Consider the following 123948-nt stretch of genomic DNA (forward strand, 5'->3'; position numbering starts at 1 on the left):
TTTTCCTATGTTGGTTATCAGGTTTTTATTTTGAGAGCTGCCTGGTTTAATCCATGTACTGTAGAGGGCAATAAGAATGCTTTGGGATATCTGCCTCACAGAAATCTTAACTCTGTCAGTAACTGCAATGGTAAGAGCATTATGGGAGACTTCTCCAAAGCAGTATTATAACTCTTTTTGTGTCAGATGTTGAGATGATCTGAGGTAAAAATACCAGAAGGCCATTTACAGTAGTGCTTGTCACAGCTAGGGAATAGTAAAATAGAAAATAACCCCTCAGTATAAATAAGGCCTTGTTGATGAAAGTGCGACCAAGAAGGAAAAAAAAGCAGATTTGCTAAGACTGACCTCACACACGTCATTCCTCAAAGGCCAGCTCTGGCCCAGCAGGGCAGCACCAGGCAGGGGAGACAAAGCAGCTCTTGTCATGTCTTGTCACTGGTACAATAATGGGTATCAGGAAGGGCTGTACAGTGCTGCTTATTTTGTCAGAACACACTGAATGACACTTTCTCCCTAATTCAGTATATATCAGTATATACAGTTAGGGACTACTAGTCTTTTGCTCCTTGTTATCTTATTCCCTTTTATCTTAATACTTTTTTGTTTATTTTTATTATTTCCCCCTCTTTTTTAATATTTAGCATTTTTCTTTCCTAGTATCTTATTCTCCTTCCAGTCTGTCTCTTCCTTTCTCTTGTTGGACCACCCCATTCCATAGCCCAATTTCCTTTGGTCTTGACTGAGGGCAGCTGTCTGTTCTCTCCAGCTTATTGGAAAATTGCTGCTTTCCCCTCACTCCCAAACCTTTAGGTCCTCTGTGTAATCAGCTCGTTCCATTTTTGCATCTTCCTAATTTCAGTCTTAGGTTCAGTCTTCTGTTCTCTTGTTCTGCTGCTCCCTGGATTCTCAGTCACTATTCTTTGCTGTTGCATTCCTGAAAGAGACACTCTTCCGAGTTCTCTGAAAACCTCAGATGTCTCCTACTGCTTCTTCTGAATGCCAGTAGTAGTAGGGCATCACTTGCAGTGTGAGAGGATGTGATGACCACTAATATGTTCTGCTTGAGGCAACATTCACAAGCTGGCCAAACACTAACTGTGTGTTCTTTGTCTTCTGCACATATCAGGTGAGCCTCACCTGACCTGCATTCTAAAGATTTTCTGACCAAAGTGGTCTCATTCAAAATGATCAAAGATAAGTCAAGAAAAAAACCCAAACATATTACTTCTGACATGTTTACCAGACAAAGATCTTAGTTTGATGGATGCCATCAAGCAGCATTAAACCAACAATCATATGAGGCATTATTTAATGGCCAGGAGCAGGTCTTCAAATGTGACAATATCTGACTCAAAAGCAAATCTGCTTCCATCTCCAGGTAAATTTGTTGTGACATTTAAGTTACAGCATGGCTGCATGGGAGTAGGCACCCTGAAACACATCTTATCTTTAATTTATGGTCTAAAACACTTACTTGCTCAGAGGTCCAGTAGAAAAAAGAATTCTACACTGCATCCAAAGGTGTTCCTTTCTATGTAGCATCTGCAGAGCCAGAGGCAATAGGACTTGAGGAGTAGTCAGAAAAGAAAAAATTGGGCCACGTAGATATCGGCAGGCCAATCACCACCTTCTTGGTTCTCTTTTTCTGACTTAACAGCCATGGAGATGCAGATGCCTGGACAGCCAATTGCAATAAGAGGCACGGGTTAAACTGCAGCCACAGAAAGCACTCACTTTTTAGCTTCAGTGCAATTTACTTCCAGCTGTCTGCTTTTGAATTAACATCTCCTGAGATAACTTGACTCAGCTGATGGTGCTCACTGCAAGCAGCCAAGATGAGCAGGTCAATCATAATAGCTGCAGTGAGTAACTGATTCCCAAAGTGTGACCACTAGCACCTGAGCTGCAGCCCATGCTCCCAGACAGGCCAGTTCTCTCAGTCTGGAGATGCTATATGTAAAACAGCCAAGGGTGCAGTTTGGATTAAGCTCATTGTCATCACTGAACTCCAGCTGGCAACTAAAGTACCTCACAGCTGCTCACTCACTCCCTGCTCCCCACCCCAGTGGGATCAGGAGGAGAATCAGAAAAAGGTAAAACCACGGGGTTGAGATAAGAGCAGTTTAATACTTGAAATAAAGGAAATTATAATAATGATAATAATCGCAATGAAAAAGTAGATAACAAAAAGAGAGAGATAAATAGAACTCAAATTTTTAGAAAAAATTGTGATGCACAATAATAACTGCTCACTATGCACTGGCTGATGCCCAACCCATCAGCAAGCAGCTCTCAGTGCCTTTCCAATAACTCCTCTACTTTATATACTGGTATTCTGTGGTGTGGAACATCTCTTTGGCCAGTTTGGTCAGTTGTCCTGACCATGCTCCCTTCCAGCTTTTTGTGTACCTCTCCACAGAGCACAAAACAGTGAAAAGCCCTTGTTGGGGCAAGCACCACTTAGCAACATCTAAAATATCAGTATGCAGTCAACATTATTCTCATATCAAATCTGAAACACAGCATTGTACCAGATACTAGGGAGAAAGTTTGCCCTATCTCAGCTGAAACCAGGGCACACATCAAAGGTCATGCTGCTGCTAAAGGGGAAGTCATGTCTCTCCATGTCGTGCCCCTGCTCTCTGTCCCAGTGCCCCCTCAGTGCAGCCAGGGGCAGAGAGATGAGGGAGATGATCCAATTTACCTGTTTTTCTTGCAGGATCAGTTTCACTTAGGCCAGCATAATGACATAGGGACAGTATTAAGGATAGTGCAATGCTTTTTAGTAGCAGTGCAGTTTTAAGTTGGCCTAACCCAATCAGGAAGTCTCTTGTGGCACTAATACATTACTTTATCCTGCACTTCAGGGGTGTAACAGTAAAGCACCCTACTGTGAAAATCCAGTAAGCACATCAGGGAAAATTTGCATGGCTTCTGCTGTGGTGTTTTAGAGTAGTGCAGTGGTTTCCACTGATGGACAGGTCATGTCATCAGGCACACACACTGAGCCCATCTGAGCACAAATTCAGCTGGGATGGCTTGTATGACAAGGGAATCTGCATAAAGCATGCATGGCTAAAGATAACAAAAGCCTCTAGCCTCTAGCCAACACAACTTTATAATGTTGTCCAGGCCAGGCCATAATCTGGAATGAAAGTTAATGAAATAACGTTTGGGTTTCCATTAGCACTTTATTGAATTGCAATAGTGCCACGGTCAAGGCAGAGATAATATGATACTATGAGAGGTTATATATTTGTCTGTAGAAATCAAAACTGTAATTGTGCATTTGAGCACAAACAAGCCTTGTGTTGCAATGTGGGGAATGGAAATGTTTGGTATTTAAGTGACCTGTACTGCAGTGGTCAGGCAGAGAGACACTTGTAATGTTCATGAGCAGGTCCAAGATCAGCTCTTCAGTGAAAACTGAGCAGTGTTACAGATGCTTTTTGTCCCAGCTGGACAATGTGTATTGGAGGCAAGGAAGGAAAGCACTGGTGCTTTGATCTTCTTTTGTTCATTTTCCACATCAATGCCTTTTGACTTATGGATTTTTGCATCTGAGTGGGTGGATTGGATGGTGAACTGGTGAACCAGCCCCACTGAGAATTTTACATTTGGCCAAAGCCACACGGATGGCTTTGCAAAACAGAAACTGAACCAACCTAGGAAATGTTGCCAGTCCTCCCACTGGGATGAAAGTTTCTCATTCCCAAGCTACAAAACCAAATCCAGAACATTAGCTGTGGAATCTCAGCTGTGTTATCCTAACTACCATGTCCAGATCTGCCACAATTATCACAGTACTGGTGACATTTAGGGCCAAATCCTGCTGATGCACAGAATAACATGGACTCCAAAAAAAGTCTTCGATCCATGAATCCTTCAAAAAGTCTTCACCATGCAACTTCACACAAAAGGCAGGGAGTTGAGTGTTCATTGCTGCTGAATTCTCAGGTACCCCCCCAACACTGTACAAGTGCACCAAGCAATACACACCAGCAGCTGGAGAGGGGAGCTGTGCCTGAGGACTGGTGAGGGATCCTCATCCAGATCAGGGGGAGAAAAAGACAAATTCAGGCTCCCCTCTGGAATGTGTTCCTTGCACTTTGTGCACTACTACTGTTACAGCTTTGGCACTGAAAGTGTTAGGACCTGCAGAATGGAGCTACAAAAGAAACACAAAGCCTTAATAATCTTTATTTTTGAGAATTACTTCAGCAATATTATCCACATTAACAAGACAATCAGCAATGCACCTCCTTCCACTCTGCTCTTCTGCTAGTGCAAATCAATGTTTTTCCATTAAAGTCAATGGAGCATTGCTGATCACATGAAGTCAAAATCATTATGTACAGTTTATTTGCTCTAGTCAGTTTATAATATTCTACAATAGGAAATCTTTTACCTCTGATTCTTTTATAAAATACAAAGCACCCATGCAGTCTCAGGTCATTATATTTGTTCTAGTCCCACCTTCTCAAAAAATATCCTTTTGTTATCACTTGCTTGAGGGGGCTGCTATGACTAAGTGGCTGAACAAAACCTTCAGATTACCAAACCTGCAATGCAGCTTTATTTCCCAGCATTTAAAGCAATGCTATTTTTGGAACTCAAACTTTGAAATCTCCCCACCCAGAGAATCAGTTCTTAGGACAAAGGTAGGCATTTACAAAACAGTGTAAAGTTCAATTGCAAATGCATCTAATAAAGGTCTTTGTTAAATTTTGCCTTTCACTTCTCATGAAAACATTTTATTTGTTCTATTTCTTATTTTACATTTCAAATAATCACCCAGCTGAAGACTGCACTGAAGACTGAGGAGTTACAGTAATATGTCCTGGCAATGGATTCCCCCTGAATTTTTTTAGCTCTGGGCTTCATGTAATCCTGTCCCAGGCATATAGTCACAAAATCAGCTCTAAGCCACCAAGCTAAGAATTTTACTTAATCATGATTACTTTATCTCAGTGTGTACATTAATTTCTGATCCATAAAACACCAGTGTTCTGTAGTGGTACAAGAGTGTATCTGACCCTGCAGACAAACCAAAACTGAGTTACACCAAGTCAGTACCTGTGGGACAAGCTTCTGGGAAAGAGCACTGAATTGTGCCACACTGGTGATTCATCAGGTGACACTTCCCTCTGCAATGCCTCTGAACTAATGCCCTAAGGTACACAGCTCTCTGATTTCTACATGAATCATTTGGCTGCTTTTGAGATATGATTGTGTCTGACCTGTAAAATTTGTGATGAAATAAGTCAAATTAGAAAAGCAAGTAAGGTTCAATCTGATTCAGTAAGGTGTTTGTTAAATCTACACATTTTCAGCTTAAGTCCCATCCTAATGTTCTACCAATTCTTCTAGCCCACTCCTCTTTGGGTCACCTGCTGCTTACATCTGGTTCTGAACCTAAAACACATTAATGCTGAAAGTTTATTTTAAGGATGTCACAGCTGAGTCTGACTGATTCCTACTGGGTGACAAGGCAGCCATGTAGGGCTCCACAGGGGGATACCAGCATGGTCCTAAATTGAAATTTGGCTATATGATGTTTACAGAATTTATGAATGCCATCCACAACATTTATAGCTGTTTCAGTGTTTTAATATTTCCCCTCTTTGTACATTTCTGAGACACTGTTTAATAATTATTAACAAAATATTTAAAAATAATTTAATTTGTTCCAATTTTAGCATTTTAATATTGAATGAAGTATCGAATATTTGGGCCTGAATTTATTAACAATAAAATTGAGATATAAATCTCTTAATATTAGTTTTTAGATTTAACCAAGAAAGAGAATGAATGAACAAGGCAGCTGCCAAAGCATGTATCTGAGCTGAATAATGATCATGATTTTATGACACATTTGGAAGGGAAACATAATAAAAGATAAAGAAGGATCAGAAATAGGGTAAAAGTACACCACTTACCATGGATAAGTTATTCTAGACTTGTTTGATATATTTATTTGATAAAATGATTTTGTGTTCTTTACAGAGATAGATTCTAGACCTAATCTTCCTGGATTCCTGAAGGTATATTGTATAATATTAATTAAGATGAAAATCAAGACTAACATATGAACTGTAAAGCATATAAAAAACTGACTGAAGAGGAGCCTTCTGTCAGGAGAAAGGGGAATTATTAATGGAGTTTCCCAGATGCACTTTGGGAACAATCTTATTTAATCTTTTCATTAATGATCTTGGCACAAAAAATAGGAGGTAAATGAGCAAGTGAAATCTGCTAAAGCAAAGAACTGGAGGGTACTTCTGATACAGAAGAGGATTTGAGTATCACACAGGAAGACCTTCATGACCTTGAGGACTGCAGTAACAGAAAATAGGATGGAATTTTTAGCAAATAATGCAAAGTGATGATCCTAATGGGCCAAAAGAAATTTCTATAAAAGCAGAGGAGAAAAAATAATTAGATATACTAGTCATGTGATATAATCAGACTTCTATGGAAGAAGGCAGAGTATCCTGTGATGCAGAGAAAGCAATGCATTAATATCTTCATAATCTGTTAAAGCCTGGCCAAATGCATCCAGAAAAGATAGATTCAGACTGGACCAGGTACCAAGAGGTGCTGCTACAACAATGAAGGGGATGAAGAAGGCTGTCTTACTGGAAATATCTTGGTGAACATATAAAAGAAGGGAATAGAACATCAGAGGATAAAAAAGAAGGGGGAAGGCTATTCTAAATAAAGAACAACACAGGTACAAAATAAAATGCCCAAGAATATAACTAGGCTAGTATTCAAATAAGGCCTCAACGCATCAACAAAGGATTCTGAAACATCATCTCCATCACAGTACTAAAAAAAACATTAAGTTGCACTTGTTACATTTGAGGGAGGGGGAGGAAGGGGGGCAATATGGCTCTTTTGCAGGCAATATGCAGTGATTGAAATGAAAGCCCCATTGGATGGGATCAGGTTCTCCATTCTCTGTCAGGCAATTTGCATAGAAAAACAACGTGCAAGCTTTCACATGTGCTGCATGGAGCCCTGCCCTGTACCACATCTGCAGGTATGGGGCTCTGTGGCCAGACTTGCAGACTTTGGGGTGCTGGGGAGCTAGATACAATTCACCTGGAGTGCTAACAGGAAAATGAAGCTGAAAAAACAAAGTTTTTCTCACTAACCAAGAAAAGCAAACCCCAGACTCTCTAGAAGTGCTGGCCCTTACATATTCAAAGCTCAGTGACTGTGCTGTACATGGAGCATGCTTGCCCACACCCTTCAGAATACTATGGCATGGCAGGATTCCCAGTCTCTGAAAGCTTGTAGTCAGAACTTCAGAATCTGAGGAATTCAGTTAATTCATATCAGGGATCTTCATGGGGGAAGGGTGGTCAGAACACTGTTAGAGGAGTGAAGGCAGGAAGCAAGAGCTGGAGTCAGGCATGCACATGTCTGATGGAGTGTAACTCTGAATTTCACCTTAAATTAAACACCAAAATGCCTTTACAAGTCTTGTGCTTCATGATGAGCAGCTGAGAGCTGACGGACTGAATTTCACCACTGCTCTACAGGAGTCAGAGTGCAGAACACACAGTTTAAAGTATGTGCATGAAAAGAAGCTGAGATGCCAGTGATCATTGGGCTTTCCAGATTTTTGCCCTAGGTCTGCCAGCTAAGACAAAACATGCTGATGTCAGAATCATCCATTACCTACCAGAGACCCAAACATCTGATGGTTCTGATCTTTGTTGAATACTTTGTGAGTATATACAATGTATTATCAGCTAGCTGTGTGATGTATGGACAGAGAATATCCAATTCTTCCTGGAAGCTCTGGATTTACTGTACATGTAACACATGTAACACAGGCATCACATGGAAATACACTGAGCAATGTGCAGGAGCATGGTGGCTGTCCTGAATCATAAAATCATTTATAAAATCAGAGAATCATAGAATAGGCTGAGTTGGAAGGGATTAAAACCATTGATTCCAGCCAAGTATGCTACAATGCTACAACCCCCTCCTTCAGGGAGTTGTAGAGAGTGGTAAGGTCCCCCCTGAGCCTCCTGTTCCCCAGGCTGAGCACCCCCAGCTCCCTCAGCTGCTCCTTGTCAGGCTGGTGCTCCAGACCCTTCCCCAGCTCCCTGCCCTTCCCTGGACTCGCTCCAGCCCCGCAATGGATGCTAAGTTTAGCTCCTCCACTGACACCCTGCATACCAGATGCTGACCAAGGCAATTCCCAGAAACATCTGAAACATTTCAGGCATTGTGCCTCCCTAAACAAGCAAAAAACCCAAAACCTTTCTAAGGCAAGTGAGAAGTGTAGATTCACAAATTCACTGCCTGATGAGGCAGCAGAAATGAGAGGGGGCATTCAGCCCAACAGCTGCAGGAATCCCCCTCTTCTCCCACTCATGACATTAGAGTGCCTTCAATTAGGTTGTCAAATAGCACCCTCAGATGGCTCTACTTCATATATCTCTTCATCAGATTTTTTTTTCTTTTCTTTTTAAGGTCATTGTTGGGGTAATGGGAATGATTAATTATTATGAGCAATTATAAGTATAGCAAAAGTGGGCTCAAGGGCAGAGTGTTATTGTAGGACAGTGGTATGAGGCAGTTGGCAGGAGTAAACAAGAGAAAGAGGATGTGTAGGACAGCGGAAAGAGGATGTAGAGCTTAACTTTAACCGCAAACAAAGAGCAGCCAATAGGAGCATTGCAGCCTGTCGCTTGTCGCATGTACAGAACTAAAAGATTATATAAACCGCTGTATAAAATCAAAAATTGGAGATTATTACCCACTTCAGTCAGGTGTGTTTTCTCCCCCGCTCTCCGGGCCGCGGCATCTGGTGATCCCGACACGATCCTTGGAGAGCCCTGAGGAAAACTTTTGCTTCAATACGGAGTGAACAGCGGACGAGATCCAGAGAGCGGAAACCCGGCTGTCTGAGAGAGACAGGAGCCCAGGAGGCTGGTGGCCACAAGCTGACCAGTGAGTCAGGCAGACTGAGGTCTGGTTCAGGATGGGGTCTACTGTACTGCCGATAGAAAAGACCACCAGAGATGGACTGATGCGGGTGGCTGAAAAGACGGGGCATAAGATCCCTCGGCAGGAGCTGGTGGATCTCTTATGCTGATCCTGGTGTCGGGGTTTACTGACCGAAGCAACGCAGGTATGATTAAGAACTGTGGCAAAAAGTGGGACAGGAACTTTGGGAAAGCATGCAGACTGGCATAAGGGGCACAAAAGTACTTGCAAAAACGTATCGATCTGTGCGATTGATGGTAGATAGCTGCATGCAGAGGCAGAAGTGGCAGGAGCTCTGCGCGACGTACTACGGGGCGCAGCAAAGACATCCGCTACCACAGTGGAGGGAAAGGGAAAGAGCAGGAAAAGGCAGTGTATTATTCAAGCATACAAACTGTTCAGTCTGAGAGCAGTTGCATCTCAGAAGACGAGGATGAACAGGCAACAGAAGGGATGATTGCCGCCCCCGTGTCAGCCTTGGCACCATTCAGCAGGGTATTTGATGAGGTGATTCCTTCTTACGATCCAAACGAGGATAGGCCCTCGGTAACTGTTGTACCAAGTGCTCCCCCAGAACCTCCCCCAAGCGCTAACAACCCCATGGAAGTCGATCCAATCAAGGTACCCCTGCCCAGTGAGGACCATGCATTACTGGAGGAAGCAAAAATCTGCTGCACTAATACAGAATGTGTTAGAAGAAATGAAGAGAAAAAGAAAAGAGAATACATATACAAGAAGGCATCGACTGCAGTAAAGGAAGAGTTAAAAAGCATTGAAAGACAGTTGGATCAAAGAGAGGAAACCATCAGAAGGGAGAAGCTTACCGCGGACCGACGTGAGGGAATATTAAAATGGCCTTGAAGGGGGAGTTGACAGCGGATGAGGTTGACAACCTCTTGCACAGCAAGTATGGTCCCACAGGAGGGTTAACTGTTAAAGAAAAGAGGAGATATGTGAAGCGCAGTTAGAGATCTAAACAGTAAAGTGGCAATTGCCACAGAATCCGGGTCTGGGGGATCAGTTGTGAGCGTGGTGGAAAGGTGGCAATAGGGAGACGGATCCCCCTAGGGATCCCAACTTTGATACGGCCAAAGATGGAAGGGGGTGGCAACCAATGTTAGTTTGACTGGAGATTTTGAATTCTCTCCCATCACCTCCACCCCTGTAATGCATAGGAGGTCCGGAGTGGACCCCCTTAGATTGGACGGTAATTACAAAAATTCAGAATGTGGTTTTAAGTTATGGAATAGACAATCGACTTGTCAGAAAACAAATTCAGGATCTGCTGAAATATCAAGAAGAGAAAGAAAAGGCTCGTATTCATGCAAATGCTTTTGCTGAGGCATTGAAACAGGCCCCCAGACAAGGCAAAGGGAACAGAGGCCCAAATTGCTTCACCTGTGGGCAGCTGGGTCACTGGAAGAGGGATTGCCTACGATGGGGGGCTAAGGGAGTGCTATCAGGAGCTTTTAGTGGCTCCTGTCGATGATGTGACAGATTTGGTCATAAGGCACAGGAATGCAGATCACGCTTTAAGAAAGATGGCACGCCTCTGCAACCGCAATGGGAAACGGGAGTCGTCGTGGGCAGGGTGCAGCCAACAAATACCGGGCGAACAGCGGTGCACCTCAGAGCATGGCTGTCTCTTCGAGCTCTCTGCAGCCACCGCTGGGAGCGCAGGAGTCAATCTGGCCCTGGCAGAATCAGTAATCATCAATGATGAGAAAGTCCACATGCTCCCTTCTACCACCAGCAGTCCATTAGGAGGAGGTTTGGCGGCTCTTGTGTTTGGTCGTTCCTCTATGAGCAAGCGTGGAATTTTTGTTTTACCAGGACTGATTGATACAGATTTTACAGGAACCATTCAAATAATGGTGAAGTGTTTTGTTCCTACTATAACTATCCCTCAAGGTATCAAAATTGCCCAACTAGTACCTTTTCGGCCTATGGTACCTAATGCAGCCCCCAAGTCAGCGGAGATAATGGGTTTGGAAGCACCGGCAATAATTTAGTTCTTTTTACTGAAGTATTAACTATGTCACGACCTAAAAGACATGTGCACATTACCTCTGACAATGGTGAATCCCTTGCTTCAGTAAAACAACTTTAAAAGATCATAATGTTGTTAGATACAGGATCCGATGTTACTATAATTCCTTGGTCATTTTGGCCTGCTCATGGGCCACTAACCACATGTTCTGGACAGATTACCAGAATTGGAGGGAGTACAACAACATATGAGAGCCAGAATTGGAGGGAGTACAACAACATATCAGAGCCAGAATTGGTGCACCATTACGGACTATGAAGGCAATGTGGCACGAACACGTCTATATGTTATGCACACCACCCTGTGGGTTGCTGGCCGTGATGTACTTTCTTAATGGGGACTTGTTTTACAGACTTCTCCTTTTGTGCCATGGTCACTGGGGGAAGGGGCCTATCCATCTTGAAACTGCAGTGGCTAACAGATCTACCTGTGTGGGTAGCCCAGTGGCCACTACCCCAGGAGAAAATCAAGCCCCTTTTGGAACTTGTAGCAGAGCAGCTAAAATTAGAACATATTTGTCCATCCACAAGCCCATGGAATACACAGATATTTGTAATAAAGAAAAAATCAGGAAAATGGAGGCTGCTGCATGATCTGTGGGCAGTAAACGCGGTCATGAAGGACATGGGAGCTTTACAGCCAGGACTACCGTCACCATCTGCACTGCCTCACAACTACCATCTATTAGTTATAAACTTGAAAGATTGCTTTTTTAGCATTCCTTTGCATGAGCAGGACATGGAGTGTTTCACGTTTAGTGTTCATAAGATAAACAACAGCGGCCCATCCCAAAGATATGAATGGAGGGTGCTCCCCCAAGGGATGAAAAACTCCCCTACAATATGCCAATGGTTTGTGGACTTGGCTTTACAGCCGTGAAAAAAGAAACACCCTCATGCCCTGGTGTATCATTATATGAATAACATTCTCATAGCCACTAAAGAACCGCTTGGTGACCATGATGAAAAACACCTTTGAGACTGTTTAGCAGATTATGGCCTAAGAGTAGCAGAAGAAAAGGTACAGTGTACTGCGCCTTGGTCATATTTAGGAATGACAGTAACTGAAACCTGCATTCGTCCCAATAAATTAACGCTTACAAACAAGGTGCATACTGTCAATGATGTCCAGAAACTTGTTGGTGACATTCAATGGATACGCACATGGTGTGGGATCACAAATACGGAAATGGAACCTTTATTCAACTTATTGCAAGCCTCCAACGATCCCGCTGAACTGTGGACTCTTACGCCCAATGCGAGACCATGCTACAAAAAAACAGAACAGAAATTGAGTATGACTCAAACAAATCAATATGAGCCTTCTTTCTCCATAAACATGGCAGTATACATGCAAAATACAATGTGGCCGTCATACTGTTACAGCAACCAAGCAATCACCCAATGTACCTATTGGAATGGGTATTTTACTCTGCTTGTTCACATAGTTCAGTAACTACTTTGCCCGATTGGATGGGACAACTGTTGCTAAAGACTAGGAAAAGAGTCCAACAGGTGTTTGGCTGCGAGCCGAAGAAAATATATGTGCCCTGGAAGACCTCTAAATTAATAGAGGAATGGACTCAGTCGACTCTGACCTTTGCATTGGCAACAACAGGTTTAATTTTAGATACGCACTATCCTTCGCATCCACTGTTTAAAACTACTTTTAAAATCATGGAGCGACCAATTATAGTTAATCAACCACTCATAGGAGCACCAACCCTATTTACCAATGCCAGTGGACGTATGGGGTGTTATGGTTTTGCACCCTTTATTCATGGCAACTGGGAGACCAACGTTAAGGTGGAAAACGGAACTTCTGTACAGATTTTGGAACTCAAAGTGGTAATACTAGCACTAGAAGAAGCAAAACAGACACCTGTGAACATTATCACCAACTCTCAATATGTGGCCGAAATTGTGACTAGAATCAATTGGGCCCTGTTGGGTCATGTTTCCAATGAAGCCATTCATGCTCTTTTAATACAGCTGAGAAATATGGTTGACAACTGATACCATCCTGTGTGGTGTACTCATCTGAGAAGTCATACTAGCATTCCAGGGTTCCTGGTGAAGGGCAATGTCGTCATTGACCAAATGGTTTCATCAGCTGGTGCCCTGTTAGCCATTCCATCGGCGCATCAACGAGCCGTTCAATCATATGCCTTTTTCCACCAATCAGCCAGAGCATTGCAGAAAGAATTTGAGCTCCCTCGTCACCAAGCCCGAAGCATTGTTGCAGCCTGCCCAGATTGTGCTCGTGTTCCACCCATACAGGCTCTGGGAGAGAATCCCAGAGGATTGCAGCCCCGCCAAATATGGCAGTCTGATGTAACAGAGATTGTGTCCTTTGGACGGTTGAAATATGTGCATGTGTCAGTAGATATGTGCAGCAAAGCCATTTGGGCCACAGCAGCGCCCTCTACTTTTTTCCCTTATGTGAAGCATAACGTTTGGCTGCCCATAGCAAACAGGACAGGTCAGTCTTCATTGTGCTTGAGTTTAGGAAGCGTGAATAGCCCCTGTAAGACTTGTTCGTTTGGAGTGCCGACTTGGCAGCCTTTGGCCTTTACATGCTTTGTAAATAATTCTACCATACAAAATGAAACAAATTATTCCAGAAATCAATCGCACGGCCATGGAACTTACTCCAGATCAGCTAGATGGGGGATGGCAATGCCATATTATTTTGGCTTTGAATGTTACTCTTGATTCCCCACCAGAGAAACTAAATATTATAAGTTGTAATAATGCTAGTATTGGAAATATTGGAAATATTGGAAAACACAGGGGTTTTTTTGAGCCATGAGATCAAGGAAATCTTAACCACCTCGAATATTTATGGGCCTTCCTGAAGTTGGACTTATTAGATAGCGACGTGTCTCCACAGCTTTATTCAAAATGTAATGGCAGTAGTATTACAGAGCCGCGAAAATTTTTAACTTGTGGAAACAGGGCTTGGAATGGGATTCTGCCCCGACCCCAGGGAGGACCCTGCTGTTTGGGGCAGTTGACATGATTTCACCCTAATGTGTCCTCGCTTATGCAGGTTTCTAATACAACCAGAGACAGGTGAAGCATGCATGAACTGAACTGTGCAGACACCAAAGAAAACGTGTACGGAACTAAAAGACTATATAAACCACTGTATAAAATCAATAAATTGGAGCTTATTACCCACATCAGACTGGTGTGTATTCTCCCCGGCTCTCCGAGCCATGGCAGGTCAGGAAAAGGAAATAAATCCTTACTGCAATGCTGTCAATTTCTAGTGCTTCTGACTGCAGAGAAAAGCTTAAGGAGATGAATAAGCCTGATACAAGATTCTAAAAAAAGAAGGCAGATGAAAACTCTTAAAAGGTATTGTATTAATAAAATCTCTGATTATACAAAGGGTTACTTCAAGATTTATTGAATCTAAATTTTTTTAACAGGTAATACTGTAACATGGCCTCTAATTCTTGTAGCAGTTTTCTATGCATTTTATGATACTGAGATTTTCTTGATTTTACTAGGAACCAGTGCATTTGGCAATGAACCAGTGAGCATGCAATTAACTTTGAGCTTCTGTGTTGATACACAGCTTATTTCACACTATTTCTACACTTCAGTTTTCAATGTATCATAAATTCATGCATCCATAGCATTTCCTCACACTGTAAGTATTTAACCACTTTAATGGAAGCTAACAGCTGAAATCAGATGCTTTAATGATTGCAAAATAAGGAGAGTTCATGCTTCTGGCACTGATCAGAGCATAAAATAACCCAATATGGCAGTTTCCCATCTAAATGGTAGGGTCTGGATTTCTGAGTTAAATCCTGTGGACAGAATGGACCTGTTCAAACATCTCAAGAGATTATTTCAAACTCTTTGGCACTTTAGTAAACTGTAGTCTGGTTAACTCTTTGAATAATTTCTTCATAAGGATTCATACTTTTAATAAAATAAAATAGTAAATAGATCAAAAATGGTTTGGTTTGTGGTCTTTTCTTCTTGTTTGCTCTCTGTTTCTGATGAAGACTAAAGGACACTTCTAATATGAAGGAACAGGATTAGAGGAAAATCAGAACTAGTAGGGCGCAAAAAAGTGATGAAAGGAAGTGAAACTGAGGTAAATAAGAGGATTAGAGGAAGCAGGTGAACAATATCTCAGGGACAATGCTTTGGAAGAAGGGGAAAATGCTTTGGAGGAGATAGGACACAGAGCAAATCAAAGGCAGGGGAAAGGCTTGAGTTTGTCATTTTCATCTTCAGGGAAACAAAGACACAGCAGGACACATCCACCTGTTGAAAGGGAACTAAATTTTACTGTCTGTGAAAATGACAAATTCTAATCTGAGGAATATTTTTATTCCTTTTGCATACAGCATGACTTTTAACTTCACTAACTTTAAATTAATTTAATGTCAGTGATAACAGATACTATGTTACCATAACAGCCATTCTGTGCATTCTTTCATACTGTGCCCAACAGATGGAAAAGCAAGCCTGATAACATTATAGGAATTCCCCAAAAAAGATTAAGGGAAGTGGTTGCTTCTGTAACCTTCACTTTAATTTTCAAACCCATTAAAGATGTATTTCCTCAGAAATACATTTCCACTAGTTGGCAATCATTTTTTAAAAGACACAACAGATGTTTGTGAAAACATCAAAACATTGATCACAGGTAGAAATATTCTATATTTATGTGCAGAGCTCCAAGTTTATAATAATAGAAAATTATCTCAGTCTAATATCACAAAGTAGCTAGAATGTTTATGTCTCTCACATGCTGATGCAACATTGATGAGATGGTGTATGATTATTTCAGGATTAAGCACGACAATAATAATCTCATTCCCACTGAGTGCTCCTAAATACTCTCAGCAAACCCATTTTTCCCTCTTCCTTGACTGTGATCCCAACCCTGTAGAAAGAAATAGCTGCATGAAACTGGGTCAAGCAAACAGTTTACTCGTTCCTTCAGAAACTGTGTATGTTATATACATAATACCTTCCTATTTGGATAACAATTTAATCCAGTCCCTAATAGGCTGAAACATGATGCAGTGTGGGGAAAGTGAGAACACCAAAACGAAAAAACTAACAAAAAGGAAAAAACAGATCCTAATGGGTAATTTCAGGAATAAAAATTAAAGTGCTAGCAGAAGAAAATATAAGATTTTAAAAGTTATTATTTTTTCTCCCAAAATATGCCCCTTTGCAATTAAAGGTTTTTATCTCATAGCTCAAAAACCATGTGCATGTTCACATTAATACTGCAAAATATGACTTACAAAAATCCTATATTCTTTTCCATTAACCACTGAATGTGATCCAAACACTCTATTAAGAAGAAACAGAGAATCTGTATTTGCACAAAATGCAAGATGCTGATGCAAAGACAAATAATTCTTCTCACATTTCCAATTTGCTATTACAGCAGAAAAACTGTTTATTAACAACACTGCTAAAAACAAATTAAAAACAAACAAGGTAAAATCTTACCATCACTATTTTCCATAGAAGACAGATGTTAAATTAACATAAGATTGTGATCTATAATTAGTGTTAAATATATATTTATTTATGTGCCATTATTACTTTGTGCACAAAACAATGGCAGATAAACACAAAGCCAGTCACATGTTCCTTGAATCTGGTGTGCACAAAGCAATAACTGGAAGTATCTCCTGGTAATCAGGAACAAAATGAAATTCACAGCTGAGATCCTTGACTGTATTACCCTAAGAAAAAGTTGCAATCGCAGTCTGTCCATTCTATTCAGAAATAGAGGGTAAAATACTTCAAATATTGATAATTATCAAAAATATAAAATACTTTAAATATTGATACAGTGACCTGAACATCTTCCAGGAGAGGAAACTCATCCAGCTATGTGAGAAAGCAAAGCAAACTGCTCTGAGATGAATGGTTCTTCCATCTAATCACAAAGATCTATGGCAGGTGCTCAGTCAGGACCTCCCTGGAAAACCACCTGACTTAAGGGAGTTGTCATCATCCTTGCAAAACAGAGACTATAAAATAAAGAGATAAAATTGATTTTTATTATTACTAATTTTGATGATGACGACTTTTAAATGTTCCTCAAGTGTTGTGAGATTACATTGACAATACTGAACACCAGGCAGTTAAAATTGTAATGGAGTTGAAGTGACTGAATTAAAATAATGAGATCAAAACAACTGCCAGAATATCAAAAGGTTATATATCTAAATATAGCCTGTCCTGAGAATACTTCCAACCATTGCACCTGTCAAACTAAATTGATAAAACTGGCTAGAGTCAAAGCCAGGTGTTTTTGTCAGGACAGGTAAAAAGAAAAAAATAAAAAATTGTTATCACACCCAGCTTGTAAAGCGTTTATCTGAGCAAAATTAAAACATTCATTCCTGTTTCCACAAATTTTCTATGTTGGGTTATTGCACACAAACCTGAATGAGCTGACCTTTCATCAGAATAACCCAACAGTCAGAGATGGCATGCAGGGCCAAACATGTTCAGTGGCCACGCAGGCTAATACCATGCATTTGTTTCCTATGGGTGTTCTACAAGATGCCTTTCTACTTTAGTCACACAGAATAAATATTGTTTAGGAATTCTGGTTACTTGGAAGAAGAGTTCTGGGAACTGAATTTGAAGTGTGGATGCAGAGAAATAATGCAGCACTACAAAAGGAATTTGTCAAGCAGACAACTAAAAACCCTCAGGTGACAGATTCAGCATCAGGATGTTCAGTGACGTGCTAAAATTATGCTACTGCTGCTTAAAAGAATTTATGCAGGAAATTAATTCTGTGGACTGGGAAGTGTTTCATCTTTAAGTCATGCTTAAATAACAGGGCTAAGATTCAAAAATATGACCATGAATTATATTTGTCACTTCTTGTCACCAAATTAGTAAGTCACCCGTTCATCCTCGGGTTCTGTGTAATAGCTTAATTATTGTATTTGGTATAATCAAAACCCACACATTTTTTTAAGAATTGTTGAAATGCAGCTTAGGTGCATCTCTCCATATGACATGGCTAACCAAGAGCACTGTTGCAGCAGTGCTTCACTTTTGTAGGAGTAAACCACATTTCACTGATAAAGAGCTGTGTGTTCACATTTCACTGCATGAAAGCAGTGAGACAGTTGGGACTGTGGAATCAGTATGTTCAGGCAGAGCAAAAGATAACATAAACCCAGTCATTACAGCTGCAAGCTCCTACTGAAATTAAAGGGAAACAAATACTCTGCTGTAACCCTTTCCCTCCCACCAGATGTACAGGTCTCTGTGAAAAACTGCTGCTTCTAAACCTTCTCTGCTTCTCTGCACCTTGTTTGCTACAAGCACATTCCATTTTCTGTTGAAACAGCCAAAATGGAAGAAAAGCTTAGCTCTCACATCAGCTTTAATAGAAGGTCACAGATGAAAGCAGTGCTGCCACTAAGAGGAAGCAGACACAAATAAGGCTCTCTAAACTGGCTCTCAAAAACACATCTCTTTTTTTCAAGCCAATGTACACCCTGCAGCTGTGATCACCAGAGATTAACTGATGCTTTTAACTTTCTGCATATTAGAAAAGGTTTCGAGGATTACAATATTACAGCCGTTAATTTTTCTAAATCAAACTCCTACAATCACAAACAAGAGAGAAGAAAAATAGATACTAAAAGGTGCAAGTGGAGATTGCCTGTAAACCTTTACAGAAGACAGTGGGCAGATGGTAGGGATTTGCAGTGACACAGCTGTTTTTAAAAATAAAGGGGTGGAAGAGGAGAGGCACGATTACACATACATTTCTAAGCCTGTACACACAACAATAAAAATCAGGTTAGCAGTAGGAAACTGAACTTTGTGTATTATTTTATAATCTAAATTGACATTTAGAAATTTCTAAAAATAATCAGCAGCACCTTCAAGTTTATTTTCCAATCATTAGTTTTCTAAGTAACTATGAAGCAAAGCTGACAACAGAAACATTAACCTACAATGAGTTATTAAAAAGACAATCACAGAATCTTAAGAATGTCAAAATTACTTTCAGTACCTCCTATTAGCACATTTTTCCTCTAAGGTTTACAATGCAAAAAGACAATTCTATGAAATCACTAAATGAATATAAATTAAGTCACCTGTTTGAACTTCCTGTGAAAAGATTTAATTTTTACTGTTGTATTTATTTTTCTGAGTTTACTAGGAGAATGCATAGATAAGTAATGCAAGGAAGAGTAAGATGTATGGGGATTATTGCAGATTTAACATCATGGGAGGTAAGGCACAGAAATGTCCAAATTCAATAGGGTCAAGCACTGGATATGAATTTAGTAAAAACAAAACATTTTTTAACTAAACAGTAATTTTTATTTTAAAACTTCAGAATGAGACCTTTCATTCTCTTTTAATGTATATTCTTACATATGTTCCCCACAGCTAAAGGCAAGTCTTATGTTAAGTAAACAGTAAAGGGTTTTTTAATGTACATTGTACAAGTCTGCCTTCTGCAGATAATCCAGTGAAGCTGTTTCTTGATGGCTTTGTTTACAAAATTAACTCTTCCAGGTAACACTAGATTCAAGAAATCTTATATTAACAAGAGATACCAAAACAGTATTTTGATCTTTCTTCATGGAGTCAGTTTTTTCACACTACATCAGTTCACTTCCTTCCCTGTATTAGAAATCTGCAAACATAGATTTTTCACATCTGCTATATAAAAGCCATCTAATTTTCTGAACACATGAGCTGGGATCCAAAAAAAGAAAAAAAGTTATCTAGAACCAACCCACTAAAAATTCCTTTATATCCCCCTCCAGAGCCACCGGTGCTGGCTTTTTCTGGATATTGAAGTAGAATATTGAACAGTTGGATATTGAACAGAATGGTGAGCAGATGAAACCTGTTACAAAAATCCAGGTATTCCACAACTTCTCCTTTCACAGTATCTGGGCTGCTCCCAGTCCAAAGACAACAACAAACTGATTAGTGTAGGTGCTGTCTAGCACACAAACAAATTCAACAACTGAAGACATTTAAATTAATTTTATTTATACCAGGTTTTCAAAATCAGAAATATTTCAAAGAAATTCAATACTCAGACAGGTGCTACATTGATGATCTTTGATCCACCATTAGTGCCGTGTTTTCACTCTACAATCATTAACTCGCCACCACAAACTAAAGGGGACTTACAGAAGTTTATAAAAAATAGGCAGACATGAAAATTTGGTTTATACTGGAATTGGCATAAGAGAGTAAAGCTTATTATCAAATTGTGGCAATTGCTGTATTTCATCACTTGTTCTGAGGGAATGGTAGAGCAGGAAAGTTTTTCCACTTAGAGAAACTCTTTGGGTTTTAACTGAGCATACTCAAACTCCACTTCATTTTCTGACTAGAAGTGATTTTTACACTCAAGTCCATACAACTTTAAGCTTTGCATTTCTAAAATCGCCACAAGCATAAACCTCACTTACACATTCTAGTCTTGGATTGACTTCCCTTTTCAGAGAAATCAAGCCCATCTATCTATAGCCCTTCCAGGATTCACCAAATCAAACAAAACTGTTGGCTTTGAAGTATCTTTTTAGAAGAAAAATGCTGTTTCTGCACAAGCTACTCTCATGCAAAATTTAACACCTCTTTATCAATAGAATAACTGAAGCCAAGATATCCAAAAGTCACATCTACACAGAGATACACAGAAGATACTCGAGAGGATTTTCCTCCGCTTCTGATCACAATGAGGCCCTCACCATTTTGCATAATGACAGAAAACAACAGCTGATAAACCATTTTGGAACAGATGCCAGCTGTCTTTCGTTTGTTTTATAATTCAAACAGTAACAGTTCTGTAGCACTTTATTGTTTTGTTTTGGTTGTTTTTTGGTTTTTTTTGTTTTTGTTTTTGTTTTTTTTTTTTGTAAAAGCAAGCCATCTGAATTGGACCTCACATCAATCAGTCAGTCATTCATTTCAAGAACAAACTGAAGGCAAGCTGATCCTTTTGGATCCAAAACTTTAATTTGGTAGGAATCTTACATAAAGACGGTTTGTGCTTCAATTTCATAGCTAGTTGGACTGAGTGAATATACACCTAAGCTAGCTAAAAAAAAAAAATTAAAAAAAAACTCCAAAAAACCTGTAATATTCAACTAAGAAGCCATGGACATTTTTCCAGACTGCAGCAGAGACAAACAATAAATTTAAACACGGTACTCCTTAAAAAAGGTTTACTGTCTAAACTGAAAATTCAAATGGTTTATTAAAATGCAACATTTTCCATTTTGGCTTTTTCTAAAGAAACAATTTATTCCTTGTGAAAAATCAGTTAAAAGGTAATTTCATTTTACTGTACTGAACTCAAGTTAAACATAAAGCACAAAGAACTTTACATTAAACTGGGCTTTGCATACAACAAGAATGATTAGAAATAGACTATTTTGAGGAATAAAAAGTTGTGGAGTTTTGTTTTTTTTTTCATCTAGACAACATGCATACCGTCAGTTACTTCGCAATCTTAAAAGGTACCTGAAAGGAGAGTTTTGTAGAACAAAATCAAGACTCATTATTACACTTTTTAAGTCAGTGGTCATCATGCCTTTTTACTTAAATTCTAGTAAAGTTTAGTCTACATAGAACAGCTAACACAATGAGGTGTGCAAGTCATAGGGATAGCCAGAAGCCTGAAACAAAGTCTTAAAGTTCTACAGGACAAGAAAGCCTAAACACAGTACCACTAGGTTACTTAAACTACTGGAGGGGGGGAAAAAAGAGAAAGTATTTGGATAATTATCTGCCTCCTTGTTGAAAAAGGGCAATGGACTGAACATAGAGAGCCTGCATTTAAAAGCTCCACGGTTCTACTCCACCAACTTTTTAAAATAAGGTAATGATAAAAGAGCATTCCTTCTAGCAGCATGTACAGCTCAGCTGCCAGTGGCTGCCTAACAGCGCTCCTTTATGCATACCAGGAGAATCATGTCCAGTTTTGCCATTTGTGGATAACGATGACAAGATACAAAAGCATGTGTTTGCCATAAATAGCTCTGGCTAGCGGAGGATTGCTCACACAGAGCAGATCAAATTCTCTATAAGGAGAGCATTATTTGGCTCCCAGCCAGAACACGTCCCCTATGCAAGCCTCAGTAGTGGCAAACACTTTCCAGTTCTATTTACATAGAAGCTAACAAGCAGAACAGTTCATTTAGGCTAACTCTTGTACTGAGTCGGTCTAACTGCAACACTCAAGAAACAAAAATTATTTCCTGCTTCATATTCTGCACGTAACTGTCATTACACATCATCTTACCAAGACGGCTGGCTGTAAGAACTTGTGCAAGGTTTTACTCTGGCATGTAGAACTTTAAGAACATTCAGGTACAAAACACACTGCATGGTTAATTTATTTTGTATTTTTAAGTTTCTGACACAAGTGTTTCACGGAACTAATGGTCTCCAGTAGTGGTAGCTTCTTTACTTTGCAGTAAACTAGGAGCAGGTCCTTTATTGAATGGCCAGAACAGAGCCACAAAGTATTGTAAAGCAGTGCCTAAATCAGTATTAAAAACTTGCATTATTCAAGATGAGATTAATGATTGTTTACCTTTACAATACTTTCCACAGAAGTTATTTGAAATATGCTTAAACACTTAAAAACTATATTTTCCAATGAAAACAAGGCAACGTTCTGTAATAAGCCACAAGTTTTATTGCAACGTGGCGTTTTTGATCTCAAAAAACAACGTTCCATTTAAGGCTCTTTTTAATACAGAAATTGCCACCATGACTGATGTTTTACAAAACTTTAGTGTTTCAAGACTCATATGGTAAACAGATAACTTCTACTCCTGTTCAGTAGTGTACATTCAATGGAAAACAAAAGGCATCGTAACAGCTACTTCATTTATAAAGATATGCATGTAACAGGAATGAAACTGAGGTACTACAATAATCTGATGACACAGTTACAGCAACTTAATTGGCATTCCTTGGGGGGGGCGGGTCAAACATATTACAAAAAAGTGCTTTAAATGCATAGTGTTGTGTGCTGCCATGTCACAAAAATAGGCTTGTCAAGGCAGGTGAGGTGTATGAATGCACAAGAGCCTCATGGAACTGCAATCAAGTGCAACTGTAAGTAATACTGTAGAGAGTCTACCATCCGACCAGTGGACAATACTTTCAAGGCATTCAATTAGCTTACCCTTTGCTGTCTGCTAGACTATTTACATTAACTATAACATTCATTGAACATGTTGCAAGGAATGCCTGCAACGCCAGTTTTGGCCAAGAGTATGACGTGAAAGCATTCCTTGAATCCTACATAAAGCTACCAGGATTAAACAGTCTAATGGCAATCACTGGTAGAACTGCTTAACAATGACATCTCCTTCAGGGTGGTGGGGAACGGACTTATTTTTTGAGGAGGGGAGGGGATGGGGAGACTAATGCTATTCCAATTGAACGAGCTGCAGAAATGGAAGCTCCTTAGATCCAGATGGCACTTGTCTGTCTTTTTATAAGGGTTTTCCTTCAAGTGAAACTACCACGTTGCCTCCCAATTTCTCTCCAAGTGTTGAACGGTCCTTAATATCATCCAAACCATTTACTTGCCACTCATGTTTAATACCTGAAAGACAGATGGACAACAATGTACTTGTGAGAACCTCAACATCTAAATGGCACTGTAGGTAATGAGAAAAACATCATCGGGTCCATACCTGTAAATTTCTTTTTAATGGCATCTTTAGAGCTTGCGTAGATCATCTTGCTTTTTAAAGGTGCACTTTCAGGAGCCCTTTAAAGGAAAAAAGCCAACAACAAAACAGTTATTAAGTCATCCAGTGGTAACTCCAGAGTATTCAATTTTAACAGCAAGCTTTGCTTTCACACACCAGAATATAAATACCAGGTCTTCTTTCTTAGATTCCTTTGTCTCGTATGTGGCATCATACAAAGCGTATCGGCAATCATTCAAAGGTAGCAACTTCACAAAGGCTGTATAGGGGTCCTCCACAGTATCACCAATGTCACCAACCAATATCTGCTTTGACTCCTCTACAATTATTTGTTTTTTGTCATCACTTAAGCAGAAGAGAACAGCTTTCTTTCTTTTTTTAATCTCTTCTGGGGTTGAAGATTTCCTTACTTTCATGTCATTAAAAACCTTTATGACTTCATCATTCACTGTTACTCCAGAAGCCTGTTAAATGAGATCAAAGGAATAAACAGCAAAAATTAACACTCACTAGAAAAAGATGATAGCCCACAGTGCTAGATAAAGAAGTCTGCCTGCCCCCGTAAGAATAAAAATACTATACTCAACCTGAACACACTAGGAATTTAGTAATATTTGTAGGTCTGGAGCAGAGGATATAAAGGAGGCGTGAATTCAGTAGTTTAGTGTTGTAGATCTCAGCATTTTCAGCTGCAATTCTGGATAGCAGTTTCATACAACTAGTCACACAACTGTACTACTCAAACAGTTTTCCTTTTCCTTATCATGCATTTGGCTTATTTGGGGGGAGGGGAAGAGGGAGTGATGAGAGGGTAGGAACCGAACATAAGAGAGGAGTTTGTAATTTTCGGTTGGGATAGGAGGGGGTGGGGTTTTGCTGGGTTGATTTTTGTTGGCTTTTTTTTTTTTTTTTTTTTCTTAGTAGAGCTAACACTACAGCAGCAGCTCACATCCAGCACTGTCATGACTCTCATTTTGTTGGGTGAGGTAAGGCTCGACAAGGAGCAGAAATGTTTTCTGCATTGTGTCAGCTTCAACACGGCGCCTTAAGAACTCCCGAATTTTACTTCACGCTGCTGCGGGAGTATTGTTTGACTGCTCTTCGGTCATATAAAAATGAGCACACTGTACAGCTCCCCATAAGGCTCGCAAGCCTTTCAGAACAAGAGCCTAAACCAGCAAGGGAACAAAACACCGGCAGGGCAAACGGGGAGCTCAAGACAAAATGAAAATAATTTAGCAAACCCCGCTGCGAGCGAGCAAGCGAGCTCAGCCCATCTGCAGCGCCCTTGCTCTCGGTCCAGCAGTTACATCTGCCGAGGCGGGCGCTGCCAGCGCAGGCTGCCCGGGGAGGGAAGGCAGGTGCGCAGGGAGCCGCCGCTTTGTCCCCGGGGGCGCCGCCGGCCCCTCTCCCCGCTTTGTTCGCGGGCACGGAGGCGATCCCGCCGCCCCGCGTCCCCGGCCCGCCGCTCCGGCACCCCGCCCCGGCCGGCCGCTCCCGCACGGCCGCTCCCGGCCGCCCCTCGGGCCTGGGCACCGGGCGGCGGCTCCGGGGGAGTGCGGGACCGTCTCCCCGCGCCCGCCGCCCCTCCCGCACCGCGGGTATCGCACGCCCGGGCGGTGCCGCAGGGAGCGCTGCGCCGCCCGCCCGGCCCAGCCCCGGCCCCGGCCCCGGCCCCGCCGCCCGCCGCTGCCCCGCGGCCGCTCCCGCGGCCCCTTCCCCCCGCACCCGGCTAAAATTAGACTAAAATGGCCGCCGGAGGCCGCGGGGCCGCGCCGGGCCCGGCCTGCTCTGCTCAGCCCCGCTCGGCTCCGCCGGGCCGCGCCGGCCGCCCGCACCGCCCTCCCTCCCTCCCGCCCGGCCGGCCGCGCCGCGCCGCCCTGCCCTCACCATGGCGCCGGGTCCCGGGGCGGCGGCGGCTGCCTGCGGTGCGGGGCTGCTGCACGCAGAGAGCGCTGCGCTGCGCTGCGCTGGGGGCGAGCGGGCGGGGACTCGGCCGGGCGGGGATGAGCCGCAGCGGCCGGGGAGGGCCGGTCACATGGGCCGCGCCGCCACCACGTGCCGCGCCGGCCGCGCTGGGCCGGCCCCCGCGGGAGGGCCGCAGCGCCGGGGCCGCTCGCTCGGCCGGCGGAGGCGGCTCCGCGGGGCTGCGGCTGCCTGGCTGCGCCCCGCAGCCCCGGGCGGCCCCCCAGCCGGCCCGGCGGTGGGTGGGTGGGCTGGCTGGCTGCTGAGGGGGAATGCGGCCCCTCCGCCCGCTCGGAGCACGATGGCGGCGCGGCTGCTCGGAGGCAGCCCCGCTGCCCTCAAAGGTTCGCCCCCCGTTCCCGGCTCGTGGCCGGGCGCTGTCCGGCTGCGGCTCACGCCCCACGAGCCGGCACAGGGGCGTTGTGTCGCTGCCGTGCCACGCGGCCGTGTCCCCGGGCCGGGCGGAGCTGCGCTGCTGCCCCGGCTGTGCGGGGCCTGGCACAAGGGCCGCGCCTGCTGCGGTCAGCGGGGCCGGACACCGCACGCAGGGAGGAAGGTGCATTAAAAGATGGGAACACGGCTTAAAAAAATGCAAGCAACGACAATTCTACTGACAGTGTTTTAGTGTTCCTCACTGAGCTGGACAGGGCTTCAGGCACAGGGCAACAAATAGAGAGCATTTTAATTTTAGCCCATCCAAGTGGACAAGAGGATTCTCAGTCCTGTGCGACTCTGCACCCTGAGCTGCTGTGTCTGAAAACCAAGAAATCCTAAACATTGAAGACCTCAAGGAGTTGTACCTGTGAGTCTCCAGCCTGCGTTGTGACCAGCCAGCTCTCTCTCCCCAAAACACTTGAATTGCTACCAGTATGGTGGTGGAAGCCAGCAAGCCAGTGTTTGCCAGCATGCCTGTGTGTATATTGGATTCATCTCTGTGTTTTACATACATATATATGTACATATATTCATATTGCATTGGGTGAGGGATGTGTTGACAATTCTCCCCCTGTTCTCCATTACTATAGCGTACTGTGGCGTTGATCAGCTGAGACATGATGTTTCCAATATCCTTTCTGAGTTACATCCTGCCCTCTGGATGCAGAATTCAAGACTGATTTGCATCATCAGTATTCAAAATTTGATCCATCAGCCCTGAAATCACCAATCCAGAGCTATATTTACCCCTCAGCTCCTTACAGCCACACATTCAGTACTTCCTGCTGTCACTGAGCTCTGTTCAGCTCAAGTCATTTTTTTTCCAGATGATGGCCACTCGGTTACTTTCACTGCCTGTTCAAGGGTCAGCAGTGTGGGACTCGGGAAGGAGTTCCTTTATTTTGTATTTGGCAAGCAGGTGTAGCTATGCCCGTGTGCATTACATCCTCTGGTGCTACTGACCACAGTCACTGCCATGGGCCCAGCAAACTTCTAACATGTGCACAAGACCATGAATCTGCTGTGTGGGAGTGCCCTAATCTCATGCCCTTGCAGAGCACCCTCAGCCACCCACATGGGGCCTCTGCACTGCATATCCCAAGCTCCTAAAATGAAAGGTGGAGAGCTACCAGCTCCAGAGTTGTGTGGCTGGATAGGTGCTCCAGGGATCACAACTGCAAAACTGTGCATTTCTCACCCTCTGTTTTTAACACCATGGAAACTGAATAATGAATCAGGAGCACTTGCTACTCTCTTATTCTCACAGGGTGCATACTTAAGGTACCCAGGCACTAAGGGCTGCTGCCCATCACTGGCTGGTATTTGACAGCTATCAGAGTATAGGGGAAGCACAGGCTGAGGGAGGAGTATTTTCTGACTTCAGTAATTTCTGAGACATAAATGAGTCTACCAGAATTTGAGAGCATCTCTTAGAGGTGAAAAGCGGGTCACATGTAAACAGAAAGGAGCTTCTCATTTCCAAGGAAATGAATTTTGAACTCCTGGTGGCTGCAGGGATCAGAGAAGGAACTTGTGATAGAGTACAGTGGTGAACTTTGGAGACAGCAGAAATGGACAGTATCCAGCCAAAAGCAGTAATGACCAAGCAAATCTGATTGCTGGAGCACACTCAGACAGAGCTGGTTCCTCACTTTGGCATCTCACTGCACTCAGGAAGCATCGAGTTTCACTACCCCTATGCCACAAGACCTGCATCCCACCGGGCACCACGGAAATAGCCCAATGATTCAGAGAGCCCAGCTGCAGCAGCACTAAAAGCTTTGTGAATGATACCCTCTGAGCACATGCCTCTGAGGAAGCCCTCCAAGCCTCGATGGAAGCAGTGACTCACCGTGGTGCAGGAGGCACTCTTTGTTTGGATTCAATTCCTGGATGCTCATTAGTGAGAAATGGTTATAATGGACTAAGCTGCCTTATGCATTGAAGCTCTTTGGTATCATAGTTGTTTCCTTTAGTCTGCTGTGCATCCTATTTGCTTCTCTGTTGTTCTCACTGAACTCAGTGTTACCACTTCATTTCCCCTTGAATCAAGGCCTCTGCTTGGCTTCCTCAGGCATCCCCTCTCTCCCTTGGGCTAGTCCTTGTCTCAGTGACTTTTTCACTTGCAACCTTGTTTGGTTAAATCTGACGGAAGAGTAGAGGTGACAAAAGTAATTAAGATCCTTAATTAAGTGATTAAATTTTATAAAATAATTCAGTTGAGAATGAAGAAAGTGGGGCTATATGTCTACCAGTCCAATTCAGGAACCTGTTGGTTTCTGCTAGGAGACATCGGAGCTCTTATGGTGTAGCCAGGCTACTTTCAAGAGGACTAAGCAGAGAGAAAGGAAAAGCAGAGAAACTTGCATAGATACACACTGAAATAACTGAGAGTCTTAATACCATGCAGTTCAAAAAATCAACCTGTCAAGGGAGAGAAATCCATAGGAAACTGCATTTGATGCAGTTTGATGCTCAGGGCACTTCTTTTTTCCCTTCGCTGTCCTGTGTACCCCTGCAAAATACCAAGTTTACCTCTAACAATTCTGTATTTTCAGTGGGAGTGCAAAGAATGCCAGAAAAGGTCTAACTTCTGGTAATGTAAGAGAGTATTAGAGAAAACCTGTGGAATGATTACACTGAGTTTTTCTCTCTCCTTATACTGCAGATACAATATTCACAAAAACAAGAAACAAATACAGTAAATATGTTCGACTCTTAAGCTGTGTTCCTGGCATGACTTTGCTGCAAGTTAGGAAGATTTTCAGTGCTCCCTGTCAGCTAATTCCAGGAGCCTGAAGCGAGGGGCAGGATGCATGTGCTGCTGTGAGGCAGGGATCCGCAGCGAGCCCCATAAGGGAAGCTCCAGACTCCACTGTCCCTTTTCCACGGGTCACTTCTGCTGGTTTGAGAGCCTCGTGTGCCGGTGCGGTCCCAAGCCCCGTGGGCTCCGGGCTCCCGGTGCCCTCGGCGGTGGCTCGGGCAGGGGCTCTGCCGGGCGAGCCGAGCCCGTTGCGTCACCCTCACCGGGAGCCCGCCCGTGCCAGGACATTCCAGGGGTGAGTCACTCGGCCGTGCCCGGGGCGGGAGCGCTCCTGCCGTCCCGCCGCCTTGCCCGGGCTCCCGGAGCCTTCCTGCCCCTGCGGCTGCAGCGGGATGCGCTGGGACGGGCGGGATGCTCCACTGGGGTTGAGCCGCCTTTCCCCTGCCAGTGGGGATTGCCCTTTTCAGCCCGTGCAGGGATGCGGCTGAGGAAAAGCTCCGGGCTTTTTCCCCCCTCCGCGTTCCCCGGACGAGCTGACCTGATGGCCGTGTGCCAGAAGAGCGGGCAGGAGGCAGCAGGCAGCGGCAGCAGCCTAAGCCCCGCAGGGATGCTCGAGGAGCAGCAGCCACAGGTTTTCGGGGCAGGGTGGAATTCCCCCTCTCCCGCCGTGCTGGTAACACACACGTGGCACTGAATCACGGGCCTGTCAATGGAGAACGACAGAGATTTAATTAAAATGTTATGTCTTGTAATGGCATAGTGTTGGGGATGGTATTTAAACACACTCCTCCTGTGACAGAAACATGAGAAATAATGGGGGAACAACAGAACAAAAAATTCACCTAGAGTCTAAAATACAGAAAAACTCCATTCAGCCTTATTAATAAAAACAGAGGATAAAAATTGCCTTTACATAATTAGCACATATTCAACATTTACAAAGGCTTACACATTTGTAGCACTAGAAGAAATAACTGCTGTTTATCCTGCTAGCCTTTGTAATTCTTATATGCCGTACAAAATGTGTTTCTAACTGCTGCAGTGTCCTTTTGCTGTGAACATGCATCAACAGCACTCAGCAATTTTTACACTTTCCCCAAGTCTTACAAAATGAGTGATAGTCCATATGCTGGTAGTTTCCAAGTTTCTCTCCTCAAGCTTAGAAAGTCAAATTCTGCTGCCTCTTATGCTAGGATTTTAGCACTTACCACGGCACAGAAGCAGAAGTTTTTGTTTCTTTTTAAAATCAGCACAGAAATAAAAGTGTGGTTTCTTTCCTTACTCTGTGTTGTGATCAACAGTTGGTTCTTTGCTCACAATAATAAGTTAATTATATTATATTTAATATCTAAATATCTATATATATTATAAATATAATAGATCTTACACAAAGAAGGAGTAAGGACAACAGTGGTGTTACTGAAATGCACATCTACAATTCTCTTAGCAGTGAGTTCATCTTGTTTATGTTTCTGAAAACTTGTTGAGCCACAGAGCAGCGACTCCTCTCAGCAGACGAGCATGACAGCTGGAAAGGGTCATTTCTTGAACAGCCTCAGCCTGGCTTGCAGGACAACTGCCAAAAGTTAGAATACAGCCAGCCACCTCAGCAGATGGCACAGTTTAAACTGGTGCACCTCCAGGAAAAGGTGGCAATGGTTTCCAAAAGCTCCTTTCCTTTAGGAGAGGTGCGTGCAGACCTTAGAGTTGCTGGGGCTGGCTGACATGTAATGTGTGGAATGGTTTAACTTTGTTATGTTCTTTTTTACAGAAGACCCGCCCTGAGACAGCCAGGGTTCCTGGTGGGACAAGGAATCCTTGTTTTTTTGTGTCTGGACAAGTGCAAAGCAGCACAATACACAGATTTCAGGCATTAATACCCAGTCTTCCAGGCTTGGCCTGATTCTACTACTAACCTTCATTGCTCTGTGCTGCTTTTCCTGCTGGGGTTATGTCATCATATTGGAATAAGGTCCTTGGAAGATGTTTCTAATCATGATCAGCACTTCTCTGACATTGCAGGTCTGATTTAAGGAGATATCTTTTAAATACAAAAAAGCATCACTAGTTAAGGATCAAATACTCTCCAGGAGGTAGAGGAAACTGTGACAAAAGTGCTAAGATGGCAGAGATTAATTCATACGCCCTGTTTAGATTGGATGTTGTAAAGGTCATATGAAAAGAAGGACAGACATTTTGGTTTGGGAGGTTTAATGCTCTTAAAATTGCTCCAGACAGATCTCAGACTGATTGCAGCATTGCATCTGAATGAAAGGAAATTCTGTTTGAAGTAGGTTGAACTCAAGGGTTGGTTCTAAGAAACCTCTTAAAAGTAACTATTTTGTTTCCAACTATGGGAACAAAAGATGCACCATCTAAATCTATTCAAGCATTTCAAAGCCCCCTTGCAACATAAGGTGCTTAAAAAGTTGATAGTGCCTTTTAAAATCACTAAGTTTTTCTTTTTCAGACAGCAGTCTAAAAATAAAACATTAGCTAAGCCTAACATGCTAAATACATGAGTTGAGATCACTTTCTGGTGGTTGAGGATGGGCTTTAGGATGACTGAGGCCCAGGAATATTTATAACCATTGCTGGATCGTGGGGCCTGTCGGTCAGTGCAGAAGTGTCCTCTGGTGACAGCAGCACTCACGAGCTGTGCCAGGGCTGCAGAGCCCAGCATGTGACTGATGGTGGGATCTGCACAGGAATGCTCATGAAAAGCAACTGTGAAGCCCCACACTGCCCAGAGTCAAATGCAGAACTGCCATCCAAACATTTTAGCATCCTGGCTCCCATTTCTGCCATTTTGAATTCAGAATTCACAGCAGCTGAGCCACAGCATTGCCTGTCTCTTCAAAGTCCTTTCCCCTCCAAGCTAATTTCATCTGTAGGGTGCTTGAAGGAGAAAAATTGGAAAGCATGTAGATTATAATACACATTCTTATAGGACTGTTAACATAGGAACTATCAGTATAAATCCTAAATAAATTGGTAAGACAAGACTAGCAAATTGACAAAGCTGTGTGTTATCCTAGCAGAGCAAGGTAATCCTTGTAGAGGATTCTTTCTAACCTTGTTCCAGGGAAATTATGGAACAAGCATGCCATTTTCAGTCCTTCCACATGGCATGGTTAAGCCAGGCAGCATAAGCACCAGAGTAACTCTAGACCACGGTGCTGTGACATTGTGCTGGTACAGCAGCTCTATGCTAGTCAAATAAAGACCCTTCCTTTCGTGGTTCTTTGAAATCAGTCTAAGGAAAAAGATGAACAACAGCAGAGAAGACACAAGTGAAAGCTGATCTTCCATGGCCATCAGCCAGCATTTTGGAGAGTATGCTGTCATGTAACATCCTCGTAGGAAACTTGGCCCAATCCAACATTTCTCTCATCAAAAGCGAGTGACCTGAACAGCTGGATAAACGTTGTGAGCAAGCAGGGAGGCGCAGGCGGAATGCTGGAGCTGCTGCCTTCTCCCCCCTCTGGCAAAGGCTGCAGCACCTCGTGTGGGCTGAGCACCTCCAGCCTGGCCGGCTGCTGCTGCGCACCCAGAGCCGCTCGCAGGGCGCCAGACACAGCTCTGGAGACCTGGGAAACACTGTTTTCCCTTCTTTCATCCCTAAAAAAAAGGATTCAGTTGCACCTAAATAAATATACATAAAATTAGTTTCAGCAGTTTTCCAGGAAAGAAGCACTACAAACCCAGGAAACTGATATATTATGGTAAAGAAACAAACCTAAAGTTCGTCTTGGTGCACTTTTTGGAAAACACAATGTAGTATGTGGCTTTCTGCCCCAAGAACTTTTCAGGTGTGGCTTGTATTGATGTGCATTTTAATGCACTCCAAACTGCCTTTTATTACCTAAAGGGAGCCTACAAGAAAGCTGGAGAGGGCCTTTTTGCAATGACATGGAGTGACAGGACAACGAGAATGGCTTCCCATGTCCAAGGGCAGGTTTAGATTACGTAAGAGGAAGAAATTATTCACTGAGAGGTTGGTGAGGCACTGGAACAGGTTGTCCAGGAAAGTTGTGGCAGCGTTCCCAGGCAGTGTTCAGGGCCAGGTTGGATGGATCTCTGAGCATTCTGGTCTAGTGGAAAGTGTCCCTGCCCATGGCAGCCAGGTTGGAACAGGATGATTTTTTGAGGTCCCATCTAACCCAAGCCGTTCTTTAAATTCTAAGATTCATAAATGATAACCATTCTTTTAATGGTCAGTGACTTAGAGCAGTTAAAAATCCCAAACTTTGCCCAAGTATATACACATACCTCCACAAATATACAAACATATTTTAGGTATGGTGCTATGTCAGCATCCCTATTGGTAAACAAGGGAATTGGTTTAGTTACCTGTCTTTATAATTCTTCTGATCTGCAGCACAAGTTATTTTACCTTTTACATCAGTCTTAATCCAGACATCATCTTCAAACCCGATGGCCTGAAATGGAAAGCTTTCTTATTGGTGGTAATTGGGATTCTCTGAGGGGTTTTTACACAGGCCTGATACTAGACATATACACAACTGAGCACTTCAAAAGCAAGGTTTTAATAGCACTGTCTAAGGAAGCATCAAATTAAGGGAAGTGGATAGCTAAGGAAGGGCAGGACAAAGAATACATCACTTGGTAGCAGGCTGAGAAATCTCAGAATATCCCCTTGCAGCAAGATGGGTAAAGCATCAGGAGCACCTCTGCAGAACTAGATATGTCACTGTTGTGAAGATCGAGGCAGTTTAGCAGTGCAAGGTGAAGGTCTCTTGGTGTTACAGCCAAATGCTGTACAAAAAACTTCCTGCAGTCATCTGGACACTGACAATTCCTTTAGAGTGAGAAGGCTCTTGCAGGGACCTTGCTAGCCTCATGAAGTGTTATCTAGAATTGCTGTGAACAGTTACAACAGTGATCAGCAATAGGTAATGTGACCAGTGTTAGATCTTATTTATAGAATACAAACAGATAAAATTTGGAAGAGACAAGATCGCTCCAGGGTAAGGGTTAATTCAGTGGTTACATCAATGATTCATAAACCACAAGTGTAATCTCCTAAATCCTACAGTACTAGATTACCAGAGCAGCTGAAAGACAGTGCTGGGTAGGTCTCAGGCATGGTCCCCTGTCCCAAAAGACCTGCTCCCTGCACATGTCCATGGAAGGCTCTTCACTTCTGGACTGTGACAGATGCAGGGACGGCTGGTTGTGGGGCAGCTGGTGACTGCAGCAAGTGGAGTGGGGCTGTTCAGGGTCTGCCTCCCTGTAACTATATATGCACACTCAGGCTGGTCTTCAGCTGCTACTTATGCCCATATTTGCTAAGATTATGCTAAGATCATATTTCTTTATTGTTAATACTAACATTTAAGTGCTGTCTCCTAAGTGCTTAAAATCTCACCCCTCTACAAAAGGCCCATCCAACAGTGGGTGCTGGGGCACTGGCCCCAGCTCAAACCCCTCACAAAGAACAGTGCTAGCTTGTATCTGTCATTTGGGCTGCCAGACCAAAGCAACACAAGCTTTCCAATATTATTACAGCCTTCCAGACTTCCAGCAGGTGAATCTGCCATGGGATATGCCAGTTAAGATGATCACCTGCCTCCTAATACAGGTGAAGGGACTTGATACCACAAGTCCTAGCTGTGCTGGTGTTGAAACCTAAACATGAACAGCCAGTACCAGCTTGACTGCAACCACCACAGAAGGCTACAGCCAGCATTTGAAGTGGGCTTCTCCTTGTGACCTCATCCTGTTTGGGTAGGAAGGGCTGCTTCTAGTACCAGCAGTCACTGTAGGATTGGTCTTCTGCGTCTTTGGTAGCCACCGGTGGCCAGGAGGTGAGCAAATTGTCTTTGAGGAAACGCTAGTGTTTCCTAGACAAGAGAATCCTGTGGGTTGGGAGCCCAGAGGGACTGGTCCCATGGTTATTAAAGAGTTATGTACAAAAAAAAAATCAGAATAAATTGTCTAGGATAGTTACTGAGTGCTGACATGAATGAAAGGGGCAAAATTTGCACAGCAGGAAAACCAGCTGGTATTGCAGTATCTGGATACATGCCAGGGCTGGGATCTATGGGAGCCTACCAAGAAGGGCAAGACTTTCACTGCTGCATCTTGTTAAAATGCTTAGAGGACAGATGCTACACTTGAAGCTCAAGGAAGCCTACTGCCTGCTTTCCTTAAGAGTCTGGACAGCCTCATTAGTGTGAATCCAGGACAAAGCTGTTCACCCTACCCATTTTGACACCTTTGTGAAAAACTTTTGTTTGCAGCCCTGGCAGATGCTGTACAGACCATACCCTGATGGTAACATCAGCTGGGATGGCTGATCACGGTAACACACGTTTGTTAGAGGGGAAAGATGGGTGAGGAGCATGAACATTTCAGCCCCTAAGACAAGGAGGGAGATAAAAGTAACTCCCCTTTTTCCAAAGGCCACAAAAAGATACCCTGACATAGTTCAGAAAAAGCATCACTGAAGTGTGAAAAAGCTTCAAAGAAAGTACCAGATCAGGCAGTCTGCTCTGTGGAACTTGGTTCATGCTTACAAGCACAAGGAGAGTCAGATCTGAACTGCACATACAGCAGACAGGAGTATTGTAAGCACAGCTGTTCAAAGCAGAATCCTACTTCCTGTATTTCACCTTCAGTGTATGTAAGTGAGGCCTCAGGCTTGCAAAATTGAAGGGAAATTTGTAACTTCACTAAGCACAAGCATACAAACACTACTGTCATAAGCAGAGATTTGGGTTGGACTGTTCCCACTTGCTCTATCCAAACTCAAAATTATAGCTGCATTGTTGAGGGGATACTACTGAAGGAAATAACCTTGGAAAAAGAGTGATAGGAATGAACAGCTGGGAGTAGGTTTGGGACAGAAATTATTTAAATTACATCTGCCACAGACAGACTTATTCAGCTCCCTGTGCCCCTCCTTAAAATGTATGCACATTCAAGTCAATGGGGATTATTCATGTGAATAAGAACGAGCACAACTGTTTGTGCAACCTACAGTCAGGACTTTCACAGCCTCTTGGGACTGGACAGATGCAGGGATATCAAGTGCAACTTACACCCTCCAACCAAATCTTCTGCTGCTCATATTCCTTGCAGAATTTAGTATTCTTTACTGAGACCATTTCTTTTGTGGGAACAAAAAAATGTCTCTTTAATCTGGACAGAGATGTCAGCCCTGAACAGGAAAGCTTCCACAGAAACTCTGAAGTTTTAGCAGACATTCTGAACAACATCCCTCCCCCTTTTCATTCTTACAATTTAAAAAAATTACATAAAAAACCCCTAACCCACAATTGCAACACTTTGAACTGATCAGTCTCCTATCCACTGCCATATATTCCCTAAACTCAAGAGAATGCCTATTCTCACCACCTCTAAGGCAAGGTAAGCATTACAGCAGCCAAAGAAAGCCCACAACTACATAGCAAGTAACTGTTAAGAGCATATTCAGGTTTTAACCCTTTAATACAAGCTGCATAAACACAGGGGAAAGGATTAGGATGCTGCAGCAGCAAGCCTCAAGTTTCAGTTTTGCCCACTGCTCTCCCCTATTCCCAAACTCCTGCTCCATACTTTTGTCTCTGAGTGTGGCCTATCTCCAAGAGGGCAGGACCTATTAACTCAAATTAAGCTTAATACATTTAAATTAATAAATATTTAAAGTAAAGTAAAACCATCAAGCATAGTAAGGATAGTTTAAAGAAGCTGCTGGTCAACTGAACAAATCTGTGAGGTTTTACACTGTTAGAGATCCAAATTAAAATCCATACAATTTACACTACTTACATTACTCTGTACATACTGATGAACACTTGCATCCCTCAGAACAGGTATCCCAGTGGCTGCAGCTGCCCAGAGTGCTGGCTGTGGTACTCATACTGGAACCAGATTCTGCTGTGTTGCCTCCAGCAAACTGTCTTCATAAGTTAATGGGATGGTGGTGTAGCAGTACAACTCAAGAGGAAGTCCAAGCTCAACATACTTTGAAAAAATGTGTCATTTTATTTGTACACTTCCAAAGTTGAATGTAGAAATTTAAGAGTACAGTCCTGCAAATTTACTCATTGCTAGAAGAACTGCCAGGGACACGAGAAGGTATTTATTGATTGATCATCAAGTCAGAGGGGAATAAACAAACAAACAAACAAAACCCCACCCCCCAAAATTTAAAAAGTTATGGGACTTTTTTTTCTTTTTGCCCCAAGTACAAATTTTATAAATACAAAACAAATTCACAAATTACTTTGAATGCTAAATAAATATCTACTTAATAAACTCAGACCGAATACCTCCAGCCAGCACTGGTACAGTACTTGAAAAGATATGCAGTTGTACTCATTAGTGTTGAGAAGATATGCTCCAACAAGTTTTAACAACACACACAGTTTCCTCAACTGTGCTACAGCAGAAGATTTTCTCTGAGTTGATAAAGCCCTCAATACCACAGCTCCTACAAAATCTAGAGGATGAAACAAGGTTATTTTGTGCAGGAAAAAACAAAGTACTTCTGGAAGATATCTGGACACATGAATGTATTAAAAATGTACAAAACCTCTGTAAACCAGTACTGTATCCAGTACATCTATCAAAATTATTAGACACTGAATAAAACTGTAGCAAAGGTAATCTTTCCTACATTCTCCTGAGTGCTTAATATTATATTGAGAATATAGTGCAGGCCACACTTCAAGGTGGTTAAACAGTTGTTATTGCTTTAAACAGACATGACGACTGCGGAATTTAGCAATCCATTTTAATGAATGTAATAAATTCCCTCAGAAAATCCTTTGGAAGGCAGAGGTTAGATTCGTGACTTCTTCGCCGCTGGAGCGGTGTGGTCCACGTTACCAGATGTGATGGGAAGTCCAAGCTTTTGAGCCTGAATGTGGAAGAAAGCTTGAAGTCTAGTTCCAGCTTTTGCTTCACTCGTGTTACGAGGGTTGTACTCAAAGCAGTTCGAAAACATCAACTCAATATCTTCAATGAATTCAGCTGGTGAATAAAATAAATTAATTTAGCATGTTTCATGTCATCAGACAGCAGTCTGACAAACCAGTATGACATCAATAAATTAGTATAGTGATCCTACACAGAGCTGCAACACAAAAATGTTTTTAGGTATCAAGCTTCTATCACTGTAATGATAATGTAATGTAAACATTCATAAGTTTCTCTGATTATCAATACATGAAATACAAATCAGACAGGAATAACAGTACCTCTTCTAATTATTCCATCAGTGTCACTCGTTGATACTAAAGGCTTGAGAAATTACCAGAAGTTTCACAGCTGCCCATTTCTTATCTATCAATCATGTATCTTAGTTGTAAAGGAACTATGCTCAACAGATTTTATTTAAAAAAATATTAGTAACTGGTCTCTTAAAAAACCTAAAACACACCACAAAACCCCAAAGCAAACACAATTCCAGCTTTCTAATCAACTGACACAGTTCTATTTTAGGACAAATATTTAAAGTGAGAGAACAAGGTACAATATACCTCTTTCAATAAATAATACTTACATGCTAACTTATATTCACATTTATTCACTTTTTCACGGATTATATTTAAGGCAATAGGCTTTTTGATGATATCATAGTAGTCTGGTACCTAAAAAAAGAGAAATACAAACAAAAAGATTCATGGACAAACAAATGGAAGCTTAAATTCTGCTTATGTAAAACATTAAAGCAAATAATGTATCAGCAAAAAGCATTTATGTTTTGCTTTTAAATAAACAGAGGAGTCCTACACAACTACCTTCATTCCCTGAACTGAATACTAGTTTTCAGGCACTGCTTTTATTTTTTATTCTCTCATTCAAGTAGCAGATTACAACAAACATTAGCCAGCAATTTAATGAATAAATCTACTCCTAAATGTCCTGTGAACAGCCGTAAGAAAATTTCATGGGCAGATAAGCATTATGCCAATCCAGCTATTCCCATCTGTCAAGTACAGAAATTATTTCCAATATTTTAGATTTTTTATTTTTCCTGTAATATATTACAATGTTAAAAGCTCTTTAATCACAAGTAATAACCATTTTGACTCCACCACTGCTCATTCAGAATTCTGAGATTCCATTCACTTTTGCTGAAGAGCAGCAAGCAGGAGACTGCACTCAAGGACCAGAGAGAAACCACCTCTCCAGAACAACATAATGGGATTAAGAGTCAGGGAAGGAAAAGGCCTGCCTAACCTTTAAGTGTACTGATCATTTGGATCTAATTTTGAATTTCAGTAAGCACCAAGTCTAGGGTGACTGTTTCACAAAGTGGGGTGGTGGAAGCAAAAGAAAAAGGTATCAGATCCAAACATGACTTTGCCCCTCCAAGGAAAACTATCCACATGCACCATCATGTATGTTTTAAAACCAGATTCTCTGTTATGGCCTGCAATTTTACTCTAGTTCAAGTGCAACCTGCAAATAGGAAGTATTAGTAGAGAAACAATAAAATTGACATTTTTCATTCCTTTCCCTTTAGGAGTGCTGTTTATGTAATTACTAAAAAGAAAGTGCTGTGCAATGACTATTCCATGTATTCTTTAGAGGGTTCTTAAAGGTAGCTAAAAATTTAAACCAAAATATCTATCATGAAGAAAATTTTGGTCAGGTATGGATTTTTTTTCCTTCCAATTATATAGAGACTATACCTTAGTGATTGATTCAGGCAAACCAGAATGCACTGAATTCTAGCAGCTTAGTTTCAACATCAAAATTAAGTTGAATTTTCCATATTTCCTTGCATTCACCAGATTACTGCCCCTTCCAACATAATTCCAATACTTTAGTAGGCAGTCACTAATCTCCATTTCATTCAAAATTCCTCTCCTGCTCCTCTATGCTTATTTTGTTCATTCACATACATCATTCTCTTTGTCCAGATAGATCAATCCTTCCAACTATTTGTGACTGAATTCAGAGTTTCAGCTCTTCATTAAGCAGCTATCACTTCTAGTTTTAGCTGAGCTCTCCAACACCATACTCTAGATCCCCAAGAATGTCTGTGCAGAATTGCCTCAGAAGGCTTGGAAAGGACAGGCACTTGGGCAGGGTCAGAAAGTTTCAGCAAGACAGTGCAGCCTGCAGAAAGCAGCTTTGGGAAGTTTTATTCTAGTAAAAACCTCTGAAGCAGCACTTACTTTGGGTACCCACATTATCATCCAGTATTTTGCAATTTAAACAAGAGGGAAATTAAGAATGAAGCTAAAGAATAATCTTTTTACTGCGTTATAGTTAAGAAGATCAGCATAAAGTTGTTTCTATCTTATTATTTATCACAGGTATGTTCTCAGAATGCCTTTGCATAAATTACAGATTAATTCAACTAATTAATTAATAACCACAAACTTACCTTTAGCAGTCCTGTGCTTTACTTATTTGGTTGGGTTTTTTCAAACCAAAGCATCTCACATTTTAAGATGCCCAATGAAAAGCATATTTAAAATGTTGCCAATTGACCACATCAATTGTAAAAGTTACTTCAGGCACCAAATATCTGAGCTGAAATGCAAGAGTTCTCCTGAATCCCACTGCTTGACTCTATCTCCCTGTTTGGACCATGCTGTAAATTCCCAAGGTTTACCAGCAGCAAGCAGGACTCTCAGCCATTGCTGTTCCCTCTACAGCTCTTTCAGTTACCTGGATTTTGGAAACCAGTTTCATGAAAGGCCAGCTGTCATCATGTCGCACCAGTTCCACTATGAGCTGTTCAAAAGCTGAGAGCTCATGGACTCCACCTTGGCGTCCTGAACTTCTCCTGTTCAATACTGGAGGAGATGATTCTGGAAAAAAAAACAAAAAAAACCAACTCAATACCCCATCAGATAAAAATTAAAAGCCTGACAATTAAAAACCAAAAGGTTGAAACACCATTATTTTGTGTTTATTTTAAAATTGTCATTTAAAAGCATAAAGCATGTAGTTTTGGTATAAAGTATTAACTATACTCCAGTCTTGTAATTTACTACTAAAATATCTCTCTTGTCATACAAAATGCTAAGGACCCAGGACTTAGCTGTGTGCCTCCTCCATTGCATTAATTTTGGACATGATTTTTTTTTCACTGATTTCAATCTTTAAACAATTTGTTATGCACTTGAAGAAAAGCCCTATTAGGGAAAAAACAGAATAAGCTGCCTGCTCCTAACTTTTACTTTCACAAAACCTCTATTCAGAGTGGTTTTATCTGCTTTTGAGAGTAGGCAGCAGGGTGGTTAAAGAAAAAGCTCAGAAATTCTGAATAGTGGTAGACAAAAATACAGAATGCAGAATACAAGGCTGCAACACTGGAGTGCAAGCTCTTACACTCTCGTCTCACACTGGGTCCTTTTTGTTTTTAAAAGGTTATTGTATCTTTCCAAGTATTTCCTTACCATCAAAGTATTACCTTAACAAGTAAGGACACTGTTAGCCCTATACAAGACAGATAACATTTTTCTTCTGGTAGCAGTTTCTTGTTGTGTGTGTATATTCCCAATTTCACTATCTTGCCTCTATCTGTGTTCTTCATTGTTTAATTCTTTAATAAAATAAAATGATAAAAGCTACAAGTAAACATTTGGATTTGTGTGAGTTAAGGCAAATTCTCAATTTTCAAATTTTCTATCCACTTATTATAGAGCATATTGTGTGCAAATATGAAATTTTAAATATGGATACAATAAATCTCAGAAAATTTTAAGGTTCATTTCTGCCACTGCAGAAGAAAGAAACTGTCTCTCTGGAAGTGGCAAAACTGCCTTCTATCACTACTTCTAGTCACCCTGCTCTACCACACAAATATTTTAGCAAGGAACAGAATGTGCATTTTGCTGTGATCAACACATTTCTCTAACCTGTAGATTGTCGTTTTCTTCCTCTTCTCTTGGGTTCAGCTACAGGAAGAGAAAGCTTTGAAGCAGAAACTGGAAATTTCCTGAGCCGCTCGCTGTGGTCCGCGGTATCAACAATTCGAAATCCCAGCGAGTTGGAAGGGCTGTTTTCCAGCCTGTTGCCAGCGCTCTTCCTTCCTCTCCGTCTCCTCCGAGGACCCAGCAGCTCCACAAAAACATCTGCTGGTAATGAACTTTGGCTCTGACGAGTGGTCCGGCTATTTAGTCTTAAGGTAGGCTTTGTCACTGCTGAAGAGGCTGATTTTATGTTTCTTAAACCCCTTCTGGTCATTTTTGATGAAGATTCAATTTGCTGGCTCCGAGAAGCGTATCTTGCCTGACGCTGGCTGTTCTGACTTGAGAATGGATTGTTGAGTTTGGCTGCTCTCATTTTTAATGGAAACTTGACCTGAGATCTTCCTTGCTTTGATGGGCTACAAAATGAACAGTTATGTTTATTTATTCCAAAATTCCATTTGTCTCTTTTCCCTCAGTTTTCTAATTCAGCATTTAAAAAAATCCAGCCATTCAAGGTTGAACTAGTAAAACAGCTGGCTTGCAACCTGATGCAGTCAGTCACCCATAATTACTGTTATCTTAAATACTGCTCTGGGGTCTCTTCAGTAAGTATTATGTGAAGTACATACTTTAAAGAAATTCTCAAAATTCTGATCATCTTTGCAGCTTATGCAATAGGAATACATTAACTGGAGCACCAGCTATCAATTTCTTTAAATCACTTATTTCTCACAGCAAGTGTTAACTACTAGGATTCCTGAACATTATGATCAGCCACATAAATAAAATGCAGTTGTAAAATGCTACATATAAGAGTTGTGCTCTGGTCAGGGTTTATAACTAATACTCAAGACTCCCCTTCCTTTACAGGGGAGAGGCAAGATTCCAGAGATAAATTTATTTCCCAAGGACATGCACATTCTCTCCAATTATTGAATCTCAACTGTCAGAGCTGCAAATAACCTTGCTTTAGTAAATTCAAAAGACTGTACCAAAAAGAGAAGAAAAATACTGAGAGATCAGAAAAGTTTCCTTCAATTTTTATGTTGCTGGCATGTGTATCCAATCAAATTTTTACTGAAGTTATCACTTTGTATTATTTAGCTGATTGTGTAGTGGCTTTGGGTTGATTGTTTTTCAAGGAGGTTTTCCTGGGTTGTTTGTTTGGGTTACGTTTGTTTTGGTGTTATGGTTTTGGAGGAGTCCTTTCAGGGGGTATGGGTGGCTTGATTTGTTTATTGTAATTTTTTAAACAGCTGCTGCATTAGTCCTCAAGCCTTCCAACGGCATGTGGCCTCTGATGGATTGTTTTCCCTAATGTTCTAACACTTTATGCATCCAGTCCTCCACAATTCAAAACTGGACAAAAATAACTCCAGGTTTTCCCCAGAAAACCTTTAATGTTTGAAACTCTCCCCCCTTTATATTCAAACAGTAGCTGTACAGAATGCAGCTCTGGTGGCCTTCTGTCACCCATACACCCAAAGCTGGAATTTTTATCCTGAAAAGTGAGCCCAAGTCCAGTGGCTCTAGCTTTTGTCAGTATTAAATTTTTGGGTAATAGCCAAATTTGTAACAAGCTGCCCTTTTTCTAAAAATAAACATATTTTTCAAACTAGAGTTTCAAGATACATACTAATGTGAACAATTACTCCACATAATGATCAAGGTGATATTTGAACAAGTCTACTTACCTTATCTCTTCCTCCTCTTGAGATTCATCCTCCTCATCTTGCTCTTCTTCATAGTGCTCCTCCTCACTTTGCCCCATCTCATCATAGTTTGCCTCTTCCTCCCCTTCCAGTTGCTCAGCAGTCTCTTCATCACTTTCCACAGAAGGTCTCTGTCTGGAGGAGAGGCGCCTAGAACGCTGTTTCGGTCGGCACTCTGGGCAAAACCAATCTCCTTCAGGAATGACCTAGAAACAGAAGGGGAAATGCAGAGAAAAAGCATTAGCAATGTGCAATTGTGCTGTAAGAACTATTCCCACTCTGAGTGAAAAGGCAGCAGTTCTTGCTCCCGAGATACCTTCAGCTTGGGCCTGATGCAGTAGGTGTGGTACCCGCGGTCGCAGCCGTCACACAGCACCATGCTCTCCGCGTCGCCCTTCTTCCGACACACCTTGCAGCGCGCGTTGAGGATGGACTTGGACCAGATGACACTTCGGTCCAGCGTAGACAGGTGAAGGAAGACTTGGGACAAGCTGGTAGAAGAGAGAAGTGACTCCCTCCAGCGATCCAGAACTGTTTTATAGGACCGTCCACCATCACTGGCATCTTCCATTGAAGAAGGGGATTTAAAAAAATAACAAAAATTACAAACCTCCACAGAATTAACAAAATTCTTTTTCAAAGATCCAGGTTATTTGAGAATATGAGGTAATACTCTGACTTTCAAACAGGCAGCAAGGAGCAAACTGGGATAATAATTCAACCTTTGTCTTATTTCTTCAATACTGGAATATTTTCCCCATAGTTTCCAAGATGCTGGAGCTTTAAGACTTTACTCTTCAATACCTATTCAACTTAGAACTTGCACATACACAGGTCATTAATAAGACAATAAACTCAGATATCAACGTGGAAACCTAATTTGATTCAATTTACAAAGTACAAAACATTACTTAAGATTATGAAAAAATGATCACATGTCCAATTTACCTATCTTTGCATTTACATTTGGAAATCCCAAAATGTTTAAAGAAAGTTCACTGGCAAAGAATAGTTTGCAGAGCACTTTTCACCCACTCTTGCTGCAGTACAGTCTACCAGAGAGCCTTTCAGCCCTCTGCCCATGCCTCACTGCCTTCACTCCTGCCCTGCACTCTGCCCTCACAAGCACCTGCATCTCTGTGTGGCTGACCAGGCTGGGTGACTGACCTGGATGAAATATACCTGTTTCCTTAACACCTTTTAAGCCATGCAGTACACAAGGAAGACCTGAGGTCCACATCAAGTGTCAAACCAAGTAACACCTGAGTTCCTAATTAAGTTAAAAATAAACAGGGGAGGGAACAGAGGTGCCAAATTAGATTGTATCTTCAAATAGTTTTGATTTGCAATCCAGGCCATGGAAGCGGCCACACAAACACACACACTGAATAGTGAGGAGGACAGTAATGAATGGGAATGGGCAGCTGGGAACTAGAGAAGCAAATAGGCTGTTTGAGAACCTGAGAGAAAATGGAAGGTATAAATGACACCCTGCACCCTTTCTGCTGAGCAGAAAGCAAATTGCTTTATTGTAGCCGAAAGTTATTTCTTGCATTTTAAAGTAAGAGGGTTTGAGGACAGGAAGAGACAATACAACAGGATTATAGGAAATGTCTGAAGACTTCCCTTCTGAAAGTGACAGTCCAGCTACTACTGTGTGATCTCAGTTGATTAATGATGCACTCCAGTATATAATGCCACCCTGCCTGCTGCACTACTGACAGTGGGCACACAAATGGCCTGTGATGCACCTGTCTGCCAAATGATTTATTCTCAGGAAGAGAAAATATCTAATAACAAATAAAATGAAAGAACAAAAATGAGACTAATTGCTCTCCTGGCAAGGTCCTTCTGCCTTCTCATCAACTGACTGCCAGGATTTGTCTAATCTTGCATACATTTGCATTAGCAGCAAGCAGCACATGAGAAGTGATGGGAGAAGGCAGAGGATAAACAGGCAACACAGCTTCATAAATAAACTAAACTGCAAACCTGTCTTTCCTAATATTTCCTATTACTTAGTCCTTAGGCTTCCTGTGTTAAGTTCAGTCTTCTGAAGTGGACAAAGTCCTTTTCATAGCACTGCAGTATATCTCCATTTTTTTTTTTATTCAGTAAGAAAATTAAAATCACTTAAATCAGTTTTGTACTCCTAAAGACATGTTATGTTAAGCATATATGTAGTCTGGCAAGCGTTTCTTTGGCTAATAAAGACAGCTTGAGCTTTATTACTTTTATTTGGAGGTTATTTTCAGCCTGGTTTGGCTCACCAATACAGCTCATCACACAACATGACAAATATATTGCAACTGCAAATTTGCAGAGCAAGTAGAGATGAAAATTACTGACCACAACCTGCTTCAGCATATCCTGCTGCTAAACAAACAAGCCAAACAACACCCACTGTTTCAGATCCCAATTTGTCAAATAAGAATAACACTTTTTTCTTCCATCCATCATCTTTCTCATTTATATTGTTAACTTGGAGGGAGAAATGGCCTCTTCCTTTGTGTCTGAGCAGCTCTACACTGCACAGTGGGATACCCTTCTGTCAGCTAAGTGCTCCAAGCCTTCCTACAATGCAAATGAAGTCATTTGACACATCTATGCACTCATCTATCAATAGCTAATTGAGTTCAGGGAAGGGTTTTCCATTTTAGTGTTTCTAGAAAGGATATGCAGTTGTACAATGCTGCAAAGTTTCAGAAAAAAAAAAGGGGACATTAAAAGAAAGGGGGGAAACCCCAGGACTATGTGAACAGGCAGATTTCGGTCCCAAAGTTATTTAAAAAAAATCAGTTCTTTATTTCTGGTTGCAGAAACCTTCTTCTTAGTTTTAAATATTTGAGCTGTATTTGTTTCATGTTTAAAACTTTTGCTTCAATACCTTCAATGTAAGGAACTGACTACAAAATTAATTAAGTAAAAAAAATATAAAAAAGAAAACCTGATAAAATATTCAATGCTTTCTAATTCTTAGCAATACAAATAACATTTAAAATTTACCATCTCTCTGACTAGTCTTGTCTTTCACTCTCTTCCTCCTTTTATAACCCCAGTGGTGCCTTTCATCATCTTCTGCATTACCTAACATTAAATTCATAGAGTTATTTCAAACACCTTTTTGAAGCATGGCAGATTATTTTTTAATTAATTTTTATATTCCATACTTATGTAGCCTAAAAACATGACTTGAACAGTGATTCTCATTATGTGCACACAGTGAAGGGTACTCCCTTACGAACTGTGCATGGTGGAATTGCACATCCCAGTGTTTACTTTGACTTCCAATACAAAGAGAATGCTTGAACTAAAACCTGTGAATCCTACCCTGCCTTACCTTTCTGTCCATCTCTGGTGCAAATGGCCACAGCAGCAGATGCTAACCACAGGTTTTTCTCTCTCAGCAAAAAAATTGTCTGGTCTGTGCTACGAACAACCTCCTTACAGCTCAAAAAATGTAGCCAGGTTATGGGCACAGTTCTCAAGGACCAAGAGAATTAGTTCATCTCTCCACCTGAAACAACGTATTTTGGATGTTTTTGTGCAGGAGTGTTCTCGAGTATTAAAATTATTAAATTAACCTCCAAGGAAGGAAGAGCCATGGTCAACCTCCTCTGCTCCAATTACAAGGCACCTTCTTTCACTGTCTTCTCTGAAGAGTAAACAAAAATTCTTTATGGTAAAAAAGCCCATTTCCACCATTGCTGCCTCTGCTCATGAAACTCTGCAGGGAAGTAATGAAAGCATAAGAACAAAGCATGTGTATATACTGATCATATCCTAGGATACTGCTGAAAGATGTCTGATGCTGTTATGAGGACAATTAGAAATAGGAAAAGAAACAGCTTTTGAATAAAGACAAGCAAAAGGGAGCAAAAACTTGGTTTGGGCATTTTTTTTTTTTTTTTTTTGTCATGCAAGAAGTGCATGGCACAAGTTACAAAGCAGGCACATGATTCCCTCCATCAGTCTCAAAGGTGCTCCCATGAATTAGAATCCAACCTTTTGCATGGAAATCTGAAGGATGCTTAAATGACTGAAGTCCTGAACTAGTGCAGAAGGCAGACTTTTTTTGTGGATGCCACACTGAACACCTGGGCAACCAAATCACTTCATCATTTTATTCCTTAACTTTCACATCTCTGTAAAAGGAATGATGAGACCTATTACTGCACAGCAAAGTATTTTGAAATGTAAGGAAAAGTAAATTTATATCAAAAAAGAAGCAAAATTCATAACAAAACTGCTTGCATTGCTTTCTTATCAAACAATTTTTTTTTTCTTTCAAACAACTATTTAAAAAAGGATTTTTTACATTTTAACTCTGAAATGTTTGCAGGAAAACAATGTACTGCAACTGCACCCCCTCCTTTCCATGAGTCTCCTGTAACATTACCTTAGGCTGCACTGAAGGAAGAAAATCCAAATTTTCATAGTAATATTTAATGAAAGGACTTCAAAGACAGCTCATAATTAAGAAATGCATAGCATTTAAATCATGCTACATTTAATCACCAGACAACAGAAGATTAGTGGGCATTTAGCAGCTCTGTAAGGCTGAAGGGGCCTTTTCTGGGGTTTCCAGATCTCCTTTCACATCGCTATCTTCTCTGTCAGTCTTTTCTTGCTCTTCCACTTGAACATTTGGTATGCACCTCAACTCTAAACCTATCAGAATCACCAGCAAGGCTCTTGGCAGCCTGATAGAGCCTCAAACAAAAACAGAGCTGAGAGGAGCAGCTGGTCCTTTTACTGTTGTGCTGGGTCCCTTTGTCTGCTCTGCACCCTGGAGGCCACCAGCACAAACCTGCCAGTGACTGCAGGGAATTTCAGCATGCTGGCTTTAGGACTAGCAGTCATAAATGAAAACTAAAAATTGTTAAGTATGGCTCCATTCCCTACTAGGAACAGAGCAGAGTTAAGGGTGGGATAGAGAAGGCAAAAGATCTTTGCAGCAAAAGCGAGAACTGAAATAATGACAAAGACAGAGCATTTTAAGTGTGGTTTAAAGCAGAAATGCAGGGACACTCTTTTTACCACAAGTGTTCCCCTGTACTGCTACCAAAATAGAACTCCTAGCACTTGCTTGACTTCCAGTATTTTTACTTCATTGGTAACTCAATAAGCCAAAAAAAGTTGGGATTATCAGATTTATCATGAGAAACAGATATGCAAGGCATTTTATCTAGGGGGGTATCCTTACATAACTGCAATTATTTAAAAAACACCCCTCCTGTTAGGAAAAAAAAAAGAATGAGTGCAGAGACACAGTAATCTGTGTAAGAACAGTCAAACAAAACCAGAAATTCTGCAAACTAAACCCCAGTGATTACAAACTTAGAGCTAATCCTATCATCAGAATACTGTTTGTCATACTCTAGAGGAGTCATGTAAAAACCAAAATGCATCACAGCTTTGAGCACAGACCAGTCCTGAAGAACAAGTGTCCGCTTTTCATTAGAAGGTTTAGTAGCACTACAAACACCTCCTTGTCAAGCTAAGTAAAGAATTTTTCTATGTCTGCTATACATATGCAATCTTGCCTTCATTCGGATTCACCTTCTGCTAAAAGCAGCCCATTACACAACTGAAAACATGAGACATTTGGCACCAAAAAGCAAGAGGAAACCTGACACTGTCGTTTAATGGTTAGGGCAGTAAGCCAGAGCAGAGGACACCTGGAATCCTTCCTGCTCCTCAGCAATGTAGGTTATTCTATACATTACTGCAATCTTAGAGCAGTAGCATTTTTCACAGCAGAAGAGATGCATAGGCACATTACAGTAAACAAACATCAGAGATTTAAGACATGCAAAACATATTTACTTTCCTTATATACTCCCTTTGTCATTCAATACAAAACACCTAAGAGAACAGGATTTCCATGTTAAAAAAACCTTGCCCACCATTATTCCAAAGGCAAGAACATGAACCAACATAAGATTATGGCAGAGTTGAAACTGCTAAAAAACTCTCTCTCCAATAATTCTGCGGCATGTTACTTCTTTTACTTTTTCCTCTAACTCAGGATGCACAATCAATGACCACAGCCTGCTAATAGCCATGTTTTTCCCCTTAGAGGATTAGTAAACTTACAACTGTCAGCAAAGTACTCTCAGACCCTGCATAGAAATGGAGGCATATAATGCACAATGTATTTACAGCTTGTATATGAAAAGTAGGACAAATGCTAGAGGTACTGTCAATTAACTGTTGCACAATCTAGTCATATAGCAGGAAATAAGCTGTATCATGCCTGGCTTGGAAGGTGCAGACATATTTGAGTTGACCAAACACTCAGCCAAGTAAAGCTTTTAAACAGCTGCGGTTTCAACTATTCCTGTGCTCTCCCATTTCATCTCAATCATTTGCGGCACTTCCCTCTTCTAGAGGTCATCACACCAATATCAAAAGCTTCTGGAAGGGAACCCATGCCCACGTGTCAGTCTCTGGCACAAATCTAGCTCAAACCCATCTTCAGTGGCAACTGATACCCAGACAGCGAGCTCCATGCAGGAGCAGCCAAGATGCAGAAACAACTTCAGGTCAACTGTGCCACAGGGCATTAACATCTTGGTTAACACACCAAACCTGCATTTTCATCTTCAACTACTACAGCAGAGTCTGCCAGAGCAGAATGATTTTATACACACTGATTATCAGAGGAGAGTATTAGTCTACCAAGGTGTGTAGCAGTTGCAGCCCTGGAGGACCCTGGAGTGCACTGCACTGGCAAACCAGAGGTGAGACATAAAGCAGCCCAGCAAGTTCAGAGTATAGCTCATCCCCAGTGTGCCATCCAGACTGGAAGTCTGAACAAGACAGCCACCTTGGGAAGGAGGAACCATGTTTACACATTTCTCTAAGATAAAAGTCCACTTCTGAATTGCAAAACGATGCTAAGGAATCTAGACCTCAGGGATCACTGGAAAACAAACTGACTTTATGCACTTTGGATCCTCTCTCTCACCTCTGGAGCCTCATCACAGGAAACCAAGTAAGGAATATATATCAAAGTCAAGCTGTAATCCTGGTTTGGTTTAAATTTCTCTAGCAACCTTTTATTTCCAAGTTTTACAGCACAAATGCAAAAACCTGAGAATCATATTGTTTGCAATGTAAATCTTTCCTATACTTTACTGAACAAGGTGATCCATGTAAACTAGGCCTATACTGCTTTCATGGAAACAGTATAAAAAGAAGTAAACATTTTTACAACCTAGAACTAACTTCATGATATACTGGCCTCAATTACAGAATTCACCCAGAAAGTTTGATCATTTCTGCCCAAGTACAATTTGTCTCTGACTGTATCAGTATAAGCAGCACCACAAAAACAAGATCACTGAAATAATCTATGTTAAATAAGCATGTACTTAAGAGCAAAATTTGCTTGTTAATTAATATATTATATATATATATATGTATGTATGTGGGTGTGCTAACTTTTTTTTCTTTTCCCCAAGATGTCCTTCTATAGCATCCAGTCTTACAAAACGAGTAAGTGGGTTTGGGGCTGGGGGTCTTACTGCAGTGTTGGGGTGGATGTATTTGGTTTGTTGGTACAAAATCTTACACAATACCAGAGACATAGCTTTAATTCTGAGACTTACCAAGAGGTGCTTTGAGAAACCTGCGCTCAATTCCCTGTTCTATCTGAAGCAGTGCAGATGCCAAGTAGTGGACCACGTTACTGACAGGCTGAGGAGTACTTGTGCTTGTTGATGCAGCACTTGGAGCTTCAGTTTTTAACCCAACAAGTCTAGAAGAGAAACGTATTAAATTATCTTTGAATTCTCTGAACTTAACACTGGAGACACTTGCAAATGTGTGCATTTACAGAAGCCTCTTATTTTAACTTGATGTACATGGATTATGGACAGGAACAGATTCTACACAGGTGTGATCAGCTGTCCTAGTTCTTATGTTTGCTCAGCTAGCCGAGTTAATCTAGGTAAATCATCTTTAGGTAACAGTTATATAAATTGCAAGAAATGTGGCTAAGAAATTTCAAAACAATTAAGATTTCCAGAAAATGTGATGTCACATCCATCAGCTAGTTTATGACAGATTTCTGTGAAGAATATAGTCCCAATAATTCTTCAGTGAAAACACTTCCAGTGGTGAAGTGTAGCCTTTTAGAACACAGCAAGTGGGAGAAGTTCAACTATATAGATCCCTACAATTCAAAAGATTTTTGAAAAGAAAATAAAGCAATAAAAATAAAGTAGTATTTCAATGTAAATTAAGAATTGTTAACTAGTATATTCTCATCCATGGAGGATCTTTATAAAATACTAATTTTTTATGTAAGAGTGGTTAGAAACCTCCCAGACAAAAAAAACACCCTAAAAAGCCTCTGAAACCAACCAAACAAACCCCACAAACAAACAAACCACCAAAGACGTAGTTTTCTAATAAAACAGGACCAAAAGACTAAATAATCATTTCAAAATGTAGTTAATCTTTCTGAACCACAAAACATTAAATAATGTGTAGGAGAGCAGCTCACTACTGAAAATGAAATTCCATTTCTATTTGGGGCTTATAAAAAATTAACTAATTAAGACTGTCTGGACTGTGTTTTATTCTCGTGAATAAGCAATGCTTTTAGTTGTCCCTGTTCTTTTTCACACTTAAAAGCTGTTCATTATATTTTGCAGTCACACACATTTTGAGAGCCTGAAAGCAAACAGAAAGAAAGCTGCAGAGTTATTTACATTTCACTAGTCAAATTCCAAGGTCTTAATGAGATGTCACTTGCTCTGAGGTGGATAAAAAGCCCCAGATCAAAAGCAATCTGTCACATGATTTCAGAATCCCGTAGTCTAATTTAATATGCAAGACTTTATTAGAGTATACTTTATTCAGAAACTCTGATGGAGTCAGTATCAAATGGAAAAATATTAAGCTACAAAGTTCTGCAGTTCAATTGAGAGTTGGCAACGGAACAAGTACCCAACGTTAAGTGGAAACAGATAAATTTCAGCTTCTTGGCTAAAACAGAGGAATACTTCTGTACTGTGGTTTTCAAGAAGCAAATGTCTGTAAATTGTGTGATTAATATAAAGAATGACCCCACCCATTTTGCAACTAGAGAACTCTATTCAAAGGATAGTCTTATAGGAAAATTCTAATTCACAGTGATGAATAAGAATTGAAATAAAATGAGAAAAAAACTTGAAGAACTTTAAATTCCTATCATCCAACACAGCATTTATTAGTCCACTCAGAAATACAGCTTTTGTAGAAGTCTAACATCAGAAAGTGTCACAAAATACGAAAGGTAAACAGTATGTTAGTACAATGATTCTCAAATGAATCTTTCTTTCTGAAGTATTTCAATATTCACACCCTATCAAAGACATACAATTTTATATGCATTAAATATATTAAGGTAGACCTTTATTTCTGAGAAGTATGCAACTTCTGAGAATTAAGAATTTGGAAATATTCACCATTTCTGTGAATTCTGAAGTTTGATTTACAACAAGAACTTCTATCAGAGAACCATATCCATCTCAAATGTTTAAAAACTAAACAAAACACCACATAACACTTTACAGCTACAATACTGTAGAATTTGAGGTTTCCTTCCTTTTACTATGTTGTAGCTTGCTCCACAGAAGTATCATTCCTACAGTTGTAAAATCACATCTCCCTTTTGCTTCCAAACTTACAGTTAATCCAGACCATGGCCTGTTGCCCTGGTGGTTCTTACTGTGACTCATGAGGTACACTGGCCAGTTCAACCAGAGATTTCTTACTATTAACATTTTTCCTTTTAACACTTCTACTCTTTTCAGAAATTGAAGCGGTTTTGGTTTGTCTTACTGGGAGGGTTTTTTTGTTTGTGTGAGGTTTTTTTGGTTGGGGGGATATTTCTGGGGGAGGTTCTTCTGGAAAACAATACATTAATTGCCAGTTTAATTTTTCCCCACATTTAAAATTACTTAAAACTGAATCCACATGTTTCTTCTTTGATAATTAATGTTTACTTTGAGCAGTGTAATATCTGAATATTGAAAGATGTAAAAATTGGCACCTTAGTCTTATATGGTATTAGAACAGCACCCTTTAAAGACTATAAACCAAAGTAAAATATCACATTTTAAGATTTACAGTCTTAAAAATCACCATATGGAAGAATCTGAGGGTAAAAATGACTTGAAGGTCAAAAAGCCCCCAGCCAAACAAAACCCGAGCACTGCTACACAACTCAGAAAGAAGAACCATTATTTAAACTATAGCTCTTACCTGTCTTTCACAATAAACTTATCATGATCATCAGTTTCCATTTCTTCAGATTCTTCATTCACAGTTTTAATAATACCATTTTCTTTGTTTTCATCATTCAGAAACTCATATCGCCCATGTTCTAAGGCTGCTCTCCAAGCCTGTCTGTCTGTAACCTGAAGCAAACATACAAATTTGAGGTTTCTAAAGAATCAAAGGACATAAACTTTTACTACCCATTACTGTCTACATTTAATTTAATTATGCTTTTAGTAAAATCACTGCATGCAAGAGTTCTCATTTAAGTTACAGACTTGATGGCACCACTATGTTCCTACATTCTAGCATTTACAAATACCTTAATAGCCCCCAATGTTCCTTGGTAGATCCTGTCTTCAATGTCCAAAAGAAAGTCCCTAAGTCTCAGTTCAAGCTGCTTCTCTGCAGATAGGTGAGATCCATCATGGATATTCTGGATCCTTCCCCGCCCTATAGGAGGTCTGACGTCACTTTGAGGTTTTTCTGCAAGAACAGCAAGTAATTTGGTATTAGCAGATCTTCCTCCTTTAAAGCAGCTGTTGGCAGAGGGAACAATAATTCAAGACAGAACAAGCTGAATACATGGGTTCAAAATTCCCTTCTTGTAAGTAGGTGCCAACACCAACATCTGTGCCAACTAAGGTATCTGATTCAACCAAGCAGGGTAATGATGACCAACAGAAGACTGGCATCCACTCATAACAACATGAGGGAAATCTTTGCTAATTTAAAAGTAGTTCTTTTGCCTTAAAATTCTTTTGAAAGTAGTAGATAAGTAACACCAACCTTGCTCTAAGTGCAAGGAGGAAAAAAAGAGACAATAGTCACATTTCTATTATTTGATTACTCTTAATTTACAAAAGCACTCTTCAACTGTCTTTCCTGCATGTATCTTTATCATAGAAACACTTAAAATAAGCATGTGCAACTGAAAATCATAAAGCCTAACAGAACAAGACAAGATAAAATCAATTTTAAAAACCTAACCTTAAAAGAAAAGAAAAAGATAATATGATACAGGCACAGACAAGACTGACTGTGTCCTCTAATTAAAGGCAGGGAAAAACGGAGCAAGACAACATGATACTTTATGAAAACAAGGTGCAAGCTGATGATGATGGGCTGTCAAGTAAAAACCTACTCCCAAGAGAACTCAAAGTTCATGCAAAAACCCAAAAGCCACAGTAAAGAGCTGGAAGTTTGCCCAAATCCTAAATCAGTACTTGCAAGTCTGCATAGGTGGTGAACACTTTTGTTCACAGGATTTACCTTAAAACCTTTGAGTGTCATGATAAGAAGGTACATGCAATCATTTAAGAGGTATTTAATAAATACAATAAAGCTGTTGCTAAAAAAGCACAGGATGAATTTCTAAGGTGCTCTCAATTGCTGAAACAATTCCCTGTAACTGAAAGCAATCATGCAAATACTCTCAAAATGCAGACTAGCAACTCTAATGCCTGGACGTGGGAAACATCTTCTTTGGTTTAAAAGCAAAGAAGAAATGCAGTATTTTTTCTTGAGCAGAACTAGAAAACCAGCAACTGTTTTTCAAATAATTGACAAGGAAAAGTTAGTGGGTACTGGAATACAATCAAGTAATAGCACATATCAATTTTATTTCCATGCTCTTTTGAGCAGGAACTGGAAAAGCACAGCCTACAGTGCAGGAGAATCCCTCTTGTCCTTCAAGTCATTTGAGTGAAGGCAATAGGGCAGCCTCTGGAGTCCACAGCAGAGAAGCTCCCAGCCAAGTGCATCTACATGTGGCTATCTAGCCCTGCTTACCATACAGTGCTGTGGCATCACTGGTACTGGACCACTGCATTTGAATTTTTCTCATCTCTATTAAAGTGAAGTTCAAAGCTGCCTCTTTTTTTAAATGAAAATCAGTGTCAATCTACAGTTCTAACACTGAAAAAGAAGAAAAATCTGTGACTCTGGCCATCGAGTTGCTTCAGATCAGAAAGCAACATACAAAATACAGATAAAGGTGCAGTGATTAAGAAAATAAGGAACCATATGTACAAACTCAAATATATCAGAAGATTATAGAGATTTTCTCACCAAAAAAAAAAAAAAAAAAAGAAAAAAGGCCTCAAAATAAAGTTTAATTACTATGTAAAAACTCTGTCTTCTGCTAGTTTCCACCAAAAGAAATGGTAGATCAGTTATAAATTTAGAGTATCTGATGTGCTCCCAGTGTGTCCTAGCATATGCATGCCAGGAAAACAGAATTTGTGTCTGCTGTGAATAATTCTCCTTTGCCCCAATACAGATAGTCACAAATTCTCAAGATAATTTGTCATAATTAAAAAAAAAAAAAAGCAATTTCTTCAACATGACCCTGGGGAGTCTCACTTTGCTAACACTGTCTGCCCACCAACATGCCATAAGCAAACCAGCTGTAAGTCTGTATGTGCATAATTTTATCAGTGACTGGAGCCAATGCCTTGCCATTAAATGGCAAAATACTTGGCTAGGATAAAAAGGAAAACCCCCCAAAATCCTAGTTCTAGGATTGTTTTCAGTACATTAAAAAAAATCCAAAAACATAAAAACATCTGCTGTCCTGCTGTTTCCTTCTGTACTGAGTGTCTGCCAAAGGAAGAAAAGGGAAAAAAAACCCAGAAAAGAGTAACATCACTAAATGCCACTGCACTGATGTTAATCCATGTACCTACCAACACAGCTTTTTAGTATGTATTAATTTTTATCCCCCAGTTAATCTTTTTCCAAAGCTAAAATTACTTGCGAAAGTTGTCTGTTTAAAAGCCAATCCTGGTTTACTAAGCAGTAAGATCACAGAAAAATTACTGCTTCTTTTTTAGCATGAAGCACCAGAAAATACCAAAAAGGTCTGTCAAGCAGGAAGAACAAAAAAAAAAGAAGGAAAAAACCAAACACATTTTCCATTGAGTGGAAAAAAAAAGAATAATTCTTAGATCTTAGAAATTACAATTAAATTAGAACTAGAGGTTTCTATAATATTATATAGAAGTTTCATCAATAGAAGCAAATTAAGACCAAGAACCCTTCATTTACCTGGAATATGGAATTTCTCCACTTGAAAACTGCTTAGTTGTTCATATATTCTACTTTTCTCTTGTAAAAGAGTTTCTTTTAAGGCACTCTCCCTATGTCCTCGGGAATTGAGAGCCTCTAGGAGTTGGTCCAGTTGTTCCCGAGAACTGTAAAAGCACCAACGGTTTGGTTTGTATACTGGCCTTGGCACCTCTACAACAACACTGGTGTGTGAATCTTGGTCAATATTGGAGGTAGATTCAGAGGATTTCAAAGACTCTCCAGTTTTACTGAATACCTGAGGTTCATTTGTGCAAGACTGTCCACTATTCTGAAAGGAAGAGGTTCGAGGCAACAACATGTCTTCAGTGAGACCAGAATAGTCCTCCTCTACAAACAACCCAGGAACAGAAGGGAAAATCCAGTAGCGGCGGTACAGACGGTCACGACCTAGCGGGGTGATATTTGTGCAGGCTGTTGCATTCTGAATCTTTTCTAACAGTTCCTTCTCTTTCTTTTGTTGTTCCTGTTTTAAAGCTTCTTCGTCTTCAGCAGTAAGAGGTTCGCTCTTTTCACAAGTGGTCTCTTCTTGTCTTGTAAATTCTTTGTATCCATTTTGCCCTCTCCTTCCTAAAAAGTTAAAAGAAGTAGTATGATAGCAATTAATTTACAATTTTTAACCAAAAACTCAAGTAAAGGGCAGGTTTTAGTTCTGTCCCTTTCTGGTTATCTAAACCTACACTGTCAAAGACCATCAGCTCAAGTCAAGTGACAATACTGGTTTTATTAAAGAAAACCTCAAGTGATTAACATTCCCTTGAAGAACAGGTAGACACTTTAAATACACCTTCCCTTTGCAGAAACTAAACTAAATTTCATTTACTGACACTGTCATTTTCAATATCATACAAAAAGAACCAAAATTTTAAGAATTAATCTACTGAATCCAAGCTATGATTCACACTTATCATACTCAAAATTATGATCTTAAACCCCCAAAAGTCTCAAAAATGACCAGAATCCCTACACAGCAGTTTTCATGACAAACTCGGGTATCTCACTTGATCACTTTAATTTTAAAATCTATTTACTATTATTTTCTCCCCTCAATTTGTACCACCTGAAAACACTTCAGTACACATGTTTAGTTTACCAAAGTATTATGCCCTGGTAGTCATTTAGACCAGTATGACTCATAATTGATGCATGCAGCCTGAAAGATGCCATCAGCACTCAAGTGCTACATGTTTCCAGTGTGACTTTCAGCTCCCTAGTTGCAGGAATGAAATAATAACACTTGTTTGTCATCCAGTCACAACATCTCAAACACAGGTATTTGAGAAACCTGAAATTCTGTTTAGGATCTCACTGCTTTGCCATCATGACAAGCCTGCAAGAAACATGTAAATCTGTATAACTGAATTACTTGGAATTTCCATCCCAGATACTGTTAGGAACTGTACAAGTTTGCAACTTAAGTCCACAATCATCCAGAACTTTCACTAGCACAGACACCAGCACAAAGTCTTCCCAGCAGAAAGACATAGATGAGCTACCAGCCCAAAGCCATCAACAACTCATCCTCCTATGGTGGCATCTATGTTTAGCTAGGAACAGTAGGCAGCACCATTTACTGCACTGCAGTTCCTACTAGCACACTGCTGAGGAAATTAAATCTAGGCATAAGTCTGGTTTTATTCTTGTAGAGGAGGCATGCTGCTTCATTAACAAAGGCAAACTACACCCAAATGCTTGATCAAACATTTTCTTTCGAAACACCAGTTAGTTTTGCCATTTACTTAAAAAAAAAAAAAAATCAAACCAACACCATCTCCTATTAGATGGAACTCCTGCAACTCTCTCTACGAGGTCAAGTACTTGTAAATGAGTTGTTAGGCAACACCATAACATGTCTTAGACAAAAGAGGGATCCACACAGCACATTTGGAAGCCAAGAAGAAACAGAAGTATGAAAGAACATGCAGCTGACCATAGGAACTACACCAGGCTGGCTCTATGTACTTAATACCCCTTTATGATCATGTTCAAGTGTGACTTTTTTTTTTCCCCTTAAAAGAAAATTGCAGCAAAGATTGATATTCCTGTTATAAAACACAAGAACCTGCCAGGTGCACGCATGCAGATGCACAGGTACACACACAGACTCACTACAGCATTACCTCTCCGCCGTTTTCTGTTTGGTCCCAGCTCTTCTTCATCCTCTGTGACTGTGTCCATGTCTTGCTCTTTACGTTCCATCTCTTTGCTTTCTGTACTAGTATCAAGGTCTTCCCGTTCCTCCTCCCTGACATAGCAAAATAAACAAAAGGTGACTAATCAACCATGCAATATAAGCTGAATGATAAAAAAAATGCACAATAAAATATGGCATCTTTGGCACAAAGACTATTTTTATCTCCCAAATACTTAACTAGTAAAACACCTGTAACGCTCTTAAAAAATAAACTGTAAATCACAGACTACATTAAAGCCCAAAAGAAACCAAATAAACTGCAAATGTAAGGTTCTATATTAAAGACTAAAACCTGCTCTTTGGTACCTACACTTTCATTTGAAGAGTATTATTATCATTAGATCATTTCTGGACACAGTATAGTTCTGTTGCCATAAATTTTTTTCATGTCTAAGAAAGTTTCCTTCCCAAAATGTATATATCATTCTGTAAAATACTTGTTACATATTTTTGCCTTATCTAGCAAATACAATTAATACCCCACAGAAACACAGGCAGTTTTTACAAGATAACTTTTTAACCAATTCTGTATCACTATGAAGAAAAATAAAATCAACCTTAAGGACAATACACTTAAAATGTACCTTTGTATATGATCAAGTCAATTGAACTACACATGTGAGGTCTGGCCATGGAGCTGAAAAGTGCTATAAGATAAATATCACAGTAATACTATGTATCATACCCAACAGATATTTCTACAGCAGAAATTCTTTGCTCCTCTTCCTTCAGCTTTTCTTGTTTCTCTTTCATTTTTAACTCTTGTTCTTTTAACCTTTCTTCTCTTCTCTTACGTATCCTAATAGTAAGAAGGATATAGAAAACCAGTTGCAGTTAATCTACTACCTGGTCTGTGCACATCTTTTTTCTTTTATACTAAAACATCATACAAAAATCGCAACAACACAGGAGAACACAACCTTTAGCACAACGAAGTTTCACTTCTGTATACTATCCCAGGAAACCAGGACAGAACAGAAGCATTACTATTGTTCCTTATATGCCTTCTGCAACCAAGGGATTAATCTCATTTGTAGCACCACAGTTTAGTTTTCCATATCCTAGTCCTACCTTGCTGCTGCCGCCTCTCGCTCTTTGCGGTGCTGCTCTGCCTTCAGCTCCCGGAACTCCTGCTTTGCTTGTCGCAGCACATCAACAGAGTCCTCAATGAAATCCCGAGTGGAAACCAGAGTCAGAAGTTTCCCACAGAGAGCATGAAGGATCTTCATCTTTTCTCCTAATAAAATTCAGACCAATGTTTATATTTCACTATGCAATTGATAATAAGCCTCTTACAGGCTCTAAACTGAATTTGTTCTCACTTAAGAACAAGTCAACAAACATCTGTAGTGCACTAAGTGCAATTGCAGAGACATTTCCTGAAAGCGTATCTGCTTGGCTGAGAGACATGAACTTTTTAATTTACTAGCTTTTACCACCAAATGAAGCAGTAAAATGCAGTATTACCTTCAAAATAGAGATAAAGGAACAGTAGATAAAAATTTTTCTCCATTTCCAAATACAAATGGGGGAGGAAAAAACAGAGGCTGAATCAAACAACCCAGTGCTTCTTCCACAGAAATCCCCTTATGCAAGTGACACTAACATTTTTAAAGTGAGATAAAAGAAAAGCTACTCAGGAGTAATGAGACTGCCTAGCTCAGCAATCTCTGATGTGGTGGGATGTGCTTGTGGGGACTGAAGCATAGAGGGTAAGTGTTGGTCTACATACGACCCCCAGAAATTCTTTGCAAACTCAATTATTCTACGATACAGTAAATTTTGACCACTATTAGTCTGAAGCAGTTGCAAAACCGATCACTTATTGAGCAATCTAATAATCTCTAACATGTGTTGTCTTTTATTACCTGGCAACAAATCATATACTGAGGTACTTGAAAGTTTCTTCAAGAGACCAGGATTACTTAATCTCAGCTCCATGCAAGCATCATCAGTAGTATCAAACCCTCCTCGTTTCTGGTAACGGTATTTTGCATTGGCTGATGTTATATCAGCACCTGATGCTAGAATGTGAAGTCTGAGAATCTCAGAAAGAGTGCAGCTATCAAGATCCAAGTTTTTCAAATTGCAGCCTACAGTTGAGGAGAACAAACAGTTATTTCATACAGACATTTGAATGTGCATAAATATAAAAATAGTGTTTTAAAATGCAGAGCAAAATAATAACAGTAATAAAACAATAAGTGAAACCCACACATACCCTGATGTAACTGGGGCCATGCAGCTGCCAAAGTTGCAACTGCAGACAGTGCAGATTTTGTGGGGTCTGAATCTTCATCCAAAGCTTCTGTTAAATCTTTAAGGAAATAAACACTTTATTCTAGTGCAAATTAAAATTTGTACTGTGGAGGGGAGGAAAGGAAGCTGTGTTTTGAGAGTTGCAGACAAAGCGAAAAGAGGGATGATATTTGCAGATGCATCAATGTATTCAAAACTCAATTCAACATCCAAACAAAAATTTACAGATCTTTCAACGTAACTAAAATAATCCATCTAAAAGCTAAAGGACATGCACCACATGCTATATATAGGGAGAACACCATGTAAGCTGTCAAAGCAACTGCAACACACAGAACATGCACAATGGCAACACAGAAGGCAGCAAGAACAAATCCAGGAACACGCTTGAAAGCGCAGACAAGCAGCAATGCAAGAACACCTGTATTTCCTTTCCTCAAATGAACTGTTCTGCTTATTATAATCCTGTTTTTAGGAAGCATAGCTCAAACCAACCATGTATGTTGATACTGGCTATCACCATTCAATTTACACTTTCTATCTGTAACTCAGATACAAACTGTTCTGCGCAAACACAATTACTAAGACATTACAAATAAATCATATTTCACCAAATCAAGCGCCTGCACTGAATAACCATCATACATAAGCAAACTGACCAGGAAAGCAGGGAAGTGAAAGGGAGAAATAGCAAGTTGTGGTTTCTTAAACAAAGGTTTCCTCAGCACTTACAGGTATTTCTCCAGAGGGTTGGCAGAGTATTTTCAGCACTGTATGCTGTTTCAACAATTTCACTTTATTCAAATCCGAATTATTAAGCAGTTAAAGTCACCAGGCCAAAATAAAACCACAAATACAAACCATACAAACAATACATAAAATGCAAATCCACAAGAATCCTTCCTCTACAATGTTTGATGTTGCTTAAAAACTGTCACCCAGACACTGCAAAATGATTCTCTGCACATGCCCTCTCACTTTAACTATATAACACACTTTGAGAAAGTACTGCACACCCCAAAACCACATATCCATGGTGTTCCCTGTTGCAGAAGCGCTGCCTGTACAGAATTTAACTAAGAAAACATGCTGACTACTGCTAGTTTGGTTAGCCAGAATGACAAAGCCAAGACTATATAATTCATTTATGGGAAAGAAGATGCCTAAACAAGAGTGACGAGAAATGAAAGTTCTGAGGAACGTAAAACATAATAAATGAAGTGCCTTACCCACAACTCTGCTAAACTAGAAACAAAATGGCAGACTTTTGCAATAGTCAGCCCCACAATGTCAAATTAAAATAAGAAAGCTTATATTATGTTTTTTCTGATCAGTCACATGAATAATATAGAATCTAATCAACTATTCTATGATTACCTGATAATGGAATCCTTGCTGGTATTGCCAAGGCAATACTCCCAGTAGTTAATAAATACAATTTAATTGCTAAATTCAACAGTAATTAAAATATAGTCTGAATTTATTAACGCTGTCTCAAATCTATAACTTTATTCAATTAACAAAAGGAGCTTCCGTTATTGAAGACAGTGCCCATGCTTTTATATAAACATAATTTATAGACTGAACATAAATCTTAAGCACAAAAATAAAACAATCTTCAAGGGAGGAATTAAAGGAACCTTCATGTAACTCACATACTGGCTTGCAGAGGTACCACAGAATTCATCTAACCTCAAACAGGGAGTGCTCTTATCTACCTACCTTTAAGGAAACAAAGGCTAGTAGGATGGATCAAAACTTCTCCTTTAGTCAGCAAATTTGGCAGTCCATAAACACAAGACTGCAAATTTGTAACAAAGCCTGCACTTCCCTCTGATCAAAGGTTAGTATACACCAAATGCCTCTAAAATGGGGGCAACATCAGCTTTAGAGCAAAGACCAAAGTCAGAGTGACTCTGAGAATCTTTACTGAAAGAACACACATGGTATTATCCAGGAGCTGTGGATATATAATTTCAAGTCTTGAAGGACAATGAATATTCAATTCTCCATTACAGTTGTGCTGGAGAGTTTTAGTTTTCAATCTAGTTAGGTACAGATTTTTTATAGATACAAATATCTTTGAAAAGACTTAGGAAAATGACTTGTTCCCTGACCCTCAGGAGAAACATGTAACAGTGCTGTAGGAAGAGGAGGAAGGTAAAGATGCTTCCTGCACCTCCGAAACACAAGCAATGCTGTTAAAAGCTTATTATGCTTTGCTGGATACAATCATAGTAACAATGAGCTTCCTTTTTCTCTATTCCCCCCAGACCCTGTGGTTCATGCCCAGCTTAAGGCTTCAATTTCAGATAGAAGAGAAAAAACAAGCCCATTTACATACAATATCCATGCATAATAAGACAAGGTTAAACAAAGGAATGCCACAAATCATGCAGCTTAAAGTTAATTCCAGTGCAATTTCAGCTTTTCAGCAGTAAAATTAAAGATCTGACCTTTGGTCTCAGCATCAGCTATTTGATCTTTGGCCACTTCCTCTTCCTCTTCGGCCATTGCCTGAAAGATGGCAGTCAGGAAGAAAAACAGCAATTCACATAGTGGGCCTTCAGTGTCATTTCCTACAAGAGCTTCCTCTAAAACCTCTGTGAATAAAGTTTAAGAAGCGTCACTTTTGCCGCAAACTTGGAAAAAAAATTATGTACTGAAGAATGAAAACATTTATTTTCCTTCAGGTATGATAATTAAGTTACTTTTCCATTATTAACTGCATATGTTCCTAGAGAGATGGTGCCAAACAGTGCTGAATAAACATTGTTCTCTTAATACATAATTGCAAGAAAAAAATACAAGTAGATATTTTGATAAGCAGAATAACAACTTGTATACCAAAATTAATTTTGATTTTACAAGTCACTTGGAGTAGACCATGAACTGAAAACTGGATTGATATGCCAGTGTTAGCACTGACAGATTAAAGCCACACAGAAGATTCTGTAGCAGTGGTACTTGTGTACACTTAAGCAGCTTGGTTGTTTGGTAAAAGGGAAACCACCAAAATGGGGCACCTTGCCACATAAACCACAACTTGCCTAAAGTCACTCCTTCAGGAAATTCATCTTGAAGATCAAAAAGTTCCCCAAAAGCATGTAAAAACTCCAAAACCATCAGAGCATCACCAAAGATCTCAGGAGGAAGTCTCGTCTTCACTGGCATTGGAATGGGAAGTTCCTGCAAACCAAATGAGAACACTCAATACAGTATTTGGTTTGTGCACAGTACACAAATTATCAAAACCAGAGAGTTTATTATTCTAAGGGATGTATTCATTGAGTTTCTCTGCATTTTACTAAAAAGAGTCCCACAGGACATGTGATCAGTTATCATGGTAACCCGGGCGATAGTACTAACTTTGGAAACCAAAGAGCATGCAACTTGAAGGTAAAATTTTTGAGAAAGAAGTTTACTCATGTCCATGAAGTTTGTTATCTTTATTAAGTTAATCCCACTACAAGTTAAGAACATCAGCTGTCAAGATTTTTCCTTTATACCTATACTTCACAAGAGTTTTGAATTTCAGTTTCCTGAACTGTCTGAACAAGCAAAAATAAATATACTCTTAAAGGTTACTTGTGATTGCTTGCAAAGACAAGCAAACCAAAACCCTAACACATTCACATAAAATATGCCCTTCTAATACTAGGATATGCAAGATCATGTCTAACAACTGTGTGTTCTGGTACTGGGTTTTCTGCATTTGTAAGGCACTTATGGTAGCTGAAGACATTAAAGGGAGCTTATGTAACCATATAACAGCATCACTTAACAGAGACACCACCTCCCAACCACAGATGACAGTGCCTAACGTCACATTTGATTTTGAAATTACTACCTTCATATAATTGTTCAAGATTTGTCTTCATTTACAGTTTCTTAGCACACACAGTTGAATAATTTTCAGAATGACATCTCCTTTTCACAAACATGGTAGTTCACAAATATTAAAAAGGAGCAAGCTGAATACTATGTTTCAGAAGAACACAGTAAGGTATCTATCTCATAAATTTCCAGAAAAGGGGATCTCTTTTCAAAAGCAGTCTCTACCTAAACTCATCTTTATTTATATTCTTGTCAATTCACAGAATCATGAAATAACAGGTTGAGTTGGAAGGGGACCACAAGGATCTTCGATTCCATCTCCTGGCCCTGCACAGGACCATCCATGAAAAGAATCACATCCTGTGCCTGAGAGCACTGGCCAAATGGTTCTTGAATTCCATCAGCCCCCCTCTGGGTGAAGCAGCTTTTTCTAGTATCCAACCTAACCCCCCCCTGAGAGGGCCTGAGGCAATTCCCTTGGGTCCTGTCACTGACACCAGGGAGGTCAGTGCCTGCCCTCCTCTTCCCCTCAGGAGGAAGCTGTAGACTGTGACGAGGTGTCCCCTCAGTCTCCTCCAGGCTGAACAGACCAAGTGACCTCAGCCACTCCTCATATGCCTTCTCCAGGCCCTTCATCATCCTTCTCTGCCTCCCTTGGACACTCTCTAATATCATCATGTCCTTCTTATATTACAGTGCCCAAACTCCCACACGGTACTCCAGGTGAGGCTGCACTGGTACACAGCAGCATGGGCAGAGTAGCACAGCAGTCTCACTGTAGCAATGACACTGCTTTTCCACCCCTCATTTTTCTCTCCAGTAGTAAGACAGCAGCACTGCTTTCACAGCTTGCTCTCCTTTCAGTAATGGCCTTTTTCCCTTTCTTCAGCTTTTTTCCCCTTCCTACACATCCAGGAGTTTTCACTCCCATCTTCAATGGCCATACAGCTCTCCTTGCAAATATGTTCAGCTCCCATATTCTTCCCAATTAGTGCTTTCACTTGAATTCATTTAAAACTCTCCTTTATTTCCACTTGCTGTCCTTGCATTTGTTACACTTCCCAGTGTATCTCTCTCATTCTTGTGTTTCTGACAATTTGCCCCCTGTCAAAATTAATCCAAATAAAGTGTATAAAAAATGTAACACTGGAAAAATCTTCTGTTGTGTACAGCCACACTATACTATTACATGAAACATAAGTTCTTTGAGAAGCAAATTCTTGGTACTTTCTACAGGTTTCCAGTATCATCATCAAAGATGCTAATTAAACATTATATAGAATACATAGTATATTGCTACAGTTTCAATCAAAAGAATGCCACAAGTCAATGTCTTTTCTAACTTTTGCAGCCGAACTTTTAGTTTTTCATTACTCAGATCTTTGAAGGGACTCACATTTTTCTAAGCGAGCTCATTTTGTATACTTAACAGAAAAATCAGGTATACTCAATACCCTCCACTCAGTAATGCCAGCACTTTGAACATACTCCATTAGAGACTGAGCACAGCCTGAAAAGCTGTTCTGGAGGTTGAAAATGCAGATGATCCCATTAACACTGCCACTGGGAAATGTGTATTACACACTGCAGGTGACTCACAGCCTCTAGCATTCCAAACAGATCTCCATTTGCCTCTGCATTAGGGAATCTAATCCATCTGGGAACCTGCAAACTAGAGTCTTCAGCTGTTCCAAATTCAATCATACCTTAAGGTCATCACACTCCATATCTTCTCTAGGCTTACTCCACTGTTTCAGGTATTCTACGTATTTTCTTTTTTCCTCACGCAGCTTCTCTCTTTCCTGAAAAAAACAGTCACAATTGTATATAAATAATGTTGCATGGTCTTATTGCAATTTCTAAAAATGCACCACTTACTATTTAATCACACTGAAAAGTCAAACATCCCATTTAATTAGAATGGGGTAATCTATTAATTTTTACTTGTATAAAATGAGATTGGCAAAAATATTTAAATGAGGTGATACTTTGTTTAATTAGTTATTGATTTTGTTGGGGGGTATTTTGAGTTTGTTTTCTTTTAAACAGAAATGGCTGAAGAAAAAATATGAAAAATGAGACAGCATATATGAAAGTTGTCTCAAAAAAGACCATGAAAATAAGATAGTGAATGTGTATATATAATTTCTTCATATTCAGGCTGACAAAAAGTTATTTAGCAATTTACATCCAAAGAATCCACACAAAACCCTACAACTATCAGATATGTTGTCAATCTGATGCAGAACAGACTCTTCACAGAGAAGACAACCATTAAATCAAACAGTTTTATGCATTATTGGCAAAAAAAAACCCAAGCCTACCACATTATTACTGAAATAAGTTCAAATTCAAAAAGAACTTTTGGTAAACTAAAATTATAGAGAATGTTAACCAGAAATACAACCCATCATCAAGTCTTGCAACTGTCTATTCTTCTAAAGTACATTTCCAGGAACTGAAAATGATTAACAGAAAATAACTTGAAACAGCGACTAAGAAACAAGGAAACTAGAAAGTCATGTTCCTATATGAAACACATATACTTCAAAAGCATTACTTTTTCCTTTTCTATTTTGAGTCTCTCTTTCTCTTCTTTCTTTTTCATCCTTTCTTCTTCCACAATTTTCTTTAATTCTTCTCTCTTCTTTTCCTTATCTTCTTTCTCCTTTTTCCTAGCTTCCATAGCATTTGCCTTCTCTTGTTTTAATTTAGCTTTTTCAAAAGCTATAAAGAAAAAAAAAAAAAACAAACTTAGGGTTTTTTTGTTTGTAAAATATCAGTTTTAACTGATAGATAGACTGATATTTTTATAATTACCATATGAAGAAGATATTGCTATGAAGACTGAATTGTCACCCCACCAACCAGAAATTCAAACACTTGGAAGTTCTTTACAGAATCAGAGTTTCAAGCCTATGTATTAGACATGTTTTACGAGGTTGTTGACAGGTAATAAAGTTAAATATATCTAGGTTTATGAGTATACAGAAGGTTATTACTTGTTTATTGGTTTCTATCAGTTGACATATAAAGATGAGAACTGATTCCAAACTGTAATTACAGCAACATATTTAATAATGACTGATTAAATAAAAGCATGTCACAACCAGGCATGGCACACAGCCGTGAAATATCTGTGATAGTAAAAACATTTAAATAAGTGATCTTTAAATATTTAGTCATTATTAAATTACTGAAGTCAATACATTTGAAACATATATTTCAGTGTATTTTGTTCAAATTTTACTTCAGTTACACAGTTTAAACTAACTTCAAATTAAATGCTATTGCCTGAAGTGATGCAGATTTCTTTGCAGTCACATGTAGAACAACAGGACCCAAATTTCCACTTCCTGTGGACAGACAGTGCCTATCAGCCCACATACAGGCTAACAAACAAAAGGAGGTCTCACTGTTTTAATTGAGTTAACAGGACAGCTAGAATCATAAGTGAATGAAATGAAAGAAGATCCATACTCCTATCAAGTGGATCGTAATTACAAGGAAGACTTTCCTCTAACATTCTGAAAATGGGCTAAGTTCCTCCTAGAGACAGCCACTGCACAAAGCAGCAATGTCTCCACCTGGCAAACAAATGCAGTGAAGCTGATCCCCAGGGTCTTCAATATACTGAGGAGTTTAATGCTTCAAGGTACTTGATATTTTGCTACCTTTTCACATTGTGAATATGTGTCTTTACTAGTCTTCTAGAAGCTGCAGTTTCTGTCCACACAAGAGAGGAAGCAGCTTTGACACTGATCAGCTGTTATTTCAATCTATGCTGTCATTGCCAGCACATGAATAAAGAGATGCTTGTTGTGCAAGAACATGGACACAAAAATTTGATGGAACACATGAAATTCTAGTGTCCTTATCTCCTATAAAGGAAAGGCCCAAAGCAGCATCAGACAACTTCACTGTTATTTAAGCAGATGTTGGACTAGGTAATTTCTAAATGTCCTTGCCATCTTAAAAAAATTCTATATTCAGGGAAATGAGAGGCTGGAACCAGAAGTTCACTAAAATACTTCCACAGATGAAAGCCTTTCCTTAAGAAGGACATGAGTCCTTACAATCCAGAAGAATGTCTCCAACTTTAGTCATCAAGAAGACATACCAGTTTATCTAGTTAAGCCCAAACAAAAGGCATATGGGTCCCCTTACTTAATTTGAAATCAAATTTAAATTGATAAGGAACAGTTCAAAACTAAACCAAAATAATTAAGTCAGTCCAAACCAAAAATCTCTGAAGTACTTGCACTCTTTAAAACCAAAAAATTCAGAAGACCTCAGTTCTTTTAAATTTTGAGATTGTTGTATGAGGAAAATGCATAAATGTTAAAACAAACAGATTCGTGTTACACTTCATGGTTTGATATACCTTCAGCTGGTAACATTTACACATGACTTCACCATCCAAGCTTCTACAAGAATTATTTAGCTCTTTATTCATCTGAGAGAGAAATCAACACAGTTCGGCCACAAACTTCCTACATTTCACCAATTTAGTCAACTGACAAGGAAAAAAAATAAAACCAGGAAACGAGCATGCTAACTATTGAAAGGAGCACTTGGCCATAGTGGTGTGGGCAGTACACTCTGAATACATTTTCCCTTTTAAAGGCACAACCCCAAAAATATTCTAATTATGGCCGGCTCCCAAACCTGTAAAAACTGGTTCTACTGGTCATATGAGTAAACTTCAACTTACCTATGGCCTGTACATCATCTTTTTGCTTCTGGAACCTTGCCCTTTCCCTTGATACTTTACTTTTGTTTCCTGGGGTGTTTTGTTTAGGTGTAATATTGTCCTCCTGAATTTGGGGGTAGAGAGGGAAAATAAAGAACATAATAACTATGGTAAAATGAACAGCAAAAGATATTCCCAATTTTTCAACTAGCATAAAATGAAGTAGTATAGTGACTAAGAGTGTCAGTGTTTAAATACAGGCAATCGACATACCTGTATCTGAGGGCAAGTGACATAATTCATCTGAGAGTTCAAATGAAAGCTACTCAGCAAATTATTAATCTCAGAATGGACAAGCACTCTGTCCTCACAACAAACCAAAAATCTAGTTTCTCTATAGGATCCCAGAAATAATGACAAAAATAAGAAGATAACATCTCAAGTATGATCCCTTTCACCAGCAATTACTTAAAGAGAAATTGTGGAATATACGCCAACTGCCCTCAAAATAAAAAAAGCACAATGTCAACCTTGTATTTCAAATGATCTGAAAACTCAGATAAATGGAAGAACTTCATAAGACTATGCTAATATGTCCTCATCTGGGATTAAAAATGCTTTTACTTACAAGATTTGCAGATGCCCTCTTTGGAGGTCGCCCTCGCCGTCTGCTTGCGGGACTGAAGATAAATGTGGGTGGTTCATCAGGAAAAAAATAGGAGAAGTTTTGTTCTGCTAGATTGTATTTTTCAACTGATGTTGCCTTGATAAGAAAGATGAAAATATATATTCAGAGTGAAATTCTTACCTTTTTATAAATATGAGATAATTAATTCAAATATAAGCTAATTATTCAATCATTAATTTCTAAAACAAGACAACAGGAGTAACCATATCCACAATTGCTTAACTGAGGATAAGAAATAAAGCTCTGAAATAGTGTAAGTGAAGAGTTAATCTATCAAGTGGATAATAATGTATGTAGCACATCTGAAACTAGAATTTTGCTTCATTGAGCAAGATGTTTCTTTATATGCCTTTTAGCAAACACAGTTGGGCAGTGTCTCCCTAGCAAGGTACTGAAGTGTGTCAAGAATAAATTTTGACAGATATCAGCAGAAATGTAACTTATTGAAGAATTACATAATTCTGTATTACACAGGTACTTATTTCTGGAGGAAGATTGTTCCAGACTGTCAGAGTTTCTTTTCAAATCTACTTTCTCAATCTGATAACTTCAGTATATATGCCCTTATTAAACAATACAGATGAGGATACAAAGGAGACATTCCAAATAGGACATGTTCACATAACTGAAATGCAAGGCAATCAGCAAGAGGACAAGAAGACATTCCACAGAAAGCCCAAATAAAGACAAGATGACAAATACACATATACAGAATATAACAGTTTTCCTGAGGCTCCAGAAAGCATCACTAATAGAGCACTAGTCCTTAATGTGGTAAAGTGAGCTGGGTCAAAATGACCACTAACAAGCCCTAACAAGCACTAACAAGGAATGGGGGTGTTTATCCCTTTCAGCTCTATTTTCTTCCATTTCCATTTCTTTAGAAGAGACAGTCTCTAGAGTTACAAATTTATTTAGAAATTTATTGCCTTTGTTATTTTCCTCCACTTTCAGAGGCAAGACTCTCATCTCTCCTAGCCCTCCTGTGCAGACTGAGCAGTTACACAGCTGTATGAGAAAACAACAGACACAAAAAAAACCCCAAAACCTGCCACCTTCTAAAAACAAGAAGATAGCAAGGATTTCAGAGTCAAGGCTGCAATACACAGTGAAGGAGTTCAGGATCTCTTGTGGTAGTGCAAGCAAGGGAAACTGCTGCCTTGTGGGAAAAGCCGTTCAAATTCTCAGACATGCAGTGCCCACTAGGATGTGAACTTCTGTCTGAGTTGTACTAAGTGTCACCATATATCTAAGACTACAAAAACATGCACAGTCAACATCCAAGAACTTATCAAAAACCCATTCTAGCTACCTAAACTCACTTGTCTCATTGAAGATCTGGAGAAAAAATTCAATCTATTATAAAACATTTTCCAGCTCAAAGCATTAGAACAGAATAACACTGCTTTACTATACCAACACAGAAACAGTTCATTTTTGACTTAGAAATACCAGCTGCATACCTTGAAGAATGAAAACAATTCATGTGCTAGACTAATCAAAAGTATATTATGTTTCAACAAATAAATTTTTTCTAGGTAAATGTTCTTTTTTATTTTGAGGATTCTTTGAAACTAGTAGCCAAAGAAGAAATTAAAGAACTGTGCTTCAGAAAAACTGCTTGTAAACAAAATTGTAGAAGTCAAAAACAAAAAGTTCAAGTATTCACCTTTTATTTTGGAAAAGTATATTATACTTAAATTTGACGCAGTTTTTAAAAGGAGCAGCTAATAGAGAAGAGCAAAAACTACTAAATAGTGTCAATATTCTATCCAATAAATTATTTCTTCTTGCTTACCTTAGCTTTAATTACTCCATCATGTGGTTCACAGTGTTGTTTCAGAAAAAGTTTAAGTCTATCACGAGAAAAGAGATGTTTCCTCCGGCTGCATTAGAAAAGAAAGGTAGGATTATCAACTAACATCTTTAACTAGTGTTTAAGTACAGTCAAAAGTATGTGCAAGAATACATGTGATGGACCACATGATTAATCTTTTTCTAATTTTCTTCAATATAAATAACACCCTTACTATTGTAATTAACAACCATTCTTTGAAACCCCAACTAAATAAAAATTTTCCTTATGAATAAAACAAAACCCAAGTAGTACATAACAGTTGCTTTATGCATCTGCAATTTTTATTTTGAAGATTCTGTTATGTCCTCTTTTATAAACACCTTTTTGATCCATGGTAGATCCTCCCAACACTTCTTAAAATAAAACTCAAGTCTGATTGTTTCAGGAGAAAGGGAGGACAAACAAACAGGGACAGCAGGAAAGCATTCACATCTCTCAAGAAGGGAAGCAAGCCACAAGTGACAAGGAGAATTCACACACTACTCAGTCAAGCTAGGCCACTTCCTTCTAGAGGACAATGTGCACTCTACTGGCTCCTGGCATTCCCAGGAACCTGCATTACTTCACAGGAAGGAAAAACCTTCACTACACAGGAGGAGTTAATGAAAAAACAAATCCTGATTCGTGCTGGAACTAAATGATTTGTCATCACACAAATTGAAGTTTGTTTACAGCACGCAGTTTATATAAATTTTTATGTACAATCTACTCTAAACATATATTTTAACTAAATTTGAGACAAATTTGTTATTTAAGAAGCAAACCCCCTACACCTTTCTACTTTAAATTAACCTGATTGCCAATGTCTGTTTCAACATTTCAAACCAGCAATGCTACCAGAGTGCTCACAATGTCAATAGTTCATTATTATCATTATTAGAGTTCTCAAACTTTTTTCCACCTACTCCATCAATCACAGCAGTAGCCAAGGTATCAGAAGACACAGTGTTACAAAATGTGGAATATTAAAAATATTGTTAAGAAAGGATGTTCTTTGATGTTTGATCTTCACATACTTTCAAGCCTAATCAACACAACGGGAAATTTAATGCATGAATTGATTGTTAGCTATTATAAACGATATCCAGGTGTAAGAAAAATAAATTACTTTTTGGTAGAACTGCCTTGTTAAGGCAGACCTGGGGACAGGTTAACAAAGCTCAGGAAGAAGAATGCCCACTGACAGTGGATACAAAGAATGCAGAATTTAGGGGTCACAAAGACACCTAGCAGAATTCCCAAGGTAAGGAAACCAAACAAGCAATTACCAAATCAGCTCCAACTGGGTAAAAGGTAATTCTGCAGGGGCAAATCTGCAGCCACCAACTCAGGACCATTGGCACAAGAAACTCACTGACTCAAAAGAGAAAGACTGAGGATGTGGACTAATTACCATAAAATGAAGTAATTAATCAATTAATTGGAATAATTAACCAACAGAAAATAGAATACTAATTAGTAAGAGAAGTATGTAACTTGTAGCCAATGAACAGTAATTCTTTTGCTTGCTAAAATGTGCTTGACTTATGGAATACCACTGATCACCTAGGCTTGCACATCTCTCAAATAAATCATCAGTGTCTCTACGAGCGTCTAATTATTGGTTTGTTGCACACTGGGTAACTAATCTGATCTTTGCAGACAACAACAGCAGATCTCATCTGTGCACCAATGAAATCAGAAACCTGCAAGGAGCTGGTACCTGTGTTAAAGCTGGCAAAGCTTGGAATCCTTTATAAAGAAGGCCTGCATTACAGCATTTTGTTCCAGTACTTTTAATTAACAGATTTAACATTGTTTCAAGATGCCATTTTATATCAAAAGCATCTTACACAACTCACAGTTACAAAGAACAATTTTAATTTCCACTAATTTTTACCTTAGTTGAGATGCTTTAACAATAACAGGTTCATATAGGTGTTTTTTAATAGGTTGGACTTTGTATTTGAACAAAGAAGGATCAATTATGGCTTTCTTCTCCCTAGGAAAAAAAAGTTTTAAAAATTAGAAGATTACATTCACTTATCATCACCCTCATATTTTGCACACTTAATATATTTATATGCCTACACAACGGACCTCTTAAAATAACCCAGTTTGTAACTTCCACCAGTAGCAAAAAGGGTCTATTAATTTGTGCCAACTTTCCTGCTACTATATTTAAACCTGCATTAAAACAGTTCCTGCAAGAACAGGAAGAACAACGAGGGATGTTTTCTGAGCAAGGAAATGGGAGATAAGAAGGGAAAGAAGGAAGAGACAAGTAATGACATATCCCTATACTTCAGAAAATTGTCTCCTTAATGCTCTCAGTACTCATGATGGCAACAGGAAGACAGGAAAAAGGAGAAAAAAGATTATGAGAAAGAGTCCAAAAGACAGAAATAAATAAAATTAATAAAAACAGTAGCCCTTGATCTACCAACTGCATTGCAAAACATAAAAAACTACCTAAAATATTTTTCAAAAATAACACATTGGAAAAAAACAAACCAGATACTTTACTAACCACATAAAATAACAGAAATCATAAGGCATGTATCTACATAAAGAATGCATCTACACTTCAAATTAAATTCTTATCAGGTTACATGCTTTATTAGCCAAAGCACACTTCCCTTTTGCAGGTATTGCTACAGAGAACTAGATTTCCCCCCTCCTGGAAAATACTTCTTCAGTTTTAACATAACATTAATTGTTTTGATAGACCTATTCCTAGGTGGATAACACTCAGGTCTGGTGTGCTACAAAAATTCACTTGTTTACAAGAAAGGGAAGGGTTTGCCATAGACAATATACTAGAAGAAGAGTAGTGAATTTACAGACAGACTTCATGAAAAGAGCTAAACTACTAAGACCCTATTTAAGTCATATTGCATTTTTGCATTAAAACAGCAGAACTAACTTCTCTTGAGGTCACAATTTGTAATCAAGAGTTGTACTGCTCTATCAGAAAGAATTCAGTCATCATCTTTTTTCATCAAGAAAGAAAGTTGAATGCAGATGAATTAGGAGATTTAAAACTATGCATTTCACCATTGTCAGTCCTTCCAGCATTTACAAAATGCTTCACTTGCTATTCTTTAGCATTGTGAAAACCATGTACAAGATGTTGAGAACTGTACTTTACAATGCTGCTGAAAATAAAATTTGCTACAATTCTTGTTTTTCCCCACTAACTTAGTGAAACAGAAATACAAGAAATATTAACATTCCAATGTCTAATAAATACATTAATTAATAGAGATTAAAAGAAAATGTACTTAATTCACCATTACTATCATTTCAGATGAGAATAATTTGCAAAGTTCTAAAGAGAAAAATAGTTTACAAGCATAGTTTATCAGCATGGTTAATAATAAGTGGACTGACAAAAAAAAGAAGACAGACTTGGAAACAGCAATACATCTACTAGACCTATAGATAGCTGCTGTGACATGCATGCAGTGCCTTGCATGATACTGCATGCACATCACAGTTGAAGTCAAATGTTGAGTCACTTGGACCAAACACAGTCTAAGAAATATAACAGAAAAAAAGCTCACCCAGCCATACATATTAGCAAAACAGAGATCAACTGTAATCCAGTATATCTCCACTGGCAAGATTTTAACATCTCTACATAAATTTGCTAAAAGAGGCTTCATATTCTGGTCATACCATGATTTGGTTTTCCATGACCATCTCCAGTGTCAAGACAGGAAAGCTAAAGTAATGAAGGCTGTCCCTAGGAATTTCTGCACAGTATGAATGACAAGCTTGCACCTCATCACACACCACTGGGTTTCCAGTCCTTTAGTCTAGCAAGCTAAAGAATGACCCAAACAGAAAATGTTCAGATACAAAATAAAAGGCATCAGAGTACCAATATTAAAACAAAAGCATATCATCTTATTTATACATTTTTAATAGATTCCAAGCTTTATTACTGCAATCAAATTTAGGGCCCAAAGAATAATCCAGTTTTCAACTCTTTGTCGTTAATCTTTACTTTTTAGTTTAAGTAAATCTTTCTTGACTTCAGTGGATCATATATAATAGTCCAAATGTAATTTCAAACACACTACGTTTTTTCTGCTTAGTTTCTGAGTTTTCAGCTATTATCCCAAGAAGTAAACATATTCCTGATATCCTCCTCTAAATTTATAGTAAAAATTTTGCTTAGTACAAAAGAGGAAGAAAAAGGTCATTTAATACATATAGAATGCTTTAATAATTATATAAATTATCTAGCAGCTTTAGCATAAAACTATTATTATTTTTGGTAGTACTTTATTTTGTAAGGCACTATATAAAACACACTAGAGTTAGCAAGGGTTAGACCCATTTCACAGCAGAGATCCCTTACAAAAAAATCTTCGAAGCACAGCTCTAACAGACAACCAAACCCAAAGGAAAAAATACAAGAGTATTTTGTAATTCAGTAGGTAAAAACCACAACTGACTCACCCATACTACACTAATTTCTACTGCACTGAAGTGAATGGGGTGAGTACTCATGTCAGAATCCTGGATTTTTCATAAGGTTATACTGAACCACTGACAGGTAATAATCTCATCAAGCCTTCAATTACTTTGGCAAGGGGACCACATGACCTGAGTATGAATGTCTTCTTACACTACTGCTATGCTACATTCTGACAGCACCAGTAACCTCTGAAACCTTAGAGCCATAGAACCCTTAAGGCTGGAAAAGGCCTCTGGGTCCAACTGCCAACCTGGCACCACCGTGTTCATCACTAAACTGCATTTTCAAGTGCCACATCCGCACAGCCTTCTGAACACTTCCAGGGATGCTGATTTCATGGCATCCCTGGGCAGCCTGTTCTAATGCCTGATGTTTCAGTGGAGAAGTTTTTCCTATTATCCAATATAAACCTCCCCTGGCACAATTTGAGGCCATTTCCTCTCATCCTGTCACTTGCTACCCGGGAGAAGAGACCAACCTCCACCTCTCTACACCCTTGTCTCAGGTGGCTGCAGGAGTGCTGAAGTCTCTTTCAAGCCTCCTTTACTCCTTGCTAAACAAACCCTGCTCCCTCAATCCTGTCCTTCTCAATTACCTTCTCCAGGACACCTATCCACCATCTGGGTCTGAGTCCTGCCACAGCTACCTGTACCTTACTGTATTAACAGAAGTAGAAAAAGTGCACAGAAAAATACTGAGAGTTAGAGGATCCAGAACGCTGTCCTGCAGTGATAAGACCACTGTCCCACTTTTTCAGAAAGAGGCAGTGGCTTTTCTTTGCTTTGACTAAATATGGGAATGGAAAAACCCCCCTTGAAGAATGCTAGCTAAATAACACAATTTATGGTCTTGTCATGCTCCAGTGCAAACCTTACACAGAGGAAACCTGTCAGTAAACTGATCCCCTAGCGAGGCTGCCTCTGCCCATCTTTGAAGGCTGCCACTGACAAGCAACTCTGTACCAAACAATAATAAGAACTGTCCATTTGGAATTGCAAATATTTCCTGCAACTGAAATAAAATTTCAACAACAAAACAGAGAAACCTGAAGACTGTTAAGAAAAACACCCTAGGGACAAGACCACAGCACTTTGCAAGAAAATCCTGACTTCTAGCATTTTGGTGAAGATTTTAAGGTGTCTTTGATCCAAGTACTTTGGTCTTTCCTTATAATATAAAGAGGACTATTACCCATCATCATTATTTTTGGATTCAAGCAGTGGAGGAATGAGAGTGGAAGAAAGGAAAGGTAAGAATTGAAGATGAAAAGAGACTTACTGTACTGAAGATATTATATAGTTTTAATGACAAGCTATGCCCACATTTTGACATATCCAGTTCATAATTATTTTCTCCAAATAAAGTTTAAAAACTCATCTGAAAATGGTAAAAGGCCTGGATGGTGAGGTTCCACTGACAGTATCTCCAAAAACTGTTACCTCTTATAGCCCAAAATTTGCAGAAACAATTAGCCCTTCTCCAAAATTAATCTTCAATTCAAACTGAACAAACACCCAAATTTACACCAATTTACTGTCATAGACCAGCCAGCAAACCAAGAATATTTTTTCTAGTATTTCTGATGATGCTTGATGATTCACACTACTCACAGCCCTGGCAAAAAGAATGCCATGAATAATTAAGTTGCAGCTGAATTGTACACATTTGGCAGCAAAAGCCCCTCAACCTCCAGGCTGCTGCTGAGTGCTAAAGCCAACACTAGAGTTCATCCTTACCTTTAGAAGTCTAGCAGTTTAAGGTATGAATACTGCTGTTCAATGTGACCACTATCCTACAGTACCAAAGGCTGCCAGGTTACAGTATAAATGTTTTAAGTATTTATAAGATTGCTACCTTTTGCTTTGTAACCCAGGCCTTAGAAAGCAGGCTGTTTTTTTCAGGGAAAATAAGAGCATCATAGCCTCTTTCTTCCTATACCACTCCAACTTTTACTGCAGAACACAACAGAAAAGGTCAGCAGGAATATTTGTACAGACTACATGGCTATTTCTGCCCCATACAGACAGGACGAGCAGGGTCACAGAAAGGCTGAGATCTCTAATGACATCTATTTTCAGTTAAGATTCTCTAGCCTTACAGATTCTTTAGGAAAAATATTTGCAGATGGCCCATCAATCTGTGCTGTGCTCCCCTCCCCCTGCCTCACAAACACCCTGAGCATCTGCTGTACCATTGTTTCACAGCACTGCAGCTTTGCACAAAGGCTGGGTCTCAAAACCTGGACATTTGTGTGCAGGCTGAGGCAGAACTGCCCTGCACATATCAACTTGACATTGGTCCCAAGGTGACTAACATCCATACTCTCCACATGCAAGTCTCTCCATAAACAGCCAAGTACAGAAAGATTAGGGCTGCAAAACAATGCCATTCAGTTGAGTGGGATTTCTTATTGTTAGGAGCAATGGTATAAAGAATTTTATATGCCAGCATGCAAAAATTCACAACGATGCTTTACTTACAGACAGGTTTTGTACATACAGCAAATAATACTTTTCAAGTCTGCATATAACCAGAATATATCTAGCAAATAACTTACTGCACTCTCACATTTGTTATCAACAGACTCACTTAAAACTTACAGTAAGCATTTTAAAGCTACAAGAGGTTTGCAATTTAACTTGCAAACATTAGTTATATGTCACAGAACACTGCTTCAAAAGCCTGTATAGTCTCACAAGAATTCCTCTTCTAAGAAAAAGAAATTAGTTTCCCTCCCTTCTCTGCACTGTCAAAATAACTCATCAATGTGGGGAGAACCACAGAGTGACTGAGAGTTCAAGACTTAGTCTTACCACCAGCTTTACATGCATGGAAGTGACAGCACCGTAACAGGATCAACAGTCAGCTCCTACAGTCAGATCCTACAGTCAGCATGCTTGCTTAATTCCAAGAATAACCTGCTTTTAAACATCACATGCCTTTCGGAATACTTAAAAAGCTTTCAGTTTTTCAAATACGTAGAACATCTTCATGAACAACTTAGACACTGCCTTCAAGAGACAGCAAAGAAATTTGACAATTATTTATGCCATGTTATTTTCTCAACCAAGTGAGGAGCTCCACCCTAGTTATTCTAGGCATGTCAGGACATGACTCCATGAAGCAATCAACAAGATTAACTTCTGCATCTATGTGACATCCTCAAGTCAGTAACAGTTCATGCAGTCTGTATATTGCTAGATCCTAGATCAGGGCCCACTTCAAACCCACCTCCTTTCATCATCATGCCTATGAAGCAAAGAAGTCTTTCTTCTCATTATATTGCTAGGATAGGCTCAATTACTGCACAGTAAAGGGGTACTCCAAACTAAACAACACAGTTACAGCTATGAAGCTCTAATATTCAATGTTATTAGGCTACTCCAGCCCAAAGAATGTTCCTCAATGCAAAACACACAGTTTCACTGCACCTACATCACCATCAAATTCACCAAATACAATGATATATTTACAGACACAAGCACAATGAAGAAAGCTTACTATGTTTTTGGTTTTTTGGACACAAACACAACAAGTCTCTGGGAAGACTTTTCAGAGAGTTCCAGTAAAAGCATGCCCTCTTGTTACAAAGTAATCCCAACTCTGAGCCCCATGATGGAAGTGAAGTGATACCAGACTGCAGAAATGCAGAACATGCTGCACTCTCTGCTATAGCAGCACAAATTTCCCATCACAAAGACTACCAAGAGGTACATACAGCTCTTCCATCATCTCTCAGCAAAAACACCCATTGCAAAGAGATAAACAATGATTAATCTGTAGGTATTCCACTTCTCAGAATATAGTTTTCTGGTGCCATAACCAGCTCCTCTGAAGGTTCAGCTCATCACCTTCAGCTGTCTGAATGCTCACAATCCATGCAGACCAAATAATTTGTTTCAGTAAGACTCTGCCCCATCTGTCTTTAGTCTCATTTTCACCCAGCCAGGATGACATAGAGTAAAGCATCATGTACCCGTTTTGTGCAGAGCTATTGTGCGTTTCTGAGTCATCACTGTCGCTGATGACAATTGTGTCCCCATCAGCACTGCTGGTGTGGCCATTCGCCATTCCATTGTGATGGGCTGGAGCTATGACTTCCAAAACTTTACACTGCAACCTGAAATAAAACACAGACATTTATTAATGCCAAAAGTCTTTCACTAGTACAAGGAGCCTAAAATTGTAGCAGATGTTATTTTAAGAATGCATAGATAACTGAACATTGTACTGTCCACTAATTAAGTAACTAAGATCCTTGAGCTGAAATACTACGTAAAATATTAATTTCCTAAGTGCCATCTAATAAACAGTACACAGCCATCAGCTTCACTTCTCAGTGAAAAGTTGAAAACTTTTGATTTGAAAACAAATCAAGTTGCTTGCGGCTGTGAGGTTTTTTTCAGTTCTTGTTAAAATAAACTAAAAAGTTAATTTAATGTGTTACTTTAAAACTAGACGACAAAAATTCTACGTTATTTTCATAGCAGTCTAAGAAAAGCAAAAGATTTTCAGATGCCAAAGTATTTTTTCTTGTAAGAGATCATTTTCTACTACTGTTGATGACCTAAATAAACAAGGCTGAAATGATCATTATGCATCTAATCTTAATAATGGCCCATTTATCTGCTGACACATATTAGGGCTCCATCTGGCATGCACACAATTGACAAAACAAGTCTCTTCCTTTGCTATCCTGAATGCTAGTTATAAAAGGGAGAATTAACTACATATCAAAAAGTATAATTAATCAACACTTCATGCTGGGCAACTGCACTATAGCTGGTTCTTAACTACAAACTTTCAGCCCTTTCTACAATTCCACGGTTCCCATTCTTTGGCTTAACATCCAAAAGCCTTGTCTGAGTCATGAATATTAACTGCTGTACTCAATGGGCATTGTCACATTCTACCACTAAAAGCTCAAAGCATGGGGTAAAAGAACATATAATAATTTTCTTCTCCAAGCACTCCTACTAGAAATATACAAAATGAAGAATACATTAAGTCCTGGGCTTGAATTAGTGGTGTCACACTTAGGCTAAAACCAAACAAACTTCACAAAATCCATGACAAACAGATTGTAGATGTTCTGTCTGAACTGAATACTGGCAAAAAGGAAGCAATGTCAAAATACTTCTTTAACACGTCTTTCTGCAAGCAGACAGTACTACCCAAAACTTGCACACACTGGGAAGACTGGAGGTGGGGAAGGGGAAAGAAAAGATAGTGGTAGCCAGAGAAAACCCCAAAGAATGAAAATAACATAATAACATTAAAATATCCTAGGTAGAATTCTTGTGACATTACCAAGGATCAGTAATGCAGTTAGACCCTACAGCTGCTCTCTCCAACAGGAAGGGAGCTCCATGATGCTCCAGCAGGTTATTAAAAAATATATGAAATTATTTTATTTTTTAAAAACCAACAAAACTATTAAAATCCTTATATACTCCTAAAGACAACAATATGACCAATGCTTACAGTATCCATGGGGACACCAGAGCTGCTTGCACACAGAGGCAGCCTGAGCCCACCTGGACTTGCTGGCTACAGGCACACAGCCATTCCAATGCAGCCTATCTCATTTCCAAAGCTGGCTGGTCTGGGACTGGAAGACATGTCTTCCCAGAGAGTGGAGACCAAGCTTGTTAACTACAAAGAATCTAAATAGACTCAGTATAAAGAACCAAGAGTGTCCAAGTATAATGGAGGTAGAATCTGGTGACTGTTCACAAAGTCAACCCAAGTCCAACAGGCTTATTAAGGTCTGGCACAGCACCAGACTCTGAGTCCTCTAAGAAATGTCTACTATTAGGAAGTTGGTTTTCCAATATTTGGAACATCACAGTCACCCCTTTATACTATATAATATGGACCCAATTACATAACAGAATGTGTATTATTAGGGTTTTTTTTTTAATACAACAAAGATCACCTCCTAAAAAAAGACTTCTCAGTAGAACTAGTTTTGTTTCAGATTATAAAGTCTATTTCCTAGTGAGTCCAATCCCAATTGAGACTCCCAGTCTGCGATGGCCAAGGGGACGCTCCCCGCACGCTGCTGCTGTTACCGCGCTCCCCGCTGGAGGGCGCGGCTCCCCCCGCGGCCCCGCGGACAAAGGCCCCGGCGCACGCACGGCCGCCCGCCCTCGGCACAAAAACACCGCGGCATTCCAGTCACCCAGGAGCTTTCCAACCTGCGGTCTACCTGCTATCCATCGGGCAGCCCCGCCATTCACGGGGCGCCGCATCTCCTCCTCTACGAATGGAAGTTACATATTCTATACGCTGGATTCAGTGAGCAGCAAAATCCCCAATACAGCTGCATTCCACCCCCGCCCCCTTCCCCTTTATTTTTCAGCAGGAAGAATGACTAACAGATTAAGCTATCTCAGAAAGGAAGTGATACTCCATCTTCTATGCCATTCAAATCATTACCAGAAACCTTTGGGGAAGGAATCAAGTGAAACACATTACCTGGTGCAATAAAAGCACAGTCCTGTGCAATTTAATGCTTACTGATAGACAGGAGATTAAAGACAGTGATGCAACCGTTCCTTCTGGCATTAAAGAAATCATCTATGAAGGATTTTTTTTTTTTTTAGCTTTCATGGCTAATAGCACCAATTCCCTGGACTAAGTGGAAAAGACAGTTTCTAGTGGAAGTGGTCTGCTGTTCTTAATAACCTAGTAATTCCCTGAGTTCACCGACTACAACTCTTGTTTTATATTATAAGGTACAAAAAACAACATAGCTGAAAGCTGAATCAAGATATTTAAATGAAGCGTATTACTTGAATTACTTCCTAAAAATGATACTTTAAGATCTTTACACAGCTTATATCAAACCATACTCACTATTCCCCATAAAATAAGATCTGGGGGCAACTGAATCTAAAAAGACAGCAGCATCAACATACATAAATATGTACCCTAAATATCCCCATCAGTCAGGAAGCACTTTCTGTGCACATTACAATAAAGATTACAGTAACAATGAATGAATCCCAAAGGCTTTCAAAATAAATTGAGAATGGAACCATCAATATGCAACAGTCCCAACAATGCTAGCTCAGATGACACTACCTAAAACAATTTTGCTTACCTATTTGTGCACTACAGGCTGTTATTAACAGTGGGGTCTTCATGCTCGTTGAAAGGATGGTCTTATGCTTACAGATCATTTTTTTAGGCTGAGAAACTAAGATCTTTGAGGTCTCTTATGGGAAGGGCTCCAATAAAGGTTTAGCCTTGTGGTTTTATCTTTATTCTTTTAAAAAAAACCAAAGCAACAAAGAACAAACAGGAGTTCAAAGGTTTTCAACACAAAGCCAGAGGTGGCATCACAAACATAATTTTTCTAAAAAATGCATCTTCTCTCTCGAATGAAAAAGTCTGAAAATTTCCATTGATTTCCATTAATGTTGGGTAGGGCTGGTCAGCTGCACAAGCAAGAGAACAGAACAAACACCAGCAATCCAAGAGATAGGGACTGCAGACTGTGGCACAGGACAGTTTCTCAGGAAACCTAACTCTGTCAGTCTCCTGCAGAAACAATTCTGGGCTGTGTTAGAAGAGCAGTTTAACACAACTAACAGAAAACTGACCAAATTCTATCACTCCCAGAACTCTAAGGAAGGACTTGCAGGCTGAAGGTACACAACAGCAAACCGCACCTGGAGCCTCAGGATGCTGCTCCACAAGACTGTAGAGATCACTTAACAGCTCCTGTCAAATGGGGAGAACTTCCTTTGCCACTCCTCTTTCCAGCCACATACATGGTGCTTGCTTTTTGCAGCCCTGGCAATCAGTTTCATTCATTGATTGTCTGAAACTGAATTCAGCTACCTGACAAAACAACTGAACAAAAGAATATACTTTAAAAAAAAAGAAAACCCAAAAATTCTTAACCCAGTGTTAAACGCTGGGTAAGCTTGTGTCATTATCACCTACTTTAAGCAGCTCACTGAAGGAACGATGAGAACTAGGGCATATGCAAGATACAAACACTGACCAGAGATAAATGTGGAGGAGGATGGAGGAGAGCTGTCCATCTACTCGAGAGGTGGGGGAAGAGGGACTGCCATCGAAGACTGAGGCAAGAAAGTTTTTGACTACCTCAGCCTCCTACTCATCCATTGTTACCAGTTTTCCAGCACTGTTTATCAGGGGGTTACACCCTCTTTGACCTTCCTTTTCTGGTTAACGCACGTGTTAAAGCTCTTCCTGTTATTCTTTGCATCCCTGGCAAGGTTCAACTCAAGCTCTTCCCAGGTCAGCTATCAGTCCCTATCTTCAACTGTCTGTGTATTTGCTTCTTTCCCTTTAGTTTGACCATCAGGTCCCTTCTAAGACAAGCCACTGTGCTACTTCTCCAGCAGATGTCAGGGTGGTTGAAGCCTCCAGAAGGACAAGAGTCTGTGAGTGCAATGGTTCCTGTAGCTCAAGCAGTAAGGCTTTGTCAATAGGCTCCCCTTGATCAGGGAGCCTGTAGCAGCCACCAACCACTTGCTTCCTTTTGTTGCCTTTGTGTGATTTTTACCCACAGGCTTTCAACCTGTTCGTGGCTGTTCTTCAGAGACAACTCTTCATATTCAATCCACCTCTTGATGTAGGGGACTACACCTCTACCTCTCTTCCACCCATCTCTTCTGAACAGCCTGTAGCCATTGATGGTCTCAGTCCAGTCATGGGATTTGTTCCACCACATTTCAGTACTGTAACAAGGTCATCGATTTCTAGCAGCAAAGTGGTTTCCAGCTCTTCCTGTTTGCTGCTCATGCTGTGTGCTTTGATACAAAGGCACCCTCAGCTGGGCTGTCAGCTGTTTCACCTTTGTAGAGGAACACATCCCTTAATTCCTTGGAGATAATTCTCTTGTGATTTCCCTTGTGGCTTTTAATACCTTAGGAGCCCCTGGCTCATCTCCGTAAGGCTGCATGTTCCAACGTGGCTCACACATTTCAGAGCCAGTATAATAGAGATGCACTTCAGCTGGGGTACTGATTTCAGCCCCAACACAGGCAAGCTGCACCCAGGCTCATCTCTGCCAAGTCTTGTCTTTTCCCCTTCCTCTTTCAAACCTTATTTTAAGCCTTCCCAATCACCCTTGCCATCTCATGGACTTTTAGACAGACAACTCCCATTTGTCTCCAGCAGGCCTGGTGCCATATAAACTGCCCCAGTATTGCAAAAGCCAAAATTCCAGTGATGGCCCTTAAGCCACATGTTCATCAGGTGGGCTCCTCTTGTTCCTTTCAGCACTCCTGCCTGCTACCAAAGGTATTGAGGAAAACACTACCTGTGCTCCTGTTCTTCAATCTGTTGCCCTAGTGCCCTGAAGTTCTTTTTGACTGCTACAAGACTTCTCCCATTGACCTTGTCACTGCCAACCTGCACAACAACTAGAAGCAGGTAATAATCACAGGGCTCAATTCGTCCAGGGAGCCTCCTGATGACATCTCTTATCCAGGTCCCAAGGAGGCAGCAGACTCACCTGTGGAATGGGTCCAGCTGGTATATGGGGCCCTCAGTTTTCCTGCAAACAGAGTCACTTACAATCATCCTTCCTTCTTTCTTAACAGCCAAAGTTGTGATCCATCTGGCTGACTGACTCATTCTAGGCAAGCTCCGAGATAGAACTTCATCTCCACCATTACCTGCCTGACCCTGATATTGCAGAGCCTCATACATATTCTGCAAGGGCACTTGGAAAGGAAAGGGAGGCTGGGGGGAACTGTCCTATCTCCCTGAGCAGAGAGCTGTTTCCATTCACCCTCACCTTTTAGGTCCCACCCTTCTGCCTGACAGTGAGAGGGTCAGGGTTCCTCTGACTCTTGCAAGCTTCCATCCACTGCATTTCTCTCAGGAACTGAAGGATGTGACTCCACCAGTCTCTCTTCTCTCACACTCCCTGATAACTCCTCAGCCTTTTCCCTTTCTCTTTAGAATGAAACAAACCGAACAAATTCTTTCATTCAGCTCAGCAGCTCAAAGACACATACACAACTATTATGAGTGGCAGACCAGGCCAGGTATATCCATCTACTGCTGCTGGGGAAGTACAAGAACACAGTGTAAAGAAGAGAAGAGAATCTGCACTCCACTATGTAACAGGCCAAAACCATTACAGGATATCAAGTGAAAAAGGTGAACCCTGCAATTATTGGGACTTTTGCTTCCCAGAAAAATTCCTCCCAAATGCCAACTAGGCCTTTACATCCTACCAAGGCTGGCATTAGAGAGGCTCTGAGAGGAGACCACTTCTCACAGCTCCTCAACTGAGCATTCTGCACACCAGCTTTTGATCTGGCTGGCACTAATTACTCTGACAGAGATAATAGTCTGGTACTCTGCTATGTCCCCATTTCAAGTCAAAAAACGAAGATACCCTTGAAGGCTCAGATGAGTTGTAAATGTGTCTCTGTATGCTTTACAGTAAGGAAACAAAAACCATCCCTTGGGATGGCACATGACTGTTTCAAATGGGATAGTGGGGGACTTGGAAACCAATTTTTTAAATAAAATCCATAATGATCACCGAGTCAGAAGCAAATTCACTTTTAAAATCACACAAATGAAAGCAAAATTTTTCAAATGCCAAAATTTGAAAAAACACTCTTTTTTGTAACAGTATGTAAAGTTAGTTGAATACAAAAACCCCCAGAAGAGTAATACAAGAAGCTGTAGTAGTAACAAGTGCCAAAAAGTACCAAAGAGCCACAGCATCATTCTGTTTTATTGGCTTTTAGTAAGTTTTAAATAAACAAATGTCAAATAAGTGCAGTCACTCATATCCTCATCCTACCAGTTTTCATGTGCTTGAGAGTAATTAAAGAGGTACAAGAGAGACAAGATCTGAAGAAATAAATAACATCTTTTACTAAGCTAACTGGTACTGTTTAAGGCACACACAAAACAAAAGCACACAACAAGGAGACATTTTATGCATGTAACAGCTTCCTGAAGTACAGAAAGAGCTGCTGCTTTCTAGTTTTAGCATCTTCATTTGTCTGTCAAGTTATAGTTAAGATTGTATGTTTTCAAGAAACTATTAAGAAACGTGGCTTTGCTTAGGACTAGAGCATGTACAGAGTAGTTGTATCAGCTGTCTCCTGCAGAATTAGGACAGTACTACACTGGTATATGCATCATTTTGACTGCCCAGCCTTTGCTTCTTAACATTGTACTGATTAAAAACAAGTAAGTAATAAAACAAACCAAAACCTTTGCCTTTTAATTTATAGTTATAAAATAGAGAGTGTGAGAATGTGAGCTAACAGACTGGCAGTGCCAATTGTTTTAACAGCTGTTCAACAACTTATAAGAAAGGAGTTGCAGGTTCTTTGCCATGTATCATCATCTCATAGTTTCCACTAATCAAATACAAATATATTTATTAGTCAACAAATTTACATGCTTATGTCAAAGGATTTAAAGGCAATGGAAGGCGAGTTCCTTAAACATGATTCTTCTAGGCCAGAAGTTGACTGATCCTTAAACAGCTATGCTGAGAAAAAGTATACTGTATTTGCTCTATGATTAGGAAAGCTACTTTCCAGTACTATCAGAAATGCTGTTGCACAGATATCACACTAGTTTTGATGCTTTCTGGAACTCAAATTCAGTACTTTCAAAAGTACTCAATACTACTCAAATTCAGTACTTTCAAAAGAAAGTACTAAACTCCCTTTGTACACAGGAACTTACATTTAAGTGTTACCACTAAAATTATAATTTAAATTCTCTGTAACTTATTAGTCTAAACTTGGAAGACACTTTTTCTCTTCCTACCTAGTAGTCTTATTAAATAACTCATCCTACCATTCAGAAGACAACTATAGATATTTAGACAGGTAGATAAGATATAAGCAACTTGCCAGTTTGAATAAAAAATCTGGAAAACTAGTTATAACTTTATCTCTTGCAAGGATTATCTTCTACCATCCTAACTCCTTATCAGCTATAGCCATGACCAGCAACATGCTTCCTGTGCCCTGGTTAAGACTTACAGAGATGAAAACAGTATGCAAATCTTTTAATTGGCCTAATGCAATGGTTAATCCACTCCTAAATGAACACTCCTAAAGTACTGGGACACCAGTCAAACAATTGATGAATTAAAAAGTTTGATCTCTAATTATCTGTTTCCTGCAGCCTGACAAATACCAGCATCAGATCATTCAAAGCAGAGAAAGGATGTTAACCCATTCAAATGTATCATCAGATGCAGCAATCTTTCTAACAGAACATCATCCACTAATTCTGTAAGTAGGTTCATTTTTAAAAGCATTCTGGTGTTGCTTGCTCACAGACATTAGGCAAGTATTCTTTTGCAGTGGTGTCATCTAGTGGTCAAATTCAATGAAAAAAAGATATTCCTTTCTGTTTGATTTTCTTCCTTCTTACACACTGACCTTTAAGTAATCTGTAAGTATTTTAAGTCTGTAAGTGCTTGACTTTTCAATTAAGTGCCATACTAACTGATAGACAAGAACTGGTTGTGCCCCAGCCTCCACATGGGGAAGACATCACCACATAAGTTATTTTTATTTGTGGGGGTAGCGTTGTCAGATCTCCTCACTGCTCAAGTCAGACTGAAAACTTTGGGTTTAATTAACTAATCATCAAACTGCTTACTTATACATCCTAATAAATATGGACATGATTTCTTGTGATAGCACCCAGACTCAGAATACTGACAATAAATCACAACAGGCTGTTTACAGAGGCTTTAAATGTAGTTCTTCCTCCAAAAAAATCAAAATAGTAATAAAATCCAAAAAGCATGCTGCTGACTTCAAGCAGAAAGAACAGGTCCTACTGCTGAGCAAGTTAGGCTGTTTTTTTAGTGTCTGAGACATTAGCTGAGGTTATTATTTTCAGGTAGGCTTTCCATACCACATAGTTTTAGTTTTCAGGTAACTGTCTTCAGATGTCAAGATGTTGAAAATTAATTTCTCAAGTTTCAAGTACCAATAATAAAACAGTACTAAGACAGCAACAAATGGACAGGTTAGTGCAAGAGACACCATTCCTCATGGAAAATCAAAAGACCGACAATTACACGATGTGTCTGGAACTTCCAGTTCTGAATGTCAATACAGGAAGCAATTCCAGTAATGTGATCAACAATTTTTCCTCTCCTTCAATAAAGTGTGAGCTAAAACATTAGCTGCTCATTTTACATCTAATTGACCATGGCTAACATTAAATATTGCTCTAATCCTCACCCCAATGAAATCTCAAGTAATTTCCATGCCTTTTTCAATAAACTACTTTCCATAAACTGCAATGTGACATTCTAATGGACAATATTTACAATGTCAATTGGTTTCAGTTCAGTTTTTAGCAACTCAAACTTTATTTTAGATTAAGTTTTCTCTTTGTATTCTATAATGTTTCAAATAATAATTTTGCCTTTTCAACTAGGAAAATGTTGTTACACACTTCCAATGTTTCTTTAACTGGAAATCTGAGCACCTTGTGTTTGAAAGCATGCACAGCTGCCACTTGGGAAAAAAATCAGCCCCAGTGTGGCTAGAAAAGTCACACACATACAAACCCAGGAAGATTGCCATTTTTAATAAATACATCACTTATGTATTTATTAATACATAATAAAAGTAAAAATGTATAATAAATACATAATAAAAGTAAAAATATATAATAAAAGCAAAAGTGTTGTTGCTTCTAACAGATTACCAGAATGCATCCATAATTCTTAGGGACCACCTGAACAAGCCACATGATAGTATGGAGGGGGGCTTTCTCTGCAATTTGTTTCTGGTTGACAAGGGTTGTTGGAGACACCAGACATAGCAAAACACGAAGAGGATAGTATATCCCAATCTCTCCTGAGTTCCTCCTACTAGACCTCAGTAACAAGGCAGAAATAGCCAAATTCAAAACTGGGCAGCAGTTTTGCTTTTCTAGAAAAAGGCTAGGAACCATAAGAGACATAAGACCAGAAAAAGTAACAGAGCATTAGACACTCCAAAAACTGGAACACACAGGTTTCATACAATCAAAAAGCCCAACATCTACCTAAGCTCTGAACAAAGCTCTTGTCCTCTGTTTACAGATCACCTGTCAGTTCTTGCAGTATTATAGACAACTTCATATGCTCAAGGATAAAACCATTTACATTAAACCAAAATGCTAAGCTTTCTAGTGTTTGGGCTCCCTACCGCTTACTTTGTTCAAAATCTAGAGAGCTGCAGTCTGTCTTACAAGAATACTACACATGCAAAGTTAGGAGTTATATCAATATTTAAATTGTTTGAGCAAGCCTTGGTACACATGCATTATGTAGTAGGCTTGGCATTAAATGATGCACAAAGCTCAGAAAACCAAACGATCCTGCAGACATCACATGTACAAAAAACTTCATACATAAAAACGGTGGAAGAATTTACAACACCACAAAACAACTAGATTTTCATGATCTGCCAAATTCTGTTGGTCCTGTAGGACTAGTATTACAATATAGACAGAGTGTGATAATTTTTTCTAGAAAAGATCCCAAAAACATAGCTGCAAAAGACAAATGTGTGCAAAGAGCTCTGCTGAAAAGCCGTGTTATGTACAAGTAACATGAGTTGGTACACTTAATCCCCACTGTAGTACTTCAAAATACAGGTCAAAGTCAACTGTTAATTGGCAGACAAATAACTACACCTCACCTCCTCCCACTTTAATTTTTAATTATGTACCTCTAAGCATAAAAGTCCCTCCACATTACCATGCTATTTGCAGTGTTTCCTGAATTTAGTATTTAAGGTCTGAACTAGCTTCCTGCTATACCTTGTCCAGAATTATCAGTGGCATACAATCAACTAAGGCAACTTTTTTATTCTGCGTTTTACACCTATTTATACTTCTGTACTTTAAAACATACAATCTCTAGCAAGCTAACTTTTGATGGAAATAAATGTTATTTGAAACTTTAATCTTTTTAATGGTATCCAGTCCATCTCAGAGGCTTAAGAAATTTAGCTTATATCCTATTCATGTACTGATCAGTGAAAGTAGAACATACATATCTAATAATTTTGTGTTTATCTCAACACAAGCTTGAGTAACCAAGAAGAATTAAAGACTGCTAAAAAAAATGCAGCACTCTCTTAAGGGGATATCACAACTTTACCTTTGGAAACATCTTTGGAAAGCTATGATGCACATATTCAAATATTTTAGAAAAGTAAGAGTTAATCTTGAGGGGGAAAAAAAAATTTCAGAAAAACAGTAATTTTTTCTGCTATTATTTTGGAAACTGTTTTCTACCTCTGAAAATACTAAGGCATTTCATTGAGCAAAAGAAAAATAACACCCAAACTATACTGACAGTACATAATATTCATGGTTCTAAATAAACAAATTAAACAAACAAACATCTTGTTTTCTAAGCAAAATGACTGCAATACCAGTGGTAACCACAGTCTAGTCATTTGACAGGTATAAAGAGGAGAAAGAGAGAAAGAAACTTTGTATACACGTTTTCCATACAGAAGGCAGTAACCCTACTGAAGTTCTTCTTGTCCTGGCTTTGCAGACTGGGACTTTACTGGTTGAAAAGAACAGAGCAGTCCAGTGAAGAGATGGAGAAAGCTTTTCTATTAAGCACTGACCTTATGTACATAACCATATCAATTTTGTTACAACTTATCTCCTGCAGTGCAGCGAGATTTTTCTTCCTGGTGTAGTATAAAATTTTCCATAAATAATATCTGAATCAGCCACTACAAAAACTCACACAGAATAACTGTTCTCCAATGACCATTTTTAACCAGCCCACTCTTATCATCCAACAAACACCAGACTGTGCACTAAGTATCAGGCTACCCACAGGAGTCCCTTCTACTCTGAAGTGTAAGCTGTCACCTTCCTCTGGAAAAAAAGCCAAATAAAATGACCCTACAAACAACAAAAACCCCAGCAGCAACAGCTGAACCCACAAAGGCTTTAGCACTCAGTCTGCAGCCACCTCCAAGCTCAGCATGTTTTTTCACATATTAAACCTCAATTAGATGAAACTGTAAACTCATTTACACAAAAGGTGGACCTTTTCTAGGCCTCTCCTAGAAGCTGCTTTAAAGAAGGACTCAAGCTTATTTATACTATAGAGCATAGGTACCAATGACATGAGAAAGAACCCATCTGAAGCTCAAAATTCTTCCAAGGTTTTAATTAGTCTAAGATGACAAAAACATTTGCAATAGATATACCAGTATAACAGTAAGCATAACACTGAGTGGGAAGAACGCCCTATGAACTTAAATTCCAGATAATCAACTATTATAAACATTATACAATTAATTCCCAAATTCACTGATAATGCAATCACAATTTTACATTACCTAAAAAGTAAAAATCCAACATTTATCATTTATTTTAAGCTTTCAGTAGTTCGGCCATTAATTTAGAATGTTTCATCAAAATTTTTGTGCGCTTTTTTAATTCATAGTTTCCCTAATTTCTCATTAAATCTTATTTTACAAACAACCCACCTTTCTGAAAAAAACTGAAAAACTGATATTCCTTTGCAAATCCATCACACAGACCAAAAAAACATGCAGTATCAAGGCCTGAGAGCACTGTTGTATCTTCACAGCTGCTTTAGAGCTAAGGGAAGGTATCAAGCACAGCAACACAATCCTGCTCTTAATTAAAGTAGGGAAGTGCAGTAATAGTATCACCAACTTAAGCATCACACCTCACTTGCATGTATTTGTTTGATGGAGTTTATTACACCGGGTTTTGGGTTCAAAAATGCACACACAAACCCCACCAACATCAAACAAAAAGAAGTGTTTATTTTTAAATATACTTACCTTGCACCATTATTTCTAAGTACTTCCACTGTTTCATCAACAAAATACCGATCCTTGACATAAGCAAAGATTTCATCACAGATCTCATGAAGTCGGGTGCGATGGGTAAGGGTGGCCAAGTAGAGAACTGGAATGATGAGTGCTTCTGGAAAACTTTGAAGATTATGTCTGGCTTTCTTCTCTGATTCCAGAGCTTCCTGATATGTGAGTCCTGGTTTACCTGTGACAGCACAGCTCCACACAAGGCTGTTGCACAGAATGGTGCGTTCAAAAAAATCACTGCAAAGGAAGAAAGGTCGGAGGGGGAAGAAAGAAAGAAAACAGTTAAGTTCTAACTAACACTTTAAACTTGCTCACAGTTAATACAGCAGCAAATTGCAAATAACTTTTACAAGCATGAAATGCAAAAGCATCTCTACTGCTCTACAGTTTGTACATATCAAGGGTTATCTGCCATTTTTCAGCCACAGCATGGTAAATTGCTATTGTACAACCAAAGTCTCCTCTCATTACAGACTACAGTAACAGAATCAAGACCTAGAAATGCTGCAAACAAATATTCATTTACAAGAAGCCTTTTGCATAATAATAATCACACTGAGTTAAATAGGTGTCAAATCATACTTGCATCTCCCCCACTTCCACAAATATTTGCGAGATGAGCGCCTAAAACTGTACAAACACGAAATAACTTTAAGATCACAGAAACATGTTGCAACTTGAATAAGTTCCAGATTTTGAGTGCCTTTACTCACAAATGAAAAGATGGGAGAGGTAGAAGTAAAAAATTAATGTCAAGTAGCTCTCTAAATAGTTTTTATTCCTTCACTGTTTGCATAGCTCTTACAAAAAAGCACTGAAATATTTTTTCCTACAGATTCTTTTCCTCCCTTGTTCCATTACTAAATATTGATTCTCCTCCTTTCACACATTTCCAATTAAGGCTAAAATTGTATTGTTGTTACTGCTTGCTTACTAGCTATTATATTGGAATCAAGAACAAAGAGCTTACATTAGTCAAAATCTGTCCATTTTTGACAGGTATCAGAAGAACAGCAATTTATTAAAACACTTTCTAAATTAAGTAGATGATATATCTATTCACAAAGCCATGTTAAAACATATCATATATTATGGATCAGTGATCAGACAGCAGAGCAATCTTTCAATATGCCCCAGTTCAGACAATGCTTTTATTTGCCTTCAAAACTATTAATGGACTAGTATTGAAAACTACTGAACACACATGACAAACTGAGGTTTGTCTTTATCAGCCCAACATAGCTATTTCAAAGCATACAGTACTTTGTCATCTGTATGCTCCATGAGATACCTATACAGAAGTTTCATTTCATTCCTTAAAAAAAAATCCCCAAAACCAAACCACAGTGTTCCCATTTTTAAAAGGACAGACCTATTCAAATAATTTCTAGTAATGAGGTTACGAGAAGTAGACAGTTCACATCAAGTTTTTTCTTGCAGTCTCCCTGCAAACCCAAGCTGGCAAACGTTCATTGGTGACACTGATGCAGATGACAGTGTTCACTGCAGATGGACAGATGAATCATAACATTTTGTAAATGAAAATGGAAATTTCAGATTGAGGACAATGAAGGGTCTTGGCTCAGATAATCCTTTCTGCATGAGCACAGGATTCCTCTGAGCAAGATATGCTTTAGGAAGAACATCAGCTGCAAGAAGGGGAAAAGGACAGAATAGGAAGAGATAGATAAATTATCTGAGTAATATTTAAAAGCTACAAAATTCCAGATTTTTGTATCATTTGCAATCTACCTAATATATTTGATAGTACATGGATAATGTGGGCCTGCTTACTCTAAAGACGAAAAGGAGAAGAACAAAGGAAAGAGAATTAGATAAATTATTCTTCAATATATGAAGAACAGATGGTTGTCAGTCATTCTTTGTGCATCTTTACTGTGTATTACACGTACTCAAACATATTAAAGAACAGGTTAGACAAAAATCTGTTTCGTGAGTTTGGTTTGGGTTTTTTTGTGAGGTGATAGAATAGATAAAACGTGATCTCTTCACGTCTTGTCCTGCCCTACATTTCAATATTTCTGTATTAGACTAAGTATTTTTTATGGATGGATATTCAATGGATAAAGTAATACTTAAACCTTCATTCAGATGTGTTTCTACATACATTTTTGTCTCATTTACCAAAAGAGGTAAGAGGCTTTTGATAATTATCTTTAGCAAGGAAACAGAAAAACACTCTAAAGAGTAACTAAAAAAATGTAGGAGAATATATTTTTTTTAGCTTTCACAATTTTTAAAAAGTAAGTCAAGGAGGTACCAGTGAACAAGGGAGTGACAGAGGTTCACAGTGACAGTGCCCCTTTAAGAGCTGCTGTTATTCTTTGTGAGGGGACACCGGGCAGTCATGCTATTTAAAGCAGCAGCATTGAACTTATGAGGATAAAAAAAAAATTAAAACTAAAAAAAAAAAAAATTAAAATCCCAATCAACAAACCCCTAAAAATTCCTAATCCATGATTATTACAAGTACAAAATGCTAAGATTACTTTAACTGAAACATATTTGAAGAAAACATGCTCTATTTGCATACGAGCATATTTTGTGTATCTAGTTTCATTCTCCCTCATTTCCTCTTTTGTTTTGTGTGGATTTTTTCCCCTGTGAATTTACAGGGACGAAAAAAAACTGTGTGAAAAAACCCTACATTCCATTCTGAAAGCATTATTTAACTATCTTTACCTATAGTGCACAAAACCATTTGTGGCTTAGTCTGTTAACCAAGTTTTATTGCAATATTTAAGGATCTCGCTTTAACTTGGTTTGAAAGAAAACAAAATCCCACTAAATACACTCTTTCCGTCCCTGTCTCTCTCCAGTGCACATTGGTTACTTGAGGGGTAATAATGTCCTTGATTGTACTCTACATTCAACATTCAGCATTCTGTTTCATAACAGCAAGAGCATCTGCTGTACATCACATCTCAAGAGTTACCTACGTCTTTATCTAGGGTATTAAGGTTTCTCAGGCTTCCTTGCTGGTTCAAGATCTCTGTGACTCTTGACAACACAGAGGAAGAAGTTCATACAAAACACATCCACAAAGTTCACCTGCATGGTCACATCTGCATCTGAGAAGCCAAATGTGACTGCAGCACCCTGGTGATGTCCACATCAGCTCAATTAGCATGGACTAAAAACTTATTTGTCTTTGTGGTTGCAATTAACACCAGCTTCTCAGCTGGATGCCTCATTTCATTTAATTAGTTAGTTTTCTATGCAAGGTAAGGCTAACTGTAAAATTCTCAGCAAATCATTGAGTAGTAGTTTAATGCCACTACTCAGTAGGTATTTCATAGGAGGCAGTTCATTAACAGAAATAAATTACTTTCAATCTCTGTGCTGACTGCAATGGATATAAGAATCAGCTTAGAAATTATGGCTGTCTTTTGCTTGAACTAACCAAATATTCCTCTTGATTTTAAAATCAACTAGATTTTTAGTGTGCTTCAAGGGCATTTATTGCAAATATTTACTTCCACTCATTTTCATAGCATATGTTAAAAAACATGTAATTTAGTGTACTACAGGAGGGTAATCAGAGAAGACCAACTCTGCCATTCTAGATCAGTTTTCTTATGCTCTTCATCTTCAGAAGTATTAAAAAATATGCATTACAAATAATGCACAAAAACCATAAAAAAATCCATGATAAATAAATTTATTCCTTAATATTTGTAGATTAATTATGCATTAAGGAATACATTTAATACAAGAGTTTCTCTCCAAGAAAACAGGAAAATTCAACTAATTTAACTAAGGACACTTAAAAAAGCCTTTTGAAAGATTTCTATTTGACTGTAACAAAGAACTCTACAGGGCAACCTGTAAAGAAGTTTCACTAAGTTGCTCTTCCTCCCCCTCTCATGTTCTAGAATGAGAAACATTCCTACCACTGTGTCTATTACTACTCATCCTTGTCTTTTTCAAACTGTATTCATATACAAGACTTCCCACACTTTAACAGTAACTTTCTCTGAACATCTACATCACCTATTAACTTTTACAGACAAGGTGTCAAAGACTGGTGGAAACACCCTTCTGGTTCAATATGTTTTTCATGCATTCCATGTATCTCATGCACTTGATTTTCCTACTATGACCCCCCAGACTCTCCTTGCTGGTCTGTCCCTCTAACCAGGAATATAACCAAGCATGAAGAACATCTGTTCTCTCAGTTTCTGTTACTAAGGATAAATATAACTGGACATGGCCCCCCCTTTTCAAAGGGTTACAAAATTATGTGATTGTATTTCGGATTGAAGAGGAAATACATTCTTAACAGGAAAGTCACTTTACAAATAGCAGTCTTGCCAAATTCTTCTCCGATTAGTATATCCATTTCTTATATGGAAAGGACTAATACTAATGTATGATTTCTAATCAACTTGACTAAAGCTGACACTACCTTGAAAGCAGCTTTTCAACACTAAGTTTGTGCTCTGCCAAAAAAAACCACCAAACAATCCAACAAAAAACAAACACAAAACCAACCTGATCTCAACTGTTTGTACTAGTTAAAAGCATTCATATAGTTGATATAGGGGTTGAATTCAGATTATCATATATATCTGTACAGCCCTCTTGATCTAGTTGGACTCTGTAGTTTTTAAATTCTCCCCTCAGAAAGCAGATTCAGAGATTTAGACAATTGCTTTCTTTCATGAAACAGCTAATACAATTTTTAGGAAGTGGGCCCTCACTATCCCTATTAATCTAATTATCCTTGCTTGGGCAAAGAAATAGGTAATACTGTTTTCAGAAGACTTTATCAATCAGCAACCAGCAGACAAGGATCAGCATCTTTAAAACTGTCTAAAAAATGACCAGCCTTATGTTCTCCAGCAGATTATACCACAACCAACAGTAACCTAAACTTACCACCCATCTGTGCCAGAACACTTTGATAGGTAAAGAAAGTACTACATTTTCTAATCTAATGCACCAATTTTACCCAACCTAACAGAAAGAGACAGAAAACAAAATCAACTAAAGCAAACACATTACCCAAAAACACATACACACCCATACACAAAAAACAAGCATAGCAGAGTTTTCTGCAGTCTTCCCAAATACCACATTCTAAGGCCTGACCTCTCAGCTAACCACCTACTGACATTTCTAGGGATCGCCTGTGTGAACACATCTAAATTTACCCCTTAATTCATGAACTTTGGTTAAGTAAGGAATTTGGTCTTTCATACTTCTTAATGACAACACCTCTGTAGTATAAATAAGCCTGTCAGAATACTTGAAATAGTCACCAAACATTTTGAAAACACACATTTTAAAAGGATACTTTTCATACTGAAATTTTAGTAAAACTACATGTAACTGAAACATTTGTCCAGTGTCAGCAAATACATTAGAGTCATCTAACGATGGGATAATAATTGTAACCATAAAAGCAGCTTCAAAATATCAGATGGTGGGGGAGGGGGACTTAATTCCTATAGAAACAGGAGGCTGTCACCCCTCCCTTGTTAGGTTCTTATACACCCTATAAGGAAAATACTCCTTACAGAACTCCCAACAACATATTCAGCACCCCTAGAGTATAGTTCAGGGAACAGTAAGGCAGTATCCTTCAAAGTTGCCTAATCCAGCTTCTTTAAAATTTTATTAAGTGAAGCAACAAAAGCAACAAAAGCAAGTCTAAACATGAAAAAGATTTAGGTGTGCTTTTATTTCGCATGTTGCAAATGAATAGTATTTTAGATTTAACCTCGTTAGTTTGCACATCTTTAAAAAATTATTATAGTTTGGATGCAGGGGCCTTTTGTAGGTGGGGATGATGCTGGATCAGAGCGGTGGTGAAAAGCCGTAATTTATCGGCTTTTGAAAAACGCCTTGCTAAATACTTTGTCCATTGTTCTTATAAGCGGTGAAGTGAGTGGCTACAAGTTCGGGGCTACCCGTGCCATCCGCCTTCACCCGTTAACGGGAATGTCACCACTCCTGCTCAGCTTTGTACACGCAGGAAAGAAAAAAAAAAGAAGAAAACGGATGGGAAGAGTGATAAAAGCCTCACTAGAAAAAAAGCTCCTAAGGAGACAGGTGCGCTCGCTGGGCTTCAGGCGGGGTTTAACCCGGGCTCCGGCGGCGGGACCCCCCGGACAGGTGCAGCGACCCCGCGCCCGCGCCGCGCTCCCCGCCGGCCATTTCCAACCGGAGCGGCCGGCGGCTGCCCGCGGAGGCGGGGCGAGCGCGGCCCCGGGCGGCGCGGCCAGGGCCGGCAGCAAGGGGTTAACCGCGGCGGGAGCCGGCCGGGAGCGCAGCGGGCCCGGCAGCCGGTGCCCCCCGCCCGGCCGTCACCACAACAATAGGGCGAGCGGCACATGCCGGCCGGGCGGCCCCGCTGCGCCGGCCGAACGCGGGCCCGGCGCGGCCCCTTCGGCGGGGCGGCCTAGCGCCGAGCGCCACCGACACGCGGCTGCCGGCGGGGGCGGACGGGAGGGAGAGCCCGAGCCCGGCAGACGCTCGTTGCCGCCCGCCGCCTCCATACGCGCAACTTTCACTTCCCCGGCGGGGGCAGGGGCGACACCGCGGAAGGAGCGAGAGAAGGAAGGGGGAAGGAGCGGGCTGCCTTCCTTCCCCGCGGGTGAAGGGGGCTGCGGGGTACCCCCGCCGAGGAGGGGCAGGGATTCCCCCTGCCCCAGGCGAGAGATCCGCCCTCTCTTCCCCCATCCCCCTCGCGAGGGCACAGGCTCGGCGCAAGCCGCGGTCCCCCCCTCACGCCCCCCGGCACGGCTCCCCGCAGCGACCCGGGGAATCCCCTCTCCTCCCTCCCTGCCCGCCCAGGTGTCAGAATCGTTGGGGGCTCCAGCCGCTCCCCGCCCGCCGCCGCCGGAGCGCGGGGGGGTTGGCGGGGGAGCGCAGGACGGACATAAGGACGCGGACACCGACACGGGGCTGTTTCTTACTCGTAGTTCCTGAAGATCTCGTTAGTGACCCTGCAGTAGAAAACACGCTCGTCCGGCCGGAGGTCGGCGGGGGGCTTCACCCTCACGAAGGGCTTTCGGTGCAGCAGCGGCATCGCCCCGCTCCCGGCGCTCTTCCTGCCCCAGGATCGGCTTCAGGGGGTGGGGGGTGGGGGGAAAGAGGAATAAAAAACACGGAGGGATTAAGCGAGGGAGCGGCGCCCACCAGCCCGGGGAGGAGGGAGCGGGCCCGGCGTGTCCCTCCTCCCGGGGGAGACGGACTAGGAGCGAGCAGGAGCGGCGGCGGCAGCTCGGCGGAGCCTTTTGTGTGCCCGACACGCCGTTGCCTGCCTGGGACTGCGCGCGGACCAACGGCGGCACCTTCCTCCGCCTCCGCCCGCCTCACAATGGGGCCATGACGCCGAGCGGCGGGCGGAGGCGGCAACCCCCGCGCCAGCCGCGCAACGTGCTCGGCTCGGGGATACCCCGGCCGCGCTTTGTCTCCCGCGGCGCCCCTGCCTTCGGGTCACCCCCTTTCCCCCGCCTCTGACCCACACACGCCGGGCCGGACACCAACTTCCACTCCCCCGCCGCCTCCGCCTCCTCCTCCTCCTCCTCTCCGCCAAGCAAACAGCCAGGAGGGACAGCGCCGACCACTTATCTCCCTCCTTGCCTTCCTGCCGGGTCGCTGCCTAACTGGGGTTCTCGCCCCTCCCGCCCCGCGCCTCGCCCCGGCCCAGCGGCTGCCGGGCTCCGCCGCCGCGGGACAGCGCGGGGTCAGCCCGGCCTCCGGCCTGTCCAGCGGGGGCTGCGGGGCTCCCTCCGCTCCTGCCCACCTGGTGCGGCCGCAGGCTGCGCTCGCTGCTCGGTCGGTGCGGAGCGCGGTCCCCCTAGCCGCGTTTCTTCCCTTTCCTCAGCCCCCCCCGCCGGCTCCTGGGAAGTTTTTGATCTACTTCTTCAAGCCCTCAATCAGGAAGAGCTGCGGGGAGGAGCCTTCCCCTGCTCTCCCCTACATCTTTATTGGCCGCTCGGTGCCTTCTAGCGTGTGTCACACAGGAAGACAGCGAGCTACATTATTAATTAATGGCTGAGAGGGCGCATCCTCCATTTTTGAATTATCAGCCGGAGACCTCCGGTGCGGGGGGTGGGCCCAGCCGGGCTGCCCGGGGGAAGGCGGCTCTCTCCGCGGGGCTGCGGGCGGCACAAGCACGGCGACCCTGGCGCGGCTCGGCGGGGCGGCCCAGCCTGCGCTGCGGTGCTGCCCGCCGGTGCCGAGGGGCCGCCGAGCGGCTGTGAGCCCGGCGAGAGCCACGGCTCGGCCCCGCAGCCAGCCCGCTCTCCCTCCGTACCTGCCGTGCGAGCGGCGGCTCCTGCGGGGCCGATCCCCGGCGGCTCCGGCGTTTGACAGTGCAGGGCCGGGCGCGCTGCTCCCTGTTACAGCCCCCGAGCTGCGGTGCTATCGGCGCCTGCGGGGGCGTGCGGCTGCATTTTGCAGAAAGTGCGATTGTGTATAATCAAGATGAGCATGAGGGTTGTACGTGGGCCCCCTAACATTGTTTTTCCTTCCAGTTTACCGAAAATGTCATTAAATGGTTTCATTAGTGTATTCATTTTTCACCACTTTTTTTTTTTTTTTTTTTACGCTAATGCATTTACAGTGTCATTGGTAATTAAAACTGGAGTATTTAATTAATTGTGTTCCTAAGAGTGCTAGCCAGGTTGGAAGACAAAAACCACAGAAAGTCCACATCCATTATAATAAATGACAACTAAGTGCAGTGTTTATATTAAAAATATAATACTAGAAATCAGAATTTGTAGAAAGTCCTTAGAAATATTGAGGTGATTAATACCTGAAGGCTGATACCTAATTAATTCAACAACTGAGAATGCCGTTCCTGCAAATAAAGGTCCCGTGCTGTTTCCTGCACCTGTGCATGATCTGCTTTCTTCTGCAAGCAATCGGCACTGCTATAGCATGTGTGGCTAAAACCTAACAGAATGTGTACACACGATCCAATAATTATTTTTAAAGATCGGGCTTTAGTCAAAAGCCCTGAGAAATGTTAATGTTCACTTTCTCAAATCAAGTTTACAAAACTTGAACTGCAAACCAGGTTAACTCCTGAGTTCTACCAGTTTATTTTAATTTGCCAGCTGGCTTCCCTTTCAGTTTTTAATTTCTTTCTAGCAAAGGGCACAATTGCTACTTAAATTTATGCACTTGTATCTAACATCTGGTCATTTTTAGCCCACTTTGCCTCAAAACTGTGTAGTACACCATGCTTATGACATTTAGTTTTGCCAGCTCTTAGGGTTGCAGCGATTTTGCAACACTCAGCTTTGTTTTAAGCTGTTCAGCAGATGCAATTAAATTGGAACCTCGGGTCACCTTAAAAATAATTATGTTCCCAAATCTCAAGTTTGAGAGAAATGCTGGAACATGTAGCCCCGAAAGGCTTGTGAATTAGAAGGAAAAAAGAGCTTTGAGTTTCAAATTTTTGTAAATCTTACTATTTTTAAGCCAGTGTCATGATGATTTGGAACTTGGCTGCCTTTTTTTCATGCCTGTATTGTCAGCACAGCATTATTTTAGCACTAGTTGGTATCCATGAAAAATGCATGAGCTGATAGAACTGTGACATCAAAAGCAAATTCCCTTTTCCTCTTTGCTCTCTCTTGTCCTCTTTCTCTTTTCTTCTCACCTTTTCCTCCTCCTCGTGTTCTTCCCCCCTCATTATTCCCTCGGTGATTTTCCAGTGAACAGATCCTCACTGAGTAATAGGGTTGCACTGCGTTTTCATGTTCTTAGGACAGAGTGGAGCAGTTCATTTAGATTTCAATTTTGTTCTTTAAGATCTACAAATCCAAGCTCTGGTTTTTCTTCCAATAAGGTCAGCAGGACCTAGAACAAATTTTTATGATGCCAGCTAAATGTCTACTAAGTGGGCATTGAGAAATCAACATAAAATAATTCTGAAAGATCAGAAAAAGCTTACTTTTCTTCCACAGGAATATTTCTTTTATTTTAACACTATGTTTAATCTTTGCTATAATTTGAGGCTTTTTTTACAAATCACTGAAAGTAGTTTTAATTCAAGATGCAGGAACGGGATGATTTGTAACATTCAGTGGGGTTGTTGATGTGGATTTTACCACAAAACAGCAAATATGAAGCTGCTTTCTTTTTAGAAGATTCCTTACACACTAACAGATATATTAAACACAGTTCCCTAGTCAAAGAGATCGCAGTTCTCATTCACAGAACTTTAAAAATAGCTGTATTTGGAACGTAAAATCTTATAAAACTCTTGGTCTCTATGTTTTACAAGGGTAGAACTATTTCCTAGGGATAGAGTCAACCCAGGCTTGGGGCAGCCTCCCCCACCCCTGCCCAGTTACTCCTTCAAAGTTCCCCAAAAAAATGAAAATTTTATATTTCTTTTCACTGGCTCCTTCCAGTATTACAGATTCATTTCCATATCCTATTTCTTCCCCTCTTTACACTACCAAGAACTAGTTTACACAAAGATGCTCCAAAATTTTTATTCAGCTATGTCCATTACAAAATAATTCCGTATATGACCATTGTTATTCTGGAAAAAGTAGAACACATGCGATATTCTACTAAAGCATTGTCACTTTAAAAGTCACAATTAAATTTATGCTGGAATAACTAATATTTGTCCTAATCATGTACTTGGAACAGTGCAAAAGGAGAGTTTTTACTCAGTTTTACCTATATTCTCATGCAATTGGGAGAGTATTTTCTGCAGTGTGTTTAACCACTCGCTCTCTTGCTCCCAAAATTGCCACTTTGTTCTCTCAAGGTTTTGCTGAAGTTAGAGAAAAAGATAATTGGATTTCTTCATAAAGAACATCCTTGGACCTTCAACAGTATACTAAGTTCTCAACTCTAATTTTTGTAAAAAACATATGGTTGAAAAGATAAATGTGCAAATGTGTAAATGATAGATTGCTAGTGAGTTGTTCTGCCAAATGACATGATACCAATGACGCCTACCTTTCTCCCAGTTTACTGGATCATATATAATGAGATAAGTATAACATATAGGACTCATTTTAATGCACTGAGTAGATTTTGGGGGACTAGTGTCCTCCCTCTCTGTTCCAAATGCTGTTTTGAAAATCCTTACTTTCTGTCATGTAAACATTAACCATAGATCACTTTTTTTAAAGCTTAGGGCACCCAGCAAAATATTTATCTAGTTAAGCATTTTATAACTTACTGATACAACTTTTTTCACCTTTTGCCCTTTCTCTGTCACCTTGCTAAGTCAATTCACTCTTTTGATCATGTATCTTTATTTAGACTTTAAATGCGTGAGCAAAGACAATGTGCTAGTTTTATCAATCTACTCCAGCTGTGGGTAACAGTAACATTTGGTCTATTGTCTTTTACTGGCTGTAAAGCACTCTGTTCAGTGTTTAATAACATACTCACTTATAAATAACATTCTTCAGTCAAAAAAAAGAAACCACAGAAGAAGTACACATGATTTTTTCACAACACATTTAATCTTTCATTCTGGCGCAGTTATATTTCAACATGGTTTTAAAGTAGTTCTGCAATCACAAGAACAGGAGGTTCCTTATTCTGCAGCTGCTAGATGCATTCATTACTTTGTTGCTTTCACGAGTCACAAATAAAGGTAAAGAATCAATCCCTGTTGACAGTGAATTTTTTTTGTGTGGTCACAAGTTTTGATAGTTTCTTAATAACCTTAAGACAGGCATTCCACAGTTGCAAATGCAGGCATAATTGTTGGGTTTGTTGCTATCACAGAGGGCAGTAAGTCATGGCCAGAGTTTGCTTTGGCTCTTTGAGCTTAAAGAACACCCAGTACAGCAGAGCCCATCCCTCAACAAAGCCCTCAGAGAGCACCGAGATGTTTCTTATATCATTTGATTCATTCTGTGGAAAGGCATTCCACGTTCTTAATTTTTTTTCACAGTTTAATAGGATTTAGGCATATGGTTCTCACTGCTTTTAACGGATATTGCATGTTTAGTATCTGTGCAACTCTAGAAATGAAGAGATATGTTCCTTTAAAGTTTAATCATATCCTACTTTTTCTATCTCATGAAATACTGTTAAAGGTATTTAAGCTGATAACTTTATACTAGTGGGAGGAACTATGACCTTATCTACTTTACAGCAATGACCATGTATGATTGGCCTCTAACCTGGTTACAAAATGATAAAATGCTGTTGTGAAACCACTATTCATTTCCTAATAGTGTCTCTGAAACCAGCTTTAACTTTGAGAGGATTGCTACTGCATTTTCTCTCTTACAGTTGTAGTGTACAGGATACGGAGTATTGACACTATTGTCATTTTCTTACACTAAAATATGCTGAATTTATCTTGCTAACTAATACTTAGAATGAGTGATGGCTGATCAAGGATTTTGCATGAATGAATGATGGGCAGATTTGCTAATTTTTTCTACATATGAACATTGTCACTGCTGGAGCAATGTATGGCATTTTACAATAGACTTAAATATCCTGCATCAGCCTACTTGAAACCTGGATCTGTATCATTAAGATATTCTTTGTACAGTCAAATTTAAGACTGGATACTCTCAGGCTGCATAATACTAACCTACCATTTACTAAGTTTGCATTCATCTTATTTGAATTGCTTACATTGAACACTTCTCTGTGTAGTTGATGAGTAGAACAAATAATTTCAAGGATGTTGCTTTATGATTTTATTATATGACTATATAGTTCCAACTTTGTTTGTTTGTTTGTTTGCAGTTTTTGTGGGATTTTTTGTCACTAATGCTGAGATTAGACAAACCTGCTTGCACATTGAAATGATCCCATGCAGTGCAATTTCTGTTGAGGAGCAGATGAAGAGAAGTTGGCCCAGTTGCTGATCCAGGTTATTTAGTCAGAGTTTACAGTGATGAGTCAATCTGAAGCATATACATCTTCTCAATCAAATACAAACCATGCTGGATTTTCTTTGAGTCATTCATTTGCCAAATGTGATGACTCACAATTGTGACCGGTATTCTGACTTATCCCTTTAATATGAGACTCCTTTGGCCTATACCTTATGTTCTTCTGCCCTGCTGCTTATCTCCAACAGAAGACCTTAAAAGCAAAGGTAAAGAGGTTAACTATCCAGGCACTCTTCTGATGGTAGATCCCAGATAAGAGCAGAATTGGAAGAAGAGAGTAGCTGACTGATAAAGACTCTGGATGTCTCTCCACTTGACAACACATGGGTGAGTCATGGTGTGTACAGGTGGAGCAGCCCCACCACGATGCTTCTACTCATGCTCAGACCACTCCAGCCTAGGTAGATGAGGGCTGGAGTAAACTGGTAGCTTCCTCTGAGTACAAAGCAAGCTTGAGTTTTGATTTCATGCTTTTACAGGATACTTCAAGCCAGCTGAGTCCTACATCTGGAGAGGAGTCAACCATACTGCATCACAGCCACAGAATATAGTCCTTAGGGGAATGCTATACTCCAGGGAAATCCTCTGGAAGGAGAGCTCCTCAGGCTCAAGCCCAGATGATCATTCTCCCTTCTCCCACAGATCCAGGGACAGATGTGTTAGGCAGACACTACTGTCCACCATACTCATGCTGGAGCCTCACACCCAAGGGGAAATGAGATACAGACAGAATTTCTACATTTCTTAAAAGTCAGGCACTCATAAATATGTCTGTTTTATATAAGGCATGCATAGTAGAGCAGAACTAAAGGAAACAAACTTTAAAGTTGGTAAATGCAGTGTATGCTTTAGTCTTGCTCTCACTGGAAGACTTAGGACAGCTGGAAAGTTATTTGGGTTGTTAACATACAGTTGCTAAGCATTCATAGCAAAGAGGAAAATGTAAACCTTTTTGTTACCAGTACCAATTTAGTGCACAATTGATAGAATGAAATTGCTAGTTTCAGAAACTTAGTATTAAGAACCAACAATTATTTCAGTTGCAATTTCCAGTCATCCAAGAAGTTCTTAGACAAAAAAGCAAAGGCAAGGGCAATCCTAAGACTACCTTCACACGTGGAACTTATAGCTACAGTGTGGACACAGATATAAAGTTGCAAAAATGCTTATATCCACATAGTTTATTATTCTATATGAACACATTCTAGTGATTCATTGTATCATTTTATTTCTCTAAACGTACCCATGTTTAAGGTTGAATTGGCATAAATATCTCAGCCTAAAATACATTTTTACAGTTTGCATCCTTGTTATAATTACAGAATGTTGTAAAACATTGCATGTAAACCCAGATTTACAGAGACAGGAATACTTAAACTAGCATACCAACCATTGTGTTGCCCCCAGAAATCAGAAAGTTACTTTTAACTGCAAGCTGCCTTTAGTGAAACAAGAACACAGCTCTGCCTAGTCCTTATTGGATGCAATGAATAAGACACCTCCTTAAAAATAGCTTTCACTTACACTCTGTACCACTGACTTATTTGAGGTACAGTGAAATAAATGCAGCTGATCATGAGAAAAAGAAGAAAATGTGCAAGGTGTTTCTTTTACACCTGGTCCCGGTAAGTATCTCAGTATCAAGTCAGTACCAAGAAGAATGGTTTAAAAGGTCAGATCAAGTTAGAAAATGCCCTTGCCTTCCCATTACTGCCCTGAATTGGCTCGATTTTTATTTTCTAATGTTTGTGAGGGGATATGTTGTGCCTCTGTGACAAAAGTGAAATTCAGTGAGAGAATTTCCTGCTTCACGGATCGGATAGGTTTTTAACTGTGCAAGGCATATGCATGACCTCAATTCTCCATTTCTTGCCTGTTGTGCAACTGAGAGTTTAGCAGCAAAAGGAGCTACAACCTCAGCATTATCTAATACTTGTGCATATTGCATGCGCACATGCTTGGATAAAAATGTTTAGCAGCTGACACAAGTTGAAATAAAACACTTCCTCCCTCCCGCCCCCAGTAATAATTCTTTCACACCATCTAAAAGAATCTCCTTGGCAGGAGGACAGTTTGTCAAAAACTCAGGAGGTGGAAAGGGAAAGGTATGCCAGGAAACACAGCTCATGTCTGTGCCGATGGTGGGATTCTCAGTGAGTTCCACAACAGCCCATGAATACACCCCATCCAACACATATGGATTCTTCTTTACCTTCATGTAAAACCTGGTTACAAAAAGTGGTGACTCTCCAAACAGCCTTGCAGAACCAAACAGAAGCAGTGCTCTTCATCTGGTGAAGCTCAAACCGACTATATGAATGAGGAAATGCTGCCAGAGGAGTTTTATTCACTGCCATTAATTTGTTTCTGTTAGGCTGATGTTGCCACCCTGGTGGGCACCGCTTCGCAGGCTGGCTGTCAGTGGGATCTGGAAGAAAAACACTTTGGGAACTACACATTTAGTGCCTAAACCATGAGCAGTTGGGTGACAGGGGTCTCTAGTGGGCCATGACATCCATATGGAGGGGCTGTGTGGGCCATGGCAGCCGTACGGGGGAAGACCCTCACAGCTGCCCATTAGGGCTGGCCTTGTTGCAGGTGGCGTCTCTGCCCGCTCTGGATGAGGAGGATGGTGAAAGCTTAACCGGAGCGGGCCCAGGAGCAGGGCCAGCAGCTTGCAGGGGAGTGCAGGGGCTGGGAGCAGCCATTGCCCAGGCTGCTGACTGAGGAGGTCACTCCATGCCCTTGGCCTCCTCCGCACAGCCGTGCGGCACAGCTCCGAACGCGGGCCGGGAGCCGGGGCAGCGCCGGGGCTGCCGCTGGCCCTGCACAGCCATCCTGCACCACAGCACACCGTGGAGCAGGACACCGCCTGCCCCAGGCAGGCCCACGGCCCTCCACACCTTTTAGGCCTCCGCCAAAATTGGGTAGGAAGTGTCTCTTGGCTCCAAGCCAGGGAAAGGCTTTGAAGGCTGTGGGTTATGGGCGCCGGGTCTGGCCACCCTTTAGCCGACAGAGCAGGAAACAGCTCTGGGCTCAGCACTGTGCGCTGGGCTGCTCCCGCAGCAGCGCTAGCATCACTGCGTGGTACACATAAACCTCACGGAAATTGAGAGGTCCTTCTGCTGAGAGTCATAAAATGTAATCAGTTCCAGTGGGGGTCAAACAACAAAATGCTCCTGGGAATAATTTGGACTTTGTTTCTTCAGTTAAACCAGAATGAATCTACTAGTGATTCATATTTCAATGGTGTATAGACCTTGTGCATGTGACCATCCTTTGTTCTAAAATTAAGTCTGTCCCTTCTCTCTCTTTATTTTGTAAACTATCAGTTCATAAGGATTTAGGGAAAGATAAAAGCTCCTGTAAATTGTTATGGTTTCACAGTGTTAGGGAATGCAGAACAGAACTTTCCTGATTTTTTTTTAACACATTCTACTCCTAAATCCTACTCTTAGATGTATCATAAGCTTTGCATGCAGACCAGACCATGAACTAGTTTAACTAGGGTTATTTTGGCATCAGTTTAGTGGTTGTGCTGTGAACTGTCAGGTGGACACACTGAGAAACAAGGTGTAAACACTACATTAGCACATTAACACAGAGTTTTAAAGGTATTTAGTCAAATAGGAGTAAAAAGGGGTCTAGATGAGCCAGTGAAAACTTTGTGCATAGACTAGTTTTTTTCTTTTGTCTGAATTTTACTTCTGTAGGAACTTTGCTTAATTCTGTATCAGATGACTGGTCTAAGTATATACTTGTCAAACCACAGGGAGATTTGCCTTGAAGTATCTGAAATATGTGTCCTAGTATGCTTCCCTCCTACAGTAGTAGTAAAGATAAAAATCTATCTCTGTCAGCTGACTTACACACTGCTTCCTTTACACTTAAGTGTAATATATTAATTCTTTTGACAATCAATAACTATGTATTTCAAGAGATAATTATTTTCCACTAGATAAGTAGATTCTAAAGCCTTTGCAAAATGTCTGCAAGGGGAAAAGCTTCTTAGTGTGTTTGAACTTCTAAAGAAATTGAATGAAGAGTCCACAGTAAGATGAAAAAAGTATTAGAAGGATGGAATGTTACCCACATAAGTTCAATCATAGGAAAATTACCCTTGTGTTCATTATGAAACCTGACTACTTTTTCCTAATAAAAATAATATTGATGAGTAAGTTCTGCAATTTTTCTGAAGGAATATGGACAGAAAATCTTTAAATATTCAGTGTTGCTCTGTATGTCAAAACACCGGAGCAGCTGTAAGTTCAGAATACAAAGGCCAACAAGCAAGGATGCAGCACATAGGAAGGTGTTTAAGGTAAAATAAGAGGGGCTTATAGGGGTTCCATTGTAGCTGCTATTTAAATAATTCTATCTGAACTTCACCACTGTGCAAAAAAATAATCAAGTATTGCAGGTTACTTGCGCTTATGCAACTTGAAAACAAAATCTATCAGTTGAGCCAGGTCCTTGGCACTACTCCAATAGTTCAAAACAGGTCTAGAGCCAGCTTAACTGCCCCAACCATAAGTATTTTCACTTCTCCAGAAACAGCTCTGCCAGGCATAGGTCTGCTGAGACAGTGTACACTTCCCTACTTCTGAACTCTGACTCCCAGAACACAGACAAAGAAACAAAAGGCATGGGAAGCATAGAGCTGCTCTGCAGTGCATCTCTGCCTCCAGAATGCTCCCCCTGGGCTAGGAACAGCTGATTAATTCTTTAAACAACAAAACAAACTACAAGATAATTAAACAAAATGTTTGTCATAGCCTCCTTTTATTTTTTTTTTTTTTTAATTCTTCCTCTTTGGAGATAGGATAGAATAAGCATTGAGAAATTATTTCATGTCAGCTGATATGGTTTGGGCATGTTTGCTTTTCCTTGGTCTGTAGTGAATCATCCAAGGTATCATCGTATCATTTTAGAATTCCTGTTGGTTGTTTTATACAAGCATGCTCTCCAGCTTCTGTCTGATGAGGAAGTAATGACAATTTGTGGAGTAATAAAAAGGAGTGAACATGTTACAATGTTGAAAACCGTTAATAATTAACATCAAAAAGTTTTAATCTGTTGATAGCCATCTACTTGATTTATACATCTGGCTGCCCTACTCTCTTCTTTCAGGCTAACTGGAGTCTGCTCTCAGCTATGTGTCTTTGTACAGTGGTTACCTTGTGGAGGTAGCAGCACTACAGAGCAAAGGATTGAAGCATTGCTGAAGGCCTGAGCAAGAAGTAGTCCAGGCAGTACGTGTGATTTTCCCAGGCTGATGTGAATGAATTAAGAGCAAAGACACTGCCTCTAGGAGCAAAAACTCCCACCAGCCCCAAAACAAAACAGAACAAAAACTCCAACCCTCTGTCTAGCAGTTGCCTAAGAGCAAGGGGATGGAAATTTTGGTTTTGTGCTCTTGTTGCCTAGAGTGATGTAAAACCTTTGCCCTTTTATAACTAGCAACAAATCCTGGGGCTGACTGGGTATTACACTGTGTGAGAAGGAAGAAGAAAGAAGAAAGGAGAGAAAGAGTTGCTTCAGGCACTGAATGGACCTGAGTACCAAGCACAGGGTTTGGGAAGAAGAAATTTCTTACCATCTGTTTATTTAAAGAGACTTGAAATGAAGGGATAGAGTTCATACTGTCCTATTATCCTCCTGATACCCATATTAATTAAAACTTTCTAATAACTTCATATGCCAGGAATAAAATGTTATTTTTCCTTTTATGGCAATCAGATGTTTAGTGGGAGGAACGCTCAATGTGCATCTAAGAGATAGGTGATGCCAGTTATGAGAGAAAGAGGACTTCACACCCTCTAACTAAACCTGTTGGGTTGCCAGTACAGTAAGCAACCTGAACTGTGCAGGGATAGGATTATAGTAATTTAAAGTGTAGTAGGTAACACATAAAACCCCTTATCTAGAGACACCATAAACTTGTATGGCTCACTTAGCAAAATTAAATGGTGCCCAATGTTCTCCAGACTCAGGCTTGTCTTTTTCCAGGTTTGATGGAGAAGGGAACAGACCAAGGACACATGAGAAAGATGCTTATTTCAGGCAGAAGCCTGTTTAAAGCTGCCTCACTGGGGTAAGTGATCACATTCTGTCCTCTTTTCCTGCAAGTGCATGAAACCCTGGGTCAAAGAAAGATTTTCATCTGTATCCTACTTTGGAAGGTTAGGTAGCGACAGGGATGAACACATGACAACCAAAAAATTAAAAGACAACACAGGTACCTATTTGAAATTATTCTTTTCATAATTTCAACATTCACCTTCTAATTTGCTCCATCTCCTTATCACTTTATATGAACCTTATTGCAGAAAAAGATAAGAAAAATGTTATGCACCACATGATTCAGATGACTCCCTATTCTGACATTTTGCAAAGAAAGTGGTGTATAGATGTTACGTGTACAATGTGAACTTCACCTTGCCTTTCACCTACCAATTTAAAAAAATAATAGATTGTAACATTTCTGTTAGTGTCACCCTTTTCAGCTTGGTTTTTGTTTTATTTTGTGGGGGTTTTTTTAAACCTCTGAGCTTGTTACAGTTGCCTAGAACTTATAACTCCAGAATAGTTTAGATCATGAGGACAAACCAATTGTTAATGTTACTTTAACTGCATCCTTACCAATCAGAAACATAGTTTGGCATTGAACTGTCATATCCAGCTTTACAGCAGTAGTGTACATCAAAAGTTAGATTGCTCTGATGTTATAAAACGTTTTTGTGGTAGAAAGAAGTCACAATTCCTTGAGATATTTATAGTATTTAAGAATGCTTTAAAGTCACTTGTAATGGCAGATGCCATTGGGTACTCTGTCATAAATGGTTTCCTTATTCATAACAAGTAATGCATATTGTAGTACATTTCAAACCAGGCCCACATTAAACTTTGTAGAAAAAATAAAGACCATGTCTGCATTACTGTATGAATTCCATTTGGATCTTGTTAACGCCATGTTGTGTTTTTTGTTTTGAATACAGCTCTTAAGTGGGGTTTTTAGCCATCAATTTGATTGTGTGGACTTCATGATGGATTTCACTGGATTACATCTAAAGCTCCAAGACAGGTATCAATATCACAGGCTATAAATGGTGCCACCATTGGGTAGATAATGGGCTTGTTACAACAGAACTAACCTTTGAATGTCTTGGGCAACAGGCCTGCAGAGTAAGAGTCTGCTGTTCCAAGTGCTGGCTCCCTTCTCCCTTCCACAGGAGGCTTCCTCCTCCTATCTCTGCTACACAGCATCTCCCCAGGAGTGCATTCTCTTCCCCAGGGTGTGCAGCTGTGGATTGTTGTCCCTGCAAACATTGAGAGGGCTACAGTGCATCCTGGCTTGGATTAGAAAAGCAAGAGGAACTTGGAGGACCACTGGGAATTCAGAAGAGCTGGGGTACCAGTTCTGGACTCTAAACAAGCTCCAGTCACTGGTCCAGAAGGATCCCAGTCATGGAGTTAACAGTTCTCAATGTGCTGGAAAGACAACATTTAAAATTACTAACCTGTAAGTGTTAGGATCAATTCACAATACCACAAACCTTCTTAGAACAAGAGCAGGCCACATTCTAACAGAAATTGCTAAATTTGGTAAGATTTGACATTTCATTCTGGCTTCTCCAGATTAGAAAGCCCTGCTCCATTGGAAATGACAGTGGCTTCTCACACAGTATGTGTGAGGCTCCTAGCACTACTACAAGACTTTTCACCTTCTTTTGCACCACACATTTCTGTCCTGTATGCACCAGTCCCACTTGCCATTTCTAGCCTTACCTTTGCTCCCAGCCATGATCTGTTTGACTTCTGCTCCTCACCATCAAATCATAATCATCCCTTTAAACTCGTATGCACAGTGGCCAGCTTTTCTTCTAGAATGTCTGTGGACATTGATTATCCTAAATTACACTGTTGAAAAACTTCCAAGAAAATACATTTGGAACTTCAGAGGCACATAAATAGAACTGTTTACAGTTGTTGTTAAATAGGTTAAAAAATAGGTCAGTCTTCTTTCATTTCCACTCTTTCCTCAACCATTTAACACAACATGTGAAGATTTAACTTTGTAAGTTACACAGCTCCCTTAATCAGTAGTTCTCCTCCATCTCATAAAAATCAGAGTCTGGACTGGGAGTTTCTTACATGTTGAGGCCTCTAGTCCAGATTCAATCTTAACCACTGTTAGTATGATCCACACTAGGAAGATATAGCTCTGCTGATTTCCAAGTGGTTTCTTTCCTTGATTTTTTGGGGGTTTTTTTGGTGTTTTGTTTTGTTTTGTTTTGGTTTTTGTTTTTTGGGTTTTTAAAAAATTTTATTTTATTTTAATACATTTATGTAGAACTAAGCAGATAAGACTCTGTGTGGTGTGCCTCAACATGCCACTTGAGTCACTCTGGCTTCAAAGCACTGAATTGACACCCGTCTTAGTTTACAGTTCTACTTGTTGCTGCTGAGTCCTTTCTACTGAAATCATTCCACAGCCTCATAACTCAACAACCTGTCCTTTTTCCTGTCAACACAGCTTTTCTCCAAAGAATGCTGTTGACCAAACAAATACCTTCAAAGAGGATGAGACTGCTATTGCTTTTTTTAAAAGTCACTCATCTGCTGAGGTGATGAGAATTTGGGGAATTCTATGTTATAAATATATGGATGTTTACAGTACATGTATGGCTTGCTTGTAGATAGTCAGCACTCAGGAGACCTCATATAGAAATATAAATAGGTGATGTTTAGTTCTGTCCTAGTGAATTGTGTACCTGACACAGAGACTGGAGGTCCTGAGGATTATTTTTGAACAGTCAGGTGCTTGAATTCTACACCATCTAAAATGCTTTAGATGAAGCAGGAGCTGGAAAAGGCAGATTCTGGTGACAAAAGGAACCTTTATATTGCTGCTAGCCTACAGTTTTCACTTATTGCCTTTGATTATTCTTGAACTGTATATTAGGTATGGCTTATTCAGGTATTTCTCAAGGGCAATGAATGTTTTGTTTCATCAAAGTGTAAGGGTTACCAAAAGAGTGACTCCTAGAAAGTAACAATTAAGTACAGAAATACAGATTTCGTTTACAGGAAACTATTTTTAAGACATATCATCACTCAGAGAACAGACTTGGATTGGTATAAGTTAGTTATTAATGGCTTTCTGATGTTAGGCATGGTATAGATCTAACTGTGATTAAGTCAGCAGGAATTTTGCCACACTTTGGTGACCATGACCTTGAATCCTGAACTGAAAACCAGCAACATCTTAGCAAGAGAGTAGCCATTCTGAATAATTGAAGTAAAATATTAGAAAATTTCAGGATAAACAGAGAGAGCAGACATCAGCATGAGTAATTAAAAAGAACTGCAGTTGTCAATATCTAATTATTATGCAAAAACTGATAAGCTTAAAAAATCCTTAATGTCACAGTTACTATTTTCAGTCTTCTGACCACCTTATTTCAAGATGATGGCATGATTAACATCTAACTATGGAGGCAGCTCAATTTTCTTTTAATACTGCTTTACTGTTAGCAATACTATCAGCTCTAGCAGAATCTCTAAACCTGGTTTTCAGCCTATTAGTAGAGGAATAATTTGTTTCTCAACTGTTACTTTGAAACATATTGATTTTTTCAGCCTACTGCATGCTTTTACTTGTTTGTGATCTTATCTTACTCAAATTTCAGAACCACACAATTCACTGCTAAGATAAAGAATGCAAAATTATTCACCCAGTTTGGCTTCAGACAAACAAATGGAAATCAACACAAACAGAGTTGTATCCAAGCATTATTTGCCTGAGTTCTTAATATTTCAATCCTTTGTGGAAAAAGCAAGTTGGGTAACAAACTGTTTTGACTTCACTTCCAGTACACTTTCTGGTTTCTCTAGTCTCCAAAGCCAAGAATCCAGTCTAAAAATGCCACAAAGCTTCAGCATGCTTGAGACAAGACAGTGCCGTGTTCTTTTTTCACCTTTGTTGCTACATTTCAGAATAAAATAAACATTTTCTATAGCATATAAAATAAAAGCAGTCTAAGATGTTACCTAAACCCTCTACACTTATTTCATATGTGATTTATGCTTAGAGGAAAGAACCTTGAGTTGGAACTGGTTACATTTGCATTTTCTGCTGAAACATGTTCTGAGCTTGAAGCACGCCATTGGAAGCACGCTGCTTTGACAAATTTTCTGCAATCAGAGCTGAAGCCAACCTCCCCAAAATGGGGCACCACACCCAGCAGGTCTCTGGTCTCCAACCTGCTGGCAAATGGCCTGTGCCTAGAGCATCCAGATCACCCCTCAATATCAGCTGACACAACTCCCTCAAAGAACAATCGTGATGTCTTGAGGAAAAGCTCAAGCCTTGCAAGTGTCCATAATGGCATGAGACTGTTGCTCCACTGTTTATGTAGGAAAGGGGAGAAGCTTTGTAGAGAGCAGCCTCTTGACTGCTCTGGGTTATTGAACTGCAGCTTGAAGCCAACCTCCTGCAGCCCCAGAAGCATCCTGAGAGTCTGCTAGCCCGAACTGTGGCCCTGGTGGCCCTGTGAAGGACTGTACTTCCTAGATAAGTAAAATCTTTTTGGTTTGTTGCCTTGATTTTGTAGCAACTTGTTTTTCTGCATCAGTACCAGGGAGGACAGGACCTGACTTTCTGAACAACTTCTGTTTGTCCCCAGCAGGTCTCGATACTCCTTGCCCATGTTATGCAAAGCTGTGACAAAATTGTCTGGCAAGATCTACCAGCATCTTTCTTTACAGACAGGGCCATTCTTTCTATGACAACTGAATGGAAAGTGTTTGTCAATTTCTGTTTCTTTAATTTCCTCTGCACAGATCTGGAGAGTGCCTGCCTATAAATACTTGCTTATAGGGTACTTGGGAAACTACTGTCTTCTACAGGGATCATGTTTTCAAATCATATTTTGCCATGGAAACAAGGGTAATAAAGGAACCTGAATTTAATTTTACTGCATCAGTATCTCAGCTATTCGTTCATTTGACCAGGTGGAAAAGCCTCGTCAAAAATTAAAGGCTGCAGTCTAAAGTGATGGCTTCAGAGAAAGCAGGATCCCAAAGCTAAAGGGCTCACAGTGTAATGGAGATAAACAATCTTTTCCAACTCAAAATAAGTAGTGTAGGGATATTCACCAAATATGATATGCAAATTTTCAAGTCTCACTATAAAAACTTTTTCAGTCAATTCTGAATGTGTTTCAGACTAGTCTATGAAACAAAAAACATGTATTAAAACAGAGACTAGACTGTGTGACTGAATTCCAATTCAGTCTTTGCAACTGAATTCCAGACATCATAGAATGATTTTCAAGATGTTATTCAAAGCAATAGAATATGTATTTTTAAGCAAGCTTAATCTTGACTGCATTTTGAATGAAAACATTTGGAAGTTCATGCTAATGCATTTTTTTATTACACTTTAATTTTTTATAGTGTTCAAAAAAGCTATTGGAAATTAAAGGCTGCAATCCTGCAAATATCACCATTAACCACCAGCATGCTGTTAGGGGCTGCTAAATACCAAGAATTAATAAATGTACATTTTCTTAAAAGTCTTTGCTGAACCGGTACAAAACTATGTGAGCATTAACAAGGAAATCATTCCAATTTTTCAAGATGCTATTGAAATTATGAATTTCTGAATATACACATCAATCAAAACAACCAGCCAAAAAAATGAAGGTTTTGGGAAAGACCAAACCTTTTTTTGACAATGTGTTGCACGGAAATGCTTAGAACTCCCTGAAATGGATGTAAAAGATTTGCTGTGAACAGCTCGCTCTGCTTTTGAGAAGTACAAGAGACAGAGTATTCCCAAAAAAATCACCATGTGTTTCACAGCCCCTAGAGAACACTGAAAAAAGACTTTAGAAAAGTTTGTCCAAGAGAGCACTTAGTTTCTATCAGCTTTAGTCAACCTTGTAATAAGTTTCATTGTATTATTTTAAAGATTATTTAAGAAATGTAATCTTAATAGTAGTTTACAGTACTGTCATTCCTGAGTAAGAATTACTAATTTCTCAGTGCTGTTAATATAAGTTTGTTAATTGAAGAATGGTGATCAGAGAGAATGTCAGATTTTTTTTTTTTTTTTATCCTTTGCTTAGCCCTCTTTCCTCTTTTGGGTGAAAGAGTAGTGGTAGCCTTTCATTCTTTGTCCTCATTACTCCATGAAATTATTATTTTGTGTGTGATTGTCTTTCAGTCCAGTTTGTACCTCACTCATGACACAAGGGTGATAGGAGCATTCTGCCAGAAGGCAAAGGAAAAAAAAGCAATAGAAGAACTATCTAAGTGAAAATGTTTGAAAGTCAAAGGGAGGGCACATTTAACTTCACAAAAGAAAATTCTGGTTTCTGTTGCAATGTTGGTTACACAATCACATAAGGTTTTGTTTTTAAAAGCAAGTAAAAAAATTATAGTGCATCAGCTCCTTGACTGGTGTAAATCAAGATGGTTTTATTGACTTTGATGGAGCTATGTCGATTTATACCAGATGAGGATTTGGCCTACTGTATGGAGATATTTTTATTTCTCTTCTCACTCTATCAGTTAAGGAAAGGGCAATAATCAGCAAGATGGAAGCAATTATGTGTGTGTGAGGAGGGGGTAGTTTCATAATAGCTAACTTGATATTATTTCCTGTAAAATGCATCAGGAGAATAAAGCCTGGAGCCTGCTGACCAGTTTGTTTTGTAAAGAAATATTTGTTCAAATCTGTTTATAATAATTTGTCAAATTATGGGCAGACTCAGCTGAAGCACTTGCCTTCCACTGACACCAGAGGCAGCAGTTCTAGAGCTGATCAGGGCACCAAGTGGCACCCATGAGGGAAGACCCAGGCAAAATTTGTTTTTCACTGGACTCTGCACAAATCTGGAATAATTCTACCAAAATCAGTGGAAATATTTTCTATTTACAAGTGTGCCTAAAAGCAAAATTTGGCACCGTCTTCAACTGAGCATTTATAAGCTGTTTCTGGCAACAAATAAGGATGGGGGAGGGGAAGATTATTCATTGCAGATGCTTTGTAAGATTACCAGAGGCTTTCTGGTGACAATAAAGTCTACTAACATAGCCACTTTTGGAAAATACTTTTGAAAATGTGATTCGAGGGAGATTCCTGTTATCCTTTAATCCTTAGATCGTTTCATGGTGGTAAAAAAATACTAACCAAGACCTCAAGTGAAATGATTTAAATTGTTCTCCTTACCATGGCAGATGAGTCCCAACCTGCAATACCAAGTGGACTAAAGCAATTCATGGGAAGCTAAGATTTCTAAGAAACCATCTTGGTTGGATTCATGCATTTCGTAAGGTGCAGTTGCAGTCACACATGGACAAGGAAGCTGAAGACAAAATAATCACAACTAAAAAAAATGAAAAGATTTATTAATTTATTTTTAAGTTACAATGCAGATTACTCTAAAGTACCAACATTAGCACTAGAAACACTAAAGTATCCCAACCAGCTTTTGCAATATAGCTCATATATCTGATCTCTTTGCTCTCAGGGGTGATTTGATTTTTTTCTAGTATTTTTGTAATGTTTTAACTTAAGAAAATAAATAAAGTGACTTCCTGCCCTGTAGGGTGAACATAGTTATACTAGGTGATTTTAGCACTATAGCTTATACCCATATAACTGCCTTTTTCTGAACTGATCTACAGGTCAGTGAATCCCAAAACCAGCATGCAGGTGAACCCTTAAGCAATAGCAGACAACTCATAAAAAGTGGAAAATATGCAGTTCAGAAATGACTGTGCATAAATGCAGTTCTTGCCCCAAGTCAGGAGAGCCCCGAGGAGCTGTGCAGCCCTTCTTCCCTGCACTAGCCCTCTCCAGCCCTCCCTGCTGTGTCTCCCTGGGAAAGGTCAGGTAGCCTATTCATCAACCTCTGGACTTTGATTTGAAGTATCTATACACCTACCATTTCCTGGATCCTTTTGAAGCAAGGAATAAGCAGCAGGGATAGTTTGTTTATTTTTGTACTATTTTTTTAATAGTTTAAATGCAACTGCCTTAACACCAAAACAAAATAAGGCATCATTTCAGTCAGGGCAGCTGATGGCATTCTGACATTGAATTTAAATCCACTTTTCTGTAGTGAATAACTTACGTAGTGAGTGACTTTATGTCACATGACTTTTAGTTACATTTTATTCTGTGTTTTTCTGCAATGCATCTTTCACCAGTTTTCTTACTCACCTTTTCAGCTATACATGGAAATTCATGGGTTATTTTTTCCCAATAAGTTTCAAATGTATATGCTGCTCTACACTGAAAAAGACAACTGCAAGGTCACTATCATCTTTTCTAGTGAGAACATAGAATAAGAAAATAAATGTGCTAATGTAATCAGCAGCTACATTGATTGACTGAATTTCTACGATTATGCCTGTGTACATAGGGGCATGTTATATGCATAAAATAATTATTATATTTCTTATGAATGCATACACTCAGTTGTTTTTACTATTTAATATATTTGCAGAAAATATAACTGCTTGCAGACATGTAATACTGTACTGCTTACAGTATTCCTAGAATCAATATCACAAAATCAATTCACACTAAGAATAATTTAAAAGGATGAGAAAACTTTGATTATTTTTCTGCTTAGGTTTCAGATCTTTACAGGGGGAAAAAAAAGAGAAAGATGAAAAGATGAAAAGATTTCTTTCAAACCTGGTATATACTGTAAAGATAATGTCCCAGCTATTTCTGATGTGGACTGAGGTTATGACTGAAGTCAGGAATACATAGAAAATTAAATTCTAAACTATGACCCTGTTTTCTTAGAAACGTATTAAGGAAACAAAATATAATGACACCTTAACCAAAGCATTTCTAAGTAAGGCATCTGTCAGACTTTTCCATGAGGTATGGGCAGTTTATGATGTACTCTGATGGTCAGATTGCTGCATTTTAGTATTGCTCAGCTTTCAGGGTAATAGTGGTCCAAAGCCTGAAGATGAATTTCAGAGATAAGCCGAGCAGCAGTCAGGAAAAAGGTTCCTATCACAGTAGTAAGAGGTTTATATGTGTCAGCCAACCTGAGAAAAGACTAGAAGAGGTCATCATTAAATCTAGTGAAGCTTGAATGTATGAATGAATTCCAGTTTGGTGTCAAACTACACCAGGTCAGGTACTACACCAATATCTAATCCTGTGCATACCACTGGAGTTGATGCTTAGTGCAGCAGAACTGCAGGCTGTGAGCACAAGTTCTCATGGTGGATATCTATGGGATGCACTGTATCCCTGTTTCATCCTCACTGGGGACCAAGGTAATCCTGTCAGCAGGCAGAACTGAAGTGTGTGAGAGATCTCTAAAAGCTACCTCTTGGGGTCCTGCAGGAACCACTGCTAATCACTTGAGGCTTAGATCACTTGCTGTTACCCCAATGCAGGAGAGAAATTACCCAAGAACCAGCTGAACCCCCTAGCCAGGAAGGACTTGGATAAAAACTGACAAAAGTACCAGATTTCCCTTCCAAGTGCCCTCACCTGATCTGAGAAGAAATATTAATCATATCTTTATTATCTAAAATAGAGAAATAGAGTTCAGCTATTCTGAGATACATGTTTAGGGTTCTGGAAGCCTCACAAAGTTTTTTTTTTTTTTTTTTTGAGGTGCTTTTCCATTGGTTAGTTTGGTTTGGTTGGGTTTTTGTTTGTTTTTATTTTTTTTTTAGACATGTAATTAATTGGTTTACCAGTTAGAAATCTTTGCAAGCAAGAGGCATCCACTTCTTTTCAGCAATCATGCTCCCATGGTATCCATGAATACCAATTCACAGGTATTATGAAGAGTGGAACAAATAGGGCTGGAAGGGATCTCTGAAGGTCATCTATTCAAACACAGGTTGAAATAGCAAAGATCAAATTGCTGAAATATTTGCCCTCATATTATCTATTTCTAATATGCAGCCTGTATCTGCCTCTACTACAAGGTTTTAATAAAAGAATTAGTGTGGGACTAAAGAGTTCCTTGGGAAGAAATGGAAACAGAAGAGGAAGTAACAGAATGACTTCCAAAAAGCTTGGCCTCCAATTGAGTATCAGTTTAGGAGAACTTTTAATTAAAATATTTAATTTGATTAGTCTGGTTAGTCTTGAAATTTAAGAAACTAGTGTCAAGGCCCACAGAGCCTGAAACCAACTACAATCTAATTACCAGGCTGGAATTTTTTAATTACTACAGATAAAAGTATTGGGGGAAAATTGTCATGATTCAGAATTCAGAAACCACATCCTCCCTATTTTCTGGCCATCTCACTCAGCCTCTGAGAGGGAGTGTTCAGAGTGGAGTAAGTGAAGGCAGATAACCACATCCCCAATCTGCTATCATCCTCAGACAGCAGAATTTCCGATGATGTGCCTTCTGCTTACTAAATAGAAGTGATGAAATCAAGGAGGGTTTAAGTAACCTCCCTTGTCAACAGGTGCCTTCACTATAATTACTAGTGGCTGGCCTTTTGCCAATAGGAAAAATTTCAATTAGCTTTTTAGCAAATTTCTGCCATGTCTCCACTTAGAAAACTCAAGATGAATCAGCTAAAATATGTAGAATTTAAGACATCTTAAATTCTACATAGACCCTCTCATTCAAGAGCAAAGGGTCTGCAAAACTCTTAACAGATCTCCCTTTCTTGAGGTATCATAGTGACAAAATATTAATCTCCTTTGTCAGGTAGCAGAGCAGGATTTGAGCATTTATGAGCATTAATGAGGAACATTTACAGGTTGGTGTTTTTGCACAAGCCCACCATTATTATTGGCTTAAGACAAAACCCTGGGCTGTGAACAGGAAGGGATGAAGCGTGTTACCCATCTTGTTCCACTCTGCAGGAAAGAGCAGCAAGTTGTTTAGCTAATGCACTGAATTGCTTGGCTAGATTTGGCAGAGGTGCCTATCCAAGTTTTTGGTCCATTATGAGCAGATCCTACTAAGTAGCATCAAACTAAAGCTGCTTGATTTGTACTGGAAACCTCCATCTTGGGACTGAATGCATTTTAAAGGCCCTGGCAGATGGGCTCTGCAGAACTGAACAGCAACAATCTGTAACACTTTACCTCCCCCATGTCTGCTGTGCCCTCTCCCAGTGCTGCCTGTCCCAGCAGCAGGAGAAACAAGAGCATATGCTGATAAAGGCAATTCCTCCACTGGGTCTGGCCAGTGCACTGTGTGGGCTGAGGCAGCAAGCCCCTGCTTTGGCCA

The 123948-nt window shown here is 39.9% G+C and overlaps 2 protein-coding genes across 6 annotated transcripts; both read right to left on the bottom strand.

Moving 5' to 3' along the window:
- Nucleotides 1-20085: 20085 nt before the first annotated feature.
- Nucleotides 20086-25850, bottom strand: CFL2 (cofilin 2). The gene is made up of 4 exons (XM_079310243.1): nt 25689-25850; nt 23955-24262; nt 23781-23857; nt 20086-23689 (listed from the first exon to the last, which is right to left on the bottom strand). The coding sequence occupies exons 1-4, from the start codon at nt 25689-25691 to the stop codon at nt 23577-23579; spliced, it is 501 nt and encodes a 166-aa protein (XP_079166369.1). The 5' UTR covers nt 25692-25850; the 3' UTR covers nt 20086-23576.
- An 11102-nt stretch (nt 25851-36952) lies between these two features.
- BAZ1A (bromodomain adjacent to zinc finger domain 1A) lies at nt 36953-102259 on the bottom strand. Of its 5 annotated transcripts, none has more exons than XM_079310209.1 (27): nt 102109-102259; nt 100763-100912; nt 93777-94055; nt 80918-81061; nt 74353-74454; nt 72414-72501; nt 70556-70690; nt 69949-70051; nt 67795-67961; nt 66941-67036; nt 64448-64586; nt 63854-64000; nt 61360-61455; nt 61007-61231; nt 60210-60375; nt 59824-59937; nt 59065-59189; nt 56906-57514; nt 54180-54343; nt 53843-53997; nt 51199-51347; nt 43899-44146; nt 43565-43788; nt 41817-42286; nt 40621-40763; nt 38498-38585; nt 36953-37965 (listed from the first exon to the last, which is right to left on the bottom strand). In XM_079310209.1, the coding sequence occupies exons 2-27, from the start codon at nt 100873-100875 to the stop codon at nt 37775-37777; spliced, it is 4680 nt and encodes a 1559-aa protein (XP_079166335.1). In that variant the 5' UTR covers nt 100876-100912; nt 102109-102259; the 3' UTR covers nt 36953-37774. The 5 variants fall into 5 exon arrangements, with proteins under 5 accessions (XP_079166335.1, XP_079166334.1, XP_079166336.1 ...); XM_079310208.1 differs by lacking the exon at nt 102109-102259 and adding an exon at nt 101596-101920; XM_079310210.1 differs by lacking the exon at nt 102109-102259 and adding an exon at nt 101337-101578.
- Nucleotides 102260-123948: the final 21689 nt, after the last annotated feature.

Source organism: Erithacus rubecula (genome assembly GCF_903797595.1).
Source record: "Erithacus rubecula genome assembly, chromosome: 6".
NCBI lineage: Eukaryota > Metazoa > Chordata > Aves > Passeriformes > Muscicapidae > Erithacus > Erithacus rubecula.

Excerpts from the sequence above, each read along its gene's own strand:
- BAZ1A (XM_079310209.1), bottom strand. The coding sequence starts at position 100,875 with ATGCCGCTGCTGCACCGAAAGCCCTTCGTGAGGGTGAAGCCCCCCGCC. Across the intron at positions 94,056-100,762 it reads GAGATCTTCAGGAACTACGA|TGATTTTTTTGAACGCACCA; the intron begins GTAAGAAACAGC and ends CTTCCTTTGCAG. Across the intron at positions 74,455-80,917 it reads AATAGCTCTGCACAAAACGG|GGAGAAGAAAGCCATAATTG; the intron begins GTACATGATGCT and ends TTTTTTTCCTAG.
- CFL2 (XM_079310243.1), bottom strand. Across the intron at positions 23,858-23,954 it reads GACCTGGTATTTATATTCTG|GGCTCCTGAAAGTGCACCTT; the intron begins GTGTGTGAAAGC and ends TTTCCTTTAAAG. Across the intron at positions 23,690-23,780 it reads CATTAAAAAGAAATTTACAG|GTATTAAACATGAGTGGCAA; the intron begins GTATGGACCCGA and ends TCTGTCTTTCAG.